At 45.3% G+C, this 140,070-nt stretch overlaps 1 protein-coding gene across 1 annotated transcript; it reads left to right on the top strand.

The window, feature by feature from the left end:
• Positions 1 to 11,223: 11,223 nt before the first annotated feature.
• MPI (mannose phosphate isomerase) lies at positions 11,224 to 120,276 on the top strand. Its single transcript, XM_085643812.1, has 8 exons — positions 11,224 to 11,406; positions 33,273 to 33,400; positions 34,971 to 35,171; positions 44,376 to 44,517; positions 46,661 to 46,843; positions 47,815 to 47,988; positions 95,665 to 95,873; positions 117,451 to 120,276. Exons 1-8 carry the CDS (start codon positions 11,379 to 11,381, stop codon positions 117,667 to 117,669), a joined length of 1,284 nt encoding a protein of 427 aa, XP_085499938.1. The 5' UTR covers positions 11,224 to 11,378; the 3' UTR covers positions 117,670 to 120,276.
• Positions 120,277 to 140,070: the final 19,794 nt, after the last annotated feature.

Below are 140,070 nucleotides of genomic sequence, written 5' to 3' on the forward strand. Positions count from 1 at the left end.
AAGGTTGCGATTTCCACAAGGGAGTCACCAAAATCACTTCCGCCTTCTGGCGCATCACCTGTGTGAACACGCGGGGAATGAGAATGAAGGGTGGAAAACGCATAATTCGAACTCGAGGTCCAATCCTGTGAAAAAGCATCCGTCGCCAGAGCTAAGGGATCCGGCCTCCAGCTGAAAAACTTTGTCATTTGGCGATTCAGTCTGGAGGCAAACAGGTCGATATCGCAAAAACCCCAGATCTCCTGCAACCACTGAACCATCTGAGGTTGGAGTTGCCAGTCGCTGTAGTCTTTGAGATGGCGTGAATTCCAATCCGCCACGACATTCGACTGACCTGGAATGTACTCGGCTATGACCGAGATTTGATGACTCAGGCAATAGTGCCAAAAGTCTTTTGCTATCTCCACCAACATTGAGGACCTCGTGCCCCTTAATTTGTTGATGTATTGGACCGCCGAGATGTTGTCCATCCGCAGAAGGATGCAACACGAGACCTGTTTGGGTGATAGTGTCCTGATCGCAAACGACCCTGCAAGAAGTTCCAGGCAATTGATGTGAAGGTTTAGCTCGTCGAGGGACCAACGTCCCCCTGTGGAAATATTTCCACAGCGCGCTCCCCAACCCCAACGACTGGCATCGGATTCTAAGACAACCTCTGGTAATGAGCCGAAAATGGCTCTGCCATTCTACGCCTCCACGTGAGCGAGCCACCACTGAATCTCTTCGCGTACTTCTTGTGAAAGGGGAACTAAGTCTGTATAGGAGAGACCCTTCTGCAAGTGTTGAATCTTGAGCCTCTGAAGGGCCCTGTAATGTAGGGGACCCGGAAATATTGCTTGAATGGATGACGCTAGAAGGCCCACTATCCGGGCAATCAACCTGAGTGAGACCATCTGTTTGGACAGCAGGGAGCATAGCTCCTTCTTGATGTCTCGAAGCTTGGAATGTGGAAGACTGAGCTGAGCCGTCTGAGAATTGATGACGAACCCTAGAAAATCTATCGTTTGTGTAGGGCACAGAACAGACTTGGGCTCGTTGATCACGAACCCCAGGTTCTGTAAGATACGAATGGTCATGCGTAACTGCTGAGCTGCCAGCGTTGGAGATTGCGCCATGATGAGAATGTCATCTAGATAGACAATCATGCGGACCCCCTGTTCCCTGAGATAAGCTATCACTGGCTTCAGGAGCTTGGTGAAGCACCATGGTGCCGAGGAAAGTCCAAAAGGAAGGACCAAATATTCGTACCACCGGTTCCGCCATTGAAACTGAAGGAATCGACGGTGCGGACGAAATATGGGGACGGACAAGTAAGCGTCCTTCAGGTCCAGTCAGACCAACCAATCCCCTTGCTTCAAGAGGTCCGTCAACAGATGGATGCCTTCCATCTTGAAGTGCTTGTAAGTCATATAATGGTTGAAGTCCTTTAAATTGAGTACCAACCTGTAAGCTCCGCCTTTCTTCTACACCAGAAAAATATTGCTGCAGAAACCGCGAGGGCCCTCGTCACAAGGCGCTATCGCGCGTTTCTGCAGCAATCTTTCGATTTCGGAATCTATAAAATCGCACTCTAGTCAGGAAAAAGAAAGCTGTCTGGGCCGATGGGCCTGATAGGGAGTCTGGAAAAAATCTAGATGGAAACCCTGAACCGTTTGTAAAACCCAGGCATCCTGCGATAGTTGAACCCAATTGTGATAAAAAATATTGAGTACGTCCCCCCAATGGTAGAAGGAATAGATCCGGGGCACTCACCTGTAGATTCGGTGTTCTGGAAACCTCCCCGGTAGGAGCCTCTATTGAAGCGTCGCTTGTTGAAGCGTTGCCTGGTGGGGTAGAAGGTACCTCCGCGGGTAGAGTCCCACTCTCCCCTGCCGCGACCGATGTCTCCTCGCTGAGGACCTTGTGAGTACTGACGGCCAAATGAGCGTCCCCGGCCTCGTCCGGCCCTGTTGAAAACCCCAGCCTGGAAAACTCGTTTTATACCTGATTGCGCCTTATCCACGGTCGTGAACGTGCCTACGTATTTGGCCACATCATTGACAAAACGTCTCCAAAAATGTTTCCGTCCGCCAAGGGTCCAGGCTCCGCTCCTGCCAATTCAGTTAGGTTAAAATCCATTCGCATGAGTATGGATTTGCGCCGTTCTGTGGAAATGGCGCAGTTGGCATTACCTAAGAGGCATATGGCTCTCTGAGTCCATCCCACCAACACATGGGAATCTATGGTGGTCCCCGATTCTTGTGCCTCAAGGGCCATCTCCAAAATTTTGGCCAGAGGGCCGACAACATCCAAAAGCTTATCCTGGCACCCTCGCCAGGCGCGATCTATACCATTTTTTGGGTCCTTTGCAAACTTTTTCAGGAAAGTCAGAAGGCTGAAATCTATTTCGGGGGTTTCCGCCACTTTGTCAGAAATGTCCGGACGGGGGCATTGTGAACACAGCCTGTTGCGCACCTCCTTGTCAAAACTCTTGCGGAGATTGTCATGCAAGTACGCCGCCACTTCGGGCGCAGGAAGCCAATCCGATGACCTGGGATGGACAATGTCAGCGGGATGGAACGTAAAATGAGAAGGGGTGGTCTTTGGAGGTTCCACATTCTTGGCCTTCTTGGTTCTCTTTTTAGGCGGGGAATCATTAGGGGTATCAGTGTCGGTAGTACCAGGATCCGTATCGGTATCTTGGACCGTATCCTTCTCAGTATCAGGACGAGGAAGTGAAGAATAAGAGGCAGAGTGGGGCCAAGGTTTAGGCTAGGAGCCTTCTGAGGGAACACCTGCCGGGGCAGTGGAGCCATGATGCTTCGCAAATTTCTCCAATTGTTTGGTTATAGGTTTCAATGCAGTAGCTAGCGCTTGCTGCACTGTTCCCGGAACTGCTTTCTCCAGGGCCTTGTTGACTGACTCCTGGACCGAGGCGTCCAGGGCCTCAACAATGTTCTCTTCAATGGAAGGGGTACCCACTTCCTCTTCATATAGGGTGTCATCCTCCTCATAATGGACCCAATTTTCCATTGCTGAGCCAAATTTGTAAATGTACCTGCTCATAAGGCCACAAGGCAGGAGGAGTAAAGGGGGGGAGCCAGCCCACAGCACAAGCAGAAGGAAAGGTACTTAGCTCCTCAGCAAAGCTGTATCACCAATTATTTCAGCCCACAGGGCGTAATGGAGCCAAAAAATAGAGCCAAAATGTCCAAGGAGGTGTGCTCCCTCCAGGCCCTGATCGTTTTTGCAGTCAGCCAGGCGTAATCAATGCTCTGTGGTGAAAAACCCCGGTGAAATAAACAAAAACGAAAGAAAAACGGGCAGTAGCGACGTGTGTAGCCCAATCCTACTAGAATATAGCCCAATTGGGCTACACACGTGGAAACTAAACCAAAACATGAAGTTAAGAGGCTCCAAAGCGCACCGACTGATTAGGGAAGCCTTGCGCCATAAAAATCACTCTGGGATACCCCGCCGAAGGCGGAGCGGTACCGGAATCCCTGATATGCAAATTCGTAATCCGCGCGCTAGACGCGCTGCCCAGGGATCGGGAAGCCTTCGGTTCCCCTTGGTAACAAACGTGCTAGAAGCGCAAGCAACCGAGCGGGCAGAACGCCCGGCAAGATCCTGAACGAGAGCGCGAACACGCGCTATTAAGCCTGCCAAAGAGCCCCCCCGGGCTGCTTGATCGCGAGCAATCTGCCTCAGCGGGAGTTGCACAGCGCCCCCAGGGCATGCCCTCAACACGCGAAGCAATGCATATTCATATTAATTAACAACAGAATGAGCGTGTGCTGTAGCATTAGATAAACACATCATCAAATATAAGCCACATAAAATCTAGAGCACTTAACTGTCTGCGTGAGCAGCAAAGAAAGAGGACAGGTTCCGGTATTACTGGCTCTTATGGGGCATTGCAGGAAGTGATGTAGTACATGCATCATGGGAAATGTAGTTTGTTTTGCATAATACAAGTTTTTCATTGGCTGCTGTGAGTAGCAATAAATAGAAAGAGAAGCATAATACGAAGCCTCCGGTCCTGTAATGGAATCACTCTTGCTCCGCTGCGGACTCACGGGGTGGAAAGGAAGGAGGGGCGGGGTTTCCATGGAGGTAGCCTCCTCACATCGAAGAAATGCCTTTTTGATGGCTTGGAAGGCTTGCAAGGAGTTGAGGTTTTCATGAGGTGTCTTATCGGTCGGGTAGCTTTACATAAGTTGATGAGACCGCGGAGTGAGGGCGGGTTGGCGGTTCCAGATCTGGAGACCTATTACTTAGCCGCTCAGCTGCAATGGTTGACCCAGGCGGTGGCTCGAGAGTTCCGAGGAATTGGGGATGGCGCGGGGGGCGGATTCCCGCTTATCTCCTAGCCAGGATTATATTACAACAACCGCTCCGCATTGGGGAACTATCTGCTGAGGTGCAGACCTTTCGGTCATGTTGGAATAGGAGTCAGCGGAGGGCACGGATCGCCTGTCCATATGCGCCAGAGATACCTCTTTTGATGTGCCAACAGCTGCCGCATGGGGGGGACTGGTCGGCATTGACTGGGTGGAGTGATGCGGGTTTGACAACGATGGGGGATCTATACGAAGATAGTGTACTGTTACCCTATGAATCCATTTGTGAGCGTTATGGTCTGCCGCGTGGGGACTACCTGCTTCATGCGGCCTTGGTGTCGGCTATTCAGCGTCGATGGAGGAGTGGGTTATCGGAGCCGCAGACATCTATGGCTTGCCAATATGTGGTGTTGGCGGCGGGCACCATTAAAGCGGTCACATGCTTATATCGGCGAATGACTAATGAACGGCTGGCCCCCCTCGACAGGTTGAAACAGCGCTGGGAGGAGGATATTGAAAGCGACATACCTGATAAAGTATGGGCTGAATTGCTCGAGCGCCCTTAGAAATGTTCTAGGAATACCCGTTTCCAACAGATCCAATTTTTTATTTTGCACCGCGCTTATCTTACCCCAGTTAAGATTCAATGCTACTTTCACACACTCACGGGGCCCTGTCCCCGCTGTTGAGCGGAGGGGGCTGACCTCTGCCATATGCTATGGGGTTGCCCTCAGATTAGGGCTTACTGGTGGGAGGTGTGGTCGTTGCTCTGCACTATCACGGACAGGGAGATCGAATTTGGTATGAGTCCGTGCTTGTTGCACTGGTTTCCCCACACTTCCAAGAATAAAATAACCAGTAAATTTATAGACCTAGGGCTGGTATTAGCCAAGCGGGAAATTACTGCCAATTGGAAGCTGCAGCGGGGACCGAGATTGCAGAAATGGAGGGCGGAATTTACTCGGTGGGCAGACTATGAAGCGGTCATTCGGGTGCAGTAGGCTACCCGTGCTCATAGCGACAGGACGTTGGAATCGGCCCGTGCCTGGGGTACGCTAGCGGAACTTCTGAAGGCTGCCTACACTGATACAGACCAGGCCTCCCCTGAGTCTGGTTAGAAGAGTGTTGAGGGTTTGGACACTATCACACTTGGGTTGCCGGTGGTCCTGTGTTGGGAAAGTCTATGGTGTAGAGTGAACGACATGAGTGCCTTGATATGTATCCAGTCAATCAGTCATGCCGGAGGGGGTATGGGTAGGGGGTGGTGGTTGGGGGGAGGGACGTAATACGGGGCAGTTGCTAGGTTTTTGGATTAGTTGTATCGATAGCATCAAGGAGCCTTGTGAGTGGAGTCTCCGCGACTTATACGTGTACAGGCTGCCAGCATGTGGACACTGGATGGTGGAATTACAAGGGACTACTCCGCAAGGTTGCAGGGGGAGCATTAACTCAGTTAGTACACCATTGGGTTACAATAGAGTTGACAGTGCAAAGGAAGCTGTGCCTTAATATGTCTCATGTAAGTGCTGGATCTTGATTGCATTGTTTATGAGTGATTTGAAATGCAAATAAAAATATATTTAAAAAAAAAAAAAAAAAATGAGGTGTCTTATCGGACCTGACAGTTTTGTCACGTTAGAGATGAACCTCCCACAGATTATCGTGAGGTAAAGAAAGCTCCTGACCTCTGCCCCGGAGGACAGCGTATTCGCCTTCACCATGTCTGCGTATTTGGGGGGGCCTACTTTGATGTCTGCATTGGAAAAAACATATCAGAAGACCTCCATGGTCTGGCAAAAGAATTGGCATTTGGCCCGATTGAGAGTGAGACCAGCTGCATCAACTCTTGCAAGTTATTTTGAGGAACAAATGGCCCCTGAAAAGAAGGTTTGAGGTCGAAGCATAATAAAATAGAAATACAATGATGTCTATCTTTTTGTCCTATTGGACATGATCATTTAATGGAAAATGTAAGGAGAAAAACATTAAAGTGGGAACATACTCACATCAAGGAATTCAGGCAAACAAAAAGATGTGGCTGAACAATGTGCAACATCCAAGCCACTACTGGATACATTGGCACACCCTTACACATATAAAAAAAATTATACAGTTATTTCAGGGTGTGGGAAGTCAGCGACGTTTCGAGCCCTGTACATGAATGCAGGGATCATCTTTAGGACAAAGCAATATATACCTGTGGTGATTGCCTATTGGGGGAAACAAAGAGGAGGGTTGAAGAAAGAAGGAAACGGAGAAGAGAGGGGAAACAATTAGCCAGGAGATTAAAAAACCGTATATCATTTTACTCGTAGATAACAGTGGGTGATGCATGCCAACATGCCAGTTGGAGTGATTATGGTATACGCTAGGCGCAAGCTATGACTCATGCTGATTTATCGTATTATGAGTCATGAACAGAAGTGATTGTGGGGGGCGGGGAGTGTCTAGGTGACTAAGGTGGTGAACAACAGTAGTTATAGTACCTTGGAATCATGGACGGGGTACGTGGATTAAGGTCACACCGTCCTGGTAACAATCTCCGGGAAGGATGGCAAGCTGTGTGCATTGCACAGGGCCATCAAAAAGCAAGATGTCCTGAAATTGAATGGAATTAGTGGCGGTTTAGTAGGGACGAAGTATCACCTTCCTAGGTATAATAATAATACTCTAATAACTTGCATACAACGATGGGCCTGGCAAGGGAGGCAAGAGCAATTTGCAGGTGGCTGTGATGGCTGTCAAGAGTGGAGACATGGATAAAAATGTAATCGCTGATGTTGATGACCCCCCTCTAGGCCTGGCAAGAACTTCCCATGTTGCATTTTCGAACACCTCCTACCCAGACAATATACCAGAGCTGAATCTTTTTAGCGGCCGACGTGGGCAAAAAATGTAGTGATGTAACTGCTGTACTCATGGAGTTCTAGTTGGTGCTACTCAGAGTTCAGGTCTAGCTTTGAGAACCATGTTGATCCATTAATGTCAGCAATCAGGTAATCAAGGGTGGGGGATTTGTGACGCACTCTCTTTATGGCTTGTTTAGGAAGGTGCATATCATTGCAGATTCAAATGCACCCAGGCTGCTTAGGCTTCTTCGAGACCACCATTGAAGACACCCAGAGGGTTGGGCAGAAACTTTCTCGGTTACTTATGCGACCTCAAACTTTTAAAATTCTGCTTCCACCATGGGACGGGGTGAAATGGGACTCAATGGTGCCGCAGGCTGATAGCGCGGACCATCGGGTCAATGTGGAGGGAGATCAGAGTCCTTTTCAAGCAACCTAGGCCAGAGAAGAGGCAAGGGAACTCTCAGAGAATGTGGTCAATCTCACTCACATTATCACTCCATACTACAGGCACTAATTGTTGAAAGTTGATTCTGCCAGTGCAAAGCACGGCTAAAATTACCCTGAACTCTATGTACTATGTATCAAATGCATGGATCAAGAGAGAGACCAGGGTGGGGTGTCCGTTATTTACTCAGTTGGTTCCTTCATTGGAATCCTTTGCTCAGTTGAATGACGGGGAAATAATATGAATTATTGTTATTTTGAAGCAGCGTTTTGGTAGCCCTAGGTTCACATCTCCCTAAAACAGACACCAAAACTAATCAGAGAGACAACAATTTAAAATGGCCACAAACTAACCAAGCATTGGCAAAGCCAATCGGTCTTGCCAATGCAACAGCTTTTGGCTTTAACAATATGTTTTAGCCATGTTGTACATCAGTGTGGCTGCTGTTCAGCATAGCTAAACGTTAGTGGTGTGGAGTGAGGTGGGGTGGAGTGGATTTGACTGGGGTGGAATTTGGTAGATTGGAGTTGCATAGATTGGGGTACATTGGAGTAGATTGGGGCAGATTGGGGTAGACAGGAGTGGGGTTGATTGGATAGAGTGGGGTAGACTGTAGTGGAGTGGGTTAGACTGGGGTAGAGTGGAGTGGGTTAAATTAGGGTAGTTTAGTGGGGTAGATGGGGTGGCGTGGATTGGGAAAGAGTGAGGTCGTTTTTAGTAGAGTGGGGTAGATTGCATTGGGGAAGATTGAAGTAGAGTGGGAGGTTGGAGTGGGATCGATTTGGGCGGAGTGAGGTGGATTGGAGTGGAGTGAGGTAGGTTGAAGTGGGGTAGATTGGAGTAGATTGGGGTAGACTGGAGTAGGGTAGATTGAGATAGAGTAGAGTGGGGTAGATTTGCGTAAAGTGGGGTAGGGTGATGTGGAGTTGAGTGGAGTAGAGTGGAGTGGGAAGTTTGGAGTGGGGTAGATTGAGCTAGATAGGAGTGGGGTAGATTGGGGTAGAATGGGGTGGTGTAAATTGGAGTGGGGTAGAGTGCAGTGGTGAGAGAGTGAGGTAGATTGGAGTGGGGTAGATAGGAGTGAGGTTGTTGGATAAGAATGTAGTGGGGGAGATTGGGGTAGAGTGAGGTAGGTGGAAGACTGTGATGCTGCTCGGTGGGAGGCCCTTTGCAAAGGTTGATCGGGTGTTAAGCCAGCCTTGCCAAGTACCACACATCAGGCGTTAGACTAACACATTTCAGTGTGGTGGTTTGCATCACCGCACTGAAATGCGAAGTCATGCATAATAGCGCCTCATCAGAAGCGCAAAGTAATCATGATGCACCTTACTGATTGAAACTAAAGCTGGTTTCGTCTGGAATGTCAGCATGCCATGCAGTCTGCTTCAGGCAGACTGGGGGGCGAGTCTGCAGCTGTAAGCTGCTACAGTGTAACAGAAATACACGCGCTGTAACATAATTAATGACATCACGGCGCGACTAGTGAGCCGGCGGCTACTGTTCAAAAATAGTGACCGACACCGATCCTTATTGATGCTCCTCTGGTAAGATTAATTGTGCCTGCTATAGTGTGCTCGTGTGTTTTGAAAAAGTGCAGTACTTCCAGGTAGTGGAAAGTCAGTGCAGCGTATTGCTTTCATTATAGAAATATTATCAGGGGCAAGCAAGGGTGGCGGATTGAGGATTCACACACTTCCAGTACTTTCTACTTGCGGGAGGGTCGGAGCCCGGACAATACTATTGAGGAGACGCTGCAAGCTCATGTCTAACTGCTCTCTGCAGAGAAACCTAGCTTCCTAATAAAATGCATCAAATTCCCGGCATGTTTTTTGTGGCATAGAAGGCTTTCTTTATTGTACCAAGACGCTCTTTAAACTAGCGCTGCCAAACCCGCTTTCTGTTACTGTTCCCCGGGTCGCGTCAGGTCCCACATTGATACGCTGTTGCGGAGCAGCCGTGTCCGGTCGGCGCACATTTTGTGGCAGGATGTTGAATTTCCTGCCTCCCAGCTGGGCCCCAAGGCACCCAGGAAATCTCCTGCTGCATGGCCCAGAGTTAAAGGACGACGCTGGTGTTCCAGGATTGACCACCTGCTCACTTCCGTCCTGACCGCGACATGTTCTGTTGCTGTGCCCTGCCCAGGCAGAGCCCAACTTGTGCCCCAGACTCAGCACGCCAGCATGAGTCTCATAGTGAGAGCAGGTAGCACAGACTGAGGCAGGTCAGCATGGCTCGCTCTCTGACTCTCTGAAGAAGAGACAGGCAAGCTATCTCCACGGTGCCACGCCAGCAGCTCCTCTCGGTGGATCATTCAGACAGGTGTAAAGAGATTCAGGTAAGTCGGATATTAATTTATTGGTCTGCTGCTGATGACATTTGGTGTGTTTGTTACGAGAATGGGAAGGGGGCTCCAGCACGGCATAGCGCCTTGGAAATGAGCACACTGACGTTGTTTGTCTGTGCTGTAAGTGCAGGGCCATCTAAGGTGGAAGCTTTGTCTAAACTAGCAGCTTTTATGATTTATTAGTGCAAAGTGTTTAATATCCTTGCTTGACAGTGGCACAATGAAGCAGTAGCCTTTATTTTGCCAGCGCAGTGAGACTTGCTATGTCAGAGATAAGTCAGGTTATTATTGTTCCCGTTGGAGAGAGGTCGGAGTTTTACCTAGTGGCAGTTTCAGTTTTCACTCTCACCATTAGGGAGCCCAGAGGGTTAATATGCCTACTGCAAAGAAAGTCCACCAGCATATTGTATTGTATTGAACTGTATTATATGTACATAGCTCAGTGGGTTGCAGCTTTTGTCACAGAGATCCCTTTGTTACATGTGGTTCAGCCGCACCTGAAGCTGAGGTTGTGGTGGAGGGTGCTGATTTTTTTAGAATTAAATAATAGCTTTAAAAGCACCTGCTGCAGAGTTCAAATTTCGTGTTGCTCAAATGAGTGTGATTTCTGATATTTGTCTATTTCCATTGACTTCTTTGCATGATTTTGGTCGCATGAAAGTGCCACACATTTAGTCATTGAATGACTATCATAAATCCACTGAATGTATGAAAATGTCACACATAAGCAATCTGAAACATTAGCAGCTATACTCAAATGGGTGTAATTTCTGCTATCTTAAATGATTACCTCGTCTTCATTGGATGATTTTGCTCAAGAGAAAGTGTCACTAATAGCCCTTGAAATGTCAATCGAAATTATAAAAATATCACACATAGCAATCTGAAACCTTGGCAGCTATGGTTAAGCTCGTATAGAGGTGCAACTATAATGTCCAAACAGTGTTAACAAGTTTATAATTGACAACATAATGCATTAATACTATTTAAAAAGTGCTCCACAATGCCGTATAATTCGCCTTTTTTGCCGCATACTTTAATCAACCCTGCCGCATAATTTGGTCCTCCGCTGTCGCATAACTCCAGGGGCCCTAATCATAGTAAACAAAATCTCAACGCAGAGAGCCTATGCTATCGGCTCACGTGAGGCTGGGCCATAACTTCCGCAGACCCCTAGACCTCTTTTCCGGTTACGTGCGCGGTGTTCGGCATTCTCCGAGGCAGAGGGCGGGTCTTTGATCCGATGGGTGGGGCGCTGATAGGGGGCGGGTCATTTTTAGTAACCGCACAGCTTACTGGAAAGTACAGCCTCCTAATACCGCCCATACCTGTCAAACGGCTTCGAGACCAAGCTTTCTACCTGCCGTTCGTTTTCGCGCATTGTATTAAGACGTAAGCGCAGTAAAGACGGCCGGATGTCTGAGCTCTATCGAGAACCGGGAGGTAAGAGTACCCTGCTTGATTGCGAGCGGTTGGGGTGCACGGTGCGTCCTGGAACATTGGCTCATGTCCTTGGTAAGGTTACCGGATAACTTAATACTTCCAAAGGACAAATTTGTGATCCTGGCTTGAAATGAAGGAATACATGGTAGTTGCTGTCTTGATTTGAATAGAGAACCGCAAAATACTTTTTTAGTAGGAAAAGCTAAAATCGAAACAGTTTGTGCGTTTGTAGACATAAAAGAACACAGTGAAGCACATAATCTACCGATGCACACGAGGAAACGAAGATCCGCATTCACTTCCCAAAATTCCACCTCCTCTTTTGTCTCTATTGATTATTGTGCAGTTCCCGCTGCCCCTCATCATGAATTATCTACATGGCCAAAGTATTCTGTAGTATCACTATACTAAACCTATTATGTTTGGGCTACCCTCGACAGACCTTTGCTAACATGTCTAGAGAATACTTTTACTTTTTGGAAACTTTGACTTCTATTTTACTGTGACTCAAACGTTCAGAAGCTTGTTTTTCAGTGAAAACATTTCTGTTCCTTATTAACCAAAAAACCCTGAAAGATTTGCCGTGACGAGATTATGTAGTATTGTATTTCAATATTGTATTAAGGCTCATATAAATTATTCCGTGGAGAAGATACGCGGATTGTTACAACCTTGGACAGCACCTACTGCCTCTAAGGTAAGAGTCCAGGAGGAAAACGGCCACAACTGGAATGATACACACAGTACATACAGGTCGAGGTAGAACATAGAATCAAAGCATGAATGTGAACGCATTACCAACCAACATTACAGTGCATTACCGGGCAACATTACTGTAGTGTCCTGAGAGATGGGGCACGAGGGCACTAGGACCTCGGAGGAGGTCAGAGTGCCGGACAGGTCACCGGACACCAGTTCCGGTCAGGGGGGAAACACACACACACACACACACACACAGGAAGCAGGGGACGAGGCAGGACGTGCAGCATGCTGGCTGCACATCACATACAATAAAGAATCGACAACTTACTTGGTGTCGCTGTGATTACTGTGACCGACGCGACAACTGGCGACGAGGCGGGATCGAAATCCACGCGTCGCGGCGACTGTCGGAGCCCACCCGGTCGCGGAAAGAAGATCGGAGCCAGGAGCCCACCCTGGTCCGAAGTGCCCAGCAAGAAAAGAACACCGTTGCGGGAGCCCACCCCGGCGCTGCTGAGAGAAGTAAGAGCAGCGCGAGACTGAAACTGATCAAGCAACTGAAGGAAAGATTAAAATCCCTCTCGCGCGTGAGTTTCAACGAACTCTCGCGAGAGGTGGCAGCCATTTTGAAGTCAGGCGAATTGAGCCAATCAGCGTCCAAGATAGACGGCGGCCATTTTGAAAGGTCAGGCAAAGTCCCGAACAGCGCGGTGGCCATTTTGAAGTCAGGCAATTTGGGCCAATAGCAGCACAGGAAGGCCGGGAGGCCATTTTAAGGTCAGGCAAAAAGGAAAATTGACAAAAAAAGGTCTAAATAAAAGAGAAACGACAAGAAAAAGGTGCCAAAGAAGGAAAATAGCACCAGAGGGACAAGAAGGAAGTAAAAAGGAACTAATAAATAAATTAGCAAAATACCAGAAAGGAAGGATATGGGTGACGAAGAGACAAGGAGCACACAAGCTGTGTTCCGCAGGCCACTGCCATTCAACATATCGGAACCGCAAGCAGGCATCAGATGGGAGAGATGGCTACGACAATTTGAACGATACATGCGCGCAACGGACGTCGTAGAGAGCAAACAACTAGATTTGCTGGTCAACCTTGCGGGAGACGAAATAGAAGACCTAATGATGACACTACCGAGTGAAAAAACGGCAGATTATAAAGGCGCGAAAGCGTGCCTCACGGAGAAATTCGACCCCCAACGCAACATTGATTTCGAAAGATACACGTTCCACACAGCATGCCAGCAACCAGAAGAGAGCATGGACGACTTCGCGACAAGGTTGCGGAAGTTGGTGACGTACTGCGAATTTGATAAGTTTGACAATGAAGAAGCAATACGAACGCGCCTCATCGTAGGGTGCTTGTCAGTAGAGTTCAGAGCACGCATCCTAAAGGAACCAACGACACTTGAAAAAATACTGACGATGGCTCGCACAGAAGCACGGGCCACGGACCATGCCAAACAGATACAAATTGGCAAAGAAAAAGGAACAGCGATGGCGCATCGGATGACGGAATATTTCAAAAGGAACGACAACAGGGAGCAACAACATCCCAGGAAACAAGCGGTCACATGTTACAGATGCGGCCTTGACTTCCCACACGTTGGCACCTGCCCAGCAATGGGCCAGAAATGCAGAAAATGCAACGGGAACAACCACTTCGCAAGCACCTGCATGAGCCGGCAATTTAGGAATGAGAGGGGACGAACAGCTAGACCAAGGACAACAGGCACCAGGCATGCCAGACACATGGAGACAGAAGAGAGAGGATCGTCGGATGAGTCGGACGGACAGACGACGGCTGGGAGAGAAGCACGGCTATACCTCATGTCCGACACACCAAAGGAAGGAAGACAGCAGGAACACATCCAGCTGGTGGAGAAAGAGCAAATAAAAAAGACGGCCACAGTAGACATTGACGTCGGGCGCCACAGAACAAAATTTGTGCTAGACAGTGGTGCCACATGCAACATAATGTGCATGTCAGAATACATGAAGATGAGAACAAAGCCAAAGTTATCGCCATCAAAAGTAGATGTGTTCACGTGGGGTTCAAAGACACCGGTAGAAAACATGGGCAAGTTCACTGAAACATTAACATATCAGGACATGACATATCAAGAAGAAATACACGTCCTGAAAGGGGACATCTCTGCACCCTGCCTGCTGAGCAACGTCACGGCACAAGTCATGGGGCTGTTGGCTATGACATATCACATGACAGAAAAAGAGAACATACTGCAAGAATACCCAGAAATACTGCAAGGACTGGGGAAGCTAAAAGACAAACAGGTTACCCTACACATAAACGAAGCAGTGAGACCAGTGGCACAGCATCACAGGAGAGTGCCAATTCACCTACAACCGCAAGTGGAAGAAGAAATAAACAACTTACTGCAGCAAGACATAATTGAGCCTGCAGATGGGCCGACACCGTGGGTATCACCGATTGTGGCAGTCCCGAAGAAAAATACGTCCAAAATACGGATCTGTGTGGACATGAGAATACCGAACACTGCAATATCGAGGGAACGTCATCCAGGACTTCATCTGAACGACATGATCAGCCGGTTGACAGGGGCGTGCCGATTCTCAAAGCTAGATCTGTGCAAAGGGTATCCCCAACTAGAGCTGGACCAACAATCAAGGTACATAACGACATTCTCCACCCACCTAGGACTATTCAGGTACAAACGGCTCAGTTTTGGTATCTCGTCAGCGGCCGAAATATTTCAGGAGACAATAAGACACGTGATACGACCAGTACATAACAGTTTCAACTACAGCGACGACATCCTAGTGTTTGGGAAATCGGATGGAGAACATGATAGTGCCCTAAGACAAGTGTGCAAACAACTAAAGCAGGCTGGATTAACACTGAATGGAGAAAAGTGCGAGCTAGGGAGGAGAGAGCTGATCTTCTTCGGACACATATTCTCGGAAAAAGGGATGAGGCCTGATCCCAGCAAAGTGGAGACGCTGAAGAATACAAAGCCACCGTCAGATGTGGCAGAAATAAGATCATTCCTAGGCCTGGCAAGCTACTGTGCCAGATACATACAAGACTTTGCCACGGTGAGCACGCCGCTGAGAGAACTAACGAAACAAGGCCAGAAATTTGTCTGGTCTCAACAATGCAATGAATCGTTCAAAGAGATCAGGAAGGCCGTGATGACTGTGGAGCACCTCGCATACTTCGACCCGCTGCTCTGCACCGAGCTGACGGTCGATGCCAGCCCAGTGGGTTTAGGTGCAATATTAGCACAACACCTGCCGGGAAAGGAGTCACCAAGGAAGATTGTCTCATACGCCAGCAAAAGCCTGACAGACATTGAGAAGGCGTACTCTCAGCCAGAAAAAGAAAGCTTGGCGGTGGTATGGGCATGCGAGCATTACCACATGTTTGTGTACGGGAAGCCGTTCACCATCATCACAGACCACCAAGCACTAGTAACAATTTACGGCAACCCAGCAGCAAAGATGCCGCCCCGCATCTAGCGCTGGGGCATCCGATTAATGGATTACGATTTCAAAATTGTCCACAAACCAGGGAAAGAACATAATCCGGCAGACTACATGTCGCGACATCCCCTGCCGCACGCTGAAAACAAGGCCTCAATGGCAGAGGAATACTTGAACTTCGTGTTAAAGCAAAGCACGCCGGCACCGGTAACTCTAACTGAAATAGAGAGAGAAACGGCAAAAGATGACACTCTTCGAGCGGCCAGAGAAACGATGAGACAGCAAAGGTGGAGGCACGTAAATAACAACTGCGCTTGGAAGGCAGGAGTAAAGAAGGAGGAGATGCTGGCTCTACAGAAAATAAGCGGGGAACTGTCGGAGACCAACAGTGGAATTGTAATGCGGGGCACCAGGATAGTCATTCCAAGCTCACTACGACGACAAGTGGTCAACATTGCACACGAGTCACACAGAGGCATAGTAGCGACAAAGAAGTTGCTGAGAGAAAAAGTGTGGTTCCCTGGATTAGATCGTCTAGTAGAAGATACTATTGCGGCCTGTCACCTCTGTCAAACGACAGGTCCACCTGCAAGACAAGAACCACTACAGATGTCGGAACTGCCAAGGGCTGTATGGACAACAATGGCGGCCGATTTCTATGGACCTCTAGACGCGGGAACGTACCTACTGGTCATCATAGACGAATACTCCAGATTCCCCATTGTGAGATCGGTCTCCTCAACGTCAGCAGCCGCAACATTTCTGGTTCTGGACGACATATTTGCAGCATGGGGCTCGCCAGAGACACTGAAAACGGATAATGGTCCTCCGTTCTCAGGAGAGGAATTTCGAAGGTTCATGGCCTACCTTGGAATACAGCACAGAAAGATAACACCACTATGGCCGCAAGCAAATGGCATGGTCGAAAGGTTCATGGGAAATATCAAGAAGGCAGTTCAGAGGGCGAAGTTGTCACAGATTTCCCTGGGCCAAGCACTATGCCAAATACTGAGAGACTACAGAAACACGCCTCATGGGTCTACAGGGAAATGCCCGGCGGAGCTAGTACTAGGGAGGACAAGCAGAACGAGGCTGCCGCAGGTAGAAGGACTGACAGCACCAGGGCACGACAGCGTGGCAGCAAAAGATGAGGCGGCCAAGAAAAAAAATGAAGGAATATGCTGACGGAAGGCGACATGCCATCAAATCACACCTCCATGAAGGAGATACTGTTGTGGTACGACAGAGGCAACAACGGAAGTCGGACAGTACATTCGCCCAAGACCCGCTGACGATAACAAAGGTAAAAGGAACAATGGTAACAGCAGAGTCCGACAGCCGACGAATAACAAGGAACAGCTCCCATTTCAAAGGCCTGAAAGAAGAAAAGGACGAAGAGCAAGTGACAGGCATCGAAGAGACAACAAAAAGGGAGAGCCAAGAAGCAGGTACAGAAGAAGCCGCCAGGCCAAAGGAGGGCCAAGGACTTGTGACGAGGCCGAGGAGAGACATTGTGAGACCAAAGAGACTAATAGAAGAAATGTGAGCTGCCACCCGAGGCAGCATCTCGCGAATAACATCTATCGACATTTCACATTTGCAACAGACTATGCGAAAGAAAGCGTCCCATTTCTGATTACCAACGAATGCTACTGTTGTAACTTTTTGTGACAAAAGGGGGAGATGTAGTGTCCTGAGAGATGGGGCACGAGGGCACTAGGACCTCGGAGGAGGTCAGAGTGCCGGACAGGTCACCGGACACCAGTTCCGGTCAGGGGGGAAACACACACACACACACAGGAAGCAGGGGACGAGGCAGGACGTGCAGCATGCTGGCTGCACATCACATACAATAAAGAATCGACAACTTACTTGGTGTCGCTGTGATTACTGTGACCGACGCGACGCGACAATTACACACCGTCCTTCCCTTCTCTTGGGTACGTGGAAGGAGATTGTCTCATTGAAGTATTGGGGTCCGGTGTTGTGGAGGCATTTGTAGGCGTGGGTGAGTATCTTGAAAGTAACTCTCTTCTGAACGGGGAGCCAGTGGAGGTTGCGCAGGTGTTGGGTGATGTGTTTGTGTCAGGGGGATGCCGAGGACGAGTCTGGCTGCAGTGTTTTGTATGGTCTGGAGTTTGTGCAGCAGCGACTTGTTGATACCGGCATAGAGGGCGTTTCCGTATTCCAGTATGCTGGTTATGAGTGCGTGGGTGACAGTTTTCCTTGATTCGGGGGGGGGGGGGGAATCCATTTGAAAGTCTTTTGAAGGATTCTGAGGGTGTTGAAACAGCTGGAGGCGACGGCGTGGATCTGTCGGGTCAACTGTTCATTCTCACTAGCACCATCCTCACAGACTAGAAGGTACAGTAGGAATTGTTAGGAATATTGTTGTAGTTTTGTAGCTTGTACGCTAAACATCTGACCTACGGTAGGAATTTTAACCCTATGATCACTTCCTTTAGCAAAGCATTTCTTCATTAAATAATCGCTATCGGCAGAGTGGGAACCATATATGCAGCCTCCACAATCATTTCTGGGTTCTTTACATTTCGCCATCCTACTGAAATGCCAAAACTTACCTTCACTTTATTATTATTATTATTTTTGCACTTGTACTGCGCATCGGCTACCCAAAAAGGGTTCCCCGGCGCATCTTTGCTGTTGCAGATGGAGAGAGAAAAGATCTTATTTATCGAATAGCCAGGTTTTTAGCAACTTTCGAAAACTGGAATAATTAGGCTCATTTCTCAGTGAAATGGGGAGAGAATTCCAGAGAGACGGGCCTAAGTAGGCAAAGGATTTACCTCCTATACGAGTGCGTTTAAATTTGGGGATCCTAAAACGTCCCTGAGTGGCTGATCTGAGGCTCCAGGATGGGATATATATATATTAACCAGTGAGCAAAGGTACTTCGGGGCTGTGTTGGCTTTTATTTTATACATATAGGTGAGGGCTTTAAATTTCACTTGATTTTCAATATTGAGCCAGTGAAGTTTACGTCATAATGCAGAGACTGATTCCCTTTTTGGTACCTTGCATAGTAATCTGACTGCCGCATTTTGGGACATTTGTAGACGATGGAGGTTAGCCTTCTTTGATCCTAAATAAAGGACATTTCCGTAATCTAAACGGGATGTTATTAAGGCATTCACCACCGTTTTCCTGGTTGACTCAGGGAGCATCCAGCAGATTTTCCTCAGCCATCGTAAGATGGAAAAACAGGTGGCTGCCACTCTAACTGATTGTGTATGCATGCTCAAGGTATCATCCAGGAGTACACCTAGATTACATACTTGCGAAACTGGGTTTGGGAGGTTGCCCATTTTCTCCGGCCAATGTTGATGGCTCCATGGATGTTTCTGTTTTCCTAGAATGACAACCTCTGTTTTTTCACCGTTTATTTTCAGGAAATTTTCCTTCATCCAGGTTACGATGTTGTTCAGTCCGGTTTTAAGCGTAGAGATGTCATTTACGTTTTGGGCCGCCAATGAAAAAATAATTTGTGAATCATCTGCATAGGAATAGATCGTGAGTCCCGACTCTTCAACTAACTCAGCCAGAGGCTTAACATAAATGTTGAAGAGAAGTGGACTCAGGATGGATCCCTGTGGTACGCCATGACTGAATGAATGGATTTTAGAACAAGTATTTTGAGAGAAAACTTGAAATGTCCTGTTTGAGAGAAAGTCCTGGATCCATTTCAGAGCATCCCCACTAATTCCTATGTTACTCAGAGTCCAATAGGATGAGCGCTACTGTTTCTTCTTGATCCAATTTCTGGCGGATTGTCTCTCTCACACCCAAAAGTGTGGTTTCCGTTGAAAAACCTGCCCTAAACCCAGACTGTGACTGGTGAAGAAGTTGGTAAGTATTCACATATTGTGTCAACTGAAGGTGGATGTGTTTTTCCAAAATTTTTAGATAAGATTGGGAGTAAGGAAATAGGACGGTAGTTTTTCGTATCCGTTGCATCAGCATTTGGTTTTTTCAGCAAAGGATGGATCATGGCATGCTTCCAAAGGGAGGGAACTTTGGCCTCTTTAATTGACATGTTGAGTACTTGCGTTATAGTAGGTATCACAGATAGATTTAACTGCTTGAGAATGTTGGCTGGAATAGGGTCTCTTGGTGACCCCGATTTGATTGAATTTAATAATTCTTGAACAGTATTCGTAGTTAATAGGGGCCAGTCTTTTAGTTCATGCTCGATCTTTCCTCGATTGGAAAACTGCATACCATCAGATGCAGTGACCTTTGGCTTTGGGGCCTCCGTGTCATGTGAGATGATGTCTTGATAGATACCTTCCACTTTATCTATGAAGAAGTTCGCTAGTTCTTCACATTTGGATTGTGACAGAGTAGGTGGTTTGGCCATTGCCTCTGAGCCAGCCAATGTTTTTACTGTGTTAAAAAGTATTTTTGTGCAGTTTGAGGCCTTAGTTATGGTTTGATTCACGAAGGTGGCACGTGCTAGCTTACATTCCTTATGGTATTCACTTAAAGCGGCTTTATAAGCTACTTTGTCTATGGGGTTATAGTTTTTTCTCCAACGTCTTTCAAGAGTTTTACAGCTAGATTTGGACATCTTCAAAGAATCGGTATACCATGGTGCTGGGGGATGATGTATAATTTTATTTTGTTTGGAGGTAGGTAGACATAGGTCCACAGCTTTGGTAAGCCAGCATTGGACATCATTTGCTAGTGGGTCTATTTGTTGTTTCATCGGTGGTATGTGTGCCTCTAGACATCTATTCATTTTTGCTACGTCTAACCTCTTCCAGTTTCTTTGTGGATTCTCTATGCGAGTTATGTCAATTCCTCTGTTTGTATTGTAGGGTGATATCAAGGAGAATTTTATCAGGTAGTGGTCAGACCAGATTGTAGGTAATTCTGGAGAGCAGGTGATTGTATCTAAATTGGTAAAAACGGGATCTAGGAAATGTCCTGCTCTGTGAGTAGGCCCTTCATTTACCAGTTTAAGATTTTGAGAGGCCATATCCGCAATAAGTCTTATGCTATTTCTACAGGCGAGATCTTCTAGGTGGAGATTTAAATCTCCTAATACGGTAAAGTTGGCCTTATTTGTTATCTGGAAAGAAGTTTCTTCCATTAAAACAGAAATCCAATTTGTCATCAAGTCGGGTGGTCTATATATAAGTATCCCAGAAAAGGTAAAGTGGGAAGACAGGGTAAGTTTAAAGAGGGCAGCTTCACATGTTGTAATGGGAAGTTCCTCGTGAGTGCAGCTATAGGTTTTTTTTAAAATTACTGCAATTCCCCCCCTATCTTATTGGTACGATCTATTCTTACTATAGCATAATTCGAGGGTAGGGCCATTGCTATGTTTGGTCCCGAACTTTCCTGGAGCCATGTTTCTGTAAGAAACGCTGCGTCTGGTTTTTCATTTAATAGGAGGTCAAACATATTAGCACTATGTTTGGGGAGTGACCGGCAATTTATACTTATCATGTTATATGTTGTGGGATCTCTGTATTTTTTCTTATAGCAAGTGTTCTCAGTACCCTTGGAATTTAATGAGAAACCGCAGGAATTGCAGAGAAACGGCTCCAAGATATCATGGGCTCTAGCACACTTGACCATTGTGGGCTCTCCGATAGCTTTTAAAGTTTCAGCGTCATATATATAGGTTCCTGTCCTACTTAATTGTTTTTGTGGGAATGTGACAGATGGTATTTCTCCTAGTTTTTAGGTCTCGGCTAGCGAAGGCTACGCTTGCGCAGTCTCGCTCGCGAGACATAATGACTTGGAGAAGAGGGGCTTGAACCCGCCCCTCTTCTCCCCTGTTCTCCATTGGCTGGCCTCTTGAATGCTGGCCAGCCATTGGAGAAGAGGTCCGTCACTCCGAACAGGCCCCGTCCTTTTCGGATTCGGGGGTGTGTTTTTTTCAACTTTTCTAATTATCTCCTCCAGCCAATGGCAAGAGGAGAGAAAAGCAAAACACGCCCCCGAATCCGGAAACGCCGCTGCCTTTCTCCGAGGCATTTCTGCTTCGCCTCGGAGAAAGGCAGTGGTGTGCTTGTTTTACAGGTGAGCCAGCCAATCCTTAGGGATAAGAATACATTTTGAAAACCTCTTCTTAGTTGTCCTTGCATTTTTTTTTTACTACGTAGTGCTTCTGACGGGAACTGGGCAGCTCGGTGTGATTGAGATCCCTAATAAAATGTCACTGCCAAAAAGCACTTTCAAGTCGAATAAATGGCATCAGCTCTTAGTACAGCATGCCAGCCTCGTCCAACATCCCCGAACACAAATTTTAGCGACAAAATCTTGTTTTATGTGGCTTCCTACAGCGATCAATTCGACTGCCCGCGTCTTATTTTCATTTCTACTTCCTTTGTTCGTACTTTTCATAAGTGGTCTTTCTTCCATGTCCATGACTGTATTCAACATGACTGTTGCACTTGCGCAGTATGTCATGTGCGGGCGGGCTGATGGCCTGGGAGGGACTCATGATAGGCAGCAAGGGGGCGGGGCTATAGCTACCGCCATTTTGTTTCTTTCTCTTCACTGTCCGCTACCTATCTGAGTCTCCCGAGAAGCGGCGGAGACGGGGCGGCATGGGGATACGGGCCTTCGGAAAGAAGAAGAAAGCAGCAATAGTGGTTAGTGACGGTCAGCCTTTCCCAGGGGTGTTTGCGGCGGGGTGGGCTCTAATTGGCCAAGGTGACACCGGCCCGTGCGTGTGATTGGCGCAGGAGGCGGGAGCGCGAGGTCATTGGAGGAAAGAGAGCGGGGGAGCCGGAGGGAGAGGATGCGGGTAGAAGATCCCTACTCTCGGGGGTGCGTAAGGTGTAAAGGGCCCGTGAAGGAGAAAGTGAAGTGGAGCTTTTGGGCCAGAGGAAGTGGTGATATGGAGGGATTATTGGTGGGTGTCTGGCTTCAGGTTTCTGGCTGGCGGTCAAGGGCTGTGAGGGGCAGTGTGCTGGTTAGAAAGGCTACCATCGGTAGTGTTCAGGCTGCCATGGGTCCAGTGAAGATAAATGAGGCCGGGTAAAGGCCTGTGGACGAAGGGGAATGAGGGCTGATGTTGGTAAAGGGGCGTGTGAATTCAAACCCATACTTGAGGGACCTCTCATACCACTTTTACTTGGGCCCATTAGGTAACTGGAGCGTGCTTTTGGGTTTGGAGCCAGTATGGGTTCTAACTGCACAAGTATAATGGTCCACAGTGGAAGGTTTCAGCCTCTAAGATTATATGGGAGGTTGTGTGGCACTGGTGTGGCAGTTGCCTCTTACCCCATAGTGGTGCATGGGTGTATTTAATTTCACCGAGAAGGGAAACGTCAGGGTGGCTTCGTGAAGCAAATGGAATTGAGGAAACTCGCAGTTTAGCGATCGCAGAGGTTTGCATGACGGTTGTTGGCAGCCTAAAAACGAGTAGTGTGGTAAGTGGCGATTCTAGGCGCAAAAAATATTCTATGCAAGTGTCATAAGATTCGTGTAATGACAAGATATGTTTAACCGTAAATTGTCTAAGAATATCATCTAAACAAATATTGTGACTGTTCTAAAAAGAGATGTTGAGTCATGTTTCTTTTGGAAATTCACCATACATATCAATATGGGCAATTTTAGCACGAGATTCACATTTTTGTAAGCTAATAAAAGTCACTAGAATTTAGCGCCAGAGAGGACTATATTATGTGGCAAGAAAAGGGATATTATGCGATGTACTATGGCACAAGTGGAGGCAGTCTGTTGTATGTTGTCCTTTTTACAACTTGGACACTGGGCTAAAGTTTCACTTCGTTAGTATCCGTTAACGACTTAAACAGAGAAATCACCCACTGGAAACGGTCAACTATCCTATGCAAATTGCCTTACAATAAGCAACTAAGCACGTGGCAGCATTTTTAGAAACCTTTAACCGTTTCCGCTACAAACACTTTTTTTGTAATTATGCAGCAAATGATAAATTGTAAGGCAAATCCATAATTTTGCAGAAAATGCCACAGTCACATAATTTTAGTTGGCCATGGCTTAAAAATAATTTGTTATGCTTTCTCTCGATTACAATTTCCTCCATCCTGTGAAAGGTAGTGGAGACATTAAATGATCACTTTTTTTTTTCTTGAAAATTTTCTTTATAGTCACTGCCAGCAGTTGTTTTGTTTAGTTCTGGGACATACCTTGCTCCATTTTACAATAACTTCTGTGCTATACCAGCTACCACCTCCAGCCCCTAACTCATTCGTGAAGTTCGGGGTGGGGGTGGGGGGGGCACAAGCCAAGAGACTGTCTGACTAATGCATTTATGGATTGGTAGTCTGGATATTGTGAATTTTGACTCCAGAGAGGTAAATTTGAGCAGCTTTCCCTCATGTGCTAACTAAATTGTTAGTGTGTGTCTTAACTGTAAGTAGCAGAAGATTTGATTTTGGAAGCAAACTCTTCTCTGGGCTCTTCAACGGATTTCATGTAGTTGCGGGTAGCCACATGATACATACTTTTTTTAAAGAGAGGTCTGCCATTGCGTGTGCTGCATAGACGCTTTTGAATGCCAGGCCGTCATAGGGGCTGAATATATTTTTCTGTGTCCGTGATTAATCTGTTGCCAAATGTATTCTCTGGAATTGGAACAAGCCCATCCCCACCCTTTCCACAAAACTGATGTCTAAGATTACTTGATAAGGCCTTGAAAAATCATATAAATATATTACTAGACCTGCAGGTCTAGTGACTTGAATAATATACTTCACCTAACTGTAATGACCTGACCTGTTATCTGGGCTACTTCATATCAAACGAATGTATTTTCACAAACCGTACTGGTGCAAGATGAGCGCTGAATAGAGGAGGCGAAGCTAAACACACAACAAAAGTCACAAACCACGCTCGTTTGCCAAGCGACGCAATTTGAAGGAAGCAAAGCTTTGCAAGAAAAGACAATGAGACCATTAATTATATATACAGAGACCAGCAGTCAGCAGACGTCATCAGTGTGTGTGTGTGTATGTGTGTAGCTTTTTTGGTAGGTGGCTCTGTGTGGGTGGCTCTATTTGTGTGTGGGTTGCTCTATGTGAATAGCTGTGTAGGTGGCTCTGTGTGTGTGGGTGGCTTTGTGTGTGTGGCTCTGTGTGGGTGCAAATGCAATAGGTCTCCCATTTGAGAGAGATTAAGCTATTCACATTGTAAATAACAATGCCGTTTCTTTAAATGTTTTAAAAACATAAACAAAAATGTCATGAGCAATGCCAATAGCTCTAACTTTAACAATGCCGAGACCATTGCATTGTAAATGCTTGTTTAGCAGAGGTTCTGGCCCTCGGCCCGAGACAGGCGCGGACGGGCGCAGACGGGCTTGCCTTTGGCTGCGCGAAAATACAGAGGAGTCCATTTTATCTCAGCAGCGCCACAACAACTAACCCGCTGCCCGCTCCGATTTCCTCTCAAGAAGGCGGCGGAAATCGATCGGCAGATTCCAGTGGTGTTTTCGGCGTCCCCTGTCCAGAGCCTAATCGTCTAGATCGGGTAAGCTGAGGCAAAGCAGCAAATCAAGGTTTAAGTCGCTATTTAGGTGCTATTATTTAAGAAATGGATCGAGTGTCAGCACGAGTTTCTATTACAAACTCTGTTCAATTTTACAAATAATAAGTTAAAATAACAAAGATTATCACGAAACACATTAAAAGCTCCCGGCTTTCCGCCTCAGGAGTTGCTAACACATGCACAGGCTAACAGCTAGGGATTTAGCTCAGTCTATCAGAATTGTTCAAGACTTCTGCAACTTGCAAAGGATCAGAAATTCTGGTAAGACCTTTACAAGGTTTGTGTGGCATCCTGATCCACACCCATTTACCTGCATCTAACTACCCTTCACCTACCTCATGTCCAGGGCTCGAAAAATCCACTCGCCTGCTCGCATTTGCGAGGCAGATTTTATCAGGGTGAGCTATTTTTAGGTCCTACTTACCCTTTCTTGCAATAGGAAAATAAACTGTCTTTTGACCTCTGCCCCTGGAAGCAGAGGAAAGGTGACAAAATAGTAAGATTTAAAGGCATCTTTATTGCTCACAAAGTAAATGAGCAATAAAAATGCCTTTGAATCTTGTTGAATTGTCACATTTGCTGTGCTTTCACAGATAGAGGTCAAGTGCATTTCAGTTAGGTCGAGTTGATTTTGTAGGTTACTAGACCTGCAGGTCTAGTAAACATTAAATGATTTTTTGAGCCCCAATGTCTGCTACTTTAGTGCTCATTGTGCACAGTTTGGGCCTGCCTAATGTTTTCCTTGACTTTCATGATTAGCAGCTTATCATCAAATCTGCAGTGAAAGCTTGTGCAAGTTATTCAGTGGAAAAGGTAAGTTAATTGGTTTAACCCTGGACAGCAGCTCCTCAGGTAAGAGTCAAGGAGGAAAACTACGATAATTGGAATGTTACAGAACGTAAAGGTCAGATTAGAACATAGGATCAGAATAATGAATGTCAACATATCATGCAACGTTACAGTATATTTTCTGGAAACACTATAAACCCACTATCCGACGCCTTTCAGTAGGCCGCGGGCAGGGAGGGGCTACTGGGCCGCAACCGTGGAGGTTCAGGCCATTTGTCAGTTCTGACTCGGGGCCTGCCTACTGTGGCTCAGCAAACCAAGCCACGTACAACCCTTTATGTACTGACTCTCAGTTGTAGCGACGCAAACAGACGTCTCCGGGTGGTCAGAGTAGGGGTTGTTCAAGCTCAAGAATCAACACTACTCCGACAAGCACAATAAGATTAGTTTCCAAGCCAGTGTTTCTCTTTGTAGAAAAGTCAAGTACTTTATTACATAGAAGACATAGAATTCTATGCTTACTTATTTTGAGTGACATGAAGGTAGACGAAGTACTTATTTCCTTCCTAAGACAGTTGTATGCCGGCGCCAGGGCGAAAGTTAGGTACGGTATAAATGGTGAATGCACCAAGCCTTTCCATGTTAAGGGGGGAGTGAGACAAGGGTGTGTACTCGCCCCACTCTTGTTTAACCTGTACATTAACGATTTAGAGAAAGTTTTAGTTGCTGCAGTACGTGACTCCCCTCAGGTCAATCAGCACCAAATCGCGTCCCTTCTATACGCTGATGACGCAGTGATTATGTCCCGGACTCAAAGAGGTCTCCAAACTGCTCTGGACACTTACTTAAACTTTATGGACAACAGGGGGCTAAAACTCAATGTTTCCAAATCATTTGTAATGTCCTGTGGTAGTAGCAAGAAAAGAGTGTGCCGTCTGTTTGCTAGGAAGGAGGAACTTGCCCCAACTAAAATATTCTCTTACTTGGGTATAGTCCTCGAGGAAAAGGGGTCCTGGGGGCCAGCCATCAGAAATAGGACACTGTCATTTAAGAAAGCCACTGCTGCACTTATGACTTTCTCGAAAAAGTTGGGGAAGAGACCACCTGCGATTTTGTTAAAAATCTATCAAGCTAAGTGCATTAGTACAGCCATATACGGGGCAGGTATTTGGGGGATTCATAACAACTTTTCCTCTATACAAAAGGTAGAGAATGCATTTTTGAGATTCATTCTGGCAACTCCTGTCAGCCCCCCTGTTTTTAACTGTCATGCTGAGTTAGGTATGCGTTATGTAAGTGATCTGATTAGCATACAACCAGTTTTGCTATGGTACAGGGTATGGACCTCACCGGACCTATCGCTAAATAGAGATATCCTTAAGGATTGTTTGGGTTTGGATAGGGCACTCAGGATACCTTGGTTGAAGTATATCTGTCAATTCACAAGGGATCTTGGTAGACCCGAGTTTTATCAACAACCAGAGTCTTTGTGCAGAATAACAAGAAAGGACCTGAAGGAGCTATGTTGGTCTCACGTTGAGTCACTCAGATTAGGCATCGAATTTAATAAGAACCTTGTTTTGCAACATCAACGTACATTGGTCTCCGATAACATTCAGCCCTATTTAACCTGGTGCCAGGTGGGTTTTGACCGTTTTTTACTAACCAGGCTTAGGTTCGACGTCTTTTTCCGTTTAGTTTCCTTTCCCGAATTAAACGATTGGGCGAGAAATCTCTGTAATTGCCCTTGTGATAATCTGTCTACCCAATCAACCCAGCACGTAATTTGTTTCTGTAAATTTTATTCGATGGAAAGATCAAGATGGATCAAGCCATTTAAAAAAAAACATGGTTCATGGAGACATTGTCGCCCCGCTTTATTGTTTTTAGTTTCCTTACAGGATGAATATTGTGTGTCAATAATGCTGGGCTTTTTAAAAAGTATTTTAAGGAAAAGTTTAATTAAATTTTAAGGTAATTTTGTATGTCCTATTTAAGTAAATTTTTACTGTGGTTTACTTTTGTCTGTGTATGAACCTGTTGCTTTTATGACTTCATGTATTTTGAAATCGAATAAAGTATTAACTACTACTACTATGCTTACTCAGTAATGCATGAATACTTGGTTCATGGGAGCGAGTCTATGTGCTTTCACAGGCCTGTACCATCTAGGGCTCCACCTGTCTCAAGTAGTCCCTACCCCCAATCACTGGGTTTCACCTTCCCGATTCAGAGTTAGAGGGAGGTCTATGTGTGCAGCTCATGCTGCCCCTACCTCCCCTCTGCCACTGGTTTTGATTAGCACTCAGTCTTTTCTTTTGGGCTGAGGCCTGTTTTTTCCCCCGCCAAGTTAATAGCAGTTGAGTTGGGTGCACATTCGGCCCTCCTGTGGCAGCTGAATCTGACAGGCAGAAGGAATCCTCCAGGTGGCAAGCAGCTTCTTCTCGGGGGTTGCGAGGGAGCTGGCCATGTAGTGCATCGCTTTATGGTTCGCAGCAGGAATGGAGGCTTTTGTCGGGTGCCCTCATCTGGGTGGCGGGAAATAGATTGCTGCTCCTCTCTGTAGTCTGGTGGGTACATGACTTATGGCGTGGTTCACTGTGATAATACGTTGAGTACTTGGCACTTCTTCTTGAAAGTGATGGCCATATGCTTGCAGATTACGATTCTTCAGTGTGGTGGAAGCCAGGCAGTATCTTCTGAACACAGTGCCTTGAGGCAATAACTTAAATTCTACCCAAAGGGTTCTGAGGGCACCTCGGAGGTCACTTAATCTCCAGGACTGGCTCCAACCCAGCAACACACTTAGCAGTGTCAAGGTCACATCGGCCACTTTTGGGGCAAACGGGTCCACCAGCAGTTGCTTATACCTGCTTAAGTCGGGCCTACCACCCTTGTACACCTCTCCAGGTGCCTTACAGCTCCAACGAGAATAAATGACAAAGGTCGCACTGCACCATACAGCAGTTCTGTGAGTCTTTCACTGCACTTGCGTAGTGAGTCTGTCAGAAGAACCCTACACCAGGGCCAATTGCAGCAGTCTCTTCCACGATCCGCTCCTTCTACAGTATTGGCGCTTCCTTCCCTCGCTCACAGTAGGATACCTTGGCGCCTAGGACAGTCCAGTCATTTCTCTTTCAGATCTGATCCAAGCGATCTTCCCCCGCCTCTCTGGAGTTGGCTGTCTGTGCAATACCAACCTTTGGCTGCACGCAGTCCGTGAGTGCTCTTTGGGGCACCCCCTCCTCAGTAAAAGAGAAAACATGAACGCACAGCTATCGGTTGAGCTTCCATTATTAAACCGTTTTCGCAGACAGAGGATATGTGTTCCACGTCTTCTTTCATGGAACCGGTGTGGGTCGGTTCCTCTTTCACGTGTCCTGGCCAGATCACCTTCCGGGCCTGGACTCAGTCTTCAAGAATGCTTCATCCAGCAGGATAGTCTCCAGGTGGAGTGCCTACCACAGAAGTGCACAGAGATGAGAGCAGGCTGCATCCAGCTATTTACGATTACTCCTCACAGAGATCAGAAAGATGGACAAGAATCAGTGCCCCTTCAAAAGACTCCTTTCCATAACAAAAGATACTGAAGGCCTCACCATGCACCACCTGTCACCTACCTAATTGCTGCTGCTGTTAGTCATTTACAGCCCAATGTATCTGGAAGGGCCTTGGCATATCTAGGGACAGCCTGTCTTCCCTCTTTCTTCACTATAGTGTCTGGTGCCCCTACCTCACCAGTGAGATTCAAACAACACACACATGCTGTCTGGAGGAAGCAGCCTTTCCACCATTTTGTACTCTGGTCCAGGCTGTGGGCTTCCACAATGGAACCTGTATCACTTGTGCACAGCAACCTATCAGGTCTGGCACACACGCTCATGTACAACGCACAGGATATTGCGTTAGGATTCCTGGTTTATTGTGAGCAAAAGAACTTGAGATGAATCAGCCTGTAAGTGCTCATTCATATCTCGTAGGTAAGAAACTTGTCACTATAATTCTCTAACTCGGCATGCAAAAGGACCAGATTTAGTGTTGGTGGCACTCAGCACACCCATATTTGTCCGCACCCACCAAGCCCCAATGGCATCCTCCACAGATTCCTTCACTCTCGCCCTGCCATTGTGACCCTCCTCTCTCCTTAGCACCTTTCTAACAATTATTTTATAGCACTACTCAAACCAATACCCTGAGCCTTTTACATTACACTCACATTATACAGAGACAATGAGTGAATGTGTAAATCAATTTATATGAAATGCTACACAAGACAGGGAGTGCCATAATGTCTAGTAGTCACATGTCACCTATACTGGTAGACTTTAAATGTTAAGAGTGATTCATCTAGAGAAACAAAGGTGCAGATTTACTACGTTTTCATGCTACGCAGCACAGTAATCAAAGTCGCTGTGTTGTGTGAAAAGGAGCTAGCACAACAGTGCCATCTCTACTAAGACATGGTGCTGTGGCTCTTTCCCCTAGCACTAGCTTCCCTTAGGCTGCCTGGCGCCAACACGCCATAGTGCAAGGGTGTGTACGTGATATCAAGCATTCTTTTGGTACTTGAAGGGTACGTTTCCAGTACATAATTCTATGCTATACTTTGTATGAGTGCTTCGAAGAGGGGTCATTTTTTTAAGCAAATCTCTTTCTACCTATGATAATAGATGGGGATTAACATCAAAATACATGGATGTTTGCATGCGATCATCCATGTACCTAAAACGGTACACCCCCTTGACATAAAGGACAAAGTAGAGGATAATGCTACTTCATGTTACTTTAACGCTATTTTCCAACTCAATCGGAGATTTTCTCTTGAAGTAAATCCCCAAAACACTTTGTGGCCGATTTGTGTCACTTTTGTGATAAAATCCGGCACATAGTCTTAGTAAATCTGCCCCATGACCTTAGGATATGAAACATAACACAGTGGTTGGGGTTATCTATACTAATAAAAATGTATTACTACCCAAAGGAATCATTTTTTAGCAACCATAGAATGACAAAAGATTAACAAATAAGCAAACTTGTCCTAAACTTGGGCATTGTAGTTAGCATGCCAGTTCTTAGTTCACTATGCTATATTAGAAAGATGGTATCTTATGAAGCACAAGTAACAGAACGATTTCTTACAAAAGCAGTAACCCACTGAGCTACTTACAGAAAATACAGATCTGTGATATACATGCTACACTTGTCCTTTGTAGCAGGAACATTAACCCTGTATGCTACTTTTGCATGAGTCAAAACTATCACTTGAACAAATCACAGATCTCTCCATCAAGTACATTAATCACCATAGGTAGCATGTTGTTGTTGTTATCCCCTAAAAAAAAAAACGCAGCAAACACACAGATCTCTTCAGGCCGCTCTAAACTCTCCTCCGCCTGTTATTCAAACGGTGCCCCCTTGAACTTGGTACCATTCACTCTGCCCAAAAGTTGGCGCTGCTGTATCACTGCATTTGGTGCATTAAATCCTTGAAAAGAATGGTAATCCCCTGTCACCATGAAGGTGTGCATGCTGTACCCCTCCCTGTAACAGACTAGATCTAGTGCCTATAATTGTAAAATGTCGCGGGCTGAGTCAATGCACGCACACAGGAGTAAAGTATGTCATGACTATAAAACAGGAAACCAGGATCAAAGGCAAAAGTATCAGAGGCAAACATCATGGTAGCCTAAGAGAAGCAAGAATCAGGAGTGTCACATAAAGAAGAGGTCTCTAGTATGAGAGGCAATTTTAAATGAGCGATGAAAACCTCTGAGGGCATGTGTGAATTTGTGGTCCCAGTTGCCTGTGTCAGACCTTTAAGTGTTATTTGAATCCTTCCTTTCTTCTGTTTAGACTGCTGGAATGGCCTGTATGTAAAGCTCCCCTTACGTCTGACTCAGAACCTTGCGGCTCCGATGCCAAGACAAGGTTATCTTGCTTCATGCCCGTAGTTCCCACTTTACATACCCTGCACCAATCCTTGTGGCCTTTGCATCATACTGTAGGCTTTATAACATCCTTGGTTTGTTTGGCATAGGCATGCAGTCTGCCATTTTTAGGTCTCGCCATGGGTTGTCTCTTGCAAGACTTTAGTTAATTTGAAGGGGGCTTAGAAGTCGGCCATTGCTTACTATGGTTGGTCTCTAATTGTCACTCTCATTTGCTTGTTTCTTATTTGTTACATTCCGTAGGCTTCCTTCCTATTTGTGCGTTTGTCTGTCCCCTGGAGCATGGCAGTATTTCTTTGCCCTTCCACTGCTCTCTATTTTGGGTGCTTCTTTTTTTTTTTTTTTTTTTTTTTTATCCACTCTGAGAGTGCATGTGTTTTTCAGCTGTCTCCCTAGCATACTTGCCCATCCTCCCTTCGTTCTTTAAGTGCGTTCCCTAGCCCACCCAACCTTCTGTTGTCTATGGGATTGCCCTCGCCTCTCCAGCCCACCCTCTGTTGTCCGTGGACTTGCCCAAGCCCCTCCAGCCCATCCTCTGTTGTCCCTAGGTTTGTCACCAGCTCCTTCCATCCACCTTCCATTGTCTGTGGGCATCACCTGCCTTCCTTTCCCCCGCCAACCCTCCTTCCCTCAGTGTTACCTTGGGAGTCCACGGCTATAAAATACAAATAAAAAAGTGCTATGACACAGCCAGTGCTGATGTGCTTTAAAAAGAAAACGCATTCGCGATAGCACTTTTTGATTTTTATTTATTACTTTTAGCCGTGCTGCTCTACAGCATGGCTACAAAACATTGCCAAAGCCAATAACTCTCATAAGTGAGACTAAGTGTCTTTGTCAATGATTGTTTCCAAGTTTTTCTGCATGACCTACTACTTCTGTCTGATTTTTTTTTATTTTGTATCTTGCTTCAACAAATGTTTGTGTATTTTACAGCAAAGAACGGTTAATTAAAGCCTTGCATTTGTAAGCCCTGCCAACATTGCTTACTGTTCTTATTTTGACCCTTACAGGTCCCCTTATGCCTCAGTGGCTCCGACATGTGGTAGGCACCAGTGGTTGTTTAGGATGCTGTAAATGGCAAACACCTCAAGACCTGGTGTCTTGGACTTGCCATTTACTCTTCCATTAAGCAAATTATCTTGTGAATAGAGAGCCCAGCTTGTTTGTTCAAGCTGCAACCAGTACAGACTAGTGACCCACGTCGGCTTCATGCTCCAGTTAGATTATGCTCTTTGCTATTTAATGAATACACAAAAGCCAGAGTTGTGTACCCTGGACTGGCATAGAAAGTAGTAAAACAGGTAATGTGGACACATCCACTGGGTTTATGTTTACTGGTGGACTTGTTTCAACAATCCGACATGCTGCTATGTGTCTGGGGGTTTGCGCATGTCAACAGCTGGTGCCGGAGGATGATATGTAGTCTTGTGTGTTTTCGCAGTATTCCCCCTCTCCTGTGCTGTGCAGAACTATGCCTGGGGGAAGATTGGACTTGACAGTGAGGTGGCCAAGCTCTTGGCCAGCAGTGACCCTCTGGTGCAGATTAACACAAAGTTACCCTATGCAGAGGTAAGTGGCTGTTCGTTCCTCTCTTGTAGGTTTGAAAGGAGGTTTAGATGTAAAGTGTAGCAATAAGAGTTGTCTCTTTGTAAAGATAGCCAAAGTTTTCAAATGTTGTCTTTGCAAAGTGCGGGAAATAACTTGCAAAATGTGCAATTTTTTTTCCTTAGTATAACCTCTTTCTTTCCGGCCTCTCTATGGCATTCTGTGGGAGATTTTCATGGTGATGAAGAAAATCACTACTCAGTGTGTGGGGGTTCAGCAAGATGAAAGAGTTTTTTCCTGTTTCATAATCTGATCTTGAGCAATAATAACACACTGGAAGTAAGTTTAAATGAACTAGGAGTTTGAGTCATGGCTCACTACATTGTTTTACCAGGGAGAGCGAGAATGCAGTAATTTACTACTGTTCGAGTAAAAAGGCATCTACACCATCACTGTAATTAACTACCATAAACTAGTGGTGTGTCACAACCTTATTATGGGGGCAGTAACCATACATTTTAAAAGAAGTATCGCTTTTACTGGACCTCAGTGGCCCACAGCACTTTTGTTGAGCAAGGTACCTTAAATGTTGGCTTCTTGAAATGTTAATCACTTCACCTCCATCTAATTCTTGTGGCTTAGTCCCTTCAGCAAAAATGATGCCTCCTATAAGGTTGACTTTTGACCTGCTGGCCAAACCGCCTCTCTCTCTCTCTCACCTTTGATTTAATTATAGTGCGTTCAGTTGACTCAAATTGGACTGTTGTGACATAATAAAATACTAATGCCTTAGAATTACATGGCCGACATGAAATTCTAAGTTCTTTATATGTGGGATGTCGGATGTGTATGCATGCTGCTGCTGTGACAGTGTGCAGGCATGCCCATGAAAGCACTAGAGTGAGCTGGTTTGCCTAAAACTGGAGATGGATGCCCAGACTGAGCAACTGACAGGTACGAGTGCTACTCATGTCAGGCTTAAATGGGTCAGCAGTCTTGGTGTATGGTAAGTTTCTATTCACTCTACCCTCTCACTCCTAAATTAAATTTTATATGATGAAGCATACATGTGCATTTAATCTCTTGATATTAATTCCAGAGTTGGCATCATCATCCGCTCATAGTGTAGAATGCCCTACACTTATTCCCACAATATCAGGAGACCTCTTTGAGTTGATAAATTGCAGCATAATCATTATTTTGTGTCATGCCTCAATATCAAGTTTCTACTTCTTTTGTGGTTTGTCATTCTTAGACTGGTGTGCACTTATGCTGTTCTTGTGTGCTAGAATAGTGGGATGGGAATTTCTATAGTGTGTTATTTCTGTGTTGATCACTGCCTGAACACCAGTGGGTTCCTCTTTGTAACGCCCTGCTCCCACTTTGAAACTCCAACTTTTCAATGCTTTTTCCCACAAAGTGTAGTTTTTCTCTCCACCTGTTCAAATGCTGACATACAAGATTAAAAAGAGAGCATTGCTCTAAGATCTGAAAGCTATGCTGCTTGCCCAGAGTTCTCCGACACATTTCTCTCTGACCGCATCCTATTTCTAAAATATTTCTCATTTGTCTCCCGATCTCTTCCAATCTTCAGCTCTGGATGGGAACTCACCCCAAAGGTGATGCCATCATTGTGGACAACAGGATTTCCCAGAAGACACTGGGGCAATGGATTGAGGATCATCCAGAGTGCCTAGGGTCAATGGTCAAGGATACATTCCATGGTCAGCTACCGTTCCTCTTCAAAGTATTGTCGGTCAACATCGCTCTGTCCATTCAAGCGCATCCCAACAAGGTAAGGCATGGTCCACTTAGGCAGGTGGTGGGGGAAGGGGTAGGGACGGTCCATAAAATGTACAATACAATCCTTAAAACCTATTCTGAAATAGGTTCACACTTCTTTATTTTTTCTTTTACAAAAGCTTCTGTATTTTTTGTTTCTCTGTTTAGGGATCCATGGAGGTAAAACTTTAGCTGTCTAACTAGGAAGTTCATGATAGAGCTAATAAAATCTCCTTATAGAGTGAAAAGAACTGTTCACATAGGCACATTAGTGACCAGTATTCTATATTCTTTTGCAGACTTCTCACTCTTCATAGTTTCTCCTAGTAGCGTGCAGTTTTGCTGAAAAGTCAAGTAATGTTGAGTACATTCAACAATTCACACTTTGACCATTTTTGATTACTCACTTTGGTAACTGTGCACCTTTTAATTGAAAACTAGAGCTGCATTCATGTTCACTGAAGACGTAGAGACCATTGGGAAGGGAACTTGTCACTGCCCTACAGTAAATATCTCATTGATTGACCCCAATTTACCTTATTAGAGACTCTACAAGATAGCTGGGAGAGCTTCCCCATCTTATGAATCTCCGGTGCGCCTACACCAAGTGCCCACAAAAGATGTAGTGGAGCAGCTCCTTCACTTACTCTCTTGTTCCTCAACAAGACTCGTATTATGGTACTGGAAAATAAATCCCACTAGCTTATCTGAATACTCCAAATGAAGGAGGTTGAGCTGAAAGGCTTTCGCCTTGCTTATTTTCTTGCCTTCCCATAATTAACTCTCCTCTCAATTGAGTGCATCTACCCAGAAGAAATAAGTCTACTAAGAACCTGACTGGTATACATTACAACTCACTCTTGTGCCCATTCACATACTAACAAAGAAAATACATTTTGAGGTAAGGTATCCTTTGCAGGAAAGGATTTTAACCTTTTCTTATTTATTATTTTGTAGCTCAGTACTCCACCAATTTAGAAAAAGGAACACACTTCTCACCTTAGTAACCATGTGTGTATTCTCTATTTTAAGTCAACTTCATCATGCAGTGCAAGCTTCCTAACGTCAGTCACACAAACCAGAAATTGGGGATATCTCGAAATGGTGATATCTAGAAATGGTGATACCAACAGATACTATTGGATGTTCTAGGCCCTATGAGCATGTCCTGTTATTGTCCAAGGCCATTCCTGACCAATATGCCCCTCATTCTTTCCCAGAAGTTAAGCCTTTCCCCAAAAGGCATTCTTTGACCATTGTCCTCCGAAAACAGAAAAATATGTGACTTATTGGCTCAGTATTAGGACATTTCTAAAGATAATTTCTATTTTGCTCAGTCACGTCACAGCCACAGAGCATCAGCCTCATAGAAAATTAAATTAGTACGAACTTGTACTTGCATGCCCTGGTACTTTGAACATTACAGCCATGGATTTGTTTTTTTTAATAGAGACTTATAGTACTGTCTGTTTATAAGAAAAGGAGAAAGAGGGCAATAACGAGTAATCATCTCATACCTGTGTCTAGGTAACAGCAGCCAGCATTAAACATAGTGAAGGGACAGAGATGGGAATATACAGTTCCAGGCCAGGGTTTTAAGCTGTTGTGGCTCTTCCTTAAAATGTTTTGGTGTGGAACGTTGGCGACAGTTGGAGCAGGGGAATTTCAATATCTTACCAATTCTTCTAGTCTGGATTTCTACAGACTGTTCTTATCCCTCCTGAGACACCTGTTGGGAGAAAATAAATTCCAAATCGGATCTATTAGTAGTGAGGCAATTCTCAACTTCAACACCTCAACAGAACAGAGTTGTGTTGGTTCAGAAGGGGTGATATGACTTCTGTAAGCCTCGCTTAAACCTCGTTCGTTGGGTGCCATATATTACAAAACAAAAGAATCAAAATTAAAGCATTAATAAAAAGACTCATTATGATTGACATTAGCACAATTTTTTTATAAATAATTACATAAAGCACAAGTGTTAACATTTGTGAATGTAACGTTTTGCAGATCAGTTACCGGAATTAGCCCTGCAGTATCATAGAACACAAGCCATAAATATTGCCACCATTTACCCCACATGTGGGCAGCCCCTAGCAGTATTGGTGGGTTCCTCTAGTTTCGCACAGCAGTCCGTGCCTGCACACCATTCGGATAGAGTGGGTAAAGCTGCAGTCTTCCATTTGCAAAAGAGATATCTTTTTGCCACGAAATTATAAAAATGCCAATCAGGTAACAGTCTCCGCTACTGTCCCCCACTTCGTAGGACCCCAAGTAAGGCTTGTGTTCGTGGGAGTTCAGCTTAACGGCCCAATACTTGAGTCAGAGTCTCCATGGTCTGGTGCCAGTATGTCACAGTCGGGGGGTATTGCCGGGTCACATGGAAGAAGTGTGCATCAGGACATAAACAGTGGAGGCAGTTGGGGGTGAGGGGTTTTACCTGCGTGCCAGAGTCATCACGGGGTGAGGTATGCAATATTTAAGTAGTTCATCTGTATGAGCCTGGCAGGTGGTGGGGGATGGGAGGTTTCTACGCACCAGACTCCAGTCTAGATCTTACCCGGGCCCAATACATTATCACACTTTTGTTTCAAACCCACCCCATTGGGGGTGTTGAGGACTATTGCACAGTACATTTTGGATATGCTTTCTTTCTCTAATTTGCCCATCTGCAGCGTGACTTCAAGCGGGTTGTGCTTGGGAAGTCCCACTAGTTGGTGTGCTTTGGATGCTCTCAAAGTATGTCGTATTTGTAGATATATGTAGAATTGGGTCTGGGACAGGGTGATTTAATTTTGCAAGTCATGAAATGAACAGATGTTATTCCCTTGCCAGATGTCACCCAGGTCTGCAATGCCTAATCTGTCCCATTTGGCACAGCCAGTAAGTCGTGCAGTGTGTGAAATGTGCCTCCCTTGCCATAAAGGGGTTTGCTGTGTCAGGGTTTTGTCCTATCCCAATTCCGGCAGTGCAGTGAGCCAGCACATAATGATCACTCGGGTGACTTTGGGGAGTCGTCGTGGGATTGGGTTATCATATAGTCTTCACATCACTTTGTGTTAGTCCTGGAGTGAAAGTTCTGCCCGGTATGCTTGATCATTCCACCCCTCCATCAGCCAGTTGTTGATAACTGATCCATTCTGTAATTAAGTTGGAGGTCAGCCATGCCCATCACACCATCATATACTGTTTGCCTGTATTTCCTCAGCACTTTCCGGGTGTGGATGGTTGGACCATAAAAAGGACCAGCCACAGATGAGCGGTCTCGAATCTAGCTGTTTGGAATAGGTAGTGTTAAATTCTTAAAAAGGTATAGATAACGCAGAAGAATCATTATTTTGAAGAGGGTGACCCTGCCCAATACATGGAGTGTCAACAACGCCCTACGTTGTAGGTCTGCTTTCACAGTCGTGAGAGCGATCATGTTGAGACTCCGGTGAGACCAGAGTCACAGGAGACCTCGTCTCCCCACATATTTAAAGCTTGTACGTTGGATAGATACAGGGGTGTGCAATGTTGCAGCAGAGTCGTCTCCTCTGAGCGGGACCAGTATAGATGTATTCTAGTTAACCCGGAGGCCCCTTTGTACAGGTCCTGTAGTTCAATACATTGCGGGCCCGTGTGGATGCAAGGGGTACAGGAGTATGTTGTCTACCTAGAGTGCAATTCGATCTTCAGTACCTTCCTCCTCCCACCACCACCACCACCACCCATGTCTCTGGGAGTCACAACACACCACCCAGGCAAAGGGCTCAATCACCAGAACTAGAAGGAATTAAGTGAGTAAGCATCCCTGTCTGGTTTCCATGTGAATAGGGAAAGAGTCTAATAATATTCCATTAATCTGCGTCTGTGCTTGGGGCTCTGAGTAAAACAGTCCAATATATCTATGTATTCTATGTCCCAGTCCCATTTTTCCCAGAACCTAGGTCAGGCAGGATCAATACACTGAGTTGAAAGCTGTTTTCAATGTCAAGGAGTAGGAGGGCGGAGAGGTCTTCTAGTTCTATAATATGGGTGATAGCCACATGCACTCGTCTTGTGCAGTGATGCGTGCCCCGGCAGGATATGCATCCACACTAATCTGGATTGACCAATTTGTTCAGTACCCGCAAGAACCTGTTGGCAGGGAGCTTGGCAAGTATCTTTACCTTTGTATTGATTAAGGATATGGGTCTATATGAGGCACAGTGATTTGGAGACTGATCTAGGTTAGGGATACCCACAATACCGGCCATATTTATCTGTGGGCAAGCTACCGTTCGCTGCTTCGGTGTATAGATTAAGTAGGTGGGTGAGATCAGGGCTGTAAATTTCTGATAGTGCTCCAGCGGAAGCCGTCCTGACCAGGTGTCCTACCAGAGTTCATATCATGTATTGCCACATCTATCTCCTCTACCTTAAGCGATTTGTTGAGACCGATCCTGTCTGCATTGGAGAGCAGTGTAAGCGGAACCTCTGCTGCTCCTCTGTGGAGCGTGGATAATGTGCTTAACTTTGGATGTAGTATGCAGTGAATACCGCTGCGATTCAAGGGAATCTATTTGTTGAGGAGCCTAATGTGTCCATTATCTCGGGGATGATCCGTGAGGCCACTTCTCTGATGGCCAACCAGTACAGCAACTTCCCAGACTTATCATTTCGTTCATAGATTTTTTTTGCGTCAAGGCTCTCCAGCAATGGTGATCCTCGTCCTTGACCATCTGTCGAGGTTCCTCTTGACCAGGGCCAATGGACAACTTATGGTGTCAGCCGGTTGTCTAAAGTATTGTTTCACTTATGGTAAGATGCTGGTTGAAAGGGCTGTGATTTCCTGCATTCTCTTTTTTTTGGGGCAATGGGTATAGTCTTTGGCTATCCCCCTGATAAAGGCCTTGCTCGCTGCCCACAACAGCCCTGGCGAATCCACTGTACCTTGGTTAGTTTCAAGATAGGTTTGTATTCCAGTGGAGAGGAACTCTATACCTTTCTTGTCCGCAAGGTACCAGGCATGGAGGCTCCGAATGAGTCTCGAGGCCCCTCTTTCTCCTCCCAGGGCTGCCACAATCGGGTAGTGATCAGTGATACCACTGGGGTAAATATTAACAGCACTGACTCTTAACACATTGTCGCTAGGAACAATATTAAGTGTATACGAAAGAGTGATTTGTGAGCTGCGGATATATGGGTATATTCCAAGCCATGGCGGTTTCAAATCCTACAACTATCTCAAAGGCCCAGGGAGTCCATCCAGTTTATAAGTCTTGTGGTCCTTGCCAGTTGGTCCATCTTGGGGGGGGGGGGGGGGGGTTTGAGTGTGGAATTCCGAGGTATCTATTTCGGGATTAGGAGTAGCATTGAAATCCCCTACCACGGAAATCGTTCCTAGAGCGAATTTTGAAATCGATGTTTGAGGGCTTCAAGGTTCAGGCCATGCAGGTGGAGTGGAATGTACACACTTTGAACGTTATATAGTTTTCACTCTAGGAACCCCTCCTCCAACAAACCTTCCCAAAGCGATCATGGATGTTACGAAAATGGGTTTTGTGTACAAGTAACGCAACTACTCTGAGGCCGCGAGCGGACCCGCCATAATAGACCCGGTCTTATCCAAACCGCTGCAAGAAGGGACGATGGGAGCCTAATAGGAGAGTTTCTTCCAACATAAGAATAGGAAGTTGGAATTGTTTCCTCCTTTTGATATAGTCTCAAAAGGCTGTTCACATTTCAAGACATAATCAACTGTTTCGTCATTTGGGAGTAGGAAATTGAGGCTATCAGTAATCCTGAGATGGGATAACAGTAGGTCATGTTGGTGTGGGTCGTCAGTAACCCGAGGTTAAGTCGTCATATGGCATCTGATGGGTGAGCATGACAGCGGTGCTGAAAGTGTGAATGGTGCAAATAACAAACACCCCACCCTCCCCATTCCCTTCCCTTCTGCCTTCTCCTCTTGAAGCATCTGTCGGCCAGTAACTCCTCCCTAAACCGAAACATGATAACTAGTCTCTTGGGGAATGAGAGGTGAACCTCCTCCAATGTATCTTTTTCTCGTGTGGCAGGTCATTGGGATTGCCAGAGGGCAGGGAATGAGGAGCTGCCTGTGAGCCATCTCTCTACCCTCTGGCTTTTCTCCAGGACTAGGGGCAGTGCCATACATCTCTCCTGGGTGTGAGGGTTTTGTTGACTCTCACGAGTAGGCACCTCCTGATGTGTTTCTATCCACTAGTCTGAGCGTGTCCTGTGGTCACGTAGGATCCTCACAGTGTTGAGTGATCGTCAGTTTATTGTGCAGGGTCGTTTCTGAACACAGAGGAGTCAGAGGTGCCTGTGGCTCATGTTTGGCCTTTCCAGAATCTTTATCGCCTGTTAGAGCTGGGTTTCGCAGTTCGGGAAGGCCCTCTGGGTCCATGTACTTGGATGTTACTGCCTGGATTTGAAGCCAGTCCTTCTTTTCTGTTGCCCATTCCCAGTCCTCCTCTAGGGTAATGAAGAAGTATGAACCGTAGTTGAAGATCGCCTTTAGCTTCGCCAGGTACATCGGCATGTATTGAACTTTGAAGGCCCAGAGTTTTTCTTTCATTTCATTGAATGATTTCCGTTGTATCTGGGTTGTGCTGATGTAATCTGGGAAGTTCATGACATAAGAGGATTGAAAAAGGTTGGTGCAAACTTCTTGCAGAACAGTGCCCGTCTTGCTAGTTGAGTATACAAGCTATCAGTGGTTGGGGGGACGCTACCAGGGTGGCTGTGGTGCCAAGGTTCTATGCGGTCATTCCAAAACAAACCATTGTGAAAGCTTTCCCTCAAGTATCCTTGTTCTCAGCCAGTTTTCTAGGAATGTCTTGGGGGGGGGGGGGGGGGGTCAGGGATTCTGCATCTTCCGGTAATCCAACAAAATGGAGGTTATTATATTTTAACGTCCTTTCAGCATCTTTCACCCGTTGTTTGAGAGTTGCAGTGACCAAGAACATTTTTGTCATGTTGGTTTTAAAGATGGCAACTTCGTCTTCAAGTGACAACATCCTTTCTTCCCCCGCAGTGACTCTGGCCACTATATTGCAGAGATTGTGCCTGATAAGGGCATGTCCGTCCCCATTTCCCGTACTTTGGTCTCAACGGCTTCTCAAGAGACTTGGCTAGTCTAAAAGAAGATGTTTATGGCCATAGGGTTTGTTCTCGGGGGCTAGGGGTAATTCCTCTTTGGAACCGTAACCACCGCTGTCATGGTGGTGAATTTTATCTATCAAGGTTGGGCGTGAGACATGGGGGCCCTTGCCTTTCCACATCTTGGGCCAGAATCTGCGCTGATTGTTCGCAATCTGGTGTGGTAGAAGGTGGTGCCTGGTGCTTCGGTGGGTCAGTGGGTCCGCAGCACTTCGGCGGGTCAGTGGGTCCGCAGCACTTCGGCCTGCTGGGATTTGGACTCTAGTATTGTATTACGGAAACTCTGCTCGCGTGGGTGTAGATGAACCACTCGTAATCGTGGCAAGCTCAATGAGTTTTATGTTGTACCTGGCGACTGGATGGCGAAAGGTGGGGGTGCCTCTTTCACTGTTCATTAGCCTGCTTGCCTCATGTGTGGAATGGGGCAGCGCAAACAGATGGGTGTGAAGGGGTCATAGGGAATCTGTGGTCAGTCGGGAAAGTGAGATCTTAAGGGGTCAGTGGCGCTGCTCACACAGGTGATCACTTCCCAATGTGGGTCTTGGAAGCCAGCACTCATGTATTGGAGCTACATGGCAGATTGGGTCCTTGGTGCGGCCTCCTTGCTGCCTACAGAAGTCCTGAGCCAGTGGTCTCCTCGTGGGTGGGACCGCAAGCCCACTTGCCCCAGTGTAGATGGAGGCAGCACAAGCAACTATGGACAGTTTGGTCATGGAGGTGCAGGAGATCAGTCCATGGGCAGGGCCGCAGGCTGGACAATTCCCCTCCTTCTGTTTCTGTCACCGCTGGAGAGGTCTGAGGGAGTAACAACACCAGCTCATGGAGCTAGAATACTCCTGCCCTCGTAACCACCCCAGACCAGAGGCAGGAGGTCTCCAGGCATGGATCACCCCAAAGCCATTGCGGAAGTGGGGCACTAGGGCCTCGCCGCAGGTCCATTGAAGCACCGGGCTGGGTTTTTGTCCTTCCAGGCAAGGCAGCTATTGGGCCACCGTGGATCTCACCACCTCGTCCATCTGGGGGGCATCTGAGCAAATCCATCGGCACCAGCCACTGACCGGAGCTCACACAGGTGAACACAGCCAGCAGTGGTCTGCTGTGTCAGGCCCTTAAGACTAGCTCACCCTCCATGAGTGGCCATACAGGGTAAGAAGAGTGTGCTATAACTACAGGGCCACGGCCTCTCTCCCTCTCCACTACAGCCACTAAGTTTGTGATCGTGAGTTTTTCACCTCTGCTCCAGTGTCACATGTCCAGGGGACCGCGGTGACCGCAGGGCTCCATGGTGACCTATCCCCGGACTGCGGGTCTAGCCCCCATTTTGAGAGAAGGCTGAGTTGCATCCAAGTGCGCAATGCTCTTCCACGGCCACTGTGGCCCTGGCACCGGGATACAGGACAGGGAAGACTACCATGGGCCATGTACGGCATTCCTGCCCAGGAGAATTGAGACTGCAGTTAGTGGGAATGCGGCGGATGGTGGGGGAGGTCCGGGAGCACCACTAGTATGCATTTGCCATCTTGACTAACCAGGCCTCATTGGTGTCCAACATATGCATCTTTGCACTCATGATGTATGACTTTGGCCGTATGATGGTTCTGCAAATGCTGTAGCACTTTTCCTCACTTGATGGGAATAGGGGGGAATGAAGATAAGAATAGTATAGGACCGTGCATGAAGACCGTATTGCGAATGTGATTTGATCATGTCCCAGTGGTAATCTTTGAATGTTCCATGGTGTGTATTTGTTTGGGGGAGAATGGGAATGGAGTGTTTAATGGCCACTGATAAACCATTAGATGTTGGCATTTCATCGGAAGGTCCACTATAAGCATTTGGAGAGCTGGGCTTGCAGATTAGTTATACAGGAATTGATGATGGACGTTACTCAGAGGGGAATATTAAACCATAGTATACCTGCACATCTGATTTTTTTTTTTTTTTTTTTACTATAGCGCTAAGTGATGGAGTATTCCATATTTATAGTTAACCAAACAATCAAGCTGTATGGTGGAAGAAAATGTATCTGGGATCCTCACTGTAACCCCCTTGATATCCATTTACTTTGCAGGACTTGGCCAGCAAACTTCACGACCTCTTTCCAGAACACTATCCAGACACTAACCACAAGCCTGAGATGGCTATCGCCCTGACACCCTTTGAGGGCATGTGTGGCTTCCGGCCCGTTGAGGAGATTGTTGCATTCCTTAAAAGTAAGAGTCCGAGAGAGGGGAGAGGTGATAGGATAATAGTGGAGAAACCTGAGATGGTGAAATGGAGGGGGGCAGCAGGGGGGGTCAAGGGGGCTGTGGGAAGAGACCTAGCATTATAGGTAAGAGGCTAGTCACAAGGAGGGGTAGGGCAGTGCTGGAGATGATGCAAGAGAAGGAAGAGGAGGGAAATGGTGGATAGAGACCGGATTTGAGGGCGTTGGATACAAAACATGGGAATAGATGGGACATGAGAGATAAGAGAACGGATGATGAGAGGCAAATGAATGACCATGGAAGTGAGGGAAGAGAGGTGTACCACAGTGGGTAGAGAAGAGATGGGGCGATGGGATGAAATAGAAGTGGTCTATGGAAGGTAGCGAAGAGGCCAGAGACAATTCAAAAGGCTCAAATGATGTGAAGGAGTAGATGGGGCTGATGCAAAAATAGAGGGATGATCAGAGTTAAAAAATAAGTGACGGAAGTGAGGAGGAAATCGTGCAATGAGGACGTTGAATATGGGAAGAAATATCAACGGAATGATGAGGGAGGATTTAAATATGAGAAAAGATAAGACACTGGAAAGAAAGTGTGTTGGAAGTGAGGATTAGAGGAGGGGCCCAATTAGAGGGAAGGAAGAAACTGGGGTGATTAGACGAAAGATACATTGGGATGGAAGAATGGTGGATAAGTAAGGGAAGCAGCATGAACAATGTGAGTGGCAGAAGACAATAGAAGTGAGCAGGTGATTTGAAGGAAGAGAAAGAGTCGACTGGAGGAGAGAAATTGAGTCAAATCTTCCAATACCTGCTGGGGAGCCTGTGTTAAATACATGGGGAGTCTGTGCCAAATATCTGGGTGGCTTCTCTATTGTGCGACCTAGCAATGCAAAATTCAGAGAAAGCAAATGTATCTTCTGGACAGGCAGCACTCCTGCACCTTCTAACACAGTTAAAGTATTAGCCAGGTCAGAATACCAAGGGTGTCGCTTCGCAGATGTGTTAAGTGGATGTGCCCAGAGAAAGAAGCTCACCAGGCTACAATGACATCCTTTGCTCAGGATCTCTATCAGTTGGGTTGTGAAAACAACCACATTACTGAACCTTGAATGTGATGATGTTCCTGTTCTGGACATCCACAGTACACTGTTGCACACTGATTTGCCCTGCTCACAGTTTTCCGAGAGCTCTTCAACTTGTCATCATCACTCTACTTCTCTTTTTCTTATGTTCCTTGCACTGCGTGTCAGAGAAACCCTTCTGTTTTGGTCTCTCATGCTACTGCTCTGATTGTCAATCCTTCCATGGCTTAGTGTGTGCCCAGCACTTGGGTCCCATACTCTCTGCGATTTTTTTTTTTCTCTCTCTTTATGACCTTGGCTATTGTGTGCATTTCTCGTTCTCACCCTGGTCGCCACATCACTGCTACATCTCTCTAGGCAGTGTATGAGCTTTCCCACTTGAAAAAATTGAAACCTCTACTTTTTGATTTCAGAGCAGTGCAAGCCCTGGTCCTCTCTCACCTGTGTGAAGGTAGACCTTTGTGCAACGGCCTCTCCGATACTGCGCTTGCATCCTTCAGGGGTATCCTACATGCTGCAGCTTATCTTATTAATGGCTTGAAGTATAACTGTATCACCTGATGCTGGCTTTTTCCACAGACCCGTATTGTCTGCAAGACCAGTGGCGATACCTACAGAGCTACCAGAAATTATAACCCAACTTAACTGGCCCAAAAACTGACTATCTCGGTCAGACCACTTCACACCAGCAAGCCAGTACATTGCCAAGTTAGAGATAAAGTGCAAGAAAGCAAACAAAAGAAAAAAAGCAGAAGGCACCTGTGTTCACTGGTTCTGGGACAACAGCCACACTAACATCAGAAATGCCCAACACTCCTTGAGTTGAGAAAGAAACTAAAGGCTCATCCCTTCATGGGACATAATTCCCCACATAGTCCGAAATCACTTTATACCCTCCTCTTGTAAATGAGTTTCAATCGTACTCCTGAGCCCTCGCCCACCATTCAGATCTCTGTTTCTTCCAAGATAGGTTACTGCTGTACAGACACAGCTATATATATATACATACATATATACATCCGTTAGGAAGGTGGACTGACTATTCTACATGTTCTTCATTGGCAGATGTTCCTGAGTTCCGTACTCTGATTGGGAACACAGCAGCTGAGCAGCTGGAGCGCTGCTTGGACGATGACCCTCGAGGTGTGGCATTGGCACTGCGTACCTGCTTCACAAGCATGATGAAAAGAGAGAAGAAAGTCTTTGTTGACCAGTTGAACATGCTGGTGAAAAGAATCTCTGAGCAAGGTGCGTGAGGATTGCCAGAAAATGTAGATTTACCATGTCACTGTAGCTTCAACTCTCTTTTTACCTGGTCTCTGCTGCTCACCATTTCTTTATACCACTTCTCTTTCCCCTTCTGTGTCCTTAAAACCCTGTCACTCATTCTCTCTCTGCTGCCATTTCCCCATCTAGCACAGTCTCTCCAACCCACACCAGCCTTACACCACTTAGTCAATGCAAGCTATCTGGTGATGACTGGTCAGCTGTATGCCTCAAACCTGTCATTTAAAGAATTTGGAGCCTCTCCCTGCCTTTTTCCTTTTCTCCCATTCTGGGCCTTTCTCCCTTCCCAGCACTCTCTATTCTGACAATTATCAGCCCTAAGTCAACTGATGTCTTCTTACGAACAACCATGCTCTCTGACCTAGGTCCTCCTGTCCTTAATACCCTTGGAAAAGGTGATGTTTGCTATATACTGCTAATGTCTTGTTGCATGTATTCAGTCTTGTTCTGCACAGTAGCACTGAGACCTAGTTCAGCCAAAGCACCTTGTACTCTTTTTATTGTCTAGTGCAATACTAAGTCCCAGACACAGTTCAGCTAAAGAGCCTCATTATCATCTGGCTTGTCTACCTTTAGTAGTAAGACCCATGTAGCTCAAGTATCTTTGTTTACCAATTGCTTCAGTACTGAGACCCTCACACAGCTCATGCAGACATCACTTTATTTATATTCATATGCCCTCTTTGTTTCTGTCTAGCCTCCTCCATTCACCTCGTTTGACTTCTTTTAGATCTCACAATCATTTTCCCTTTTTTCTCCCCTACACTGCTCTCTACTGTGTTATGCTTTTGTACCTCTCTCCTTATTTAACTTGCATACATTCCGTGCCGCTCCATGACTTCGTCCCACTGCCTCTTATCTCTCTTTTGCTTTTTGCCTTTGTATCTCACGTGCTCCCTTGATCATGTACACTGTTGTTCTCTTCCCAACAGTTGCAACTGGCAAAGATACCTCGGACAGTAATGGGGAACTTCTGCTACGGCTTCACTCCCAGTTTCCAGGTGACATTGGCTGCTTTGCAATTTATTTCCTAAACTTGGTGAAGCTGAAGCCGGGTCAGGCCATGTTCTTGGGAGCAAATGAGCCACACGCCTACCTGTCTGGAGGTGAGTATGTGTTTGGAGACGGCATTGTACACATTGCGTCTGTGATGAGTGTGCAGGCTACCTTCCTCTCCTCTTCTAAGCTAAATCCGTTTGTATCCAATGAACAGCCATAGACACATTACCTCCCCCACACTAGGTGTCCCTAAATGAGCAGGTAAGCCCATTCAAGGCAAATGATTATTTGTGCAGGGTACCAGAGATCTTAACCGGTAGCGCCTGTGAACTCTGAAAGCAGTTGGCCATACATCCTGTCCTGCATTAGACTGTGCAAGAGATTGAAGCAGTCAGCCCAATGTTCCTCCAGGGGATTACAGTCATTGTGTTTTAGAGCTAGCTTTTTCTCTGCAATAAGTTTAAAAACTTGCCAGATCACATACTTGCCTACCTAATGCTTACACAAATTGGCGAAAGGTCCTAATCTCTAAAGAGTCACTAATGAAATGTTCAAATACTGTTATCTTGTGCCCTGCAGGCACGGCTCTCCCAATAAATCGCTGAACAAATGCAGCAAAACTGTGCATTTTACGCTTTTGGTTAAGAGTAAAAAAGTTAGTAAGCCATATGTACTAATTGCAATTTAAAAAGAAATCTTGACTTGAAATATCACATGGCCGGTCGTTTAAAATTTATACAACATCTGTTTACACCTAAACTCCTTTTCATTTTTCCATCACACTCATCTCAAGTAGATTCTGGGTCTTGTGCTTTGTTTAACTGTGAATCCGAAGCAGGCTTGGTTGGAAATGTAAAAGTTCACAATCTGACTATACACAGCAGAGATACTACTCAGTTTACAAAAACTTTTCAGCTTAGAGACAACATTCATGTTGCTTGAATCCTAAAAAATTAGGCTTAGCTTTGATTTAAAACCTTTTATTCTAGCAAGATGACCAGCATTATGACAGACTGGGCACAAGCTAATTCTTACAATAAGCCAAAATAACTACCATGGTGTCAGAGTAACTTGATGCAGGGATGGGCACCTTTATGCATAGGATTCCCACCAATAGGTCAGTGGTGGACCATGTAAATCCCTGCCCCTTTATACCTAAGAGAGAAGGCATTAGAACTCACTGATCAGGTGGCTACCAGGGCAGGATTGAAGGTCAGAGGAATAACACACCCACACCCTTCTGCCCTGGAAAACAGCAATGCTGCCTTTACCATGCAGATATGTTTTTGTGCCTTTACTACATATGCTTTACCATTAATGGTAAGTAATGGTAAGGTAAGTGTGTGTATATATGTATATATATATATTATCTACTGGCGGTCGCCAGTAGATAGTTATAGTTAGGACCCTGTTTCCATAGGAAATCCGCAACATTCTATTTGGAATAACTTTGGCGCCGGTCGATGAATCCTCGCGAAATTTTCAAAATAGGTGGGGCGCTACGCTCCGCTCCTACCCTGAAAGTCTCGGGGGGATTCGTCAAGCGGGGGCTGAGAAAAAAGGGGGGTCCCAAAACGCGTTTTTCCCATGCATTTTTCCATAGGACCTTTAGACACAGCTACAGCCCGAACGGCTGAACAGAGTTACTTGAAATTTGGCAGAGAGGTAGTCCTCAGGTCAAGGAAGTGCCTTTTGTAGGTCTGGTGTAAATCTGTTCAGTAGTTCCTGAGAAAATAGCATTTAAATCAATATATATATGTGGGCGGAGCCTAACCACACATCTCATCCTGAGATCTGATTGGCTGTCAGCACTTCATCCAAGAAGTGTTGGCAGCCATCTTGGGACCAATATACATGATAGCACCTCATTAAAAAGCATTGCAGTTAATAGAAGATTTTAAGACTTTAGTTACATTATAAATCATTTGTTGATGGTACCATACTCATTTTAGGAATTGTGGTATGTTCTAAGGTGATTTCACCATGTGAAAAAGCCTTCTGCTGGGATATCATGATTGAGAGAAAAATATTTTCTCATGCTTTTACCACAGAGGTTTGGAAGGTGATCTATAAGCTAAACTGAGAGCTTATTTTCTGTAAATTCACATTATCTTTCTCAGTCATGTGAGAATGAAGTCTGACATTCTCAGTAAAACATGTACATCCAACAAGGGCAGAGACTGTCAGTTGATTCCTTTGTGTTCTACTGCAGCTTTCCAGAGTGTTCCAAAGAACTACTAGAGCGCTAACCGTCCTACTTATGATAAATGTATGGCACACCTGAAGCCATCTTGCTTGGATTAAAGTGGTAACTCTTAAAACATTTAATTTAAAAAGGAACAAAATGAGGTGGTTCATTTTTCCATAAAAAGTATGATTAGTGCTGCATAAAGAAAAATTAGGGCACATTTTGAGTGACTTCTCAAATCCTGGCATGCAGACTGAAACATGCACTTTCAATACCAGCAGCAGTTTTCCCTGGTGAGCAGTAGCTTTACTACAGTGATCTAATGAGCAAGAAGAGTGCTAACATTCTGATTTTATGGCAAATGTGTGACACATTTGAATGCCTTCTTGATGGAATCAAAGTAAAAAACTGAAAGTATTTCCTACTGAGGAGACTGCAGTAAATGAGGAAATTAGGAAACTTCATAACAAATAAGTCTCCCAAGATGGCCACCAGAGACAAAAGAGCCCAAATGTAGCCCAAATATCACCCAGATGTAGCCCAAGTATAGCCCAATGACAGAATGTCCAAGAATGTTCTTAAAAACAACTAGAGCACTTACTGTCTTCATTATGACAAAAGTATGGCACACCTGAAGCCATCTTGATTGGAATAAACTGGTAACACTTAAAACATTTAATTTAAAAAGGAACACAATGAGGGGGTTCATTTTGCCATAGAAATTATGATTAATGCTGAAGAAAGAAAATGAGGGCACATTTTGAGTGACTTCTCAAATCCTCTTCTATTTCATTAAAAAATTCTGACATGCAGACTGAAACATGCACTTTTAATACCAGGAGCAGACTTCCATGGTGAGCAGTAGTTTTACTACAGTGATCTAATGAGCAACTAGAGTGCTAACATTCAGAATTCATGGCAAATGTGTGACATATCTGAATACCTTCATGATGGAATCAAAGTAAAAAACTGAAAGCATTTCCGACTGAGGAGACTGCAGTACATGAGGAAATTAGGAAACTTCATAACAAATAAATCTCCCAAGATGGCCACCGGAGACAAAAGAGCCCAAATGTAGCCCAAAATCACCCAGATATAGCCCAAATATAGCCCAATTACAGAAGTGTGCAAAACACTTATTATTTTGTGTTTTTGCAGTGTTATATAGTGCAGACTTGTCAGGTATTGGAGTGCTTTACATGAGCATTGGTTACATCACACAAGAACAAATTCATTTTGGTTGTAGACATGGGGAGACTAAGTGATTTGACCAGAATCACAGAATGTCGAGCTGAAGCAGAAACTTCAACCTGGTTCCCCAGTTGCAAAGTCTGCAGTTCTGGAAGTAACACCACATCCTCTCCCCTAAGTGCAACATTTAATCAAGTTGTCAACTAGATAAAAAAACATAAAGATAACAAATAATTTAAAAGTGCTTTGTCGCTATTTGAAAACTCAGAAAATATGTCCTTATTTTAGTCTTTTAGAGCACTAACCATAATTTTGATGCCAATAAGACCCTCTCATATATGTAATTTCTAAAGGAATGCTCTAGGTATTACAGTTTTGATTACATCAAGATGATGTCAGGCGCTCCACACTTTTGTAATAAATATAGAATGTTAGCAATCTAGTTGTTCATTAGGATACTGTTGAGAGGCAGAGGCCAGGGGCACGGACTCTGAAAATTGAAGGCAGGTAGGAGGGTGCAAAGGCAACAATTTAACCACACTGAGCAGGCAGGAAGGGCCGTGGAAGCACAACAGACTATGGAGGGCAGTGGAAAGGGGGGCAGGGGCAACAAACCAACAATACAGGACTTGCAAGAGAGGCTGTTGGAGGGAAGATCTATTACGGGTCAAGGAAGCTAGGGGCGGTCCCCAGAGCCCCGGGAGCCACCACAGAACTGAGCAGGAGAGTGAGTCAGGGACAAAAGGGGCACCTTAATTTGAGCCGGGGTGCCTAGGAACGCTTGCTCCAAAAATGAAGAAAACAGACATATGAGACATGGAATTGGAGGCAGAATACAATGGCAGTTTAATGAGAAGATGCAACTTCAAAGAAACCGCAGAATAGAGACCTAAAGTACAAAATACAGAATCCAGATAATCATACAGCTGTCATGATATTCTCTGTATCTCAATTAATGGACTGACAGAGAGAGAGAGAAAACACATCTATAAATGCATCATGAGAAACAAGTTACACCAAGGAAAATGTTACCTAGGGACACTCACATTTACTCTTAGAGCAAGCATTCCTGCAATTACAATACAACATCTTTTAAATGCAAAAGTAAAGAGAACAATGGTTAAACATAACATGACATTTCATATAGGTAAAATAGAATAAGATACTTCAAGCAAAGCCGAGCAAGACATTTTAAGCAAAGGAAGACAAGAGCTCCCAGTTCTTGGGGAAAACCTGCACAGCCTGTTAACCTACATACAGACGGCGAGGTTGTCCGTCGATATCTGTGGGTGCTCCCTTTTTATATCATTTTGTGGGCTCCTTTGCACGCTACATCTACCTACGTATGCTACCCAAAAGCTTCGTCTGCAGATTTTACCAGACATTTCGTCATTTACCCACTTAATGCTGACAATGGACTGGGTGAAAAGGTCAGTCTCTCAGGCCAATCGCTTATCGTAAGTTCCATAGAGCAAGCAGAAAATAATGGGTATTGTACAGGAATTCAATATATTCATGTATAAAATCTCCTCAGTTCTCCTAACTTGACGCTCTGCGGTTGCCACTTCCTTAAAAGCGGGAAACCTGCCCAGGAAGCAAGTACCAGTCCAGGATGCAGCCTACTGTATGTCGACAGCTTCAGGGGGATGTTGAACTTTGATACCGAGCACGGAGCACTCGGGTAGGGTGGGGGCTACTAGTTTGGATCAGAAGGCCTCGCAGACCTGCCTTCAGACTGCTATACACTAAAATTGCAGAGCTATGGTCAATTTAACAAAGAGGCCTACATATTGAACAGAAGGGCCTACACAGGGGTTTTATGCTGGCTGAGTGGTAAGGATGTCTCAGGATAATTATATAGCAACACAGGACCCGCTGGTCAATTTAATACGGCCTACAAATGCGGCTGGCAGGGCAAGGACAAGGGTCTCATACTTCAGGTGTGGACAGAATGGGCCAGGGGCCCCCTGTGATACAAAATCTACCCTCCTTCAAGGCTGTGGCAATGTAATAGACCATTGTGGGCAGAAGGAAGAGGCAATGGTAGTACAACCATACATGCCAACAGACCCGATTCAGCCAGGAAACGTCCAATGTTTTTAAGCTCAAATGGGCTTTATTTGATCTGTCTCCTGTCTACAATATCCTCTTTTCAATGTAACTCAAAGGGGAAAATCAATACCCCAGTTTTTTTTCAAAATCTCCCTCTTACCAAGTTCAAAATGTTCGCAAGTATGGTACATTGGATCATGGAAGGAAATGGGATAGGGACATGGACTTGGATAACAGAGGACAGGAGAGACATGGAGAGGTGCACCAAACTGACCCTGCAGGGCAGGCATCAGGGTTTGCAGCAGCACAATACACCACACAGGGCATGCAGGACGGGAGTGCAGCACAACAATCCATAGAAAGCAAGAGGGAGGGGACAGGACCATGCACATGGACAACAGAGAACAGAGGGGCAAGAGGCAATGGTAGCTAGCTGACCATAATGGACAGACAGGAGAGAAGGCTGCAGCATAACAGACCATAAAGGGCAGGAGGGACGGATCAGGGGCATTACAATGGAACAGACAAGCCAGGAGGGAGGGAGTAGGGGTCTGCACATGTAAACAGAGGGCTGGGGGCAAGGGGGCAGGGCAGGAGCAGCAAGATGGCCATGGAGGTCAGGCAGGATGGGCACTAGAAGCAAGACACAACATGAAGAGCAACAGTGAGACTGTGATGGCATACACACAGACCATGGAGGGAAGGTGGGAGGGGGTCAGGGGCAGCTAACTGACCACACAGGGAGTGTGGGAGGGGCCATGGCAGCACAGAAGACCATGCATGGCAAGTGGGAGGGTTAGTGGCAGCACAATGGCTATGATGGGCAAAAGGAGGGTGCAGGGGCATGCACAAAGGACGATGGAGGATAGAAGGGAGGGTCAGGACCTGTGCACAGACAAGAAAGTTCAGGGGAAGGGGCCTCACAGCAGACCACACGGGGCAGGCAGGAGGAGCAGTTGCAGCACAACAGACCAGGGAGGGCAGAAGGGTGTGGCAGTACAATGGACCATGTAGGACAGGAGGAAGAGGATAGAGGCATGGCATGTGGACAGGCAGGGTGGAGGTGGCAGGGACAGGTTACAGTCATCTGACAATGCTAGGCAGGTGAGAGGGGAGTGGCAGCTCAACAGAACACTCAGAGTAGATAGGAGTGGCAGGTCCATGGGACATGGTGGGCAAAAAGGATGGAGCAGGGGCATGCACAAAGACATCGGAGGGCAGGGGGAAAGAGAATAGGGGCAGCAAGCTAAGCACAGAGTTTAAGCAGGAGGTCAATGATGGGGCATAGAATTGGGCAATGGAGGGCAGGAGGAGTGGACTGGTACATCATACTAAATTGAGGGCAGTGGCAGCACATCAGACCATGCATGGCAGGAGGGAGGAGGCTAGTCCATGGATTCACACAACAGAGGATAGGGAGGAGGGGGATGGGGCAGCAAGCTAACTGTTCAGAGAAGGCGGGTATTAGAAACTTTATTGTTTTTAAAACATTTTGTCTGTGCAAACTACTTAAAATATGAACAAGTATGCAGCATAATCTCACTTTTATTCAGGAAGAAGAAGACGTTAGTGACTGTGACTCCGGGCTCACTTGGCAAAAACACCCCCTGACCCTCCACCCCCTATCGCAAAATGTAATGCCCGTGAAAAGGGTAGGTGAACACAGTGTTATATAGAACATAGTCCTGAGAGCACGATTGAAAATGAAAACTAGATATAGTGTATGGTATAAACTATGCACCAAAAAGTGTGATATAAGATGAACCAGGCGTGTAATATAATATGCAATACATTGTGCGCAATGACAGATTCATTGGAGAGCGCGAGATAGCACAGGCACTAGCGTGTGCTATGCGATATGCGCCTTGGAGTGTAATATGCACAGGGCAGTGTTGTGTACCCTAACTAGTCTCTAAAGTTGTAATATAAAATATGTGCTGGGGAGTGTAACGTTGCATATGCACTGTGACAAAGATATGGATCCCAAATTGTAATATGTATGGCATAGCACTGTGCGTTATAACATAGGCATCGAGGAAGGCACGTTAGATGGGGCAATATAACCAGTGCGAAGACAAGTGTGGCATGACATTTTCACGGGGTGGTGTTACAGTGCACATGGGCTACAGAGTGTCATAGCATATGCACTAGCTAGTGGAATACAATACAGAGGTGTGTGGCACTCGGCAGGCAATGGTGGGTGTAACACAGCATTGGGCTCTGTCAGGAGCGCGCTGTGACTCGCAAGTGATGTTCGTCCCCTTTCCAGAGAGTAAAATAAAAAGTATTACACATCCGGCAGTGGATGTGTGTTTTATTAACTGTGAGGGGGGTTTCTTGCATAGTTTTGGTCGAATTTTTGTCGAATCCCCTTTGAATGGCTTGGTGTGCATGTGTATTAAATGTGCCCGTCAATAGCTACCCATGTTTGTATAAATAAACGACAAGGGTGTCTACCGGGATTAGGCACGGTAGAGCATCAGACATGTCAGAGCTTCACTAGTGGTGTAAATACATTCCACGTGGATTAATTGCATGCATAGTCGCCTTTTAATGAATATCACGCAAATCGTCATGGTGATAGGTACGTACGGTTTGTCCAGCATGTCCTAGGTGTGTCTATAAATATATATTTTTTAAAAATAATAAAAAACAGTGGCCGGCCCTGGGGATTGGGGTCAAAAAAATATAATTAGGAGACAGGCCCTGGGGGATGGGGTCATCAGGGCCAATAAATTAGAATAAGAAGGGGAACCACACAGCCCCCCTTCTTAAAAAAATAAAATAAATAAAAGACTGGCATCGTGCCGGAGGCCATGCCCCCTCCATGCAGCACTCTGCAAACGCGCCCCCAACAGGCATCTCCAGTATGCGCCAGGGAGCTGCCCTGCAGACAGGTGTTCTGAGGCCAAGCCCCTTTTTACACCTCTCTGCAACGCAGCTCTGTGGCGCTTACTGGAGGTACCTAGTGGTCTAGTGTGACCCTAGGGACCCTTAGGATTCAAGGGGACTTAATCTCTCAACTTAGAACAGCCACAGGGCGCGTTTACACAGTGGTGAAGGGAGGGGACGGGGCCTGAGGTGACGTGTGCAAACACGCACCATGGCACGTTTTAAATTGGGGATATAATTTCCCTTCAATACTGAGGGCCCCTGGGGGCTAACTAGCCCACCAAGTGCTTCCAGTAAGCGCCACTGAGCTGCATTGCAGAGAGGTGGTCCAGGCCGTGCCACTTTTTACACCTCTCTGCAACGCAGCTCTGTGGCACTTACTGGAGGTACCTAGTGGGCTAGTTGGACCCTAGGGACCCTCAGGACTCAAATGAACTTAATCTCCCAACTAAAAACGGACACAGGGCGTGTTTACACAATGGTGAAAGGAGGGGACGGGGCCAGAGTTAACGTGTGCAAAAACGCCCTGTGGCCTGTTTTAAGAGGTAGTTTTAATCCCCATGCCCTATTATATACTAGGGGCTTATAGAGGAGGTAAGGCTAATCACAGGGGGACCCCAACGCATAATGTTCCCTAGTGTATGTAGGTGTTTTCACTGTATTCTAAGTGTCTTTTAACATAGCACTGGCTCTAGGACTGGTTAGTCAGACTCAGTTACCACCAGTATCCGTCTGAAAAAGTTGAGGGTACAGGATGATTTTGCAACAAGGCTTCTTTCTGCTCTTCTTTTTGTTCTTTCTGCACGTTATCCTTCTTCCTGCACTTATCTTCGTATTTGAGGACTTCTGTTGCTTCTTTCTGCACTTCTTTTGTTTCTTTCTGTGCATTTTTTCTTCTTTCTTCACATGTATTATCTCTGTAGGCATAGTTAGAAATTAGCATTTAAAAAACCTTTGAAATTAACAGAAAAAACCATAGGTTTCAGGCACGTTATAGTTAGGAATTAGCATTTAAAAAACCTCAGAAATTCACTGAAAAAACCATAGGTTTCAGGGGTGTTATAGTTAGCTGGACTTTTCACTTGTACAAAACCATTGAAATTCCCCCGTTATAGTTAGTTCAGCTAACTATAACTCGCGCGCCCGCAATGCACTGCTGATGACGTCACATATTACATCACTCATGACATGGTCAGTGACATCACTCATGACATCACTGATGACATCTCAAATGACATCACTGATGACATCACTGATGACATCATCCTTGTGATAGAGTGGCAGACCTCCTCTCACCCTAATATAACCTTTGATACACACATTCAAAAATAGAGACTAAAATTTTCAAAACAATGGACATACCAATACCAGTTACAACAACCTCTTCAGTAATTCTAAGATCCACATACACATCCACTCATTCACCAACAGTCCAATACAGTCACTCATACATGTACTCACTCATCATATGTACTCATACACCTATACATCCTGTTACACAATGCCACTCATCCATAGTTACTCACACACATAGTCACTCATGCTAATAAAGAATCAAACATACATTTACTTGCATATACAGTTATTCACACACCACCACACTTACTTCTACGGAAACTTACACATACTTAGTCTTTTAAACAATCACTTATAGAAACACATACTTATTCATACAGGAACTCTTTCAATCTCTCACTCTCACATATACTCACATATATACACCAATAGTCACATATACTAGTTTAAAACATATGTAGTTACTCATAAAGACACTATTGAGACAGTCATTCACTCACTAACACACCCATACACACACTCATCCACCCATACAGTCCTGCACACATACTGTGTTCAACACATACAAACAGTGAGTCACTCATTCATGCACCTATGCACTACGTAATACCCCCACCGAACCATGCAGACACTCAGACTGATACTCAAAAAACCAACTAATAACCTATATAGACACCCATGTAGCTACTCACCAACCCATGCAGCCACTTATACACAAAGTGAGAGACTGATACAGATATTTACGTATTTAAACATTACTCACTAAGCCATGTATTCACTATGATACACTTAATCAGTCAGTTACACAATCAATTTTTCAAAAACAAATCATCCATTTAGACACTTATATACCCATTTATTCTTCCATCGACCTTGAGATATACATATATAAAACATATTTAATTTTCAGAATAACACACATTCACTGGATGATGTCATCAGTGATGTCATCAGTGATGTCATTTGAGATGTCATCAGTGATGTCATGAGTGATGTCACTGACCATGTCATGAGTGATGTAATATGTGACGTCATCAGCAGTGCATTGCGGGCGCGCGAGTTATAGTTAGCTGAACTAACTATAACGGGGGAATTTCAATGGTTTTGTACAAGTGAAAAGTCCAGCTAACTATAACACCCCTGAAACCTATGGTTTTTTCAGTGAATATATATATATATATATATATATATATATATATATATATATATATAAAATTCACTTAAAAAACCGTAGATTTCACACATGTTATAGTTAGCTGTACATTTCACTCGTACAAAACCAATGAAATTCCACGTTATAGTTAGATCAGGTAACTATAACTTGCGCGCCCACAATAAACTGCTGATGACGTCACATAGTACATCACTCATGACATGGTCAGTGACATCACTCATGACATCAATGATGACATCTGAAATTACACATTGTGGATTGCGGTCGCGCAAGTTATAGTTACCTGATCTAACTATAACGTGGAATTTCATTGGTTTTTTACGAGTGAAATGTACAGCTAACTATAACATGTGTGAAACCTATGGTTTTTTAAGTGAATATATATATATATACTCACATACATATATATAAATGCATACGCATATATGTGCATATGTGTGCGTGTAGACAGAGGTAGAGAGATTTAGAGAGGTAGAGGTGTAGAGGTAGAGATGTAGAGGTCGAGAGGTAGAGGTAGAGAGGTAGAGGTAGAGAGATAGAGAGTAGTAGAGAGAGGTAGAGAAAGGTAGAGAGGTAGAGAGTAGAGGATGAGTAATAGAGAGTAGAGAGTAGAGAGAGAGTAGTAGAGAGAGAAACAGAGAGTGAGTAGGAGAGAGTAGTAGAGTGAGTAGTAGAGAGTGAGTAGTAGAGAGTAGTAGAGAGTGAGAAGTAGAGAGTAGTAGAGAGTAGTAGAGAGTGAGTAGTAAAGGGAGTAGTAGAGAGTACTAGAGAGTGAGTAGTAGAGAGTGGTAGAGAGTGAGTAGTATAGAGTAGTAGAGAGTGACTAGTGGAGACTGAGTAGCAGAGAGAGAGTAGAAGAGAATGAGTAGTAGAGAATGAGTAGTAGAGTGAGTAGTAGAGAGTAGTAGAGAGAGTAGTAGAGAGTGAGTAGTAGAGAGTAGTAGAGAGTGAGTAGTATAGAGTAGTAGAGAGAGAGTAGTAGAGAGTGAGTAGTAGAGAGTGAGTAGTAGAGAGTGAGTAGTAGAGAGAGAGTAGTAGAGAGTAAGTAGTAGAGAGTAGTAGAGAGTGAGTAGTAGAGAGTAGTACAGAGTGAGTAGTAGAGAGTGATTAGTAGAGAGTAGTGGAGTAGTAGAGAGTGAATAGTAGAGAGTAGTAGAGAGTGAGTAGTAGAGTGAGTAGTAGAGGGAGTAGTAGAGAGTGAGTAGTAGAGTGAGTAGTAGAGAGCAAGTAGTAGAGAGTGTGTAGTAGAGAGAGAGTAGTAGAGAGTAGTAGAGAGTGAGTAGTAGAGAGTGAGTAGTAGAGAGAGTAGTAGAGAGTAGTAGAGTAGTAGAGAGTGAGTAGTAGAGAGTAGTAGAGAGTGAGTAGTAGAGAGAGAGAGTAGTAGAGAGTGAGTGGTAGAGAGTAGTAGAGTGTGAGTAGTAGAGAGAGTAGTAGAGTGAGTAGTTGAGAGTGAGTAGTAGAGAGTGAGTAGTAGAGAGTAGTAGAGATTGAGTAGTAGAGAGTGAGTAGTAGAGAGTAGTAGAGTGAGTAGTAGAGAGAGAGTAGTAGAGAGAGAGTAGTAGAGAGTAGTAGAGAGTGAGTAGTAGAGTAGTAGCGAGTGAGTGGTAGAGAGTAGTAGAGAGTAGTAGAGAGTGAGTAGTAGATAGTGAGTAGTAGAGAGTGAGTAGTAGATAGTGAGTAGTAGAGAGTTGTAGAGTAGTAGAGAGTAGTAGAAAGTGAGTAGTAGAGATTGAGAAGTAGAAAGTAGTAGCGAGTGAGTAGTAGAGAGTGGGTAGTTTAATTTAAAAGGAACACAATGAGGAGTTTAATTTTGCCATAGAAATTATGATTAGTGAGGAAAAAAGTTAAATTAGGGCACATTTTGAGTGACTTCTCAAATCCTCTTCTATTTCATTAAAAAATTCTGACATGCAGACTGAAACATGCACTTTCAATACAAGCAACAGACTTCCCTGGTGAGCAGTAGCTTTACTACAGTGATCTAATGAGCAACTAGAGTGCTACCATTCAGAATTTATGGAAAATGTGTGACACATCTGAATGCCTTCTTGATGGAATCAAAGTAAACAAGCATTGAAAATGCAATAGGTCTCGCCCTCGTTTAAGTTAAAGCAATTCTGTTTGTAATTAGGTGGCTTTTTAGCTTTGCTTGTATTAGAGTTTTTCAAACTTTCATGTACATACCATGCATATGTATGCATATATGTATATGTATATGTTTGCATGAATTTATATTTATATAGATTATATTTATATGTTTATATATGTATATATATATATACACATACATATATATAAATGCATATATATGCATATATATATGTGCATATGTGTGCATGTACAGAGAGGTAGAGAGGTAGAGGTGTATAGGTAGAGGTGTAGAGAGGTAGAGGTAGAGAGGTAGAGAGTAGTAGAGAGAGAGGTAGAGAGGTAGAGAGTAGAGAGCGAGTAATAGAGAGTAGAGAGTGAGTAGTAGAGAGTAGTAGAGAAAGTATCAGAGAGTGAGTAGTAGAGAGTAGTAGAGTGAGTAGTAGAGAGTGAGTAGTAGAGAGTGAGTATTAGAGAGTGAGTAGTAGAGAGTAGTAGAGAGTGAGTAGTAGAGTGAGTAGAAGAAAGTAGTAGAGAGTAGTAGAGAGAGAGTAGTAGAGAGTGAGTAGTAGAGAGTGAGTAGTAGATAGTAGTAGAGAGTGAGTAGCAGAGTGAGTAGTAGAGAGTAGTAGAGAGAGAGTAGAAGAGAGTGAGTAGTAGAGAGTAGTAGAGAGTGAGTAGTAGAGAGTGGTATAGAGAGTAGTAGAGAGTGAGTAGTAGAGAGTAGTAGAGAGTGAGTAGTAGAGAGTGAGTAGTAGAGAGAGAGTAGTAGAGAGTAGTAGAGTAGTAGAGCGTGAGTAGTAGAGAGTGAGTAGTAGAGAGTAGTGGAGTAGTAGAGAGTGAGTAGTAGAGAGTGAGTAGTAGAGAGTGAGTAGTAGAGAGAGAGTAGTAGAGAGTGAGAGGTAGAGAAAGTAGTAGAGTAGTAGAGAGTGAGTAGTAGAGTGAATAGTAGAGAGTAGTTGAGAGCGAGTAGTAGAGAATGAGTAGTGGAGAGTGAGCAGTAGAGAGTAGTAGAGAGTGAGTAGTAGAGAGTGAGTAGTACAGAGTGAGTAGTAGAGAGTAGTACAGAGTGAGTAGTAGAGAGTAGTAGAGTGAGTAGTAGAGAGTGAGTAGTAGAGAGAGAGTAGTAGAGAGTGAGTAGTAGAGTAGTAGAGAGTGAGTGGTAGAGAGTAGGAGAGAGTAGTAGAGTGAGTAGTAGAGAATAGTAGAGAGTGAGTAGTAGAGCGAGTAGTAGAGAGTAGTAGAGTAGTAGAGAGTGAGTAGTAGAGAGTGAGTAGCAGAGAGAGTAGTAGAGAGTAGTAGAGAGTGAGTAGTAGAGAGTGAGTAGTAGAGAGTGAGTAGTAGAGAGTAGTAGAGAGCGAGTAGTAGAGAGTGAGTAGTGGAGAGTGAGTAGCAGAGAGCGAGTAGTAGAGAGTGAGTAGTAGAGAGTGAATAGTAGAGAGTGAGTAGTAGAGAGAGAGTAGTAGAGAGTGAGTAGTAGAGAGTAGTAGAGTGAGTAGTAGAGAGTGAGTAGTAGAGAGTAGTAGAGAGAGAGTAGTAGAGAGTGAGTAGTAGAGAGAGAGTAGTAGAGTAGTAGAGAGTGAGTCCTAGAGAGCAGCAGAGAGTAGTAGAGTGAGTAGTAGAGAGTAGTAGAAAGTGAGTAGTAGTAGAGAGTAGTAGAGAGAGAGAGTAGTAGAGAGTGTAGTAGAGAGTGAGTAGTAGAGAGTAGTAGCGAGTGAGTAGTAGAGAGTAGTAGAGAGTGAGTAGTAGAGTTGTAGAGAGTGAGTGGTAGAGAGTAGTAGAAAGTAGTAGAGTGAGTAGTAGAGAGTGAGTAGTAGAGAGTGAATAGTAGAGAGTAGTAGAGAGTGAGTAGTAGAGAGTAGTAGAGCATGAGTAGTAGAGAGTGAGTAGTAGAGAGTGAGTAGTAGAGAGTAGTAGCGAGTGAGTAGTAGAGAGTGAGTAGTAGAGTAGTAGAGAGTGAGTAGTTGAGAGTGAGTAGTAGAGAGTGAGTAGTAGAGAGTAGTAGAGTAGTAGAGAGAGAGAGTAGTAGAGAGTGAGTAGTAGAGAGTGAGTAGTAGAGAGTGAGTAGTAGAGAGAGAGTAGTAGAGAGTCAGTAGTAGAGTAGTAGAGAGTAGTCAGTCAGTGTCAGTCAGTGTCAGTCAATGTCAGTCAGTCAGTGTCAGTCAGTCTGTCAGTGTCAGTCAATCAGTGTCAGTCAGTGTCAGTCAATCAGTGTCAGTCAGTCAGTGTCAGTCAATCAGTGTCAGTCAGTCAATCAGTGTCAGTCAGTGTCAATCAGTGTCAGTCAGTGTCAGTCAGTCAGTGTCAGTCAGTCAGTGTCAGCTAGAGCAGCTCTTCTGACCTGGTTCTCTGACTCTAAAGCAGCTCTGCTGACCTGGTTCTCTCTCTCTAAAGCAGCTCTGCTGACCTGGTTTCTCTGGCTCTACAGCAGGTCTGCTGACCTGGTCCTCTGGCTCTAGAGCAGCTCTGCTGACCTACTTCTTATGCTACAGAGCAGCTCTGCTGATCTAGTTCTCTGGCTCTACAACAGCTCTGCAGACCTGGTTCTCTGGCTCTAAAGCAGCTCCGTTGACCCAGTTCTATGGCTCTGAAGCAGTTCTGCTGACATGGTTCTCTGGCTCTATAGAAGCTCTGCTGACCTGGTTCTCTTCCTCTAAAGCAGCTCTACTGACCTGGTTTCTCTAGCTCTGCAGCAGCTCTACTGACCTGGTTCTCTGGCTCTAGAGCAGCTCTGTTGACCTGGTTCTTAGGCTCTAGAGCAGCTCTACTGACATGGTTCTCTGGCTTTAAAGCAGCTCTGCTGACCTGGTTCTATGGCTCTAAAGCAGCTCTGCTGATTTGGTTCTCTGGCTCTAGAGTAGTTCTGCTGACCTGGTTCTCTGGCTCTAAAGCAGCTCTGCTAACCTGGTTCTCTGGCTCTAAAGCAGCTCTGCTGGCCTGGTTCTCTGGCTCTAAAGCAGCTCTGCTGACCTGGTTCTCTCCCTCTAAAGCAGCTCTGCTGACCTGGTTTCTCTGGCTCTACAGCAGCTCTGCTGACCTGTTTCTCTGACTCTAGAGCAGCTCTGCTGACCTAGTTCTTAGGCTCTAGAGCAGCTCTGCTGACCTGGTTCTCTGGCTCTACAGCAGCTCTGCTGACCTGGTTTTCTGCACTCACGACGCACGCACCCGTCTTAGCGAAAATATATTTAAAAATAATATAAGTTTCTTATAAGTACAAATATATTATTTTGATGAATATCTTACATAATCTCTTGCCTTAATATGTATATTAAAGACACATACATATCATTTTGGAACATACATTTTTTTTGCGGGAGTCGCGCACCCAGCGTGCCCCAGCATGTATATAATGTCACGCGGGACCCGCAAGCACGCAAACATCTCGTACCGTAATTCGCATGTGTTGCGAATGCGCGGGAGCAGGAGTCGCAGACTGGTCGCATACCAATCGCGCATATCACGTGATATTAAATGTATATGATGTAACTGAAAAACACGCAGCCGTCGCACACCATACGCGGATCCTTCATGACTTTTCTAAAATGGCGGCTAGAATGCGCGCACCCACCGTGATGTGTACAGTTTGAGTGCGCGACTGCGAAAATTTAAAAAAAATTTTTGGAAAGAAAATGATATAAATATATTAAAATAAAAAATGAAAACAATAAAATTAATCAATATTTCAGTTTTAATTAAAAAATGTTTTTTTTGCAATTTTCAGAAAAATATATGTTATTTAATGAATACAATATTTATAAATAAACAGTTGAAAAACTGTAGAAAATCAGTACAAAAAAATAGATATAACTACTACCACACTTAAAAGTTAGCATTTAAAAAACCTTTGAAATTCACTGAAAAAAAACATAGGTTTCAGAGACGTTATAGTTAGAAATTAGCATTTAAAAAACCTTAGAAATTCACAGAACAAGCCATAGGTTTCAGGGGTGTTATAGTTAGCTGCCCATTTCACTCGTACAAAACCATAGAAATTCCTCCAATATAGTTAGTTCAGCTAACTATACCTCACGTGCCCGCAATGCACTGATGATGACGTCACATATTACATCACTCATGACATGGTCAGTGACATCACTCATGACATCACTGATGACATCTCAAATGACATCACTGATGACATTACTGATGACATCATCCAGTTAATGTGTGTTCTTCTGAAAATTAAATATGTTTTATATATGTATATCTCAAGGTCGATGGAAGAATAAATGGGTATATAAGTGTCTAAATGGATGATTTTGGTTTTGCAAAATTGATTGTATAACTAACTGAGTAAGTGTATCTTAGTGAATACATGGGTTAGTGAGCAATGTTTAAATATGTAAATATCTGTATCAGTCTCTCACTTTGTGTATAAGTGGCTGCATGGGTTGGTGAGTAGCTATATGAGTGTCTATATGGGTAATTAGTTGGTATTTTGAGTATCAGTATGAGTATGAGTGTCTGTATGGTTCGGTGGGGTGTATTACTTAGTGCATAGATGCATGAATGAATGACACACTGTTTGTATGTGTTGAAGACAGCATGTGTGCAGGACTGTAGGGGTGGATGAGTGTGTTTATGGGTGTGTTGGTGAGTGAATGACTGTCTCAATAGTGTCTTTATGAGTAACTACATATGTTTTAAACTAGTATATGTGACTATTGGTGTATATAAGTGAGTATATGTGAGAGTGAGAGATTGGAAGAGTTCCTGTATAAATAAGTATGTGTTTCTATAAGTGATTGTTGAAGAGAGTAAGTGTGTGTAAGTTTCTGTAGAAGTAAGTGTGGTGGTGTGTGTATAACTGTATATGGAAGTGAATGGATGTTTGATACTGTGTTTGCATGTGTGACTATGTGTGTGAGTAACTCTATGGATGAGTGGCGGTGTGTAACAGTATGTATAGGTGTATGAGTACATATGATGAGTGAATACATGTATGAGTGACTGTATAGGACTGATGGTGAATGAGTGGATGTGTGTGTAGATCTTGGAATTACTGAAAGGGTATGTTGTAACAGGTATTGGTATGTCCATTGTTTTGAAAATTTTAGTTTGTATTTTTGAGCGTGTGTATCAAAGGTTATATTAGGGTGAGAGGAGGTCTGCCACTCTATCACAAGGATGATGTCATCAGTGATGTCATCAGTGATGTCATTTGAGATGTCATCAGTGATGTCATGAGTGATGTCACTGACCATGTCATGAGTGATGTAATATGTGACATCATCAGCAGTGCATTACAGGCGCGCAAGTTATAGTTAGCTGAACTAACTAGAACAGTGGAATTTCAATGGTTTTGTACAAGTGAAATGTGCAGCTAACTATAACACCCCTGAAACCAAAGGGTTTTTTCTGTGAATATATATATATATATATCAATATATATATATATTCAAAGCTACAAAATGCGGAGCACTCACGGGACATGTTCAGTTGAATTTTAATAAAGCAAATGCATTTCGGCGTCCAGCCTTCCTCACTGCTTGTCAACTAGGCATTTGGCATTGCACGTGTTTAAATACATTTTGAAGTGATCTCATTGGAGAGGCACACAATCATAGCCAGTGACGAAGGACTTACACAGTTCAAGGTCATAATACCTCTCTCTCTGGCGGCCATGACAGCATGTGTTTTATTACTTGCAACCTGATGGAAAACATTTCGTTTTTGCATTTAAAAGATCTCAGTCTCTCATAGACGATTTTTAAGTTAAATATTCAATGTCACTCACATGCTGCATGACCTCACTGGTCCCTCGAGATTAATCTGGCTATAATGCCTCCAGTCGCCAGTGCCATGGTGTTATATTTCAGTCCCTCGCCTACCAGGGTTTCGAATGCTGCACAATCCTACAGGTTTCAGTATATATTACTTCCATCCTTCAATTAAATAATTAACAGCGAAGCTGGTAGGAAGATTTCTCATTCTTTCCTGGCGGTTCTGGCACTAGAACCGCCAGGAAAGAATGAGTGATGTAATATGTGACGTCATCAGCAGTGGATTGCGGGCGCGCGAGTTATAGTTAGCTGAACTAACTATAACGGGGGAATTTCATTGGTTTTTTACGAGTGAAATGTCCTTCTAACTATAACATGTGTGAAACCTATGGTTTTTTCAGTGAATTTGCAAGGTTTTTTAAATGCTAATTCCTAACTATAACGTGTGTGAAACTATGGTTTTTTTAAGTGAATTTGCAAGGTTTTTTAAATGCTAATTTATGAATGTATTTTTATATTTTTTTAAATATTTACGTTACAATAAGCTATATATATATATATATATATATATATATATATATATATATATGAGTTATAGATTAACTTTATCCTGTAATATAGAATGGCTCAGTTTTTTTTTATTTGGATAGAGTTGAACAGCATAGTTAATATCTTCTATAAACGTATAAACAGTTTACATTTAAAAAAAATAATTTTTAAGGGTTTTTGTCCGTGTGCGCACGGTGCACGCATGCCTATGTACTCCGTGTGCGCATGCGTACGTGCTCCACGTGCGCATGCGTACGTCGTGCGTGTGCTGTACGCGCATGCACGCGTGCTCCGTACGCGCATGTGTGCGTGCTCCGTGCGCGTACGTGCATGCGCGCGTGCTCCGTACGCGCATGCATGGATGCACCAATGCGCGCACGGTGCACGCACGGCAAGTCATGTGATTGAGAAACAATACTTTTCATTGGTTTATAGTAGTTTCAGTTCCAGAAACTTCCAACACCACACCCACTCCCCTCATTATTACTTATGATTCCCTGGGAGAAGGAGCTGAGCAGCTTTTCCAGTACTCCAGTACTTGAGAATGGCAGAGCAGCAGTCATCTTCTGGGAGTGAGCAGGAGACCCTTGTGAGACAGAGACAGAGGAAACAGAAAGACTCTTTTATATGGCAATTTTTTACATTTCCACAGGGGCAGAAGAAGGTGAATGCTCCAAAAGTCACCTGCACTCTTTGTGATCGTGTCTTATCAAGAGGAGATCTTAAAAAGAAATACTCTTTTAGTGTCTTCACTATGATCAGGCACGTTAGAGATGTACATCCTGTGGCTTATGCTCGAGCTGCTAGAGAAAACCCTCCAGCAGCTCAGCCGAGCACATCCGCAGCAGCTCAGCCGAGCACATCATCGGCAGCTCAGCCGAGCACTTCATCTGCGGCGGCAGCTTCACCTTCTTCGGTTCCTCTGGATATACACCTTCTGTTTAAGAGGGTACATATACGGTGCAATGCGTGCAATGCTCTTCTCTCTTATGCGGACACCAGCATTCCGCTAATAGAGAGCAAGATACAGCAGCACACGTGCGGCACCCTATAATTTTTGCCATGTCTTTTTTTTCCTCTGTCCCTCAATTAACACAACGGCTCTTTTTAGAGCCACCTAACATCGAAACACTTAAATTTGATTTTTAATTCTATTTGTTTATGATTCCGCCGTGCGTGCACCGTAAGCGCACCCCGCGATTTAAAAAAAAATAAAAAACATTTTTTTCACCCTTCATGGTCCTTCAGGGACCCCCTGACAAAAGCTAGGGGGTCAGGAACTCTGTACCCTGCCCCCTTTTCACGTTATCCACCTTTCTTTTTCACTGTCGCACACAAAATGGCGGTCGACACTTCCTGATTTCGACCGATTCTAATGTTGACTGACATGAATCCACCAGTCAGAATTACGCTCGCGCACGGCACGGTGCGCACACGGTGCGCGGTTATAGATATTTATGTGCTTTTAACTGCAATTTTCTCAGGAACTACTGAACAGATTGACACCATATATGCAAAAGGCACATGCCTGACCCGAGGACTACCTCTTTGCCAAATTTCAAGTAATTCTGTTCAGCCGTTCGGGCTATACCTTCGACTAAAGGTCCTATGGGAAAATGCATGGGGAAAACGCGTTTTGGGACCCCCTTTTTTTTTCTCAGCCACCGCTTGACGAGTCACCCCGAGACTTTCAGGGTAGGAGCTGAGCGGAGCGCCCCATTAGTTTTGAAAATTTCGCGAGGATTCGTCAACCGGCGCCAAAGTTATTCAAAATAGAATTTTCAGATTTCCTATGGAAACACGGTCCTAACTATAACTATCTACTGGCGACCGCCAGTAGATAAAAAAATATATATATATATATATGTGTGTGTACACACACACACTCCCAATATAGTATATAGATATATATATATCTCAAAACAATACCCTTTCAGGAATAGAAAGCTGCATAAACTATGCAAAAAGGAATTGGAGAACTCTGGGTATTTCCAAAGTTTAGGTGGAGAACAGCTCCTATATGGAGCACTCGACAACACCAGCAACACTCTAAATTTGCGCACCTAAATGTCTGCTTTTCTACCAATGTTTTTAGGCGTAGGATTAGCACAGTGCCATCCACACCAAGATAGAAAGGGACAAAGTATTTTGCCTTTTCCACAGGAAAGTCTTTAAGCATATGATTAGCGCAGTGCCATCCACGCCGAGCTGTAAAATGACAAAAGCATTTTACCAGTCCAGGCACAGTATTGCAGCTTTGGATTGGTAAAATACCACCCAAACCAACCTAGAATGAATAAAGGCATCCCATGACACACTTTTCGCTATCATTGTGCTCCTTCAGAGATCTAGCTTTGTCCAGACACAATGGAGCACCCAGTATAAATCAAAACCAGGCATAGAGTGCTGCTTAAATTATCCTTATAATATATATATATCTATATCTATTATCTACTGGCGGTCGCCAGTAGATAGTTATAGTTAGGACAGTGTTTCCATAGGAAATCTGCAACATTCTATTTGGAATAACTTTGGCGCCGGTTGACGAATCCTCGCGAAATTTTCAAAATAGGTGGGGCGCTCCGCTCCGTTCCTACCCTGAAAGTCTCGGGGGGGATTCGTCAAGCGGGGGCTGAGAAAAAAGAGGGGTCCCAAAACATGTTTTCTCCATGCAATTTTCCATAGGGACCTTTAGTCCGAGGTACAGCCCGAACGGCTGAACAGAATTACTTGAAATTTGGCAAAGAGGTAGTCCTCAGGTCAGGCATGTGCCTTTTGCATATATGGTGTCAATCTGTTCAGTAGTTCCTGAGAAAATCAAAAGTAAAATCACATACATATCTGGGCGGAGCCTAACCACACATCTCATCGTGAGATCCGATTGGCTGTCAGTACTTCATCCAAGAAGTGTTGGCAGCCATCTTCGGACCAATATACATGATAGCACTTCATTAAAAAGCATTGCAGTTAATAGAAGGTTTTAAGACTTTAGTTACATTATAAATCATTTGTTGATGGTACCATACTCATTTTAGGAATTGTGGTGTGTTCTAAGGTGATTTTACCATGTGAAAAAGCCTTCTGCTGTGATATCACGAACCATGTTTGAGAGAGAACTATTTTCTCATACTTTTCCCACAGAGGTTTGGAAGGTGATCTTTAAGCTAAACTGAGAGCTCATTTTCTGTATACTCACATTATCTTTCTCAGTCATGTAAGAATGAAGTCTGACATTCTCAGTAAAACATGTACATCCAACAAGGGCAGAGACTGTCAGTTGATTCCTTTGTGTTCTACTGCAGCTTCCCAGAGTGCTCTAAAGAACAACTAGAGCGCTAACCGTCTTTCTTATGACAAAAGTATGGTACACCTGAAGCCATCTTGATTGGAATAAAGTGGTAACACTTAAAACATTTAATTTACAAAGGAACAAAATGAGGGGGTTCATGTTGCCATATAAATTATGATTAGTGCTGCAGAAAGAAAAACTAGGGCACATTTTGACTTCTGAAATCCTCTTTTATTTCATAAAAACATTCTGACATGCAGACTGAAACATGCACTTTAAATACCAGCAGCAGACTTGCCTGGTGAGCAGTAGCTTTACTACAGTGATCTAATGATCAACTAGAGTGCTAACATTCAGAATTTATGGAAAATGTGTGACACATCTGAATGCCTTCTTGATGGAATCAAAGTAAAAAAACTGAAAGTATTTCCTTCTGAGGAGACTGCAGTAAATGAGGAAATTAGGAAACTTCATAACAAATAAATCTCCCAAGATGGCCACCAGAGACAAAAGAGCCCAAATATCACCCAGATGTAGCCCAAGTATAGCCCAATGACAGAATGTCCCAGAGTGTTCTTAAGAACAACTAGAGTGCTTACTGTCTTACTTATGACAAAAGTATGGCACACCTGAAGCCATCTTGATTGGAATAAACTGGTAACACTTAAAACATGTAATTTAAAAAGGAACACAATGAGGGGGTTCATTTTGCCATAGAAATTATGATTCGTGCTGAAGAAAGAAAAATTAGGGCACATTTTGAGTGACTTCTCAAATCCTCTTCTATTTCATTAAAAAATTCTGATATGCAGACTGAAACATGCACTTCTAATACTAGCAGCAGACTTCCGTGGTGAGAAGTAGCTTTACTACAGTGATCTAATGAGCATCTAGAGTGCTAACATTCAGAATTTATGGCAATGTGTGACATATCTGAATACCTTCTTGATGGAATCAAAGTAAAAAACTGAAAGCATTTCCTACTGAGGAGACTGCAGTAAATGAGGAAATTGGGAAACTTCATAACAAATAAATCTCCTAAAATGGCCACCAGAGACAAAAGAGCCCAAATGTAGCCCAAATATCACCCAGATGTAGCCCAAATGTAGCCCAATGACTGAAGTGTGCAAAACACTTATTTTTTGTGTATTTGCAGTTTTATATAGTGCAGACTTGTCAAGTATTGGAGTGTTTTACATGAACATTGGTTACATCACACAAGATCAAATTCATTTTGGTTGTAGACATGGGGAGATTAAGTGATTTGACCAGAATCACAGAATGTTGAGCTGAAGCAGAAACTCCAATCTGGTTCCCCAGTTGCAAAGTCTGCAGCTCTGGAAGTAACACCACACCCTCTCCCCTTGGATGCAACATTTAATCAAGTGGTCAACTGGATAAAAAAACTAAGATTACAAATAATTTAAAAGTTCTTTGTCGCTATTTGAAAACTCAGAAAATATGTCCTCATTTTAGTTTTTTAGAGCACTAACCATAATTTGATGCATATAAGACCCTCTCATATATGTAATTTCTAAAGGAAATGCTCTAGGCATTACAGTTTTGATTACATCAAGATGATGTCAGGCATTCCACACTTTTGTAATAAATTTAGAATGTTAGCAATCTAGTTGTTCATTGGGATACTGTTGAGAGGCAGAGGCCAGGGGCATGGACTCTGAAAATTGAAGGCAGGTAGGAGAGTGCAGAGGCAACAATTTGATCACACTAGTCAGGCAGGAAGGGCAGTGGCAGCACAACAGACTATGGAGGGCAGTGGAAAGGGGGGCAGGGGCAACAAACCAACAATACAGGACTGGCAAGAGAGGCTGTGGCAATATAATAGACCATTGTGGGCAGAAGGAAGAGGCAGTGGTCATACAACCATACATGCCAACAGACCCGTTTCAGCCAGGAAACGTCCAATGTTTTTAAGCTCCAATGGGCTTTACTTGATCTGTTTCATGTCTACAATCTTCTCGTTTTCAATGTAACTCAAAGGGGAAAATCAATACCCCAGTTTTATTTCAAAATCTCCCTCTTACCAAGTTCAAAATGTTCGCAAGTATGGTACATTGGATTATGGTAGGCAGGAGGAATTGGGGTAGGGACATGGATTCGGATAACAGAGGACAGGAGGGACATGGAGAGGTGCACCAAACTGACCCTACAGGGCAGGCATCAGGGTTTGCAGCAGCACAATACACCACACAGGGCATGCGGGACGGGAGTGCAGCCCAACAATCCATAGAAAGCAATAGGGAGGTGACAGGACCATGCACATGGACAACAGAGAACAGAGGGGCAAGAGGCAATGGTAGCTAGCTGACCATAATGGACAGACAGGAGAGAAAGCTGCAGCTTAACAGACCATAAAGGGCAGGAGGGACGGATCAGGGGCATTACAATGGAACCGACAAGCCAGGAGGGAGGGAATAGGGGTCTGCACATGGAAACAGAGGGCTGGGGGCAAGGGGGCAGGGCAGGAGCAGCAAGATGACCATGGAGGTCAGGCAGGATGGGCACTAGAAACAAGACACACCATGGAGAGCAACAGTGAGACTATGATGGCATACACACAGACCATGGAGGGAAGGTGGAAGGGAGTCAGGAGCAGCTAGCTGACCACACAGGGAAGGTGGGAGGGGCCATGGCAGCACAGAAGACCATGCATGGCAAGCGGGAGGGTTAGTGGCAGCACAATGGCTATGATGGGCAAGAAGGAGGGTGCAGGGGCATGCACAAAGGACCATGGAGGATAGAATGGAGGGTCAGGACCTGGGCACAGACAAGAGTCCCCCCCCCCCCCCCCCCCCCTCCAGAGAGTAAAATAAAAAGTATTGCACATCCGGCGGTGGATGTGTGTTTTATTAACCGTGAGGGGGTTTCTTGCATAGTTTGGTCGAATTTTTGTCGAATCCCCTTTGAATGGCTTGGTGTGCATGTGTATTAAATGTGCCCGTCAATAGCTACCCATGTTTGTATAAATAAACGACAAGGGTGTCTACTTGGAGAGTACCCACCAGCGGGGGCACCGGGATTAGGCACGGTAGAGTGTCAGACATGTCAGAGCTTCACTAGCGGTGTGAATACATTCTACGTGGATACATTGTATGCATAGTCGCCTTTTAATGAATATCACGCAAATCGTCATGGTGATAGGTACATACGGTTTGTCCAGCATGTCCTAGGTGTTTCTATAAATATAAAAAAAAAAAAAGGCCGGCCCCGGGGGATGGGGTCCCCAGGGCCATAAGTGGCCTGAGGAGGGGGTCAACACAGCCCCCCTTCTAAAGAATAAAAAAATAAATAAAAGGCCATGACCTGGGGGTTGGGGTCCCCAGGCCGGTTAAGGTCTTGGGAGGGCCAAATTAATTTTTTTCAACAAAAAAATTAGGGTGCCGGCCCTGGGGGATGGGGTCCCCAGGGCTTATAAATTAGAAAAAGAAAGGGGGCCACACAGCCCTCCTTCTTAAAAATAAATAAATAAAAGACCGGCATCGCGCCGGAGGCCACGCCCCCTCCTTGCAGCACTCTGCAAACGCGCCCCCTGGCCAGTTGTAAGTTGAGGAATTAATTCCCCTTCAATACTGAGGGTCCCTGAGGGCCAACTAGCCCAACGGGTATCTCCAGTATGCGCCAGGGAGCTGCGTTGCAGACAGGTGTTCTGAGGCCACGCCCCTTTTTACACCTCCATGCAACGCAGCTCTGTGGCGCTTACTGGCGGTACCTAGTGGGCTAGTTTGACCCTAGGGACCCTTAGTATTCAAGGGGACTTAATCTCTCAACTCAGAACGCCCACAGGCCCTGTGGCGCGTTTTTAAGTTGGGGAAATAATTCCCTTTCAATCCTGAGGGACCCTGGGGTCCAACTAGCCCACCAGGTGCTTCCAGTAAGCACCACTGCTCTGCGTTGCAGAGCGGTGGTGCAGGCCGTGCCACTTTTTACACCTCTCTGCAACGCAGCTCTGTGGCGCTTACTGGAGGTACCTAGTGGTCTAGTTGGACCCTAGGGACCCTCAGGATTCAAGGTGACTTAATCTCCCAACTTAAAACGGCTACAGGGCGTGTTTACACAGTGGGGAAGGGAGGGGACGGGGCATGAGGTGACGTGTTCAAACACGCCCTGTGGTGCGTTTTAAGAGGTAGTTTTAATCCCCTGCCCTATTATATACTAGGGGCTTACAGAGGAGGTCATGCTAATCACAGGGGGACCCCACCACATAGTGTGCCCTAGTGTATGTAGGTGTTTTCACTGTATTCTGAGTGTCTTTTAACATAGAACTGGCTCTAGGACTGGTTAGTCAGACTCAGTTACCACCAGTATCCGTCTGAAAAAGTTGAGGGTACAGGATGATTTTGCAACAAGGCTTGTTTCTGCTCTTCTGTTTGTTCTTTCTGCACGTTATACTTCTTCCTGCAATTTTCTTCGTCTTTGAGGACTTCTGTTGCTTCTTTCTGCATTTCTTATTTTCCTTTCTGTGCGTTTTTCCTTCTTTCTTCACATGTCCTATCTCTGTAGGCATAGATAGAAATTAGCATTTAAAAAACCTTTGAAATTCACTGAAAAAAACATAGGTTTCAGGCACGTTATAGCTAGGAATTGGCATTTAAAAAACCTTAGAAATTCACTGAAAAAACCATAGGTTTCAGGGGCTTTGTAGTTAGCTGGACGTTTCACTCGTACAAAACCATAGAAATTCCCCCGTTCTAGTTAGTTCAGCTAACTTTAACTCGTGCGCCCGCAATGCACTGCTGATGACGTCACATATTACATCACTCATGACATGGTCAGTGACATCACTGATGACATCACTGATGACATCATCCTTGTGATAGAGTGGCAGACCTCCTCTCCCCCTAATATAACCTTTGATACACACATTCAAAAATAGAAATTACTATTTTCAAACCAATGGACATACCAATACCAGTTACAACAACCTATTCAGTAATTGTAAGATCCACATCCACATCCACTCATTCACCAACAGTCCTATACAGTCACTCATACATGTACTCACTCATCATATGTACTCATACACCTATACATCCTGTTACACAACGCCACTCATCCATAAAGTTACTCACACACATAGTCACTCATGCTAATAAAGAATCAAACATCCGTTTACCTGCATATACAGTTATACACACACCACCACACTTACTTCTAGAGAAACTTACACATACTTAGTCTTTTTAACAATCACTTATAGAAACACATACTTATTCATACAGGAACTCTTTCAATCTCTCACTCTCACATATACTCACTTATATACACCAATAGTCACATATACTAGTTTAAAACGTATGTAGTTACTCATAGAGACACTATTGAGACAGTCATTGACTCACTAACACACCCATGCACACACTCATCCACCCATACAGTCCTGCACACATGCTGTCTTCAACACATACAAACAGTGAGTCACTCATTCATGCACCTATGCACTACGTAATACCCCCCACCGAACCATACAGACATCAGACACTTATACTGATACTCAAAAAACCAACTAATAACCTATATAGACACCCATGTAGCTACTCCCCAACCCATGCAGCCACTTACACACAAAGTGAGAGACTGATACAGATATTTACATATTTAAACATTACTCACTAAGCCATGTATTCACTAAGATACACTTAATCAGTCAGTTATACAATACATTTTTCAAAAACAAATCATCCATTTAGACACTTATATACCCATTTATTCTTCCATCGATCTTGAGATATATATATATAAAACATATGTAATTTTCAGAAAAACACACATTCACTAGATAATGTCATCAGTGATGTCATCCGTGATGTCATTTGAGATGTCATCAGTGATGTCACTGACCATGTCATGAGTGATGTAATATGTGACGTTATTAGCAGTGCATTGCAGGCGCGCGAGTTATAATTAGCTGAACTAACTATAACGGGGGAATTTCTATGGTTTTGTAAGAGTGAAAAGCCCAGCCAACTATAACGCCCCTGAAACCTATGTTTTTTTCAGTGAATATATATATATATATATATATATATATATATATTTATCGCTACCAAGTTGCACCAAGGGCCAAGGCACTCGTAGGCGGGTGCTGTAACGCGGTGGTGCCCGCGTTTAAAATCCACGCTACCAACAATGTCCACGCTCACGGACAAAGCACAGCACTCCGGGAGTATTCCGTAAGTTAGTTTATTCGGCAACAAGCAATAGACAGACGCGTTTCAGGGTATCCTTCATCAGTGTCTAATTACGCTAGCCGCGCGAGAACTATTTTAAATTCAAAAAACCAATGACGTCACTTCCCCACCCATACGTCCGATGCAATATTATCTATCACATGGCGGCCATCTTAACAGGGTGAAGATAACGTACCAGCCTATATAGATAAACACTTTTTCTAGTTTATCGCTCGACATTCAAGAATTCCATCAGCAGCGTCGAGACAACACAATTGTTACTCATTGTAAATGAAATCAATTCTAATTCACTGAACATATTGTAAATATCACTTAACAATTGTGTCTCATAGAAAGCTACACAAGTTAATACAATTAAGCCGTGGATCGGCATGCATATTGTAGCAAACCTCATGATGTGCAATTAATACCTTGATGTATTAAATGATTCATACAATGGTACATTAGACAATTAAAGCCGTGTATCGGCCTAGGCACCTTATAGTAAAGTAGTCCACTAAAATCCATGAGGCTAAATCCCCACTAATGTAAGAAAGAGTCAAAACATACTTAATGGAAACATAAATGGGTGACAATCGTTGTTCCTACCCCTTATAGTCCCTGAATTGCATGTGTGTTTAAAGGGAAAGACGACAGAGAAAAGAAGAGAATACAGTTGCGTTTACAAGGTCTTTCTGATTACCTCCCCAGATGCACGGCTAATTCCTCTCCACTATTCAACCCGAAGGGTGTTTTGGTGTGCAGATCTATAATGTAGCGGGATTCAAGTCTCCGCAAGCGTTGTACTCTATCCCCACCCCTTGGATTAATGTGTACACAGTCCAATCCAAAGTACTGTAACAGTTCTCTGTTGCTATTATGTTTGAGGGCGAAATGTCTGGCTACAGGGTAGTTACTATCTTTATTCATGATCGCGCGCTGATGTTCCAAGATGCGCATCTTTACACTATGAATAGTGCTGCCAATATACTTCAGTCCACAGGGACACAATAGACAGTAAACTACATGTGTGGTAGTGCATGTGATAAATTTATCTATGGGTTTAGGTTTTTTTATCCCATCAATTGTGTAGCTCAAGGTTCTTTTACTGTTACAACAGGCTTTACATTTCCCACATGGGAAAAAACCTTTCATGTCTTTCAGAACACCTTTAGGTTGACTTACAGGTGGTAGGTAGCTCTGAACTAGTTTATCCCTCAAAGACCGTGATTTGCGGAAGGTAATCAATGGCACTGCCGGGATATCTTTACCCATTACGGAATCGGTTTGCAATATGTGCCAATTCCTTTTCATTATATTCCTCAAAGTGTTTGCATCGTCTGAGAAAGTTGTTATCATCCGCAGTTTGCTACCTTCTGAGTTAGTCCTTTTTACCCTGTTCAACTGGGTATCATTACGGATCAGCAGATCCTTCCTTTTGATCTTATTAACTCTCACTAGTGCTGCATTCAAAACTTCCTGGCTATAGCCCCTGGTTAAAAATCTTGGACTGTGTACACATTAATCCAAGGGGTGGAGATAGAGTACAACGCTTGCGGAGACTTGAATCCCGCTACATTATAGATCTGCACACCAAAACACCCTTCGGGTTGAATAGTGGAGAGGAATTAGCCGTGCATCTGGGGAGGTAATCAGGAAGACCTTGTAAACGCAACTGTATTCTCTTCTTTTCTCTGTCGTCTTTCCCTTTAAACACACATGAAATTCAGGGACTATAAGGGGTAGGAACAACGATTGTCACCCATTTATGTTTCCATTAAGTATGTTTTGACTCTTTCTTACATTAGTGGGGATTTAGCCTCATGGATTTTAGTGGACTACTTTACTATAAGGTGCCTAGGCCGATACACGGCTTTAATTGTCTAATGTACCATTGTATAAATCATTTAATACATCAAGGTATTAATTGCACATCATGAGGTTTGCTACAATATGCATGCCAATCCACGGCTTAATTGTATTAACTTGTGTAGCTTTCTATGAGACACAATTGTTAAGTGATATTTACAATATGTTCAGTGAATTAGAATTGATTTCATTTACAATGAGTAACAATTGTGTTGTCTCGACGCTGCTGATGGAATTCTTGAATGTCGAGCGATAAACTAGAAAAAGTGTTTATCTATATAGGCTGGTACGTTATCTTCACCCTGTTAAGATGGCCGCCATGTGATAGATAATATTGCATCGGACGTATGGGTGGGGAAGTGACGTCATTGGTTTTTTGAATTTAAAATAGTTCTCGCGCGGCTAGCGTAATTAGACACTGATGAAGGATACCCTGAAACGCGTCTGTCTATTGCTTGTTGCCGAATAAACTAACTTACGGAATACTCCCGGAGTGCTGTGCTTTGTCCATGAGCGTGGACATTGTTGGTAGCGTGGATTTTAAACGCGGGCACCACCGCGTTACAGCACCCGCCTACGAGTGCCTTGGCCCTTGGTGCAACTTGGTAGCGATAATTGTTTCCAGGGCACCGCGTGTGGACACTGCAGCTGTGCATTTACACAGGAGTGAGGACTGCAATTGCGGGAGCAGAAGGATCACGGACCGTCCCTCACAGCGAAAAGCAACGGGATTGGGTAAGACGTGCTCCTTTCTTCATTATAATCCTCCTCGTTTACTGCAATACGAGTCCCACGTTAGGCGTATGGAAGTCCGTGAGTAGAAAGAGTACACCCTCTCTCCATCATATTCAAGTAAACAACAAGCAATGTTTGACGAAGCAGATCGCCGCGAGGCAGCTCATGACATTTTCAAGAAAACCACAACATCGTCATCAGAGAACCCACAAGCTGTATTGAATGAGTCAAACACTCGTAAAACCTTGCGCACACTTTTCACCAAACTCGAAAGACTCTATGAAAGAGAGGTAAGAAAATGGTGGGAAGCCACCTCCCTCCAAAGCTACATGGATGTCGACAGAGTGCCTAGGTGCCTGCGGATCTACACAGTGCCCGCTTACGAAAATCCGGATCCCTGCCTCCTTGAAGAATGGGCTGAATACACAGCAGCGTCATGCAAAGGCATGCTCGCAATCTTGGTGAAATTCGCCTGGAGTGACAGAGAAAAGGCATTGGTGGAAATTGCGAACCTTGAGAAAGAAATCGCTAACGATGATGACAAAACTAAACAGGAAGAGTTGAAGGAAGAGATGAAGAAACGCTTACAAAGGTATGAATTAAAGATACGACAACGGAAGCAGGACAAATTTGAACGTGATGAACGTGATTACGCCCAAGGGAGGATCCTAACCTTTTCAAGAAAATTTGACGAACCACGAAAAGCCATTCACAAGAAGAAATCTCCGGTACCGTCTGACAGAATAGAAACCTCTGAATCTGAGGTCACCGAAAGTGAACTATCCGGTGAAGACACGACTGCCCCTCAGAGTGATAAAACGAAAAATCCTTTTCACTTGGAGTTCGATCTGATACGGCAAACGTGGCTGAGAGGCGGAAAGAGCAAACCTCCGGAAAACGCAGACGGACAAGGAGAGGCGGCTGGTGGCGCACGAAGCAGAGGAAGAGGCAGGGGCGCATCCCGAGCGAAGCGCAGCAACAGGGGCAAACGGTGGTAAAAGAAACCAATGATTTGACCATCATCAACCTTACGCCACGTGTATTAAGCGAAGCTGAAGAGACAGCCTTGAAACTAGGATTCTCATTCTGCCCGAGCGACCGCTTAGAATACACGCAGACGCGCATTGATTTATTCAAATTTGTCCGGAAAATTAAACTACAGAAATATTTCAAATTAAAACCTTCCATAACTGAAGCAAGAAGACTGAAGCACAAATCCAGGCAGAAGGTAACCGACGTCTTAATGGTTCAAGATCTACATACAATTGAATTGTTGGAAGAATTACGGGCAGAAGAAGCAATCGCAACCACACAGAGCGAGGATTTAGTCCTGAGAGTACACCGGGCAGGGATTGAACAAGAAACACCCTCAACTGCCTTTAAGCCCCCTTCCATTTTCAATCCACAAATGCCATACGATGCCATAGACTCGTTCTCTGATGCAGTACTTCATGATCTTCAGAAATTTAGAATCAAGACTTCTTCTCGCACACCGAAACAACAGAGGAACCTAACCCATGAACAAGAAGTGATCCTTAAAAAGTTGGCTATGGATGAAAATATCGTATGTAAACCTTCGGACAAAGGTGGTAACGTAGTGTTACTTACAAGAGAACAATACTGTCGAGAATCTTATCGGCAGTTGAATGATACTAAGTTCTATGAAAAAACCAACAAAGAACTGTACCAAACGAGTATCATACAGTATCATGCCCTGATTGCTAAATGGCACAATCTAGGTTTGCTTGACATCAATGAATTTCTCTTTTTACGTAACAATGAACCAGTCACACCTACGTTCTACCAATTACCGAAGATACACAAAGATAAAATTGATCCACCTGGGAGACCGATTGAAGAGACTAAGGGCAGCTTAGCAGAGAACATGTCCATCTACATAGACAGTTTTCTCCATCCATTTGTCACACAACTGAAGTCATATGTTAAGGACACCAAAGATTTTATTCTTCATCTGATGGACATGCACTGGGAACCAACCTTCAAATTAATTGCTATGGATATTACCAGCTTATACACCTGTATAGATCATCACCAGGGTATAATGGCAATGCGATACTTCCTAAATAAAAGGCCCCTTAAATTTGCAGAACATAGCACTATGCTGTTAGAATTCATTGAATTTTGCCTTCACAACAACAATTTCCTATTTCAGGGGCAGTTGTTTAAACAAATCTCTGGAACAGCTATGGGCACCTGCTTCGCCCCCAGCTATGCGAATCTTTTCGTAGGTTGGTGGGAGGAGCAGGTGGCCCTTAGTGATGAAAGACAAAAATGGGCCGAACACATAGTCGTGTGGTATCGTTACATCGACGATCTTTTTATAATTTGGAGAGGCTCAATTGAACAAGCGGAGAATTTCATTTCTGAACTAAACAAGAACAATCTTAATCTTGGGTTCACACATGAAATTAGCACCACGGAAGTCAATTATCTAGATCTAAAGGTGCAGGTGAGGGATGGTAATCTGGGAACAGATTTATATCGGAAACCCACTGCCGGTAATTCAATTTTGCATGGCAGTAGCAACCACCCCCCCAAGTTGATAAATAGTATACCCTATGGGGAATTTCTCCGGCTCAAACGAAATTGCTCCAGAGAGGCCGATTTTGTATCTGCGGCTTCAAACTGTTTCACAAGATTTTTAACCAGGGGCTATAGCCAGGAAGTTTTGAATGCAGCACTAGTGAGAGTTAATAAGATCAAAAGGAAGGATCTGCTGATCCGTAATGATACCCAGTTGATCAGGATAAAAAGGACTAACTCAGAAGGTAGCAAACTGCGGATGATAACAACTTTCTCAGACGATGCAAACACTTTGAGGAATATAATGAAAAGGAATTGGCACATATTGCAAACCGATTCCGTAATGGGTAAAGATATCCCGGCAGTGCCATTGATTACCTTCCGCAAATCACGGTCTTTGAGGGATAAACTAGTTCAGAGCTACCTACCACCTGTAAGTCAACCTAAAGGTGTTCTGAAAGACATGAAAGGTTTTTTCCCATGTGGGAAATGTAAAGCCTGTTGTAACAGTAAAAGAACCTTGAGCTACACAATTGATGGGATAAAAAAACCTAAACCCATAGATAAATTGATCACATGCACTACCACACATGTAGTTTACTGTCTATTGTGTCCCTGTGGACTGAAGTATATTGGCAGCACTATTCATAGTGTAAAGATGCGCATCTTGGAACATCAGCGCGCGATCATGAATAAAGATAGTAACTACCCTGTAGCCAGACATTTCGCCCTCAAACATAATAGCAACAGAGAACTGTTACAGTACTTTGGATTGGACTGTGTACACATTAATCCAAGGGGTGGGGATAGAGTACAACGCTTGCGGAGACTTGAATCCCGCTACATTATAGATCTGCACACCAAAACACCCTTCGGGTTGAATAGTGGAGAGGAATTAGCCGTGCATCTGGGGAGGTAATCAGGAAGACCTTGTAAACGCAACTGTATTCTCTTCTTTTCTCTGTCGTCTTTCCCTTTAAACACACATGAAATTCAGGGACTATAAGGGGTAGGAACAACGATTGTCACCCATTTATGTTTCCATTAAGTATGTTTTGACTCTTTCTTACATTAGTGGGGATTTAGCCTCATGGATTTTAGTGGACTACTTTACTATAAGGTGCCTAGGCCGATACACGGCTTTAATTGTCTAATGTACCATTGTATGAATCATTTAATACATCAAGGTATTAATTGCACATCATGAGGTTTGCTACAATATGCATGCCGATCCACGGCTTAATTGTATTAACTTGTGTAGCTTTCTATGAGACACAATTGTTAAGTGATATTTACAATATGTTCAGTGAATTAGAATTGATTTCATTTACAATGAGTAACAATTGTGTTGTCTCGACGCTGCTGATGGAATTCTTGAATGTCGAGCGATAAACTAGAAAAAGTGTTTATCTATATAGGCTGGTACGTTATCTTCACCCTGTTAAGATGGCCGCCATGTGATAGATAATATTGCATCGGACGTATGGGTGGGGAAGTGACGTCATTGGTTTTTTGAATTTAAAATAGTTCTCGCGCGGCTAGCGTAATTAGACACTGATGAAGGATACCCTGAAACGCGTCTGTCTATTGCTTGTTGCCGAATAAACTAACTTACGGAATACTCCCGGAGTGCTGTGCTTTGTCCGTGAGCGTGGACATTGTTGGTAGCGTGGATATATATATATATATATCTATATATATCGGTGCTTAATTTTTGCCGGTGCTTACCGGTGCTCTGCACCGGCACTTATTTCATCGGGCCGCGTCTATACAATTGCTCTCCTCCGGCAGATCGATGGCCCAGTAATGTTTTAAATAAATGCCTTCTTTCCTTCTGTGGTTGCTGCCTGATATGTCCTCATAGGAAGTCCGCCCAGGCATACTGAAAGAGCATGTCGTCATCACGTTAGTGATTTCACTGCAGCAGATCGCGCCTGCCTTTCACAGAACATGGTTTAATTACCGTTGAAGAATGGCTGAAGGCGGACGTTTAGCTGAGCTGGGGCATGGCAGGCTGGGAGTGTGCAGGGCTGCCAATAAACATTGTACAATATACAACGTCCAGCAGAAGTGAATATATACGAGCGCCGGCAATCAATACAGTTATAATTTTTATACATTTGATTTACTTGCTTCATAAAAGCAGCAAGAGCTGCAAAAGGGCGTTATATGTACACGCTGGCTGGCGGGGAGCCCAGCGATGTCGTTACAAAATGGACAATTCGAAATAAAGTATCCTTTGTGCTCCCGAGAATCACTCTGCACTCACACTCACCAGATGCGTTCCTGGAGTAGAGGATGGATGCGTTCCCCTGGAAACTATCTTGGGAGACGTTCTCGGGGAACCCCATGATTTTGTGGTTCAGGAGACATGGGTGAGCGCCTGGGGTGAGGGGGAAAGTTGGTAGGGTAGCCTTGCTCTTTGCAAACCCCTGCTTTTGTAATGTTATTTCAAAAGCAGGTAGTTAACCCTAAAAAAGTTACCCCGAAGTAAGTGGTCTGCGGCCCGGTTGGCGTGCCGCTACATGCCCAGCCTCGGCGCAGCCAGCAGGCCAGATGAGTTGCATTAATGAGGCCACACACTCTGAAAACTCACAAACTAACATCCACGGCGGCAGAGAGCACCATGCATTCATTGGGGGGCAAGAGGCTGAGACACACACACAGAGCGCAGCAACTCAGTGAGACAGAAATCTGTGATATTTCAAGTACTTTGCAGCAAGCTCTATAACATTAGGCACATTTTATTATTGACACTCTCCAGAGGCGCACTGAGACTGTTGACATTAAACTTACTTTAATTGCGAAATAAATCATCCTTTGTGCTCCCGAGAACCACTCTGCACTCCGAAGTCAAGACAAACTCATTCAAGTTCAAAGTTGACTTTGGCACATTTATTGCGTGCCCAAAGTTCACTTTGACTCATAATCTCTCAAAGTTCTCTTGAAGTTCCCAGTTGGCTCGTCGTGTGCTTAAAGTTTGTTTCAGCTCTTTAGGCAGTGCATGCCTCAGCCCATCATTTGCCCAAAGTTCGCATCAGCACATCACTTGCTCGGCTCGCTTGTTCTCGTTGTTCAGACAAGCTTGGCTTTAGCTCCTCATTGCGCAAAGTTTGGTTTGGCTCATCACTTGCTGTTAATCGGGTGCTTCGCCTACCGCCCTTGCCTGTCCTGTATTTTCTGTAGAAGGGGATCTCTGTGTATAGTCATAATCATGTGAATAGTCCCGCCCTTGTGCGTGGACCCCGGAGCAATCGAAATTGTCTCTTAAATTGTCCTCTTCTGCAATCCTGCACAAACACTTAAGAGAAAATAAAGACAAATAATGCAGCCTGAAATAAACAAGGCTACTCTAGCCAGTACTTCATCCTGAAGTGAAAAAGGAAAGCCAGATAATACTGAATTTTAAACATTTTGCTAAGTTTCACACATAGAGAAACTCCCCTTCACAAAAATCCTTTGTCATGATAGAGAGGAAGGGTTGGACAGATAAGCCCCCGTAGGCTGCTATTATGTGTCTGTAAAAGGATACCGTGCCTTTAAGGAACCCTCCAGAGACCCTTGGTATTCCATGATGCACAGCCAAAGGCTAGTTACTTTCAGTTCTTATTTCCAGCTCCTGCTAGCAGGACCCTGGAGCATTGAGCTCTAACTTTAGTGGTATATCTTCAAATATTTGAGCTTTTTTGATAATTTGAGTATTTCACTTGACGTCTGAGGCCTTACCTTCCGTTTGCTGGCATTTTGGGGCAGTTTAGACACTTTTTTTCCTTGTCAAAATTCCATCTTTATTTGACAAGTGCCCAGAATGTGGCAGGAAGAAGGCAAAATCGGACTCTCACAGGGTTTGTATATTCTGTCTTCCTTCATCTCATGCTCCTGACTCCTGTGTCATCTGCAAGTCATTCTCCAGGGGGACCCTACATGACAGAGAGAAGATTTGTCTTCAAGGCCTGGAGCAGAGAAGACAACAGGCTGCAAGTGGGACATCTGGGCATGGAGAGAGCCTTTCCTCTTCCACAACCCATACCTCGGGCTCCTGGGGGGCTCCCCAGTCGAAAGAAGGCTCAGAAATGACGCAGGTCACGGTCGACGTCGAAGGCTACAACGTCGACGTCGAGGCCTGGTATGCTCCCCGTCGACCCAGGGCTCTGGGTCCAAACGACGTCGAAGATAAACGTCGAGGGGAAGGACGTCGAGACCTCGGACGAGGTTGACGTCGAGGACTTCACAGACGATGTCGACACATCCACAGACGACGTCGACACATCATCGCCGTCGATCTGATTCCAAGAGACATCGGCGCTCGCCGTTCGACGCGCAGGTCGCCGGCGACGAGAAGATCAACGCCGTTGAGGAGAAAGTCGACGTTGAGAGGAAAATCGACGTCTAGGAAAAAGTCGACGTTGAGAAGAAAGTCTACGTCGAGAAGGAGCTCGTCGTCGAGAAGCCTGTCACCCTCTGTAGTCAGCATCTCCACGTCTGGGAGTTCAAGGTCAAGACGGTGTCGACGTTCACCGTCCAGGGGCACTGCTTCTAGTGCTTCCTCTTCGAGGTCTGCCCACAAGCGGAGGAGGGTCATTCATACTTCGGACTCGGAGTACTCCAGGACCTATTCACCAACCAGGTCACCGGAATCAGCTCGGCTTGTGGCTCCTTGGTCTGAGGTCCCCGAGGTGCTTATGTGAAGAGCCAGGTCTTCAGCTTCTTGCGCAACTCAATATGTGAGGAGGTGGCTGAGATGTGTTGAGGCTTGTGGATGTGGGTGGAACCAATAAAGGAAGTGGGTGCAGCCTCTGGGAGAAGTGGACAAAGCTGGGAAAAAGGGTGTGGCCTCCTAAAAAGAAATTGAGCACCTGCACTTAATATTTTTGTGTGTGTGTGTGTGGGTGTGTGGTGTGTGTGTGTGTGTGTGTGTGTGTGTGTGTGTGTGTGTGTGTGTATATGTGTGTGTGTATATATATATATATATATATATATATGTGTGTGTGTATATATATATGTTAGACCTGTCAGCCCTTTGGGTGGTCCCTCCTCATCATTATTTATTTTGTCCCACTTTTGCCTCAAACCCTGTTAGTATTTTTCCTTTTTGGGAACCACCAGACTTTTTAGTGTTGATGCAGGGTCAGGGAGCCATTTTCCCTACCCCTGGAACTTCTGTCTGAGGGCCTGAAACACAAAATGGTGGCCACCCATTGTCACCTGAGACATAGCTGGAACCTACTAGTACCTTCCAGAACATTCTAGAATCCTGTGACAGTGTGAGGCAGGTTTAGAATGTTGGGAAGCCAGCTCAGAGTTGGCAGTTGGAGTAGGCAGTTGGCACCTGACTGGAGAGGAGAGAGGACAGAGAAACAGAAGGAGGAAGGAGTAAGGCAGCAGGGGTGGAAACTTGTGCCTGGAGTGGGGTTCAGAAACCCACCCTTGATACTAGTCCCTACTGACCAAGCCCAGCCTAAAGCCCTGTGTGGGATAAAGACCAGAAAATCATCTTAAGGACCTGAACAGCCGGAACAGGCCTTAAAGGAGAAGAACAGCAAGTTCCTGACCTGTTTGGTGGAATCCTCCTGGAGACCCGACGTCGAGAAGCCTGGAGACCTGGAGCCCGAGGTGGAGAAGCGGCGCTGACAGAAGGCAGACGTCGTACCCGGAGCCGCTAGAGGTCGAGTGAGGGCGCCGATGGAGGTCGTGGAGAGACACCGGAGGTCGAGTAGAAGTCACCTGAGGTCGAGGTGAGGCGTCGACGGGGGAGTGAAGTCCGCCCTCCGGAGTCGCCGGAAGCTGAAGTAAAGCGCGCAGGAGGTCGGGAGTGGAGATCGCACTCCGGAGTCGCCGGAACCCGAAGTGGAGCCGACGGAGGTCGGGAGTGGAGGTCGCACTCCGGAGTCGCCCGGAAGCGGGGGAACCGTGACCCTGTGACGCCGGAACACGACATCGAGCCGAGGCCGCCCAGCGACATCCATCCGGAGCCGCCTCACGGCATCGACCCGACGTCAGGTAAAGCAGATCGACGCAACATCGAGCCGAGGCCGGCCAGCGACATCGAATCGGAACCGCCCGACGGCATCAACACGGCGTCAAGTGGAACAGATCGACGCAACACCGAACCGGAGCCGCCCAGCGACGTCGACCCGGCGCCGAGCGGAGCCGAACTTCGTGAAAAGGGCAGTAAGTGGTAGAAAGGGCATCTGAGGCCCTGTGGAGCCCTAAAAGACCATTCTAGGGGCTAGAGGGGTGTTAGGACCAACCTGAGAGTGCTAGAGGGTGAACTGAGACTGGTGCAGGGACCTGTGTGAGGGACTGTGTAGTTGGAAGAATCAGAACCTTAGGTTTCCCTCATTCTACCTCAGCTTAGGCCCCAGCCTTGACCACTCTAGGTGGGACATCCCCAGGCCACCCCAGTGACCATAAGCTGTACTTGGGCATGGTAAAATCAATCTACCTCATAAATGTGATCTGATTTGCAATTGTTTGATTGCTTATATTATTTATTGAAGGTGTTTTATTTATTGTCTGACCGTATTTATTCCTGCCTTGTATTTATTGTCTGACAGTATTTATTTGCCCTATGTATTTATCGCACCTCTATTTATTCCTTGTGTATTTATGACCTAATCCTATTTATTGCACCTGCAAAGTGTTATTATCTAATTGACCTGCTATTTCTGAAGAAAATCCTTTCGTATTGTATTTGTGTCATAACCCTGCAACTAAGAGAAAAATTAAGATAAACACAAAGAGATTCTTTCATAAATTTTTACGGTGTAGTCGTTTTTGGAACGGATGAACGCATGGTTATTGTGAGGGTGTGACGTACGCTTAACACGGTGCCTGACCCCCGACCGCTCGAGCCAAGCTACCCCTTGTGTTGGGAAAAACCGGGTGACTGCTAACCCGGTTGCCCGGGGTTTTCTAACAATATATATATATATCCAAAGATGCGAAAGCAATTCTTCGTACGCTCTCAGAAGAACAGACCACAAACGGGGATCTCTTGAAAGGGGTGTTTTAATTCACTACGCGTTTCAGCTCGAAAGCCTTGTTCACGTGAAAGATTGTGTACAACATGGTGATTGATAAAGTTACTTCAGTCGACATCAACATAGGACAACCACTGACTGGACGATTGAACAATGGCAGACATCTTGGAATGTAGTGTGCTGTATTACAAGTGAGTATATTTCATTCAGTACTCGCCATACAAAATTAATTTATCAACGCCAGGGTGGTATTCAAAATAAAAGATTATAGCTAAAATAGCATTGCAATAATGTGGCACAGATGTGCCGAGTGAAACAGTCAGTAAAGTCACCATGCGCGAATATTTGATGTCGTGCCTTCGGTGTGTTATGAAGGCAATCCTGGGCCATGTTGTAAAAGTGACATGAGATGCAAACAAATACATGCGTAGTGCGCAAATGCGTTATAATATTCATGCCCCAGTAGTTACATACACCGTTCTACCAATTGGTTCAGCAAAATATTTTTACAAAAGTTGAATAAACTTATGAACTGTCAAGTGACAAATCAAAGAGCGTGAAGGGCATTAGACATGTGCTGCAAATGCACGAAGTACTATTGGAGTACAAAGATGAGTGTAAACTGGACAAAATGTCACGGAATAAATGTCCTCTCATATTCATGCCCCAGTAGTTGCATACACTGTACTACCAATTAGTTCAGCAAAATATTTTTACAAAAGTTGAAAGAACTTTTAAACTGTCAAGTGACAAATCAAAGAGCGTGAAGGGCATTAGACACATGCTGCAAATGCACGAAGTACTATTTGAGTACAAAGATAAGTGTAAACTGGAAAAAATGTCACGGAATAAATGTCCTTATGGAGGTGTCCATCTGAAGGTGTCCATCTAGAATGGGTGGCCAAGTGGCCTGTGCATGAAACACCAATCAAGAAGATGCCCTTGACACATGACAGAACAGTGGCGTAAACGGGCAGTAAAACAATAAATTCTGCCATAACTGTGTTGTAAAATACAAAGATGGATTGAACTATACCATGGTCATCCGGTTGTCTTAATGGAAGAAACAAAGATCATCAATCACCGTGCTCAAGGAGTGAAGGAGGGAAGGAAGGGTAGGTAGCCCGTGTGGGGTGAGTGACGGTGTTTGGGCACCTTCCTTGCTTCCTGGAAACAAAGAAGAAAAAAACATAATGTTAAAAGTTGCTTAGAAAGTTATCGCAATACTTCATGAAACACAATCTAATGAGGAGAGAGAGTTGGTTAGAAAGTTAAAAACATCTCATATTGCAACTGAGAACAGGAACAAGAAAAGGGGGGGAAAAAGAACCAAGGACATAATGACAACCCTGCACATCATTCTCTCAGGTGAACAGCTAATTCCTCATCCTGATTAAGGCCCCCTGGGTCTTTCGTTTGAAAATCTATTATGTATTTGGACTCACGCTGCCTCAATTTAAGTACCCTGTTGCCTCCTCTGGGATTCTTAGTAATCTGTTCAAGGATGAAGAATTTTAAGAGTGCAGGATTGGAAAAATGTTTGGCTTTGAAATGACGAGCCACGGGGTACTTATCATCATTATGTGCAATGGCTCGATAGTGTTCGAGAACACGCTTTTTAGCAAGAAGAGTGGTGCTGCCTATATACCACAAATTGCAAGGGCATTCTATAGCATAGATCACAAAGGTGGTACTGCATGTAAGGAATTCCTTGATCTCTTTGGTGATGCCATTGTAGGTAACTTTGTTACGAAACGTGCTGTTCTTACAGGCTTTACAGTGCCCACACGGGAAAAATCCCTCCAAGCCATGTTGTTGTCTAGTGGGGTATATGGTAACATCGCTTCTTACTACCAAATCTCTGATGCTTCTACCCTTCCGATAGGTGATACTGGGTCTATTGGGGACAGTCATACCAATAACATTATCACATTTCAGGATATCCCAATTTTTTGCTACAATTTTGTGTATGTTTTTGGAATCTGAATTGAAAGTCATAATCATTCTAGTTGTGTCATTGTTCTCATCTGAGGTTTCAACAGGTTTGTCAGAAATGGTAAGATCTCTGGGTATGGCGTCTGCTCTGTCCTTGGCTTTGCGGAGTACCCAGTTAGGGTAACCTCTAGTTTTGAACCGTGTCATCATCTCTCTACTGACATTTTCATAGGCGACTTGGGTACTGCAATTTCTCTTGGCCCTCAGCAGCTCACCATAGGGAATACTCCACTTAAGTGTCTCAGGGTGACTGCTGAGGGCATGCAGGACACTGTTGCCTGCAGTGGCCTTTCTGAACAGAGTTGTCTGTATGGAATGGTCTATGATGTCCAATCTGACATCTAGGTATTCGGCACTGTTCTTGTTGATGTGGCTTGTCAGTACAATGTTATTGCTGTTGATGTTAAGTTTATCAATGAATTGGATGGCTTGTTCTTCGTTGCCATTCCATATGATAAACAAGTCATCAATGTAGCGCATCCATGTTGTGACATGTTCTAGATCCTTTTTGTAGTTGGGGTTGGAGAAGACTAATTCCTCCCACCTTCCCATAAAGAGATTTGCCAGGCTGGGAGCAAAGCAAGAACCCATAGCCGTCCCAACCACTTGCCTGTACAGTTCACCATTAAAAAGAAAAATGTTATTGGTGAGACAGTAATTGATCATGTCCAAAATCATCATGCTGTGGTCTCTAAGGCGTAAGGGTCTGGTGTTGAGATAATGTTCACAGGCCTCTATTCCTTGTTGGTGGTCAATGATCGTATATAATGACTGAACATCTAGTGTAATGAGACAAGAGTTCATCTCCCACTTGATACCGTCAATCTTTTTGAGGAAATCTTTCGTGTCCCTGATGTAACTGGGTAGGTTACTGACATAGTCTCTGAGAAAGTGGTCAATATATTTGGAGACATGTTCTGACACACTGCCCCTGGAAGAAACAATTGGACGTCCAGGAGGATCAGTGGGGTCCTTGTGTAGTTTAGGTAGTAAGTAAAGGGCTGGAAGAATTGGATGATCATTTTTTAGATATGTATATTCTTCCCATTCAAGAAGGCCCTTCTCTCTCCAAGTGGTGAGTTTGTCCCATAAGCATATGATGCTGGTGTTGTAGTTCTCCATACTTATGTGTTCATATTATCTAATGTCTGAGAGTTGTCTGACTGCTTCTGCGATGTATTTGTCCCTGTCCAAAATTACCACATTGCCACCTTTGTCCGCTGGACGGATGACGATGTTATCCCAAATTGGGATTCCAAATAATGATGGGAGGGCGGCATAGGATGAGGGAGAGTTAGGGGAGACTAAGGGTATTTGCCCATGTGTGGATTGCACACATCCTTTTTATCCATGCCAAAATAGCGTTCTCCACGCTATTTGCCCACACATGTAGGACCTGTAAAACCTGGTGAAGATCTTGTGGGAAAATAGTGTTGAATTCTAATTTATGCTCCATGGAAAAGGTACTAGGGTCCGAAATTCCAGTGCCAAGATCAAGAAAGCAGAAAGCCTGAGTTAGTGTTCCTAGAATTGAGCCTCGTGACCTACAGATCACACTAGATGGTAGGAGCATTGACCAGTCTAAGCCCATTCTTGACTTGAGTAGATGCGTATTATAGCCTATTTATTAGCTTTCAATCCTCACTTTAAGAAATATACCTTGCACTTCAGTGGTTTAAGTACTGTCTCACAAGCTTTGTCAGACTTTGAACCTTTGTAATTAACATAAATTAAGTTTCAGAGCTATTAAATCATTTATTTGCTTCCATTCCTTCGATGTTCATAATTGCCAGTCTGATGCCCTATATATGCATGCTCTACGCTGGAACAACATTGAGGTACTATGCTCAGAAGTAAACACTGCAGCATAGAGAAAGAGTCTGTTGCAAAACCAAACTCTATTGGATGTTATAGCATGCTTCGGATACTGCTTCCGGTGTATAAAGGACATGTGAGCTGTAGGAATCTGTTAAAAAGGCTTTTTAAATAATGCAGGTCAAAACAAGCTCATTCATAACAAAGTAGAGTAAATGGTCCAGTCTTTGGGCTTGGACCAGAGACGGATAGTGCCAAGGAGTGACGTTCGCTGAGGATCACGTAAGGACAGTATCAAAGAGTGAGCCTGAACTTTGCCGGAAGTACAGTGGTAGATTACTGAGGAGCATGACCGGCAGAGAAGAAGAAGAGGGAGTTAAGGCACCCAGCCCCCATGCCTGAAGACCTATTGCAGCCGCGAACACTAAGGAAACATAAGTGGTGTCAGAAGATCCCATGTTATATCATTTATTTTTAGTTTGTCATTTATTTGTAAAGAGCTTTTGTACGGATGCTCCTTGGAGCTCAAGAAGGTTGCAACCTTAAAACCTAACGGTGACTAGGGAAAAGGCTGGAAGGTGATAATTAAAAACCCAGTTGTCTGTGGGCGTCTTAAATAGAGTATATTTCTTTCTGCCCGCAGATTCAAAGGACTAAAGTTCAACTGTCGGTTTCACCTCTGTAGATAAAGAGCAATTGCTGTAGATAAATCACACTTTCCTTAAGAGACTATTCTGGTGCTAGTGGTGGCAAACAAACATTGGCTTGCTGATGTGAGGGGGTAGAAGGAAAATGTATTGGCCAGAAAGTAGGCTGATTTGAGGTGGAGGGCTTTATGGACAATTGTTATGACCTTGATGGCCAAGATCGAATGAGTAGCCAGTGGAGAGTTTGCAATACTGTTGACATAATCAATCTTCTGGCAGTTTTGTCAGTAGTTCTGCCTCAGTATTCTGAGCAAGTAGCACTTGATATAAGCTTTTATCCTGAAATTGTTAAGTCCACTGGATAAGCACGCTGAAAATGTAAAATGCTAGCGTTACTGCGAGTGAGGAAATAGATTGGAAGCCTGCTAAACCCCCATGAGCGAAACGTGAAGAGGCCATTGGGTGCCCCACACATTGTCCTGAAAGCCTGGAACTACTCAAGCTAAATGGGGACAGGATGGTGGGTGCTTTGTGAGGAGACCCATGTATTAAAGAGGAGAAATGAACATATATGATGGAGTTACAGTAAAAACCTCTGAACTGATTTATACCAAACTTGGCATGAAAGTAGCACTTCGCTCATTTAGTATAATTCTGTGCAGTAGTTTTAATATATAAGTGTTTGAAAATTCTTCTGTTAACAAGTTAAAATTTAAAGATACATCAAACAGTAAAAATATGTTGTTTTTGTCTAGAACTTTAGCTCCATTTGACCAATTTGCATGATGTTTGGCAAATGCTTAGCAAGTATAGCTCAGTTAAATTGAATGCAGAATCTTCCGGGTGCGGGGGCAAAATGTGTTCACCTGCTGATAATTGCTGAATGCATTGATGATTTCATATGAGCTTTTACATTCATATAGCATATTCACTTTTGTGTTGGTCCATAAAGGTGGGGCTAAATTAAAGAGAGGGCACCGCAAAAAAATATATATATATATGATGGAGTTGGAGCATCGGAAGAGAGCTATAGGAAGAACAACTATTCTCATGGAAGCTACTAAAGTTTGCCGCATTCAGGTGGATTGGGATGTTGCAGTGGTACAGAGGTGCTCAGGGCTGGAATAGGAGCGCTTTAATATCATCCCCTACTGCAGAGATTTATGGAGTAAAATGTCTTTATTTGGGACAATGTTCCACATATATTGGCTCAAAAGCTGTGGTTTATACAGACCAATCTGAAAAGAAACATTATGGACAAGCACAGTAGCTTGGAACATTAGTTTTCTGCACCAGCAAAGTATGTATGTTTCCGTAGGAAAATGATGTGCTTCTTCTGCAGGGCTCACTTCAGACCGGATTGGTCTGATCATCCATTAAGTTAGTGTGTATTTTAATTTAGAGTCACCTATTGCCTAGGTCACCTAGTGCCAGATGTGCAAAGCATGTTACGGTTGCAAACGGCCCGATTCCCCATTACGACCAGAAAAATGCTATTTTAAATGTACAAAATGTGATTCGGTGCCTTGTCACCGAATCACATTTTGCATTTGTGATTCGGTATTTGGAAGGGGCATGTTTAGGGGCTCCCCTTCCAGATACTGAATCAGTATGGTATGTATTACTGTTTTTAGACCGAATTCCGGTTGCAAAACAGTAATACTTTACGACCAGTTTAAAACTGGTGGTGACCCATTCGCAAAGAGCAAGGGGTTCCCTTCCCCTTTGAGAATGAAAAAAAAAAAAAAAATTTAAGAGCAGGCAGTGGTCCATGGGACCACTGCCTGCTCTTAAAAAATGAAACTTCAAGGCTTAATTTTTTTTTCCAAAAGCATCCCGTTTTCCTTTAAGAAAAGGAGCTACATTCAAAACCTTTTTTGTAAAAGATCGCTTTATTAAAAAGCAGTCACAAACATGGTGGTCCTCTTACCTCACCAGGCCACCATTCCTGTGATTGCTGTGATTCCTAATTGGTTGCCAACTGTGACCTACCCCATTAATATTCATGAGGTATGTCGACTGCGACCCACAAGGAAATCCTACATGAAGCTCTGTGAGTTTCCTACATCAGGATTACCGATCACCCAATTGCGATTCAGAGAGAATTGCAATTAGGAAATAGGTATTCTTCATGTTTGTACATCTGGCCCTATGTGCTGTATTTTCTGATGGAGATTCACTAATGCCCTCAGCATGTATATTTCAGGAGAGTCTACAGCAGTTTTGTCTCTTTGTTAGAATGTTGTCTTTTACTAGGAGGAGAGAGGTGGGTGAATGACGACGAATCTCTTTGGATAGAAATACCACTTCAGATAGAGGAAAAACTGCACTATCGACGACAGAACAAGAACGCAACAAACTAGACAGTGGCATTTAGCCCTTCAGCTCATTGTTCTGCTCCTCTTGAGCTGAATATTTTGTACTTCAGCTGTTTTTCACAAGGGGACTGTGCATGCATGTATGTGTTGTTCTTTTGATTTCTAATTATTATTTCCAAGGTTGATATTTCAACGAGCACATGATACCTCTTGCATTGTGATTCACCAAATCCTATTCTTTCCACAGACTGCATTGAGTGTATGGCCTGCTCGGACAACACAGTTCGGGCTGGGCTGACACCAAAGTACATTGATGTGAACACTCTGTGCCAAATGCTGAGCTACAGTCCTGCTCCCGCCCACACTAAGTTGTTCCCTGCTGTGCTCAGTCCCTCTGATCCGTGTGCCTCTCTCTATGACCCTCCTGTTCCTGACTTCAGTGTGATAAGGATAGAGGTGAGTACTTGCTCACTACAGGGTATGTCCTTTCTCTCTAATTTATGAAGCTGAGTGTTTATTATTTAGCAAACTAGCCAAATTGCTATTTAGTGCACATGCTCATGGTTTAAAACAAACATCAGCACAGAGAAGCAGATAACATAACATGCCGCAATGAAAACATTAGGGATTAAGCATAAATTGAGTAGAACGTACAGATGGCGCATATTATTTTGAGGGCACCGAGTAGGATTATGTACCTCAGTTTATGTAGGAATGACAATGGGGGCGAGTTGAGGATAATGCTTAGGTCTGAGTCTTTTCTTCTAATTCTTTCAGCTATCTTCTTGCAGAAGCAGGCTCCTCGCTAAGGCGGAGGAGTGTTGCCCCACTGTGCAAAAAGGACAAATAAAATGACAATTACGTATCGTTATTGTCATTTTATTTTTCCTATTGCATGCAGCATGTGTGCAGTGTGGGGGATGGCAGCGCTGACAAGGAGAGGAGGGGTTTGCACTCCCCAATTGCGCATTGAACTGTTTGGCCGGCCCTCTTGGGCCGACCAAACAGTTCATGCGCACTTTACATGTTCCTGACCAGGCTGCATTACACAGCTTGGTCAGGAACATTCACAGACTCCCTGTTTGAGTCTGAGCGCCAATCCACGTCGCTCAGACTAATCACAACGCAGCAGTGTTGTGATTGGCTCAGGGGAGCCTGTGTGCCTGGTGCTTCCTGCTGCCGACCGGACTGCAGAAGAAGAAGGAAGAAGCCGTAGGGGAGGGAGCGGCTGGCCTTTTAAGTTAAGTGTTTATTTATTTATTAATTAATCCTCCCCTGTCGCCCTTCCCCAACACCCCCATCTAGTAGCAGCCGCTACTGTCCTCCTAAAAGTTCACTGTGCAATATAAACGCTTTAAGATTTATTGAAATGGAATTCGTAATCCAGTGGTTTGTGACTGCATTTTCGGTTGAAAACCATTGAAGAGTTAGATTTCATAACATCTTAAGTGCTAAGGACGAGATGGTCATAGACCCTCTCCCTACTCATCGCTCCCATTTGGACTGCAATCATCAGCGCTTCCCTTCTTCAAGGGTCCAAACCTGACTCCCTAAAATCCGGGCAAGTCATCCCCATCCTAAAAAAAACCCACTCTGAATCCGGAAATTCCAGACAGCTTCAGACCAATTTCTAATATTCCTCTTCTTGCGAAAGTGCCGGAGAAATGTGTGCAGCTACAACTCAGCCAACATATCGCTAATTTCAATCTGCTTGACGATTTCCAATCTGGTTCAGGCCTGGACACAGCACTGAAACTACTATTCTTCACATCGTTGATGATGCTCTCCAAGTCCTCGACCATGGCAAAACCTTCCTCCTGATACTTCTGGGCCTCTCTTCGGCATTCAACACCATCAACCTTGAGAAACTTCTCGAACGCCTCGAACACCGGATGAGTCTAGGAGGTGCTGTCATCAAATGGTTTGGTTCCTTCCTCCAGAACCGCACCCAGAGATTCTTAGTTAACAGCAACCTATCTGCTCCCTACCCGATATCAATCCGTGTCCCTCAAGGCTCTGCTCTGTCCCTTACCCTCTTTAATCTCTACCTTGAACCCTTAGCTGAAATTCTTCGCACGGCCAACATCTCCTTCCACATGTACGCTGATGAAACCCAGAAATACATCACAATCTCTTCTCTGGAGGAGATTGCCCACCTGAACGACGCCCTGAAACTGACTGTTCAATGGCTCGCCAATAACCAGCTCAAACTGAATGCCCAAAAAACGGAGTTCCTCCTCATCTTCCCCCTTAATAACTCCAATGACATCTGGGAATGGATTACTTCCATCACAGCACTCAACTGCACACCGACCATAGTGGATTCTGCCAAATCTCTTGGTATAACCTTGAACAGCAACCTGAATATGCGCGAACACATCAACTCGATGGCCAAAACGCTCAGGTTACATCTGAGCTACTTGAGAAAACTAAAACCCTTCCTTGAAACTGATGACCTAAAAACCGCAGTTCAGGCGCTAGTTATCTCCAGAATTGAATACGGCTGCTCTACCCTATCTGGTCTACTAAATACTTCTACGGCCCCTCTAAAAGTGTGCCTCAACGCAGCAGCTAGACTCTTATCTGGCTCAAGAAAATGTTTCTACATTTTACCACATCTGAAGGCCTTGAACTGGCTTCCTCTCGAGGCCAGAATCCATCTCAAGCTGGCCTGCATCACACACAAACCCCTGTACATGAACTCCCCACCATGCCTTCCCCAGAAAATTGTGGTATCTGGGAAACTCAGAGACTCCTGGTCTGCCAGAGAGCGTGTGCTCCAGCCATCCTGCTTCCGCAAGGAAAAAACTTATAACCGAGTGTTCTCTGTGGCTGCTCCAAGAATCAGGAATTCGCTACCATCCTCCATCAGAAGAATACCTTCTCTGTCAATCTTCAAATAGAAAGCAAAAACCTTCCTAATGAGCAAATTCCTCCAATAACTCTCCTTGATCGCACATACTGCCTTTTATCATGACTTTTGTTTTTATGCATAATCTATACTGCTTGGCACTCTCTGTGTACCAACTCTCACTCCTTCAAATGTTCTGCCGGTTCCCTCTGCCTTTTGCTATCTTCTGTCCCCTCGTATACAATTGCTGGTTTTCCCTTTTTATCGCTTACATGTCGCTTGCTGATTTTGGTTCTGCACTGATAATTGTATATATCTCTGGCTTTGTCCTATTGTTGTTCAATACCCAAACCCCCATTCCTTATTTTTCTTGCCTATGCCTTATACTGTACGTAACATGTTTATCCCTGTAAAGCGCTCTGATACCCTAACGGGTCATGTTCGCGCTCTATAGAACCTCAAATAAATAAATTAAATCATAAGTGCAGCCATTCTCACTGGTGCTGATGGCACGAGACCTTCATGTCCTTAGCACTCGAGGGGGGGGAGGGTAAAGAAGGTGGTGATATATTCTCAAACTGAGGAATTAATGGGCTCTCACGCCTTCACTGCACTATCCACTCATCTAGGTGTTCACTCTTCACTTCCTTCTGTACACACACATTTGTGTTTCTTTTACTTCAATTGTCTTTCTTTGGGCCTCCTTATACTACCAAATTCGGTAGAGACTATGGCTGGTGTATTAAGTCCTGGATAATTTTAAACATATGCTTGCAAACTGTTACTTTTATTGAGTAGATACACACATAGTACTCTTCTGTTGGGAAGTATTTTGGATATTTTCATTTGACTTCCTGTCTAATTTCACTGGCTTGGTGAGTTGAGGTTGTCTAACAAACCTGTTTAGAGCATTGATTTTTGTGCTCCTAATAACTTTGAGCTAGTAATCTTCCCCCATATTTTTTGCATCTAAATTTCCTTTTTACCTTTACTTTAAGGCGTGATAGAAAACTTCATATAAAAATATTGTGGATGAGGGTCAGTGTGTTTGGGACAATTTCCCACAGGTTGAAACTATTTGAAGTTTAGGGGGCTGGAGGATTGTAGAAGTAAGCAATGATAAACTGGTGGAATTATTAAGGACTTTACATGCAGCTGCAGTTATGAATGCTGGGGATACCAGTCAGTTAAGCAAAGATCCAGTTGCTGTCTATGTGAAGACTGTCAGTTTTGTGTGTAACACAGCCTCTAGGACTAACACGCCTTCCTCTAGAAAGAAAGGGTAAATGCTAGTGTTCAGATGTTAGATCTGTACCTGCAAGTTATCTCTGAGGTAGCTTGAATATTCCCAAGGATACTTAGCCTCTTAAATTCTTACAACACATACATACCATTTAAAAGTTTTTATAAAGTATTGAGGTTGACCAATCCTAAGAACTTGATCTGTTAGCAAAGTGGTTCCCAAAATTAAGATCATCTCCTAACAAGGATGCTCTTCAGCTTTTTAACCTATTCAACCAACGGGGATCTCCCATCTGGCTGGATCAAGATAATCCCATTTTACCAGGGGATGATGTTCCCTTCTGAAATTTCGTTTACCAAACGATACGGAAAGGCTCCTCTAATGATGGGATTTATGACTCTCCCATCCTACCATCCCCTGATCTGCTTTCTTGACCTGATGGACCAGAGAGTGTACCTACAAAGAAGACAACATGTAACCAAAGTTTCTCATTGGACATTATCCTGACCGGAGTCTTTATGCATTCAAGATCCCACAGCATACTGTCAGGGTCCTATCATTCTGCCTTTCTAACCTTTTCTTTCAAGTTCTGTCAGTGGTCTCCCGTATGCTTTCTTTTTAATATTTGGCCAGTTTTAAACTTTATTTTTTGCTGTTACTTTCCTGCCAGCCACATGACAACAGTAGTCCCCACCCCCCTTTTGTATTCACAATACTGACAGCGTGTCTCAGTACTTAAAACTAGATGTGTGGCTCCTGGCCCTATTAAACAGAATAGGCATGAACTGGGTTTAAGTTCAGCATCATATATCAGAGATTCTCATAGGTCAGAGGTTTGGGGGGTGTCCTGAAGTAAAAAGTACATTTCTAGTAGGTGCTTTCTGGTTCATTATCATTCTAGTTTCTAACCTGTTTGCAGCAGACAAACTGCCTTAGATAGTGTAACTGACTATGCTCTTCTCCATGGACAGTCTTGTGTTCTGATCCACCTTCATCTGTCCATTAGATTTGAAATTGTAGCTCCTAGAGTCCTTCGTGACAAAAAATCACCTTGGTTTAGATCTCCTATTACTTGGTTAACTGATTCCAGCATGTAAGAGTGAGTCTCCCTTCACTGCCTCATTGCTTTCGCTTTTGGAGTCTCAGGGTAATGCTTTTTTTTAATGTCCATATGTACAACTCTGGCGTAGACATTCTGACCTGTTATTTGCTCGGCCTTTTTAATCTTATTTCACTTGTGTTAGATGTCACTTTGTGGACCCTTGCACTGAGTAATTCTCCCTTCATACATTTATGTAATCCTTTATGCCCTAGGCTATGGCATGTAATGTGCATTTCTGACAGACACTTCTAGCCGCAGATTCCTCACCTTTAGAACATTCCCCAGGCTTCAGACTGAATCCAGAAATTTTATCAGCATTATCTCTGTGCGTAGGAAGGTGGCACCTTGCGGCTCTGCACTGATTCCGTTCCGTTCAGGAAACTATGTGCAGGGCCTATATATGCGCCACTCCTGCGCGCCGATGTCACTTCCTATCTTCTGCTCCATCAAACGTGGATCTGGCGCTCACTTTCTTGTCTCTTTGATACTTGTACCTAAAACATTTTTTGAGTGTACAACGGATAGCACCTCCGAAAACTACAGTTTGCAAGCCCAATTGAGAATGTCACAAACAGACGTCTGTGATGGATCCCCACCAGGTAGGGTTATGGTACCACGATTCCAAGGCCGGGACTGACTGCACGAAGGCCATCATCGAATGCAAGGTGAAACTCTGTTACCAAGCATAGGAAGACTCCAATTCGGGGCTGCTCCTAATCACGGTCCGCGTCCAGACTTCTTTCCCGAACTCATTCCTGTTCCCAGAGTCGTTGGAGCAGCTTCAGAGGCCATTCTTTGTCACAAGCCAAATCTTCAGGTAAATCTAATAAGAAACACTAGAAGCCAAAGCAAGATTTTGCTTCCTCACACCACTTGCATGCATTCGCCCGAGCGGGGGTTGGTGCCACTCATCTTGCTCCCGAAATCAGTCCGCTTCAGAGCCAATCCCACAACTTATGCCGTACCACGTCAGATCAAAGAGTTATGTGGGGCCATGCTCCAGTTCTTCAGATGCCTTCCACTGTCCTTTGGCGCATCTTCAGGCATGAAGGAGCTGCGAGGTCCTTCATATGAGATACCGCAGGTTGGATTTGCCCAGGGTGCAAGATGACCCTCAGAGCCTCTCTTGTCTCTAGATCTGCTTTAACCCTGAGACCTGTGCCGGTCACAGGTTCCTCGAAGCCCATGCCGACTCAAGTAGTTTTCTCCGATATCGAGTCAGCACTGTTCTGACCTCTGTCGACGTCACGCCTGAATCCAACCAAGGCAACACTTCCTGTATTGGACTGTCTTATTCCTCCAGGGTGGCAGCCCACCTTGCACTCCCTTTTTGGCACCGATTTTGATGAATAGGAGCAGGGTGGTTAGTTTGCTCAGCCTTATTCCAATGTATTGCAGGGGACTAATGGCCTCAACCCCTCCCCCTCACCCCTTTTTTATCTTCTCCTGAGCACTCCACTGAGGAATCTGCTTCCTACTCTATGGTTATGCATAGGGCAGCTGAAGTTTTTAACCCTCCCTCACTATTGAGTTCAAAACTGGTGTTCTGACTTAGGCCCTACAACCTGGGCAGACTTCTGCTGAGCCTCTCTTCCCATTAAAATGGCTTTGACGGTCACTTTATTAGGGGCCTGGACCAAATTCTTTGCTTTGACCATGTCAGCTGTCAAGTTTTCTGCGCCATTGTACCGCTCCGGCCATCTCGGCTTTTCTCTTGCAGCGTCCTTGACCAGATATGTTGTTCGCTCCTCCACAGACCGGTATAATCTGAGCAAGTTTCTAAACGTGTAGAAATATTTGGCAAGAGGGTCTTTTCTTCCACTAGCTTAGCCCTCCACTATGTCAAAGCCAGCTGCTTGTTGGGCTGAAACTAACATGCCTTTGGGATTTAGTGGGTCAAGACCTTTCAGGTGATCCTGACTACCTTTACCATGTCTTGGCCCCAGGCAATTCAACATGGTTGTGGTGTGGCTTAGTTCCTTATTCACTGTGGATTTGACACCATTAAGTCCATTAGGCGAGCTTTCGGCACTACCGTGCATGACTGTATTCTACTGGACTCCGTACCGACATCCAGTCCTCACTGTTGGGCATGCCCTTTGTTTATAGAGAACAAGGCCACAGCTCTTTTACTGGGCCTCTCCACCCCTACTCACCAAACGCACCTGTTTACGTGCTCCTTTTGAGGTTTTGGAGGAGGCACCACCAGCCTCTCCAACCCCCTCAGCGGACACAGGATTTTGCAGTCATGGCTGATGTGGCCATGTGCACAAGGTCTGCGTGATGCCCATTCTGTCACCCCAGCTTCCAAGCCTCTTTGGCATGCCATTCAGAGAGCACAGCCAACCAGTGGGAGGCAGAATTCATTGATTCTTACCGGTTTGGCAGCAGATCATGTTGGACGGGTGGTACCTGCAGATAGTTTACAGGGGATATGCTCTTACATTCCTTTTTGTCCCTGTCGCAACTTCCACCCAACAAATGATGGAGAACCATCTCTCCATTTTCCAACAAAAAGTGCAAGCCCTTTTGCCCAAAGTAGCTATCGAGAGGGTGCGAAAGGTAGGGCCTGGCTGCTATTCCTGCTACTTTCTGGTGCCCAAGAAGGATGAAGGTCTGCAACCCCTATTGAATCTGCGCCCTCACAATGCCTTTCTCCAAAAGGAGCAGTGCAAAATGCTTTCCCTGGCCCAGGTCTGCTCTGTCCTCGACTATGTAGACCGGATGGGGTGGCTTTGGTCCTGCAGGGTGCCCTTTTCTGATATTACCATCCTGCCGGTCCATTGCTGCTATCTGAGGGTCGTGGTGCCCCAGGAGCATTTCCAGTTTGCTGTGCTCCCCTTTGGCCTCACCAGGGCTCCTTAGGTGTTCACAAAAGTGACGGTGCGGCGGCAGCTCATCTTCGTCTTCGGAGGTCTGTGGTACTAGTCTTCCCCTACCCCGATGACTGGCGTGCTTGCCCAAGGCAGTAGTCATCCACCTCCAAACTGCAATAAACCTCCTGTCATCTTTGGGGGTTTACTAACAACATGCCTAAGTCACACCTGAATCCTTCTCAGATGCTCTTTCATCGGAGCCATTCTGGGCACAGTTCGATTTTGTGCCTTTCCCCTGGGAGAGAGTCCAGAACATTCAGGATGTGATCCCGATTTTCTTTTTTTTTTTTTTTTGGCTCAGTCTTGGATTTAAGTGAAGTCGACTCTGAGGGTGCTGAGACTGATGGTCGCCTGCACCCTGGTGGTCGAGCACCTCAGGTAGCATATGCAGACCCTGAAATGGGATCTGAAGTACTTGTGGGCCCAACATCATGTTCAGATATTGGAGAAGACTGAATAAGATCTTTAGTGGTAGTTGCTGGACCACGATTGGGTTAGCAGCTGACCCTTCTCCCTTCTCCCCACCCAGAGCTTACTGATGTGTCACCCCTGGGTTGGGGTGGCCATATGGGAAGGTGGAAATCAGAGGCCTCTGGTCTCCGGAGGAGTCCTAGCTCCATATCAACCTTCTGGTGCTGAGGGCCATCCGCTAGGTGCAGAAAGCCTGTCGCCCATCAAAAGGAGGTTGGTACAGGTGTTCATGGACAAGACCACTGTTATGTAGTACTGCAACATACAGGGCATGGTCACGTACCCGATGCCAGGAGGCCTTCAGCCTCTGCAAATGACTATACCTCCCCTCCCCCCACGTCATTTTCCCAGTGGTGAACCAGCTGGCACGGTCATTGCAAGCCAGATTACTGCCGGGAATGTGAAGTGTCAGCACGCCTGCATGTTGGAGTTTCCAAGGCGTCTATCGCTCCGAGACGTAGTTTACCTCAAATGAAATTCGGGACTCCTGTATGCTTTTCCGCTGATAAGACTCCTGTCCCTAATTCTCGAAAAGATCTGGACAGACCGGGCCCAAGTCATTCTAAGGGCTCCTGATTGGGCACAGACAGAAGTCCTTGGCTTAACCCTAAGTATACTGATCAGGCTGCCTCTGGGGGAAGACCTGCTGTTGCAGCAACAGGGTCAGGTTCTGCACCTGGGCCTTTGCAATCACCACCTTCATGCTACGAGATCGAGCAGCAAAAGCTGAACACCTTCAACCTTCCTCCAGAGATGGGTCATGTTATCTTGGCAGCTAGGCATCCCTCAACAAAAACTGTACACCTGTCTTTGGGACAAATTTGCGGCATGGTGTGGCACACGCCAGATTAACCCTCTCCAGGTCAAGTTATCTGACATTCTGCTGTTTGCTCTGTCTCTTGCCCAGCAAGGCTTTGGGCACAGTTAAGGGGTATCTTTTGGCCTTGTTATCGGTTGCCAGATCAGCCCTCACTGTTGAAATCACCGGTTTGTGGGGGGCGTGGCAGGAGCATGGCGGACTAGACGAGTCCAACTGGAGCTCCGATGGCCGAACATCGATCCTGAATTAATCCTGTAATATCACCTTGATCCGGGATCGCAAAACCATGGATTGGGTATCCGAACTTGGGGTGCAAGCTCCGGTCCGAGGTGCGGAGAAAAATATAACCCGCGACGTCTTTAATCGGCGAAGGTCTGCCGGGCTGGGCGGAGGACAAAATGGCGGCACACTGAACGGAAAGTGGCGGTGGCCCTGTCCCGAGAGCGCCTCCGAGAGGAACACCGGCGGAGGAGGGCGCCTTGCGGTGTCTGCGAGGGAGGCGGCCAGCGGAGATAGAGGCAGAGGCGAAACGGGGACACTGCCCTTGCCCATGGTGATCTGGGCGCCCGGCCGCACGGCTGCTGGTTGTGCCGCGGATCGGCTCTGGCTGCCTGCGAGGCGGGAGGCTGCACTACGGAAGTCCGGGAAGGCTGCGTACTTGGACACTTGCCCCCCTCCCCTCTCCGGGGGTGTGACGGGAGACACCGTAACGCGGGGAGGACCACGCCTGCCCCAGACGATTGTAAGCATCAGGGAGTGAGCGAGCAGCGACACCGGCTCTGGCTGGGCGGCCTGTCGACGTGGCTGGTGCGCGCACGAGTGTCCGGACATCGTAAGATGAGAAGAGCAGGCACAGAGGGAGGTAAGGGGGTCCCCCAAGGAGAGTAGAAGAGGTGCACAGGTGGCGAGTGCCCCCCCCCCCCCTGCAAACTGACCGCTGGCAGGCCAGGGAGGCCGTGCGGCTAAACGGACTCATTGCTGGGTGCACAGACCGGCCCTCAGCAGGCCTTCAGATTTTTGGACCTTGGGCGCCGCGCTGGGGCCTTCGCCAGCTGGTGGGTGGCACACAGAAGGGCCCCTGCCCCCTTGGACTGTCACAAGGGACGTAGTAAATTACTGTGGAGCCGTCCCTGGGCAGTTTCGAGCACCGGGACACCTGGTTGGGCACTGCGCCACATAACGGAGGGGCTACATGCGACCAGTCGGTGCGGCCTGGTATGACCCCCTCACAACCTGGTCCAGCAGTAAGACATCTACGCAATGTGGAGCATGGTGGGATATTTGGCACAAAGCGAGGAATACTGTGAGACCTTGATTGCACGGACCGCCACGGGGCTGGAATAGTGAGCCACAAATCGGTGAGCGTGGGTGAAGTGGGGCCTGTGGACACTCAGTGGCCCTTCAGGCAGTCCGGGACGATAATCTAGTGTTGCGGGGGCAGCGGAGGTCTGTTGGAGATTGCGCTAAGATTGGACTCCACCCCACCCTGCCTGTTGGTTTGAAAGCTGGACGGGGGCATAACTCGCGCGCTGCGCTTCACGGACCCGGTTGGCACAAAGGGTGGGAGTCGCGACGACACTGTAACGTTGGACGCTCAGTGTCTTGCATTGATCACCTGGTCGCCCCATCTGGGTGCTGGCCATCGATGGCGCGAGATAAAGACACTAAGACACAGAAGCAGGGGAAGATGGACAAATTTACTAAACCACTGCAGGCGCCGAACTCTGCCGGGACGAGCCTGGCAGACCCACCTGACAACACTGTACTCCTCCAGGCAATTCAGTCTTCCAGGGAGGTGCTTGAGGGCAAGATCGACAAGGTTAAGACTGATGTTAATCTGCTCCGTCAAGATCTTCGAAATGTCTCTGAAAAGGTCACGCAAGTGGAACAGCGTATCTCTAAAGTCGAAGATGTAACTCGTGCATTGCGAGGTGAGGTTACAGCCCTGAAGACAACTCTGAAGGAGGTCCTCTGGAGAGTGGACGATGCTGAGAACCGAGCACGAAGAAATAACATGCGCTTTATTGGATTTCCGGAGGCACTCGAAGGGGCAGACGCAGTTACTTACCTGCGCACGTGGCTGCTGGATACCTTCCCAGAGGCACATTTTTCACCATGCTTCATCATTGAGAGAGCACACAGAATATCTGGGGTCAGGCCTCTGCCCGGGGCACCACCACGGCCGTTGATTGCTAAGTTTCTTAATTATCAAGACAGAGACACTATTCTCAGGATATTCCGACAGAAGGGTGAGATTCGAGTGGGCAATGCATGGATCATTGTGTTCCCGGACTACTCCAGAGAAGTACAGAAGCAACAAAAAAGTTTGACTCTGTCAAGGACAAATTGCGACCATTGCAAATTACGTACATGTTCCTCTTTCCTGCCAAACTTAAGGTGATCTTTCAAAGTAAAACCTTGTTCTTCAGCACCCCAGAGGAGACGTGGCACTGACTGGAGGAGCGTCTCCTGCCGAGGGTGCCTCCTGATGAGCTGCGACGATCCGGAGTGGCCCCCTCACTGAATGCTAACACTTTTTGGCCGCACAAGCGGATGCGGAAGAAGAAGAACGCTACCCCAAACATGGCACTCAGACCGACACCTTACCGGAGCGGGAGGATGTCGGGGACCGCGACAGGGGCGCGGCATTCTGAGGGTGCCCCGCAGCTGGGTAGCACTGAGAGTCAGGAGATACCCTAAAGACCTTGCCACACGCCGCTCAGAGGATTGCACAGACCAGGACATCACTACGGACTTGGAAGGCGAACACCCTCTGCTGCAAGACATCAACCTATTGGAATGCACAGGAGGGGCCACCAGTGAAACCAGACAAGACACTCGGACACCATCCGTGGACAGTGATGCTGAAGAGTAACGACTGGCCTGAAAGAGCAACTGGTGGAACGGACAGGGAACACGCATCACACGCTACCCCTTGTGTTCTGCCCCAATTTCTCTTTGCATTTGTTCTCCCTTTCCCTCCTCCCCCTCTTGTTCTCACCCCCCCCCCCCCCCATTTCTATTGGCGTTTTCTTGAGTTTTTCATTTCCCCGCCCGTCCCCCCGCTCCCCTCTTCTCCCTTCCCACATGTCCCTCCCCTTCCTTTTGTTTGTTGTAATTATTTTTTTTTTTGTGTTTGTTTGATGGACCCTGCAGCTGCTGGTTTGAGGTGTAACCTCCGAGACTGCGTAATTGGGATTTGGGAGTTTATGTGAGGGGACGGGGGGGACTGAACACAGTTTGAGACATCGGGGCTGGAGGGGTGGGCGACAGACCTCGCCAATATGATCACAACACAGTTGGTCCAGTTGACCCTCTGGGTGGTCAGATGGATGTTGGGGAGGGGTGTGGGGGGGATGGGGGCATGTGGAGTTGGGGGTTTAAGATAACATGGCAAAAAGGTACACCAGTATACATTTACAGATTGCAGGTACTGCGGCAGAGAAGAAGGGGGTACGGGCTAGACGGCAGGCTGAATATTACACACCATACAGATGGCTATACCTGATCGAGGACAATATTCCGTCCTTTCCTGGAATGTGAATGGGATGGGAAATCAGATTAAGAGAGGACTAGTGGCAACATACTTTTTAAGAGGTTGAAACCGGATGTCATCCTCCTACAGAAGACTCACCTAAAGGGTACTCAGTGTGGTTTCTTAGGCAGAGGTGCGTACAAAACACTGGCGCATGCTGGGTTCTCCACCGGAGCACGTGGCGTAGCAATATTAATTAGGAAAAGCCCTCCCTTCCGCCTAGAATGCACCTGGACAGACCCCAATGGCACCTATGTAGCGGTCAAGGGGGTATGGAACAGACGACATGCAGTGCTTAATTTTTTTAGGAGGCCACACCCACCTTCACCAGTGACCCCACCCACTGACTATTTGCTCTACCCGTGCTTAATTTGTAAAATAAAAAGTGCCAGGGACCTTTTCGGGAGATCACGACAGCCTGCACCACCCATTGCCCCTGCCAGTGACAGTACCAACACAACTACATACCACCTCAGTCCTAAAAGTGATACAATTCACACTTTTTAAAATGTATTTTGACTTATTAAACACAGTTGTTGTGCTCTTCTGGGCAATATTTTACAGGCATGGTTGGGATTTTAATGCCTCTCCTCTCATATGAGTTCTAGTTTGCATAGAGCCTCTAAGCACTATGCAGTTTTTCATAATGACATACCGGTTTCACCTCTAAATATAATCTACTTTCCCCAGTTTTCACGGTGCTCTAGTGAACACACACATTGTCTGGGGTTATCAAAATTCTCTAACAAAAACGCACTGCAAGTTTTAAAAGTATGTCAGTGATGTACATATACAGTACCTATAAAAATACTGACTGCACGTTTTAGCAACGCATAATTAATACACGTGTTGCCTATTTTTCAGAATGCCACTGGAAGGTGCACTATTGCAGTTTGCATAATGGTTCTGATAGTATACATTGAGAAGCTGCGGTAAAATATGGTTGCGACTGCAAGGCCCCTACTAGCATGGGTCCCTCAACAGAAGACTTTGGCATTGTACTTGCACATGGACGGTGCCAGAGGCACGATTGCTAAGGGCATGCCGGCTTGGACTCACTTGAAGTGAACTGTGAAGTCCACTGTCCAAGGCCTGCCCTGAGTAATCATGCCTCCGCAGTCGGCACTGTCCGTGTGCAAGTACAATGCCATGGTAGGGGTCCTGAGTAGGCCGCCCAGTCATGTTTTACGGTACCGCTGCAAGCCTAGGGGGAGGGGCCCCAGCCTCGCAGCCATGACCCAAAGCTGCCTAGGAGACCACTGGCCCAGGTGAGGGAATCACGCAGAAACCTACTCTTCTGACTGCCAGTACCAGGAGAAGGCTGGTCTGCTGGATGAAGGGCAGCAGGGCCGGTGCAGCCTGCAGGGCCTCTAAACTTAACCCCGGAGGGCTGGTCTTCATCACTGAGCAGGAGCTAGCCTACGCCTACCACGCCCGTGACCGTCGGTCGCAGGCAGTGTCACTCCAAACACCACGTTCCAAAATATTTTAAAAAGCAGCGTTGCTCGGTTTGCTGGTGGTGGTGGGCGGCCGGGCACTGGCCTGCCTGCCTTTATTCAATAGGCGGCCTAGGCCTGCTGCAGCCTGCACTCGACGTCAGGCTAACCCCCTGCCTGTGAACCCTGGTAATGGCGAGGACAGGCGTGCGCGTAGGTCTGCTGAGGCGTGGCATACTGAAAAAAATACACACACACACTGCCTGCCGCAGAGCACAGCCCAACCCCCGACGAACACAAAACTCAGCCCCCTATCCAATCAGTGTTCCGGGGCCGCGGCCCGCCCATTGGCAGCAACACTGAAGGGCCACTGGCTATCCGCTGCGGCTTCACGCCGCTTAAAGCAAATTTGAAATGCATCATCATCGGCATCATTGGAATACAAGATCTGTGGAGTCAAATATGAATGATATGTGATGCGCGCCGCGTCTGAGCCTGAGATAATTTAGTTTTATATACTGACACACATTGCCTACCATATGACTAAGTATATGACGTGCAGTCTCAGAGTTGCGTGGTGGTGTTATGTAGACCCGGCCCTGTCAAATAGGTGCCGGTGCTAAGCACCGGCACAAATTAAGCACTGACGACATGTCACCTTTATTAGTGTCTATGCACCACCCAGGCTCCAACGCCAAACACTAGAAAAACTAATTACAATTTTGTTGGAGGCTGGCTCTGACACGCACATTATTGGTGACGACTTTAATGATGTGATGGACTCTGAGATTGACCGCACATCTGTCCGGCCAAGAGACCCCAAAGAGACGCCGTTGAAGCGATTCACGGACACTTTGGCACTCACTAATCTGTGGCGCAGGCAACATCCACAGATCAGGGCCTATTCCTTTTACTCAGGGGCCCATGCGGTCTTCTCAAGAATAGATTACATATTTGCTCCGGCATGAGACCTAAGGGAGGGGTGTGAGGTGGAATTCCTGGCCAGAGGACTCTTGGACCACTCGCGTATGCGACTTACAGTAGGCACCCGCACACACGGCAGACATAGGGAATGCAAACTTAATGCCTGGGATCTAAAAGATGCACAGATTGCGCAAGAACTTGGGACGGAAACCAAGCTTTATTTTAAAGAAAATGTGGGGACGGTAGACTCGGCGGTCACACTATGGGAAGCATACAAACCCTTACTCCGGGATAGGGCACAAAACATCATTGCCCATAAAAGACGGAAGGATGACTAAGAGATTACGGAGATTGAGTCCCGACTCCTGCAGCTCGAAACAAGGGCTAATACAGGAGACGATCCTTCCCTGTTGCGTAGTCTACAACTTCTTAGACAGGAATATTTCGCGTTGGCCAGGAAAGACGCGCAACAGGCCATACAAGCATTACATAGGAGACTATACGACACGGGGGTTAAGACGGGCAGGTTGCATGCCTGGCTCAGTAGAAAAGAACTAGATAGCAGGTGGGTGACACAGATACAGGAGGAGGGAGGGCAGATCCACGTTACCCCAGTTGCAATAGCTAATGCCTTTGCAGACTACTATGAGGCCTTTTATACACAGCGCCCCTTGGCTGAAACTGCGCAAATACAGGAATATTTGCAGACGATACAGCTCCCCAGATTAGGGGAAGAAGACCTACAATCCCTAGACAGTAAGATTACAAACGAGGAAATCATGATGGCCATTGGCCAGTTGAAAACCTGGGAAGGCTCCCGGACCGAATGGGCTCCCCCCGGAATTCTTTAAGCAACACGCGACGCTCTTCTGCCCGCATCTCCTCCAGCTTTACTTGGAGCCGCATGAGGTGGGAAGCCTCCCCAGGGACTTGAGGGCAGCCACGATAGCCGTAATCCCTAAGAAAGACCGACCCCCCGACCGTTGTAGCTCATATCGTCCCATCTCCATGATCAATCTAGAGACCAAAATACTTGCCAGGGTGTTAGCAAACAGACTCACAGGGGTCATCTCCGGTCTTATCCACAAAGACCAGCCGGGCTTCATGACCAAAAGGTTAACCAGGCTTAATCTGAGACGGCTGCATAACTGGCTAGAAGGGGTGAGTAAAAGAGATGACCCGCATTTCATTTTGTCCCTGGACGCCGAGAAGGCATTTGATACGGTACACTGGCCCTTTCTCCTGTCCGTACTGGAGATATTTGGCTTTGGACCGGTGTTCCGGCAATGGATCACCGTCCTATACGACAGACCTGTGGCAAGGGTCAGAGTTAATGGGGTACTATCAAGGGAATTTTCTATAGGCAGAGGCACGCGCCAGGGCTGTCCTTTATCCCCTCTGCTCTTTGCCCTGGTACTGGAGCCACTCGCTTGTGTGATCCGAACACACCCAGACATAACAGGCTTTCAGATGGATGGGGTGACAGAGCCCGACGAGCGCATATCCTTATATGCGTATGATATATTGTTGCATGTGACAAACCCAGCCACCACTCTCCCAAGCATTATGGGAAGTTGTGAACTTTACGGCGCGCAGGCGGGTTATAAGATTAACTGGGGAAAATCCTGCCTGTATCAGATGGGTGGGCGTGGTGAACACACTGTAGGTCCAAGCCAGCTTCAGGTGACTCAAGAGGGCGTTAAATATCTAGGTATTTATGCAACGACAAATGCGACACTGGCACTGGATCATAATTTGTACAGCGCACTACGAGACTTTCGTGAGGACGTGGGGAGATGGAAGTCCCTGCCGCTGACCCTCCTAGGCAAGGCGGCTCTATACAAAATGATAGTGCTCCCCAAATTCCTTTACGTGCTACAAAACATCTACCAGTTAATACCAGTGGAAGTGTTCAAAAGAATTGACGATGTACTATGGACATTCCTCTGTGATGGACGGCCGCCAAGGGTAGCATTGGCAACACTCTTATGTTATGTTAATTTATTTCTTCTATAGCGCTCGGCTACTCCAAGGAGCATCCCGGCGCTTTGATGAAGAATATCGGCAGACAAAACGAGACATAACAACTAAAAAAGCAGACAGAAGAGAAGGATCAAGTTTAGTTAATAAAAAAATTTATTTAGTAAAAAGCCACGTTTTAAGCTCTTTTCTAAAAGCAAGGAGACTGGGAGCCTGTCTAAGAGAAAGTGGTAGTTCATTCCACTCCTTCGGGGCAAGGTAGCGGAACGATCGACCTCCCATCCTTGCACGCCTGATAACCGGGACTGTCATTTTGGATAGAAAAGATGATCTCAAAGACCTGCTAGGTACATATCGGGAGAGACGTTTCCTTAAGTACTTAGGGCCAGATCCTTGTAAAGCTTTGAAGGCAAAAGTCAGGCACTTAAAAAGAATTCTTTTAGCGATCGGTAGCCAGTGTAAAGAATTCAGTAAAGCCGTGGCACCTGCTCTTCTCGGGAGCCCGTAAATAGCACGGGCAGCCGAGTTCTGTACCACTTGCAAACGGGTCAAAAGATATTTTGGTAGACCCAAGAGAAGGGCGTTTGCGTAGTCCAGTCGAGATCCGATCAAGGCCTGAACAATAATCTTCCTATGCTGGAAAGATACTAGAGGAAGAAACTTCCTCAGCATCCGTAAAATGCCAAAGCATTTACCTGAGAGGCACAAAACATGTGGCCCAAAGGACAATTCACTGTCCACAATAACTCCCAAATTTTTAGCCTCAAGAGACACATTGTCAGGTGGAAACAGATCTTGTGGCCACCAAGCTTTCCAATCTGGTTCACAGGTGCAACCAAAAAAGAGCAGCTCCGACTTATCGGAATTGCACTTTAATCCATTACACCTGAACCACTCAAAAACCGCACCAAGGCAATCCCTGATCTGTACGCCGTCGAATAACCCGCCCCTATCACTGCATCATAATTAATATAATGGCGGCATATCCTTGCTGGACCTTAGGGCGTACTACTGGGCACCCATTTAATAGTAGTGAATGAATGGGAACATATAGAGAGGGATCACCCCACATACGTTTTGGAGTTTGCACAATTCACTACCTGCCCGTACACGCACTACATATATGGGGGGGGGTGCTACCCAGTTACTCACGGCGATGCGGATCGTTCTGGCAGCATGGAAGCAGGCAGAGAGACAGATTAAATGGGGTGGACGGGTCACTGGGGAAACCCCGCAATGGGTGGGAGATCGCCTGCCAGAAATTAGGAAGCTGCGAGGCTTCAGGAAATGGGACCTGTTGGGCATTTCACAACTTAAAGATATACTGCACCGCAAAGAGTTAGTCACTTTTGCTTGTCTACAGTCGGAATATGACATGAACTCGACCCCACACTACAGGTATTTACAGTTGAAACATGCCTGGCGGGCGCAGGGCTTAGTCACTGCTGATATCCCCGAATACGCAACCTTGGAGGGACGTCTCTTTATGGGAGAGATAGCTGAAAAAGCGGTCTCTTGGACGTATAGAATGATCATAAACAACAAGCCAGATACACTACAGAAACTGCGCATGAAATGGGAATCGGAATTGGGGAGAGATGGATGATTTGGACTGGGAGATGGCATTGATGCATCCTCGCGAAGTAGCCATCAGATCGTGCCTCAGGCTAATTCAATATAAATATCTACACAGGGCATACTACAATAGAGTGCGATTGCACCACATAAGAAGGGCTGAAACACCCATATGCCTGCGCTGTTTAGGGGCGAAAGGCATATTTTATCATACGGTGTGGAAGTGCTCCAAGATTCAATGGTATTGGACGACCCTGATGGGGAGATGGGGAGTGTCCTGGGGGCGGAGGTTCCACTTATCCCCTCGTTTGTCCTATTGGGAATATCCACCGATATTGACCTCCCTAAGCCTGGGTTGGTTTTGCTACAGCTCGGGTTGGTGGTCGCAAAAAGAGATCTAGCCAGGGCATGGGGGGCCGCAGAGGGACCATCTCTTATCTAGTGGAGGAAGAGCATGGACATGTATATGCTAGGTGAGAAGACAACATACAAAGCACGGGGCTGCCCTAAAAGGTTTTGAAAAATATTGAAGTCTTGGCTTACACACTATGGACTCTTGATCTCTGACTCGCAATGATAGATCTGGTTGGAAGGGAAAGATGGGGCCTGCATATTGCACTGACACATCATAGCACGGTTTGACTCTTATTTACTGCTGATTGGACATGCTGCTGCTGTTTATTGGAAAATGCTTATGTATTCCACTGTTGTTGATTTGCAATGAGAAAAAATGTCAATAAAAATATTTCAACAAAAAAATAAATAACCGGTTTGTGATGCAATTAATGAAAGGTTTACAACATATGTTTCCTCCTTCTCTCTTTGTGATGCCCCAGTGAGACCTTAATCTGGTCCTGATGTTCACTTTGTTCAGCCTACTTCAAATCTGTCCCTTACAGCTTCTTACCATTAAGACTGTGTTCCTCATCACTGCGAAAGAGTGAGTTTCAAGCTCTGTGTGTCAATCATCCACATATTACCTTCTTCCCAGACTAACTAGTTCTGCGGACTCTAGCATCCTTCCTGCCGAAAGTTGTGACTCTGTTCCATGTCTGTTTAACCATCACCCTGTGCTCCGCAACATGCCTCTAAGGAGGAGTAGAGGAACCATTGTGTGGACCCCAAAAGAGTGCTGCGCGTCTACGTAGATCGTACCAAATAACACTGGATTATCGATCAGCTCTGTTACATTCTCCGGAGCTTAAAATGGGAAGGCAGTGCAGAAGAGAACCATGTCCTCCTGGATCGTGCTCTGCATAAATATCTGCTATGCATTGGCCAAGAAGCAGCCTCCGGGATGACTGGGTGCTTATTATACTATGGCCAAAGCTGCTACCACTGCGGTAGCAAACAGAGTCCCTGTCCTAGACATCTGCCAGGCAGCTGCTTGGACATCCCTCCATACATTCACGAAACACTATTGTCTGGTCAGTCAGGTTTGCTGAGAGGGAATTAATTTGCCCTCGCTCAATCCTGTAGGACTTTCTGGCTTGAGTCCCTTCACAGACGTACCGTCAACTACATACTGCTTTGGTATCTATTCAAATGGTGAAGAATCAGCAGCTAGAATACTTTATCTGAAGAATAAGTTACTTATGTTCTGTAGTGCTCTTTCTGGTAGAGACTATCTAACTGCAGAATTGTCACAAACCCTCTCATCCTCCCAGTCTGTTATTGGGCTCTATCCATTAATAAGAACCCAAGTGTACAAATCTGCACACCTTGTACCAGTTTGCTTTTGGGTCTGCCTCTAGAGGCGCTAACAGTCTCAAAAGCAACTGACGTTAGCATGAGAGACTGATGCCTACATATACCTGCATGACATTTCTGCAGCAGAAAGGCCTCAGTGTGGGGCCGCAAAGCGCCTTCATCTGGCATGCAGAGGTGGTGCAAAAAGGTTTTTTTATCCAGTTTGACGCCTGGGGAATATTCAAATGGTGAAGAATCTGCTGCTAGATGCGACCGCCCCACCTGCTCCGTTAGGTACATTTCCCTCAATAATGCAGCCGTTCAGTAAACGCCCATCAATGTGCAACAATAAAGATCAATTTAACACATTGACCGATTGCATGAAAGCAGTTCCAACAATACAACAGTCAATAGTGCCATAAAAAAAAAAAAATCACAGCTCTTCAGTGGATCAGCTAACAAAAATAGTTCCTTCTTACAGTTCACAGCTGTGTAACAGATAACGGCTGCTTACCCACTCAGAACCAGCGGTTTTGCAGAAATTGTCAGGATTTATAAAGATGTCATGATTTAAGATCAAGAATGATAAATTGGTGATCATGAATACCTCAGTGCCACTGGGTGCGGACAAAGGCTTTAAGAGCCAAGGTGTCAGATGTACTGGGGCAGTCCTATACAAATATTTTGGAAAGAAATCCACATTTTGTAGAGGTGTTAGGCAGCTGATCCTCCGGCCACTTTCCTGGACCTATGTGCTTCACAGCTGAGGTATACAGTGAAGCTCAGAGACGTCTATTGAATCAGGAGTCTTATCTGTAAACAGGAAAACCGACTGTGCAGTGGGTGCCTGTGGCAGCACTGGCACTTGGAATTCATGCCCACACTGCTAGGAATTTGAAAAAACTCCGGGCCACCAACTCACCAGCAGACAGATTGGTCAATTAGGAGAATTTCCCCCACGCCGCAAGGATCTTTAGCTACTTGAAGAACACGGGACCGCTGAGCGGTGATTATTGATGGCCTCCATCGAAGGGGGAGGAAAGCTACGTGCCTCACAGTGCTGATTGAAAGGGGAGGGGTATTCTGCTATATTATGCTATGTTTGTGTATTCATAACATTGCCTGTGGTTTCCAGGTTACTGTTTTATAGGAAACGGCATTTGCAGTACCGGTTAGATTACTGGCATGGAAGGCTGCACAACTCTGATCCGATAACTGTCATATTATATGTTTATTATAGCTTTTAAAAAATGCTCCACATAGTACTAATCAAGTGTTGAACCTTTGAGAAAAAAAAAAACATTGATGGACAAAAAAAATGCTTCTTTTGAAATCACCCTGTGACAAAACGTAAGTTACCTATGACCTGAATTGATTTCATTCTCATATGAGCACACATCATCTCTAATATTGTGAGTTTTTGTACGCTTTCTCTTGGTGTCACATTTATATGAGCATTGGAGAACCTAGATTGTTTCCTTTTTTCCTAAAGAAAACCAATCCCATTTGTCTTCATGTTTGCTTTCTCCAGATCCCTGCTTCCAAGAAGAAATACACTGTTGCCTCCATTGACTCTGCAAGCATCCTCTTGGTGATCCAAGGAGAAGCTACCGCTGCTTCTGACTCCGCCTTGTCTGACATCAGCCTGCGTCGCGGATCCGTTCTCTTCATCGCAGCCAACGAGAGCGTCTCGCTGGACCTATGCTCGCAGAGTGGCATGCTTCTCTTTCGAGCCTGCTGTGTCCTCTAAGGAGCTTCCTTCTATGGTCACAGTAGATTGACCACATCAGAGAGCGAAGTAGATGTTCGGCCCCTTTAATCCGGAGTGTGACCTGCAGGGTATGTGGTCTGGCAGAACACATATAAAACGGAGGGAGGTGGATGGATTAGGAAGGAGGCTCCTGAGAACTGTTCCCAAAACCGGCGTGGAGGAAGAAGAGTTTTTTTTTTTTAGATCCTTTGTTTAATGCCATAGTTAATAGTGAGCATGTGAAGCAGGAGAAAGCCAGTAGATATGCGATGGTTAAGTGATGGCTTCCAGCAGCAGTCTGACAGATTATACCTGAAGTACATTATCATGGAGCATGCGTTTAAATCAGAAAAGATATTTTTCAATATTTAATGTAAAGATTATGCATGGAAGAATGAGTGAATGTCAGGCGCAGGCACCACGACACAAACCTGGCCATTCACAGTGTTTGAAAGCTCCTGTTGCCACTGTGGAGAACGCGCTTGTTTGCAGTTCCCTTTTATCAAAGGCTTCAAATAGTCACTGTACATTGCATGGTATGAAGACCGTTACTACAAAGTTCGAGTCTCTCTGGCACTTAAATCTTAATCACTTTAGCAGAGAGTTAGTTTTTTTCCTACAACATAATTTAATTATTGGTGGAATCAAGCCCCTCCTCCATTAAATAATATTTAATTAGATGCTACGTATACATATTCACAATGTACTTGAAATGCATTGAGTCAAATTACATTTTGATATCAGAGATTCCTTTAGGTATGAAACGAAGAGCCTGATTTACTTTATTTTTACTGCAATGTAATGCAGCACAGCAATTTGTTAGGAAGGGAGTGCCTGGTCTACCAATATATATGATGCTGCTGCTAGCACTAGTGCACAAACATGCTGATTAGTGCAACACGCACACGCCTTTGTTACTTAGTACAATGGCGTCTCTGTGATGTCTAGCATAGGTTTTGTATTAACTACTATGATAAGACATAGTTTAAAACTGGTCAGTCATTGTATGTGTGCTGTACAGTGCACATGCAGAGTTTGAAAAGTTTGGTAAAATAAAAGCATTTCTCAAATGTAATGCCAGCTTCAAAGTGCTGTTGTTTTTTTGGGTGCAAAGCCCTATCTATAATTGTTAGTAGATAGGGGTTTGTGTCAAAAACAAGTGGTTGCATGGAAATGCCCATGTACCACCCATGGAATTCCCCAAACAGGTTTTGTGCAGGAAAGTAAATCCCAATTAGGTGTCAGGTTTGCATCACAAAAGTGACCCAAATCATCACAAGGTTTTAGTAAATCTGCCTCATAGTAATTTCGGGATCCAATCTAACACCGCTCTGGCTGACTCACTTCCATCTGCCTGCATCTTGGGTCTGCTCCTCTTTAAAGCACTCATTGGCAAATCTTTTAATGTCCAGGTGAATACCACCCCCTCCCTCCCACTAGCTGGTGTCTCTTCCTGCCTAGAAAACCTTGCCTATACCCAATGGTGCCTTGTGCCCCGTATAGCAATGTGCCCCTGGACTAGCATTTTAGTCTGCTACTTGTTTTCTTTCATGTGAATTTTTTCTTTTGCAAAGTTCTGAATTGATATGAGGCATCCTATTTTGGAGGTGAGTGAACTATAGCAACATAATTACTGTTAGGGATTGTGCAGTTTGTTTTCTGAAATTGATGGAGGAGGGGGTGAACCTCAAAGACTGACTCAATTCTCACGGACAATGATGCTGCCCCTCTCCTCACAATAGCACTAGAAAAACACTTCCAAATTACTGTATGGTTTTCAGTCATTAAGGCTTTGCAAACATTATATATATTTTAATAACTGATGATTTAAGTATATAATATGGGAAGTCCATCCCAGGGTTGTCATTGTACGACTCTGTTTTTTGCACTAATTTGTACATTGTATTTTTGAGAGGAGGTGATAAGACTACTGATTATGTTTACGGTACATGTTTCTATGATCCCGTCAGCATGAGGACGATAGCTGTGCAGATCTATCGGAAGCACAGACAGCCAGAAAATAAAACTGCAGCCATGTTATGTGGTTCACAGTTCAGGCCTTTCTATTTGCGTCTGGCTTGTTTATCCAGACCAGGATTTCTTAAATTTGCCGGTTGGGACCTCAGTGTGGTCAGCACTGGTCTCCTGACCCGGTCAGTCACTTCTAAATCATACACGACTTAGTGTTGGAAAAGAAGATCATCTTGTGTTAGAGATTGAGAAACCTTAGTCAAAACCATTCACATCTTGTTCTCAAACATTCAGTTGCCGCCACATTATTGCACACAAACAAGACAATTATGTTGCCAAGGAAACATGCATTTTAATCACTTTGAATGAGAACTCTTCCAGTGTTTGGTTCAAGGTAGTGTCTCCCTCTAGAGAAGTTCATTTATGTTGCATGTGGTGGGATGGGTCTGCAGTTGGTTAGAAAGCAGCTTATTTAGGTGGACGGGTATAGAGGGAAATGAGCATCTTTTGTTTTCAAATGCATTGTTTTTAGAGCCCATGCATGGGACTGTATACATAATTCCTGATAGATTGGAATGCACTGATGTGTCGCGCCACCAGAAAGGTGCGTCAATAAAGACCCTTGGTTTAATCTGGTACATTGGTGTGTGTTCTTTTCTGATGTCTTGTGACTTTCCATCATAATACCACCACAGTGCTCCACATGGTTTGGGAAGATAATCGGCGTGCTGGTTTACTGAACACCATTACAGTGACTCAGTGATGCACACTTAAGGCTTCCTCAGAGTAATAATTAAAAGTACATTTTACATAATGGATATTATTGAATAATCACGTCAAGAGGCATATTATTGCTACTTAATTACAGTTTGTATGGGATCCAGAGCAAAATACAGTGTATTGAGATCACCCGTAATGTGAGTAGCATGTTCATTTAATGGTGTAGATGATCTACTGATGCAGAAAATGTCCATCCTGACTAAACCACCCACAGCATTGCATGAACTATGGGCCAACCTATGTAAGGCCTTGGATAAAGGGTGTATCATTCAAGCTGAAATTGAAACTAAATACTCCATGCGTCCATTTTTCAGATGTCATCCAGTAAAAAACATTGCCTTGCTCATCAAGACCTCCCCAAACTGCGAGAAAACCAGCATCTCATTATTAAAGTCCTCTGCGCTCAGGTCCTACAAGACATTGTCTCTACATCACCGTCTAAAATGTGTGCAGGTGTCCTGTCCTCCGCACGTGCCCACTTGACTCGAGCATCTGTGGCCGATGAGGATGATTATCTGTACTCATTCTCTTACGGCTGCCGTAGATCATCTACTGCCACAACAGCACCTCAGTGACAACTGGTTTCATCTCATTCCTTTCCAAGAGGGAACAGCGTAAGAATAGTGTAAATTCTACTCTAACCCTTTGAACCTCCCCTGTTGTGTTTCACAAGGATCCCCACCTCCCTCTTGTCGGGATACTACTGCGCATGAGACTGCAGTGGGAATCATACTTCCCACTCTCATGTAGGTGTCGCCCAGATCTATCTTTGGGACTTGTCCAGGAGTGGTTGCTTCCCCTAGGTCTCTGAGGCTGGGCCCCTTGAATGGATACTGGATTGGGAGGAAGGGACTGCAGCGGATGAGACTCAAGCCTCCAAAAGGAAAATGCACTATTCCTGGATCCGAGTCATATGCGTTTTTAAATCGCATTCTTTCTCCCGACACATCCTTTTTGGCCACCTACCACCTTTCCCAAGTGCATACACCTAGGTGTCCACCTGGATACCGATTACTGTCCCAGGTCAACTTACACCAAAAGTGGGTTCTTTTTTGCTTCGTTGATGTAAACTCTGCCTTCTTAATGTTCCAAAAAACCTGCGCCACATTTTTATTGGCTTCTTGGTCCACTCAAACCTGAAACACGTAGAATCCCTCCTTGTTGGCCTGCTGAAATACCAACTGAATTACATTCAGGCTCTCCACTGGTTACCTGCCTGAACTAGGCGTACGTTCAATTCCTTGATCTGGACCTTTATACGCCTGAAGTATCTCACACCCACATATCTCCACCGGACAATCCTGAGACCGCTACCTCATCAGTTTACACCTTGACTTGCAAATAGATGGCATTGGCAATGATTTTCTGCAGTGCCTCCGGTACTGTGGGCTGCATTCACATCATAACAGAAGCGCAGTCAGCGGATTCACAGTTGAGTTAGGAGAATAGACTCCGAGGTGTCTTTCGGAAGGAAGACGTGTAAAGAAGTCCGGCCTGTAGCTCTCCATGTGAATAAGGCAGTAATAGTTACTCTCTTTGGGGGCTTGGCTCTCCTAGACGAGCACTCAAGGTTTACTGTAGAAGGTGGTATGGCTTAGAAATTCAGATACCTCAGAACACTGCAAATAACATACAGACATAATTCGAGCTATTACTTAAAAAAAAGAGGACATAAACTGGTAAGACTGTTATAAACGATATATTGAGAGAACAAGAATGTGCCAGCTCCTCGTGGGGCTGAGATCCCAAAACAGTTCTGTATAGTCCGATTGCTAGGTTTTTATTTTAAATACGTTTTTATTCGTATTTGATGTCAACTAGTGGTACAACTCTTCTTTAAGTCCCTCCCCCCCTTAAAAAAAAAAAAGATTTTACTGAGTTTACAAACTATTACAAGAACATTGCATGATGTACTCGGGCCACATATTAATATATTGTGGGACAATCTGGAGCAATAAGCACATGTTTGAGAGTTGCACAATGCTGAAAACGTAGGAAGCACTATCTTCTCGGGGTAGGCAGGGACAGGGAGATATACAGAGTACAACTGCCAGTGTCCTACAACAACGCTCGTAGCAACGGCATCACCCGCCGGGTCTGAGGCTGACCCTCACCATCTTGTGTATTAGAATGCGGATCGGACTCACCAGAGCGAGACGGATAAGTCGTCAAGGGACCCCAGATGTATCTTGGCCGAGAAACCAGGGCTGTAGCTGCACATAAAGTTCACAATGAGTATTGCAGCATATCAAATCTCTAAGCCTTTCCTGTTTGCGTAGCCCCATGGGACTCCCTGGACTGTTGCCATGAGGCACAGGGTCAGACTGATTTGCATATGGCCATGTCTGAACTGGGGTGGCAGAGTGGGCTAAAGAACAGTGATGGATTAAACCCAGATCAGTTGACTGGGGGTGAGTGCTTGCAATGTTCAACACTCCGTCCATCATTTCCTTTGGTTTTTGCTTTGTTCGCCATAAGTTGGCAAGGCATGCTCAGACGTGAGTCCCTTGCTCACTTTGCCACTGGATTCAAGCAAGCCTGGCTGAAGATGGCTGAAATGCCAGAAACCGGTCCTAGGAAGCTTGTTTCCGGTCCATGGCTTGGCAGTTCGGGCTGGACTGTTCCCATGTGGCACAGGGTCAGACTGATTTGCATATGGCCATGTCTGAACTGGGGTGGCAGAGTGGGCTAAAGAACGGTGATGGAGTTTATGCTTATGATTTATTAAAATCAGTTTGATTTGAATGCAGCAGTATGTCCACCGGGGAGTGATGATTTCAGTTCCTAAATCTATACCGTGAGTAATAAGCTAGGGTGGTCCAGTCGTCCACTCGGCCTTTTCGAGACCCAGCAGGTGGTCAGAGCAATCTTCAGTGCGCATGCGTCTCTAGAAAATCCCAATGGGAGTGTGCGGAGGGGTGTATCCCCGACCTGGTCTCGTTCTGGTCGCAAGTAGGGGAGCCCATTGGCAAAGGGCTTCAGGGCGCAAGGATGGACAGATGTGTGACGCATCTATTGGCGTAAAGGCAACACATTGCTGGAGCCGTGTCGCAAGCACGACGCAACTCCAGCAATGCTTCGGACTGCCTCTTTCCATCATGCTGCGTCACTCCTTACGCCTGCTTCAAGCAGCCTTAAGGTTTTTACGAAGTGGTGTCGTGAAAGTGACTCCGTGATATCTTGTAGATTTCACGGTGTCCCCTTTACAAGGCTTTCCTGCGTCTGAACACCCACTCTGCATACATTATACCTGACGCAGGTATATTGTGACACAGGGCTTTACAGCGTGACGTATCCCCATAGATGTATCGCCCTGTAAGTGTGTCGCAACGTGGAGCATTGTTTACAACGACGCTGTGTCACAAAAGTGATGCAACGGCTGTGTAAAAGTGTTGCAAGGGGCTTGTAAATGTGCCCCGCAGAACTCTAAGTCTTGAAATTTTAGGCTCCCCCATCTCACATGGCAACGTGAGACAGCGCCAGCCAATGAGGGGTTGCCTCCCGGCCCATTTAGGTTTGATCAGAAAAAGGTACAGGGGAGCAAAATTAGGGTATTCATTATCGACAAAAAGATAGAGAAAGAGGGTGCGGGGCAGGTAGGGAACCACCATTTTAATGATGCCAATTCTGCCGGCCATTGACAAGCGTACTTTTTTGTCCTTTTAAAACTCCATCCCCTCCCTGATGTCTTGAACTCCCACCACCCATACCCTCTCCGGCTCTTTCTCGGGTGCTTCTGTTTAATCAGAGCTGCTCTTGTATGGGTCTCATATATTAGATAAAGTGGTATGTTCATAAATCTTTTCATAGTGCAAATCCAGTTTGGATACCTCCAGTATGTTTCATGATCTGAGCCACTTGGGGCATAATAATTCTTTTATGTCCCTTCCCAAATATTCCAAGAGCGGACCCCTTTGTGGTTTGAAATCACTTTCTTTACCATGGGCAGTTTTGGACATATTTTCCATCCTCAGTAATCATCAGAAGTTAGCCAGCCAGCTGTTTTCTGTGGGAGCTGTTGGTTGGCCCCTCAGGGCCAGGATGATCTGCTTCACTGCAGGAAGTGGGAAATGATTTGCCCCTTCCTCCCTAGCAGAAAATACATTTCCACTGGTGGTCTGCCCAGACTTATAACTTCAGGCCACCTGACCAATCCATGCGTTAAGGTTCTTGTGTCCCCACATACCCCTTGAAAGCCCATAGTCGCCAGCCTTGTGGATCTGTAGTACCAGCTCTGTAGTATATTCATCATCATCCCACCTCCTCCAATGTGTGCCAAAGTTATTAGTTCGAGTGCAGATGTCTCCATTGCTGTCCATCTAGAGCCATCCCCTATCCTTCTCCCAAGCCCGCTGCAATGGAAGGGTCTTTCTTTTTGTTGAGGGGAGAGCGAGAGAGAGTAAGAGAATATGATTATTGCCACATACAAAAGGTATTTCTCCAAGGAGCGAGAGCTTTAATCGTCCCTTGTTTTATTTGGAGGTGCTGGAGCCAGTCTCTAAATTGTATATATCAGAACCGCTCTGTTTCCCATAATCCAAACTCAGCTTTTCAAACGTCCCTTTTCGACCATACACCATATGCCGCTTTGTTGTGCACCCCCCCTCTCCTCCTGCCACTGACAACAGTCCGGCCGACCTCTCTAGACCATGTGTAAATTCATGGGGGCAGATTTATATTTCCTGGCGCATCCCTGCAAATCAGCATGGATGCGCCAGGAAATATGCGTCACGCAAGTTTGCCCTTGCGCCACCGCAGATGCGCCGCATTTACAATGCGGTGCATCGTGGCGCAAGGACAAGCAGATGCGTGACGCATCTACCGGCGTAAGGTTGGCGCATTGCTGGAGTTGCGTCGCAACCGCAACGCAGCTCCAGCAAGGCTCGGGGTGCCCCTATCCCTAACATGCTGTGTCAATCCTTACGCCTGCTTCAAGCAGGCGCAGGGTTTTGACGCAGCATGGCCGGAAAAGTGACTGAGTGAAATCTTGTTGATTTCACTCAGCCACTTTTCGGAGGCGTTCCTGCACCGGAACGCCCCCCCCCTGTGCAGGTATGCCCACATGTGGCGCAAGCTTTACAACGTGACGCATCTCCCTAGATGCTTCACGTTGTAAATGGGGTGCAACATGGCGCAGGGTTTACGCCGCCGCTGCGTCACAAAAGTGATGCAACGGCGGCGCAAATCTGGCGCACGGGTTTATAAATCTGCCCCGTGGTTTCCCCATAGCGGTGTGAAGGGCGAGGGGGGCGAGGATGGTCCCTTGAGTCAGACCCCCAAATCTCCAGGCTGGCCCTTGTTACTGGCGACATGTAAACTTTGGGATCTCTTGTTTCCATGGGACATCCCACAGGGGCCTCCGCTCAACGTATATCCCATCCTTCACCATCCCCTTTCTTTTCAGACAGTTTTATAAGAAATCATATAAAAAAGGAAGCAAAAACAAAACAAATAAGTCACACACTGGAAGCGTCCTAGAAGATGAGAAGTAAGACATGGATCTTCATGATACGATATCGCTAGTAACAGTATGAACGGAATGGTTGTTATTACAGCTAGTTGTGATAGTTCCATCTAGTAAATGGTAGACCAAGCCAAATTCATATGAGATGGTTGGAATAGAGTGTACGTAGACCAGGTCCTCCGGCGCCTCAGAAAGAGCGAGAGGGGGTAGGTGGAGGGAATGGATTGGACATCTACGCTGCGCAGAAGTGGGCAGGGTCTGAAATAAATTCGGAAATCAGGATTTAGTCCTGTGACAAGGATGCAGGTGGGGGGAGCTTTATGGTGGGTTATTCTTCTGTAGGTATTCGTCAAAAGCACCCAATAGCCGTCGGAGGTTTAAAGGGCCATGGAATTTAGAGTATAAAATGTTATCAAACCTCAGACTGAGCACAGTAAGGTCCAATACTTGCCAAAGGCACTAGTTGTAGAGGATTTCCAGTCAGAAAGAACAGTTTTGGTGCCTATGAGGAGGAAATCTACAAGTAAGGAGGTGGAAGAGTCCATTCTCTCACGCAGGGGTGGGCATGCAATCCTAAGGCCGTTGTTAGGAAGTCAGTTTCTATAGGGACATTGGAGATTTGGTGCAGCAAATCTTAAATTGCATCCCTTTTCTTTTACTCGCCTGTTCCAATGCACAAGGAAGCACAAGTGAGCAGTGCAATAAGATGCGAGAAGCATGGAGCCTTGTGGGGAGTGTCTGTGAGCTCTGCCCCTCTTTTGGACCTTTCAGGTTAACTCCAGGGTTACCAGTCAAGGGGATACCATCGATTGCCATGATATGTCTGACTATCTTGCAGTCAAAAGGTGCCCAGTGGACAACTTGGTGGGCTGAAGCCCCAGCTGCTGAGTTAGTCTTCAAATTTGGGAAACCTCTATTCAGTCCCAAAACCCACCAGAGACGGGTCCCCGTTTTCGTGGGGTCCGAGTTGCCACTGATCAGAACAACTCAAGCGAAGGCTGAAGACTGGAGGGACCAGAGCGCGGGGGTAGTTCGGTGACCGCTAGCAATAGAGAAACGGGGTATCACTGAGCAAGGTAAACAAACACTAGACAATGGAAGGATTAGGAGAGCGCCAAACCACACCAGGGAACTAGCTTCTGAGAGCTGGATCTGAGCAACAGGACAACAGAGGCTGTCACGTCAACTACAGACCAAATATTAGTCCGCAAACAAAGTCCCCATATTGTGCAGACAAATAGACACCTCCCACTCAAGGGAACAACAGTGGAGAAACGCACACTGTTGATGCTGAACTGGACTTGCACAGCGTTGAGGTCACTGGGAGAAAGCAGAGGGGTAGACATGTGGTAAATATTTAAATTACCTGTACTATTTTTTATGCGGTAAAGTCTAGTAAGAATAACTCAGTCAAAATAAGAGGCAGAATCCGTGGTATTAGAGGTTCTGAAAAGGGCTTTATTCCTTACAAAGGAATTATGGTTCGAACCAGGCAATCTTATTCCATCACCACGAAGGTTCAGGAAGGGATAGGCAATACATTATTGACCAGTAACAATATATATATGAAAAGCATTGCATTAAGACAGATGCAGGAGGCGTAACAGCTGATAATACAGATAAGAATACACATACGTAATGAAAATAGGCGTAAATACAGGCGTATACTAGAAACGTCATTTAAAATGATGTCACAAGTGGGTGGATCCATAAGAGAATCCTGCAGTGTCAGCAGAAATATTTGGCAGAGATGCGCGCGCAGCCGCATGACGTGTGATTGACGTGCAACTAGAGGGTGAAGGGGAATTGACATTTAGCTCTATATGTGGAGACAGAAGTCTGGGGGGTCAGGTCAACCTAATCCCAAATCGTATCTAATATCTTTGTTTAAGGAACTGTTTTATCCAAAAGGAAAGGTCTCTCGGACGGAATCTATTCTATACTGACTGTTAGTGCATGTACAAGCGTCTATGTGTCTACATGAGATGCGAGGGGGCAGGAATCTTCCATGGTAACAGGGGCTATGAATTACTTGCATAAAGACAGCGAGGCCGAGCCCTTTGCTCGGTAGCTGGAAGGATGTTTACCTAAACTACTAGACAGGAATGCATTGGATGAGGAGCGGAGCAGATAACTTGAAGGCTGAATACAGTTTTTGGCAGGCAACAGGCCGCGTCAGGCACCGTTAGCCGCGCAGGGAGTAGGACAAAGTTCATGGATACGGATGCAGGTCCAAGCTGGAGCATTTCAGAGGCAGAAGCAGGAAAAGGCTTGATGGCAGAATTCAGGGCCTACTCGCCTGAACTGTAAAACTAGAAAAGTGAACCATATAAAGTCGGTGGCCAATCATACTTAGGAATGGAATATTCGACCCATTCATGGCGGATCTGAAAGAGGGCATGTTGACGTTGGACGCACATGTATTTGCGTCTTCATAGCTGGAACTGGAGGGAACATACATGTACTTGTAGCATGTACATGGAGTCGTTGGGGTCTAAGATAGGGGACACAATTGACCATGAAAATTCATATTTCCTCATTCCCTCCTTGTCCCCTACGGACCCTCATGAAATATCCATCTTCATCAATCCATCAATCTGTTCATATAGCATCATTTGTTCTTCTTTCTTCTTCCGGGATCTTGAATGAAAATTTGAAGGCGGGATACACGATGTGGCACACAGACCACAAATCGCTGGCCCACATTGTAGACACAAGCAGCAACTGAATAGTATGAGAAAGCCAATACCTAGGAAGGATAGGATCCTCCATCCCCAGGCTGACAACACGCTCCAGAACCAACCGGACCAAGTCCAGGTGCCTGGATTCTGGTGTATCTGGCTTACGATCTTATGAAGTCGGGTTATGGCTTTATATACTGACGGCGCGTTTTCTGGTATGAAAACACAGCAACTTGATCCGATGACCCTACAAGCTCCGCCCCTATCGGCCAGAATGACGTCAAGGACAAGACGATTTTGGAGAACAACAATCCGCATCGCAGACTGCTCCTCTGTTAAGTTGCCCAAGGCGGAAGTAGTTTCATTCACTACTGCTTCAAGGGTTCTAGTTAATCTACGTATCAGCTTACTATTAGTGACTGTACCTATGTAGGGAAAGAAACCTTTATTGAAATCTGTATATTGCTCCCATGCTGTTTCAGTGTAGTCGACAATCGGGAGATCTCTCTGCTGTCTATTGTGTACTAAATGGGTATTCCTATGATAATCAGGCGGGGCTAGGAAAACAGGTGGCAGAAGGAATGCAATGTAACAGGTACCATCCCAATCTAGGGGTAGGCGTATGTATGCGGTGTGACCACAGATGAAGTAGGAGTGATGAGAAGCTCTAAATGTAGATTTGCCTTTATCACTGAATTCTATTACAGTGGTACATTTACTATGGCCCATGTGTATTGAACCATTCTTTCTTACACATAATTCGCCTCTAACTGGAAATACTGACATAGCGGGCAAGATTGGTGTAGCTTCGGATTCAACATTCAGGATCATGAGATTAAGTGTAAAGTTACCTAATCCATATACTTCATTTTCTAGATCAGTTCCTGTTCTTTTGGGAAGTCCCTCCTTGTTAGGGTAGCAGACTTTAAGTAAAACTAGGTTCAGGTTTCCCCATACCCAGTTGTCTTGATAAACTACTGTATTTGAATCTAGGGAATTAATCAAACTAAACCATGCTCCACAGGAGCCATTGTGTGTGAATGGATACGGAAAGAGGGGCAGAACTCCCTTGTATTTCTGATAGGGAGGGAGTCGGCCACATATCCAACAATTTGTAGCATTGCTGGTCTGATGAGAATGATGTAACATACTAATGAATGTGTTGTTGCGCAGCGCAAATCTATAGGACAACTCATGCGGGGGTAATTCGCTAAAAGAATGTTCGGCAGTAGCATTGAAAGCACGCTTGGAGATAGGGTAATACATGTGTAATAATATACTGGAAATAATAATCAGAAGACTTAGAAAAAACATAATTAACAATGTCACTATGCAGTGACTACGAAGTGATTTACAGTACGCATGTTTCTTGAGCTGTTTCTGTCTATTTCTCTCTCTATTTCGGTCTAGAGGATACATGTCAGAGACAAATTCAACCGATTCACCTTGGAGAGGACTTAAACAATCAAATTGTCTGACTTGCTAGACCTTAGTTTCAGTTTATAGTTTTCTTTTTCTGTCTTGTCAACCAGGGGGAGTTTTGAGTCAGTCTGTGAGGGAATGCAGGGCTGAAAATCCAAGTCGGATGATAGTCCATGAAACTTTTTGATATGGCTCGAGTGCAACCACCCTTTACGTCCCTCAATCTTCACAGCTGTCCTTGTGGTCAATAAGACGAGTTTAGGCGACTGCCAGCGAGGCTCCAGCGGGTTCCTTCTGTCGAAGTTCCTTATAAGTACAAGATCTCCCGGAACCACGTCATGGGGCTTCACCTCAGTGTTATCGGGAAAAGCTGCAGCTACCTGTGAACGACAAGATTGTAGTGCAGACATCAAGGAAGCCAGGTAATCTGTCAGCATATTACAATCAACATCAGTTATTTTACGGGGTATAGGCGTCCCCCACATATTTGGTGGTCTACCGAAGATCACCTCATACGGGGATAGCCCTGTTCGAGAGTGTGCTACCATTCTCATGTAAAAGAGCGCAACTGGTAAAGCTACTATCCAGTCGACACCTTTTTCTCTACATACTTTGAACAGTCTAATTTTCAAAGTTTGATTATGCCGCTCCACGAGACCTGCTGCCTCGGGATGTCGGACACAGTGGAATTTCCATTGATAGCCTAACCGAAGTGAAACATGTTTCATTAGCTCGGATGAGAATGGCTGGCCATTGTCTGAGTACACGATACGGGGCAAACCATACCGTGGGAAGAATTCTCGAACTAACTGTTTGGCAGTAGTCGGGGCAGTGTAATCTGAGACGGGATACGCCTCTGTCCACCGGGAAAGAGCGCATACAACTACGAGGACATATTTGAATCCTCGACATCGTTCCATCTGGATATAATCCATCTGGAGGACTTCAAAAGGGTGATCGGGGGGTTGAAATCCACCCTGTTCTACAGGTACGCCTTTTCCTGGATTAAACTGACAACAAATCATACAGGTACGTACTTTCTGTTTAGCTGCTGCTCGCAAGTGTTTATTGAACCAAATGTGTTGAATACTGTCTAGCATAGCTTTCTCTCCTAGGTGCGCTGGACTATGTATTGTGTTAATGATGACTTGAACCATCGAGTCGGGGAGAAACCATATAGATTTTCCCTTTGTCATCCATCCTTGATCTGTTTGGATCCCTCCTAATCCAGTCCATCTCTTTATTTCTTCTGGTGTAGCATGTGTCTGTATGTCAATTACATCAAGGGCGGGATCCTTAACTGTCATGCAGTGTGTTGGTGTCGGAACTATTGTCTTTGTCGTGTCAGTTGTATGAGTCTGATTCTGAGCAGTTTGTTTAGCTGTTCTGTCAGCTAGGTCGTTACCCTGAGAAATAATGTCAGTCACTTTCGTATGGGCCTTGCACTTCATAATCGATATTGCAGTAGGCAGATGTATTGCATCTAACAGAGCTTGAATAAGGGGACCGTGCTGGATGTGGGCACCGTGAGAAGTCAAATAACCTCTCTCTCGCCACAGCACACCGAAGTCATGGACGACTCCGAATGCATAACGTGAATCTGTGTATATATGTTAACTTTCTTATTTTTGGCTTGAATACAGGCTTGTGTCAGAGCGATGAGCTCTGCTGCTTGAGCTGACAAGGTATTGATACAATTTGTTTCAATAACTTCAGTGTCTGTTGTGACTGCATAAGCGGCCACTAACTCTCCTGTGTTTGTTCTCATGCATGAACCATCTACATATAATGTTAGGTCTGGATCTGATAATGGAATATCTGTCAAGTCTTGTCTGGGTTTCGTCGTAATAGTAATAACTTCAATACAATCATGTGCCAATGGGTCTGTTCCACTTAATGGCAAAAGTGTGGCAGGATTTAATGTACTACAACGTCTGATTTCTATGTGTGGCTGGAACAATGTCAATTCATAACCCGTCAGTCTTGCTATAGTCAAGTGTTGTGTTTGGGTCCGGTTCAAGAGAACCTCTACTGCGTGTGGTACTTGTACTGTCAATTGATGTCCTAACACTATGGCATCGCTTTGTCTGATTGCTAAAGCTGTTGCTGCGACTGATTTCAGGCACGCAGGAAGAGCCTGAGCTACGGGATCTAATGTACTAGAAAAATAAGCACATGGCTTGTGTGATCCTGCTTGTTCCTGTGTGAGTACTGACAAAGCAGTACCTTCACGTTCTGTGACAAAGAGTGTAAAACGTTTGCTGTAACATGGTGTTGCTAAAACAGGTGCTTGACATAAAGCTTTCTTTAAGCTTTCAAAAGCTTGCGTATGTTCCTGAGTCCAAGGGAGGACAGTCGATGTCGCTGCCTCCTGTGTTGTCAACTGAATGAGTGGTTTCGCTAGAAATGCGTATTGAGGGATCCACTGCCTACAGTACGAAGTGAGGCCTATGAATGCCCGTACCTCCTTTTGTGTCTTGGGTGGCGGCATGTTAACAATTAACTGGATACGGTCGGGTGTAAGCTGTCTTCCCCCCTTGGACAGCAAGTGCCCAAGGTACACAACTTGCTGGACACAGAATTGCAGCTTTGAAGGGGACACTTTGTGCCCCTTGTCGGCTAAGAAATGTAAAACCGTCAGTGATGCTTTTTCACATTCAGGTTCGCTTCGGGCGGTGATCAGCAGATCATCGACGTATTGAAGCAGGGCAGTGTTAGCTGGCATGTGGATACTGTCAAGTTCTCTTTTCAGTGCTTGGCTATAGATGCTGGGGCTTTCTGTGAATCCTTGAGGTGCGCGTGCGAATTTAAAACTTCGTCCATTTAAACTGAATCCGAACAAATATTGGCTTTCCGGATCGATTGGGACGCTAAAGAAAGCGTTCTTGAGATCAATTACAGTAAAGAACGTTGCTTCTGAATCTATGGCTGTTAGCAATGAAGAGATATCTGGGACCACGGGGTATTGTGGTACAATACATTTATTTAATTCTCGCAGATCAATAACTAATCGATATACGGGTGGTGCTTTTGGATCAGTTCGTTTAAGAATCGGAATTATCGGGGAATTACATACATCGGAGTCCGTTTCTACAACCACTCCTTGTGCAATGAGCTCGTCAATGATTTGCAGCAAAGCCACTACAGCATCTGGCGGTAATTTGTATTGTCGCATTCGTGGTAGTACTACTCCTGTTTTGAGTGTGACTCGATATGGTGTAATGTGCATACAACCTACATCAGTGGGGCCTTGTGCCCATAAATGTGCAGGTAGATTCTGTAACCGGTGATCCATGTCTCTAGACACGTAGTGACCTTTAAAGTCACGCAAAAATAATCGTACTCCTTCCGGAGAACAACATATTATAGCTCCTAGAGCTTTCAATGTTTTTATACCTAACAAGTTTTCTGGACATGATTTCGTAAGCAATAGATCTGTAGTCCGTGTCAATGGACCAACTGTGAATGCAAGTGGTTGCGATACTTCGTTAATAGTGGGCTTTCCTGAAAAACCAAGGGAAATATTTTGTGAGCCTGAGAGGGGTGCCCCTGGGACTTCGCTGTGACTGATAGTCGTTCTGCTTGCCCCTGTATCGAGTAGAAACTTTCGGTCTTTCCCTAATACTTGACTCTGTACATAAGGACCCTCTTGATCTACGGGAACCTCGATAAGGGGTAGGCCAACTTCCCTCTCTAGGCTATTTCATGTGTAGCGCTGATACTCTGGGTAGTCATTTTGTGCATACTGGTACATCTGTTGTGTCGTGTTTTGTGTTGCAGCAATAGGCTGTGGCTGTTGTTGTAGTTGTGGTGCGGTCTGTTGTACAGCTGGCATAGGCTGTATATTCTGAGGTACTTGTTGTTGGATCTGATCCTGTCTAGGCGGACGTGGTCTCTCTTTCGTTATACCCGTAGAGATATTATGTTTCAGAACTGCGCAATCGTGTATATAATGACCTGGCTGTTTACAATAGTTGCATGTCCCTCTAACAGGACCTACTGAATCATTGGACTGTGTCGTACCCTTTTTATGACCGTCAGCTGGAACTGACTGAGCAACAAGCATTTTCATTTTCGTGTCTTTCATACGTCTTTGTTCATGTTCTTGTTCTTCTCTAATTCTATTGTGATGATATTGTAACATTTGTAACATCTGTGACGGTGTGTTACCTTGCCAAGTACTCTCGAATTTTAATACTCTACTCTTAACTTGGGGCAGGGAATTTTCAACTAATTTTGTCACAAACAGATGTGGATACGACTCACTACTTGCTTTTATGCCACTATTAATACCAAAACATTTTTCAAATCGGGAATAGAAATCACTAGTGTCTTCATCTTGTTTTTGTTTACAGGCTGAGATTGCACCCCAGTCTTCCTTTTTCGTAGTTAATAAACGTGGTAGTACCTGCACTAATAATCCTGGTAATGCTGTAGTCTTTTCCCCAAGCCCTGAACCTGCAGCTCGGGCCTTTTCTTCGTTTTCTAATGCTGTCCAATCTATCTTTTGGTCTCCCACTCCTTTTCTTTGAGTTTCTCGTAAATACCGGCAGGCAATAAAACTTTCAATATTTTCATAATGTCAGGATAAGTATACTCTCCCATGAGTAACATGTCTTTTATCTCACGGTGGAAACCTGCTGGGTCTTTGTCATGGCTAGGTACTACTTTCTTCATTTCTAATAATTCAATTTTAGTTATGGGCGCGTACACAAACACGCGTTTAAAATTATTGTCTTCACCTCTTATTGGGTGTACTTCGCGTAAGGGGTTCTGTCTGTCTATGTGGTACGTTTTTCTTTCCAACTTGGGGGGAACTGGAACATGTTCTGGGCATACGAAGACAATGTACTGGTGTCGATATTCTAGAATTTCTTTAATTAAATCAGTACCTGAACCTCTCCATTTGTTCGTGAGTAATTCTATCAGGATATCAGGTAGGGGACCAGGATCGGAGTGTTGGCTTCTATACAATATAACGAGGTGTTGTATCATGTATATACCAGCTAAACGCTGTTCGTCTGGGGTAAGGTTCAAAAACGTGTGTGCTAACGCATCATCACTGTATTTTTCCGAACTGTCAGCCCATTATACTGCTGACCTGGCTAATTCTTGTTCATCCATAGAATCGAGCATATGATACCCCCTTCGGTCTCGGAGTAATTTATCAGCAGCCTGGAATAAGTGTTCAGGGGACTTCGTATTTAGCATAGGGGTTTGAAAATGTCTGTTACATTCTGGACGTATCGGACGTATCGGATCATTAAAGTATCTGGTATTGTTACAAGGTCTTCCCCTACCTACATAAGCTATCGTTTCTAATTGTCCTGTGGGTATTTCTGATTCTTCCTCCTCCTCTCCCTCTGATTCAGTTTTGTCTGCCTCCAATCTGGCTTTATGTATTCGTTCTACTTCTTTGCGGATTTTTCGGCACATAGCTACTATACATGTCTGTTTATCATGTTTTCCCTCTGATATATTCTGACCCCATCTGGTAAGTACTTGCATTTCATCCTGATCTACCTCGGACCTATCTCTGTCTCTGATCAAACAGTTTATGAAGAAGCGTAACAGTAGTCTCTGTATATCCACTTTCTGGTATTCCATGGCTTCGTCAATACTTTCAGGGCCTTGCCCTGTTTGGACAAAGCGATATATATTGTCTAAATGTTTAATCATTCCTGGTAGCGTCGTTAAATATATTGAAGCTCGTCGTATACGTAGTGATGATAGCAGCATTCTGTCATTTTTACCGGGCACTGGATCATATCTACAATCTACAAGATGTTCTTTAAACATGTCGGACGTTGCTATTTGGGATGTACGTTGGTTTGCTAAATCTCTAAGAGACGATTTACTTCGTGATGGTGGCGTGGCAAAAATTGCTGCCGTACCCCCTGTCGCACCTTCTGAGGTGCTAGGCACAAAAGGATTTGTGGGATGTAAGGTAGAAACTGTGGATGCAGGAAAAGCGGTGGAAACAGATGGACCTATTGGAATATGCGGAGGAGTTTGTGGTTGCGGAGTTGGGGGCGGATGTTCTCGGGGTTGAGCACCATTGACAGGTGGCGTGTGTGGTGGAGCGTTAACATATTCGGGAGCTACGTCGTCTAAATAGAAGGAAAGGAAAATATCTTTTGCGGTCTTGGGATGTGCTTTAATCGGGAGTAATGGGGGTGGCAAATCTTTCGGTATTTCCGGGGTGGCCTTAGGTAAACCTTCGGCCAAAAGAGGATACATACCATTCATAAGAGTGTTTCGTTGTCTGTCTACTTGTTCTGTTGTTACTCGGATACCTTCTTCAACTAATATATTTTCTCGGGCTTTATTTGAGTTCTCCCTACTTTTCTCTTCCTGTCTGAGCGCTTTCTCTGTACGCCTATGCGATTCTTTACGCCATAACTCAATGGCATCTTTCTGTGACTGTCTGGCTTTCTTTTTCCATAATTCTTCTTCTACTCTCATGATGCAATCTGCATCCCAGGTCCCAGCTGCGGGCCACCTCTGACTTTCTGCTAGATCCTTGGTGTAGTCCACCCATAAGTCAAGATATAATACGGCGTCTAGGCCATGTTTATGATACATAAAATACCCTGGAGTGTCCCTAGGTGGAATGGGAACAGCTTCTTCGAGTACTCCTTTTCTAGTTTTGATTTGTCTTAATTTTGAAAAGAACGGCATCTTTAAACCTTGCTACTTGATTCTTACTTGAACTGGACTTGAACACAATTAATACAATAAACACAATAATGAACACTCATTCATACCACAATTTTTGAACACAGTAAAACATTTAACATTTAATATTTAACGAACAATGATAATTAGAAGAAAAACTAGTCACTGACATAATACTAATACTAAATAATACTGAATTATATACATGAACATACTGGATATACTGCTAAACAGTACAGATACACTGCTAAAACAGTGCAGACCGGATCTGTGTACCCAAACCCGTCAGGACCGGCACAAATTAATGTGCACGTCTAACTGCCTCCCCAGCAACGGTACTCACCGGGTAGCACGGAACGGAAGGCCTCGGAACTGAACTGAACTGGACCGGACTGGACTGGACTCGACTCGGAACTTCCAGGGATACCAGTCAAGGGGATACCATCGATTGCCATGATATGTCTGACTATCTTGCAGTCAAAAGGTGCCCAGTGGACAACTTGGTGGGCTGAAGCCCCAGCTGCTGAGTTAGTCTTCAAATTTGGGAAACCTCTATTCAGTCCCAAAACCCACCAGAGACGGGTCCCCGTTTTCGTGGGGTCCGAGTTGCCACTGATCAGAACAACTCAAGCGAAGGCTGAAGACTGGAGGGACCAGAGCGCGGGGGTAGTTCGGTGACCGCTAGCAATAGAGAAACGGGGTATCACTGAGCAAGGTAAACAAACACTAGACAATGGAAGGATTAGGAGAGCGCCAAACCACACCAGGGAACTAGCTTCTGAGAGCTGGATCTGAGCAACAGGACAACAGAGGCTGTCACGTCAACTACAGACCAAATATTAGTCCGCAAACAAAGTCCCCATATTGTGCAGACAAATAGACACCTCCCACTCAAGGGAACAACAGTGGAGAAACGCACACTGTTGATGCTGAACTGGACTTGCACAGCGTTGAGGTCACTGGGAGAAAGCAGAGGGGTAGACATGTGGTAAATATTTAAATTACCTGTACTATTTTTTATGCGGTAAAGTCTAGTAAGAATAACTCAGTCAAAATAAGAGGCAGAATCCGTGGTATTAGAGGTTCTGAAAAGGGCTTTATTCCTTACAAAGGAATTATGGTTCGAACCAGGCAATCTTATTCCATCACCACGAAGGTTCAGGAAGGGATAGGCAATACATTATTGACAAGTAACAATATATATATGAAAAGCATTGCATTAAGACAGATGCAGGAGGCGTAACAGCTGATAATACAGATAAGAATACACATACGTAATGAAAATAGGCGTAAATACAGGCGTATACTAGAAACGTCATTTAAAATGATGTCACAAGTGGGTGGATCCATAAGAGAATCCTGCAGTGTCAGCAGAAATATTTGGCAGAGATGCGCGCGCAGCCGCATGACGTGTGATTGACGTGCAACTAGAGGGTGAAGGGGAATTGACATTTAGCTCTATATGTGGAGACAGAAGTCTGGGGGGTCAGGTCAACCTAATCCCAAATCGTATCTAATATCTTTGTTTAAGGAACTGTTTTATCCAAAAGGAAAGGTCTCTCGGACGGAATCTATTCTATACTGACTGTTAGTGCATGTACAAGCGTCTATGTGTCTACATGAGATGCGAGGGGGCAGGAATCTTCCATGGTAACAGGGGCTATGAATTACTTGCATAAAGACAGCGAGGCCGAGCCCTTTGCTCGGTAGCTGGAAGGATGTTTACCTAAACTACTAGACAGGAATGCATTGGATGAGGAGCGGAGCAGATAACTTGAAGGCTGAATACAGTTTTTGGCAGGCAACAGGCCGCGTCAGGCACCGTTAGCCGCGCAGGGAGTAGGACAAAGTTCATGGATACGGATGCAGGTCCAAGCTGGAGCATTTCAGAGGCAGAAGCAGGAAAAGGCTTGATGGCAGAATTCAGGGCCTACTCGCCTGAACTGTAAAACTAGAAAAGTGAACCATATAAAGTCGGTGGCCAATCATACTTAGGAATGGAATATTCGACCCATTCATGGCGGATCTGAAAGAGGGCATGTTGACGTTGGACGCACATGTATTTGCGTCTTCATAGCTGGAACTGGAGGGAACATACATGTACTTGTAGCATGTACATGGAGCCGTTGGGGTCTAAGATAGGGGACACAATTGACCATGAAAATTCATATTTCCTCAGACAGAAAAAACACAATCCGACCATGATGGAAGGGCTTCATGGGGTCATGCAGAAGGCCTCTGTCCGAGCAGTTATAGGAATCCGCCTCAGAAGTAGGGGGGAGTGGACAGAGGTCCTTTAGGGTGCACGTGAAAGAGAGGTGCCTTGTATTAACCCTTTGTGGCATTAGAACTCAGCAGAGGCATGTTTAAAGCTGCGTTTTTTAAAATTCATATTTGGCCAACCGTATTAAAATCCCACTTCAAATCCTCTCGATCCACACCGAAATGGAGGCAAGCAGTGATGTTAAGGATACAGGAGAAGCAGAGGGAAGGCAAGGAGGGAAGGCCTTTGAGAACACCAAGGCGTCTTGGAAGAAGCCTGCAAGGGTTTGGTGTGGCCCAGGTGGGCATGGTTTCAACACGGGTCTTCAGGATCGTTGACGAGTATGGAGGCTGAATGGAAGGGGCATTGGACTCTGGGAGGGCATGCCCCAGTCCATGTGTGAGAGCAGTGCATGGTGCGAGCTGGACCTGCAGAGGAGATGCTGTGGCCACTGTAGAAACCCAGTGATGTGGCAAGGGTGAGAGAAGACGCAAGCTGAAGAGCTGTGCTGCACGTGGCGCGCTCCTTTCAGTGTCCAGTCGCAGTTGGCGCTGAATGCAGCGTGGGAAGCTGTGGACTGGACCCTGCAAACCTCGAGCTGATACAGTGCACAGGTGCCAGGGCTCAGCTTCCTGCCTACAGTAACATCCTCGTGTCATGTGTCGACAGAGGGTGGGGTGGTGTCAGTGAGTCTTACTGGGCCCACCACACCCTGTGAGGAGTCGTGAAAGGGTGGGGTGTCATGGCTCCATGCCCTGATGAACATGGCTCTACAGGGCTTCAGCCTGAAGCATCCGGGGCTACATTTACCACCATGCCTTCAGGCAGTGGAGTACAGTGCAAGATGATACAGTTTTGCCAGCCTTCAGGACTGTGAGATAGTCAGCACAGCAAACGCTGATGGAGGCCGCTGCACATGGTTATGAGCAGTGAACCCCTGAAAAGGTAAAGTGATTTAGTGCTTTTCCAGGTTATGTGTGATCATTCAGATGCACAACTTTGAAGAGGGTAGGATGGAGAGACAGCGAGTTTTATGGGCATTTTTTTAATTACATCATCATCATCATAAAGGGAGCAAGTAAAGAGGGTGCAGCCCTGGCGCCCTCACAGCTCTTTGGGCAGTATCCATGAGTGATGGCCAC

Source organism: Triturus cristatus, chromosome 3_1 (assembly GCF_964204655.1).
Source record: "Triturus cristatus chromosome 3_1, aTriCri1.1, whole genome shotgun sequence".
NCBI classification, from domain to species: Eukaryota; Metazoa; Chordata; class Amphibia; order Caudata; family Salamandridae; genus Triturus; species Triturus cristatus.

Bases quoted from the DNA above. Each gene is read 5' to 3' on its own strand.
- MPI (XM_085643812.1), top strand. From the start codon at position 11,379: ATGTCTGAGCTCTATCGAGAACCGGGAG. The intron at 44,518-46,660 runs GTAAGAGTCCGA...CTTCATTGGCAG, and splicing joins GATTGTTGCATTCCTTAAAA to ATGTTCCTGAGTTCCGTACT. The intron at 46,844-47,814 runs GTGCGTGAGGAT...TCTTCCCAACAG, and splicing joins GAAAAGAATCTCTGAGCAAG to TTGCAACTGGCAAAGATACC.